Here is a 117905-nt window from a genome sequence, read left to right as displayed (position 1 = left end):
CATTACTTCCGTTAGAAATGTATCATCAGCTAGCCACTCATTAACCTACACATTTCTCCGACTTTAAAATCTTACTCTGTGATAGACTGTCTTTCTTAAGAATATTTCTAGGATACATATTAATCTGCAATCGCTTGAGACATAATTATAATGTAAGGAAAACTACTTCGCCACTGCCATAAAATAACGATTAAGTACGTTGACTTCACGAGTTGATAACCAACCATGTGTCTTAGAGAACCCCACTATAACTGACGCTGAATCATGGGATCGTTCAAATCTATAATCGGAATATTAAGGGGTAGGCATCTTGCACCTTTACCATCCGGATTTAAACACTCCACAATCTTCGTCGACGACGCGAAGCACTCACACCACTCTAGCAGGTCATTCCACTGGCTCAGCAACAGCGACAACACCCTATTAACCCTGTTCGTCTTACCATACCAATGATGACCCTTTTCAGTTATTGGATGTCTCTTGAAAAGCTCTCCTCCCGGATGCCCCACTCTCCAGAAATGCGTCACATTGATATAGATTTCCACAACTTCAGCAGGGCGGTGAATTTATACCACGTCACAAACAACGCCAAATACGCCTCCTGGTCACGCCGGGTATCGCTAATGCGTTTTGGATCATGGTTCAGGTCTGTATGATCCTGCACCAGTTTTCTCACCGCACTGGCCAAATCATCGAGTGCTTTACGGACATACAAGATATCGGGATCGAGTTTGGGATCCCAGACAGTGCTGCTGCCGTGGAGCCAATCCCAGGGCACAACAATGTCACCGCCGGGGACGTGGGGGTGGGCTTGGTAATGCGGAAAGGGCGGTAATGGTGGGATAGAGGGGCGTCACTGTTAACCGGGATGGGGTTGTTCGAGTAGTAAGAGCGGACGGTGGTGCAGTCGCCGGAGGGGGTTCTGGGGTCGTGGGTGCGTGGCATCGTCTGGTGGTAAAACTGGATGGGGTATGTAGTTTGAGTGAGGTTTTGAGAAGTAGATGTGGTACTTTAGTAGGCGGTGACGTGGGGAGTTAAATAAACCCATGGAAAGTCGTTTTACCATCGATTCAGTTGTCTTTTTCTCATAGAATGCCCATATATCCTCTTAACCTTTATTTCTATGGAGCGATAAATGTGTCAAAAGTAATTTTACCACCGGTGGTGAAAATAATACAAACTTTTCTGATAAAAGCACAGACCTTTTGGCCAAAATGGGCCATAGAATGCCAATATATGGCCAGAAGGGACCATATAATGCCACTATATATGAACATTGTCCACCGGTGGGGAATTCCACCACCAGTGGGAAATTTTCATAAGATTTTTGAACATTTACTTATGTAGTATAGCGCAGTATAAAGACTGAAATTCAGTGTTGATACTGGCACAAGGGCTGAAATTCAATGCTTATACCACCGGTGGTAAAATTACTTTTGACACATTTACCGTCCCATATATTTCAATGTATTTGTCTATGTATGGACATGTTTGAGTTGCTAATTTCTGAATCTACATAGTAACGATCTCTATGAAATAGAAAGCCATCCTATTTATGATCTTCAAAGGTGACGTTCATGTTATACAACGCGTGTTGACAAAATCTCACAAAAATCCACCTCCCCTAAGAACGGCGACTAGACACTGATTTGAGAAATAGGGTTGTTACGACAGATGTCTTATATAAGGGACTGACTCTAGGCGCTGTAGCATGTTGAGGAACGGAGAATGTCTGCTTCATGGGGGAATTGGGCCAGATTACAGCGGGGCTACATCCCCCGAAGCCAGTTTTGGTGGGATATCCACCGTAAGTCAACTTAGATGGTGCCTGTCACATTATTATAGGTAGATATCGAGGTAATGGCTTACTAGAACAGAGATTGTTGATTAGATTATCTATGACTGAATCTAAGACCCTGCTCAATTGCTGAATTGCACCTCCGGCTGGAGTCTCCCTGATACTGGTTTGGGAGTATGGAGCGACGAAGAGGCTCATTCTATGGATATATCGGTACGCGGTATTGCGATGCTGCTCGCTTTGGGTCATCGTAAATTATCAGCTCGTGACTCATCTTCCCTCTTGTTCAATTGACTTAAGCGGTTCCTGGATCTATGTGTTTGGTCGCAGAATTTTATTACACCAGCGATGCCTTAATGCAATGCAGCCAGTGAAACAACAACTATAGACAGCTGCGAGATACGTGTAGATATATCGAGTCAAGATGGGGGATAAGGGCTCTTATTAACATCGTCTACCATGTCTAGCGTTCGCCACTCTCTCAAGAGAATTAATACTGTCTCTGGATATATCCATGTAATCCACCAGGATATCGCATAATTTCAAAGACTTAGATCACGGATACAGAAATAAGAGCTTGTGCGATACGGAGTGTACGGGTGTCTGCAGAGCCGTTGGGACGTGTTAGATGTGCGGTCTCGTGTGTAGAAACCTGCGCCGGGTGTGCATTGCAATATAAATCTAGTCAGCGGGTATTTGCTATGCATGGTGCCAATGCTGTCGCTGCGCTGAAAAGTAGACCTATAACTATCGGCAACCAGCACATTCTATGATATATCCTATGATCTGGTTTGTTTAGCGATGCGACAAATCAATTTATTTGATGCTCAGACATCCATCTTAACTTGTTCCTGGCCGTAGATACACACGGTCAGTAGGTTCAATAGTGTACATACAAGCAACCCTTCGTTCAAACCTAGTATAGATACCCCGGGAAAGGTCTAGTTTCTTCATGCGGTAATGAACGGAGGTTTTGCAGTCATGAATGTTGGACATACATGAGGATGAGTATGGTCTTTCTTCAGCCTGTATTTTTTAGGATGCATGGTGTACGTCGAAACCAATAAAGTATGCGGTGTGGAGGAGTGATGACTGAAACAAAGTTGTTTTGGAGAGGATACCTTGTTCTCTGGTGTCACTGAGCGACGATCGATGGTTACCGGGGAGCGAGAGCGATACAACCCCACTCAAGCCGGTAGCATTTCTTGGCCATGCATATATGGCCGCACATCAGCGGGCAGGACGTCTCTGGACTTCACTTCGAACTTTTCTCTACCCAAGGTATTTCCATATGCGAGCAGTTAGCAAAGCTTATGACAAGACAGGACAATACCGAGAACCGTATTTCCCTGCCGCGACTGGTAATAAACTTGTAGGATCTTCTTACCCCGCTAGCGCTATAGCACTACCTATTCGGCTCTCATCAATACCTTTCTTCTTGAGAATCGCTCCTTCAATCAAATTGCCTGCTTCGTGTCAGGGTTATCTGGATAGTTTGCGGGGTGAGCTTTAATAACTACTCACAGTGTGGTTCGACACGAGGGGAAGCTAGCGCTTCGTGCCTCCCCTCGAAGCAAATACCTCGATGCGCCTCATTTTCCTGGCCAGCTTGATGGGTTTCCTGGGCTGTACTGGACGGCTCAGAAAGCCATAGTAGTCCAGAGTGCACAAACCAGCAAAGCAAATCCCGAAAACTGTGCACGGAGTAATCCTTGGCTATCAATAGGGGTGAGTCATCCGTCTCACTAAGTATCATTGGGGTCACGGGTAATCACTCGAATCACAAATAATCACTCAAGCCGGTATAATAGTGCCAGGAGCGTACTATTTTTTGGTGGCAATTTCGAGTTGCCTGCATGTTCGAGATCTAGGAAATGGTGAGATCTCGAGAATGGATTCTTGAGAATTATTTTTTGGAGGCCCCACTCTTAGTAGTTCAGACTCGCCTTCAGAGAACTACGTTTGCTGCGTTCCTCCGATCCTGAACCTGCAGGCAATCCGAATCCGCCACCAAAAATAGTACTTGCCGATTTTTTTCTTGTATCACGTACTCGAGTCACAACAGGAGATTTCCGGGCAAACCCCGAAACCAACACAGGCTTTATACCAATACACAGCCAAAAAGAGGAGAATAGGCAATTACGCAAGTCTCCGGGTATAATAGAAAGAATTGATAGGTTGGCTCGTAGTTATAAGAAAGGGTGTATATAAGGTAAGCTAAATAACGAGAAAATATTGCTTTGAATTCGAGCGTTAGGGTATTAGGGAGCGCGCAAGAGCATTCAAAAGATACACGTCAAGTACTTCGGAACACTAATTAGAATCACCGAAGCTTCAGGTATCTCTAGGCTAAGTTGTACCTATCCCTCTACCCGCCACTACACTTAAACCTCTAGAATCTATATCATCCAGTAGATCATAGGATATCACTCGGATCACGAGTGAGATACTATGACTAGCAGGCGAAAGCCTGACTGTTGAATTATAATGCAGGGTATCCTACCATTACAGAGAAAGAATACGACATGGAAGATCTCAGTCTATAATATTATAGTCAAAAAAATTTAGGTAAGATACCACCCCACTTCCTTTAGTGAAACACATGGTAGCAAAGAATTCAAGCAGTTCATTTTCTAATACGGCTCGCCATATTACCATCCTATATAGTTTTTATAAGGACGATCAGAGGTTAAGCTCTGAGACGTATGAATGCCTAAAGTAAAATTGTCCCCGGGAAGCAAAGTTACATATAAGTATGTAAATCTTGGAAATTTCACCTTCAGGCTAAAATACATATAGGTGATCTGGAAAAACCTAGATAGCCGTTAGCGAGTGGCTATCTAGAGGGATCTACCGCGATTCTCACCTATACAATGTGTGATATGTGCTTAAGACATGGCCGACTATATATGCAAATGAACATATGGTCTCATTCAAATCACTCCGGGCACACCGAGATTACCACTTGGAGTACATCTAGTTTCCAAGCTTCATTTCACTTATGGTCTATAATCACCGCCATCCCAAGTCCACCAGCTTCCTGAGATTCTTTTCAAATTCTCAGTGTCATCATTCCCCTTCGGCGGCTATATAACCCCATAGCACGGTGAGCGCACAGGCTTCAGGGTTAGGGTTTCTGAACCGTTTTCCCGGATTTTATGTAGCCGCCCGATTTTACCATTGTAGACAGATCATCAGCAGTTTATAATTTTTGAGAATCTCCACTGCTGGCTCGAGCACGTGCGTGGGCTTGATCCCTAGGCGGATAGTCGGATGCAAAGCTGAAGCACGCAAAGGGCAAAATCGCATTCATTATTCTCTGTTTGTCTATGCATAGGTCCCGCAGCCTGTAGGCGCGCCTCGTTTGGTCGGAGAGCGCAAAATTAAAACATATCTTGTAGTTAGTTATAGGTGGCTATAATTAACCGCGCTGAATGTCTAGCTAGGCAATGGGTCCACTTCTTTTGTCTGCATGAAAATGTGGGTTTTCTACTCTACCCTGGACGAGTAAAGCACACCTACTCATGCGCGGGGGCGAATGCGGGTGCTTTCCAATGTCTGTCAAAAGTTTAAGGCCAATACTGCATGTGTAGTAAATATGCATAGAGTAGCTGTAGTGCTACATAGAGTTAACATTGGAATGCCAAGGCCGGCTTACCCCAGACACAGCCCTTAGACCACACCCCAGGTGAGCATGAGGGAGTGTAATCTACAGTAGAGTTATCACAGAGTTCGTCCTATAGTGAGCTATAGAGAGCACCTACTCAAGTGACATGCGCATGCGGACCTGTGTCACATCACCATACCCAGCGACACGGTTAGTTCCGTTGGCCCTCAAGCTTGGTGCTGCGGCGCTCTCAAAGTGGTGACTGCAGGCATAGGGCAACCGTAGAGAAGCGGATCGGAGTACATTAGAATATATACCCACATCTCTGGTAAGGTGCGCGCAGGGAAGAGAAAGTGATGCAAATTACCCAATTAGTATAGCAAAAGTAGTGAGTAGCGCTTGAGCAAGCTGGGCCTCTACTCCATGTAATTTGGAGATTAGATTCGTCGTGGGACGAGAGACCTCGAAGGTTACATGTGTCCTCGTGATGGATAAATTAATCTATGAAGATTTCTCTTTTACGACGTTGAGTTCTGCTCTATTGCTCACGTCCAACGAACCAGGGTGTGTACCATGTACCATGCATAGATATGTAGGTGCGATGTAAATTCTTATAGTGTCACACAGCAGGAGATGCTATAATGCATGATGTTAACGCTTCAAAATTGGGAAAGTCGGTCAAGACAGTCAGCCCTATAGCCTACCGGGCTGAGACATATGCACGGTTACTTCCGTGACTGTGGGTACACAATCCAGGTCTGAACATATTCGCCTGTACTCTACCCGTCGTACTGCGCGCATGTCTGATGTTACGCACATACATCTATGTTTGGAACCCAAGTTAACCCCGCATGTACGTAGAATGTATCCTACAATACTTTCCCTCTAGAACCAGTGCACCGCGGGCAGGGAAAAGATGAAAATATAGCGAACTGTACTTATATGTATCCTTATTGATTCTACATGTTTGTAAATCTATTTAATTCAATTTATACTATGTAGGTACGTACATGTATGTAACATGTAGCTCGACGTACCAGCTTGGCCAGGCTACATGCATACATGTATTCTAGCTAGTAGAAACGACCCCCCCCCCCCCACCTTTTCCCAATCTCCCGTTCTCCTCTGCCTACACAAACTACATATATGGATTCTTAACATTTACCTACTACCGTATCATGCGCCTCATTCTTGCTGAGTAAACTGAAGCTCCGCCGCTGCTGGAATCTGCTGCCCAGCACCACCCAAACACCATGCCGTCGCTCCCTTCTCGTAGATCTCCCCCCTTATACCGTTCCCGTCAGACCGGCTATCCTCTTTCCTCATTCATGGGCCAGGGACCTACCTCCACTGTCCACCACACTTCTGGGTGCTGTCGCCAGGGCAGGGCATACTGCACTCACTCGTCTGAATAACTGTTCCATTGTTGATGATATTTCCGCACCAGCACTATCTGCATTCATGATGTAGCCATTATCGGGGGCGCAACCGGCCACCACAAGTCACCGTGAGGAGGATAGAGGGTGGGGGCTATATATAATATATACCTAGCGTTCTCCACCATCCCGTATTTGTAGCCTCGGCATCTGACCAGGCAATCTCCCACATTATTGTTGTTGTCGTTAACCCAAACTGGGCCTAGGAGACGATTTCCAGAGTCAACGTAGCAGCCAATCGAGGTCCAGCCATAGGTGCCGGCGCTGCGGGTGGTAGCTAGCGCGGTGATGGAGAGGAGGAACAGAATGGAAGCGTGCATGTTGGAATGGCGGGCAAGTGGATTTTGGGGCTAATATGAGAAGAAAGCAGAGTTTGTGATTATGTGGGGAGGTATGAAGGGGCTTCGGCTCCTTTTATAATGTTGCTGGAGCGCCCGGAAGTGATGTATATACACATGGAGGAGGTATGTACATGAGACGCCGGAGTCAATGGTACGTATAGTGGATTCGATGTTGATGTAAGAAGTACATTCTGACCGCTTGAATGATTCGACTACGGATGGAAGGCAGGCACCGTAGTTGGTGCTTTGATTCTACCAGGGCAACACATCAACAAAATCACCTGACCCCATACCGTTTCGCCCTCCATGATTCGATTCATCACACGCCAATCATACGTGTTTCTATGTGTGCATAATTTGCCATGTAGGTGCCGGTATGCGTAGCTGCGCAGATCTATGGTCAGCTTTATTGTAGATAATAATTCTATACTCGGAGTAGAGACGTGGATGATCAATTATTTACTTGTTCCTGAAGACACTAATACCAATAATCTGTGCCCGTGATCGATGATTCGATGATGAAGGCCTATCAAATGGTGATAAAAGTGCCCCACACCGAATAATAAGGCTCAGTGTGATTTTGAGTTATGTACATCCGACGGCTGAGGATTTTCTGCATTTCATGATCAGGCCTGATATTACATGTCTGTTATTCCACGCCCCTGTGATGATCAATATGCGTGATCGAACCGATAACCGGCCATTTTGTGTTTTGTTGCCCTAGGCTACGCCTGGGCAAACAGGAAATGACGTAAATCCATGTCAGGCATGTGTCTCGCAATGGTATTATTTGGGCCTTTATAATTCCAACCACATATTTGCGCAGTAAACGGTTTAATATAGTTTTCAGTGAGATATTCGAGGGTATGTTCGGTAAGTTTGATTAGACAAGTTCTTTTATAGTACTAATGGACGAGCTACGGAAAATACCACCCTAAAAACAAAGCCTTCTCTATTGCTAATTAGGTGGTGTGAGGAGCTGGATCATGGTAAGAGAAGGAAACCATGAACCATCACCGGTAGCTGTTGCTATTCATGTCGACTGCGTAATGTTGTTTTCTCTTTTGTTACTGTTAACTCCTCTATCGATTTGACTGCGTAATGTGCGTGATTTGAAAGTGTCTGTGAGCATCATAGTGGGTGAATTAGACTATCTCCATCCGTTAACTCACCATGCCGGTGAAGCCTCAGCTAATATAATAAAGCTTACTAGGTTAAAAAGTTCCCTAATCAGTGTCCGAGCTTAATTGAGATTAGCTGCCCTCGCTCTGGTGGGCATCTCTGGGGCCTAGAGACAAGCAGAATCTTTCCTATGTACAGGGTAAATGAGCACTCGTGAGTGGATACAGCCAGACGATAGATATTAATTGATACTCATACGAGTGAGCGGATATGACGCGGGACCGAGTGACTAAGTATGATGCGATAGCGAGTGATTGGGGATGATCCCAGGGGACCATGTGACATTAACTGATTGATTGATGTGGTAGGGCTTAGGGTGCGCACGAACACTAAGGGTTCGAACTGTTAGTACTAAAGGTTCCTACCTAGCGGGTGCGGCCACAAACCGTCACCCGCACGTACCCACAAAGTCCTACCTTTGATCGCCCTTGGCCGCCTGCCTACTAGTATAAAAGGATCTATTTTTGTATGTAGTAATAAATCAAGCAAGTTGTACGCGAAGTTTACAATTGATAAGGAGTTCATTAACTGTATAAGAGTAAAATAATTAATTAATTAATAATTAATTCTATGTAGCCCTAAGGGTATGCTTGGTGCAGGGGCTTGGCATTGATGTCAGCAACTGTCTGTCTGTCTAATGTCTGCTGTGACCTAATGTCTCACATAGTTACATATTATGTACGAGCCTGGCCGGCCCCCATGCTTGAGTGAGTACCGTGAGTACCCTGCCAGTTTCCCTCATTACATTGCCTTCTGACGTTCTGAAGATCCCACCGCAAGGTTCAGCTCAATCCTGACCTCGGCCACGCAGCCAAATCTTTTTTTCTCTCTTCCTTCTTGCCCGAGCTAAATCCCGCCCTTGATACCCCGTCCTTTAGTCACCCATTTCCATATGTCTAGATCTGGGCTCGATGGACATATATCGGGCCTCAACATCTTCGGGGAGGTCCCTTCATCTCTAATCACTAAGATTCAAGATCTAAACATTATTCTGTTCAGGCAATTTCTCCCTAGTAGACCTAACCCAGCTCTCACTAGCTAGCTAGCACCCACCCCCCCCCCCCCCCCCCGGGGCGCCGAACCGAATCTCTTCTACTTATATATCAATAGATCTTCCCTTTACGAAGTTGATCTAAACTCAATTAGCTTTTACCTATCAACCGAGTGAAAACTGATCACAAACGAAGGAATGGAGGTGGCTGCACCGATTGTTGGTCTTCTCTTGGCGGGCGCTACAGTGTTTGAAACGTTAGAGAAGTTTATCTCTAGATACACGGGTGCTCCAGCGCTCGCGCAAGAGGTATATGTAGAAGTTCGTGACTTCCGGTACGCACTGCGGAGGTTGTGTTCCTACGTGGAGGGCTCAGCGGATTACCCCGCTCGGAGCGGCCTCCACCGATGTTGGTCACTTATCTCTCACACTAGGATCTTGCATGGCTACGTTCTCACAGCTGGGGCGAACTGTTGATCGTCTGATACCACCGACTAGTGAACTGGGCATTAAGGCGAAAATCCGGTGGGCGAGGGCTAAAGCAGACCTCTCTGAGCTTGTACGGCGCAACTAGCAACACAAGATCACATTGAGCTTGCTTCTTACGATATGGAGAAGGTAATTTCCACCAGAGGAGGGAGAGACAGGAAGAATGCGGATGAGATATTGTATCATCGCGTTGAGCTCAGGTCACCCTAACACTACTCACAGTGAATCCTCCGCAGAAACAGAATCCCTAGTTGATTCCTTGAATGGCATACTGAGACATCTAACATCACTCACCCAAACATCTACCCCGTCGTCGCCGGGCCGCTTATCCCTAGCTTCTGCGTCAAGGCGGTCCATCCCGAACAGCGATACAGCTTCAATAGCTACCAAGGTGTCACATGTATCCTTCAGGTCAGTCCTGCGCAAGACAAGGCCATACCGCAATAGCGGAGTGTTAAATGCCTCCGGGGCATCCACTCGTTCCAGCGGATCGAGTGCCTCGGTATTCTCATTACCCTACACCGAGCTTGGGGTCTCTCATGAACCGCTTTCAGAACAGCAATCTATGGCACTGATTAAGCTTCCAGTCGAGAAGAGATCGCTATATAACCATAGACGGTACGGCCACTACTACCCATGGGCAGGGGGTATGAACACTCAGAGTAACATGCGTGTACTGCCACAAATAATGGATACCCTAGAATATTTCCAAAGCATTAAAGTATGTTCTACACCGCCCGCGCCCCTCTTCCCCCAGCCTACAAGAAGTTGCCTAACACCCCACTTTACAAACAGGTCGTCTCTAGTCATGAAGCCACCGACATCCCTAGTAACCGTATCCGTGAAATAAACGGCCAGACCGAAGACATAAACCACGGCTTCGGCGGGAAGTAAGTCCTCCTCCTCTGCCCTAGATCCTCCAACGTACGCTTACCTACAGAGATACGTCTGGCTCGTGCCCGTGTACGGCACCACCGCCACCACCGCCGCAACCGACTTCGAGATCGTGGTTCAAAATACCCCCAACAAGGGCAAAGACAATCTTGCTGAAGGTGACGGAGGAAAAGCCCGCTACCTGATTGTAGGGAAAGATCCGTTGGCACCCGAGAGGGTGACTCATGTGGCGTTTCCGAAGACTATTGAGAGTGTGAAGGGTGTCCCGGTTGGTTATAGTGGTATGACGATCGATATTCATAATGGCAGGGGTGGCGACTTTTTGTATCTGTGTTGGAAGTCGGAGGGATTTTGACAACGGGTGGAAAGCGGTCTTGACGTTCGAGATAGGAGGGAGATCAAGATTGAAGGGGGCCAGTGGAAATAGGGTTTAATGTACATGTGGGTTGAGTGGTGGGTGCGAAGCTACCGCTTTGGGATTCGCCCAATAGCGAGTATAACGCTCCGCCAGGCCAATGTTTATATTGACCAAAAGAAGCGATATGAAGATGCACGGACTGCCTATAAGGTGGAATGGTTTTTTGTTTTGTTTAATTCATTAATTGCATGCAAAGGTGGAGTGGTTCAGGGGGCTCAGGTACGCTCTATCGTCACTGTCACTCTAAGATGTGTGCTCTTTATTTGTGTAGCGCAGCTAATGGTCGGGTATCTAATACTTATAGAATGAGCATAGTATTATTAGAGCCGTCGTCAATTAAAGTTAATATATTTAATGAAACAAAGCAACCAGTAAAACAATAACCGTAACGAAGCCGGATCATAGTATATCACTCGGTCATTGTGTCCGATCGACTGGGATGTCTTTTTTTTTTTTTTTTTTTTCTTTCTAATTCATTAATTGAATGTCGACAGACATTTCGATTACAAAGGAAGGAACAAGTTTTGGAGACTGTTAATTTGTGATAGAGACACTAATATTACGCTACCAATCACATTGCATACCCCGTACTGTCTGAGCACATCAGGATCAGAATTCCGAAACCGCGGGCTACTTTAATCCAGATTTGACATCTAAGGCTACCTATCTATTTCCTACCTCGCTGCCACATCCAAGCAGCTTCGGTGTATATACGCTACCTATTTCGTTGCTGCCTGTGCGGTAATCGAGGGATACATGCAGTATGTTGGAAATTCAATTAATTTGTTGGCCTCTTGTTCGCTGCTCAATGCCAGATTTGAGCACAATGAGACGTCAACCCGGTGACAGGTTTGAGGGTACATAGGTGTATATCAGGCGGGAAGTTTCGTGAAGGTGATACTACAGATAAGATATCTGCTATCAATTGGCTGTAATAAACCCTGATGTAATGGCTTTTAGTTTCCCAGCACTCGACACACTGGCCCGCTTAGACGGAGTGAAACTCCCATCGGGCTCCTCCGCATCCCCGTTCATGAGCCACGAGGTACTCTGCGCAGCGTGAGACCTTCCTTGCCCATTCTGTTGGCCATTTCAGATTCAACTTTCACAAAAGAATCCTCGTCTAGAGGGACCGAACCCGGCAGCGACCCGATATCTTGCAAGTACGTACTAAGTCGTGAAACGTAGGTTTTCAACTCTGGTTTTTCAAACGGTGGTTTGCAAAATTAAAAGGCATTATAAGGATTTTTCGTCAGGTAGTAAACTGGGATGAGACCGAACATCTCAGTTTCCATTATCCCCTGGGTTACACTCGAATATGACTAAACGCTTATTCCTGTTCTATAGGATTTATTATCGGCGCTTTTGTTATGATTATATACATGTATATTTACCAGACTATCTTGTGGCTGCCTTATACTCTACAGCGGTAGGTAATAAGTCATCGGACGTCCTAGCCACAATTTTGCCTGCAAACACGGATTTTGGTGGCGTTCCGTCTGATGACTTATTACCCATCGCTGTACATACAGTACGATGCCAGTCGTGAGCGTCAGGCGCGGCGTCGCAACGCCCCCCGAATCATCACGGGTACCAGCACAGCAACCACAATTGATCCTTTTATCTTGTGTACCAACCCGCCGTGAAAAGGTTGTGGAAATCTGGTTGCGCGCCTGACGCTCACGACTGGCATCGTACTGTACATATGTGGCTTGGGTATGAGATGTGACACAATTGTGGTGTGGCGTCCAATTCAGGCATCCCATACGAAAAGAACCAGTTGCTCAGGGCAAGGATTATTTGTATGGAGTGGCGGTGATCTCTCATACAAACTATCCCTGTTTCCGTCACTTGCATTTTCTGGTTCTTTTCGTGGTAAACGAGTACATGCACTTATAACTACATAAGGAGCACGCACACATTGCCGGAGATTTATTGTGATCTCCTTCATATATGGCCTCTGATATCAGCCTATTTCACACAATCTATAAGGTTTGGTGTTTATAGTTTTTCACCCTCTCCATGTTTGTTTACAATCTACGCCTTTACCTAACCCGCTCTCATATGCAGACCTCCTACAAAGCTCCTGTTCCCCTTACAGTTGATAGCGTTCGGCCATAATGGACGCCTCACAGGTTCCGTCAAAGCCATGTAGCATCTGCAACGAGCCGACATCACTAAAGTGCAAATCCTGCAGCAGCAGTGCCTACTGTTCCCCCAAATGCCAGAAAGAAGACTGGTCCCTCCACAAGCTCCTCTGCAGCCGGCTCGCTGCCTTCTCCACTCCACCTGGCACCAATTTCCGGCGCGCCATCTACCTCCCAATCCACGAGAAAGCGCCCAAATTCGTCTGGGTACCTGTCGAGAAGAGCAGACTCTGGGATGGTGAAATACAAGATGATGACGATGCGGATTTTACCGAGTGGCTAGGAGAGAGGAGGTTCGGCTTTAGAATGATGAAGAGGAATCAAGTGCGCAATAGAGAGCTAGAAAATGAGATACAGTTGACGTTTAAGGTGACAGCTTACGGAAGTTTGGGGATTCCGCCGCTGGAGGTTAATGAGTGCACGGGGCATGTTGCGAAGGGGAAGAACATTTCGCTGTGGCGGGGACCGATACTGGCCATGAAGATGGTTGGAAAGGATTCTGAGCTGTACGGGCACATTGATATGGAGGATTTGAGAGATCTTGCGGATTTCTTTACGGTGACAAATGCCGTTATGGAGATGTGATCCGCACGATAGGACATTGAAAACCTGGGATTGAGTGGGATGCGTAAAGTCTGATCGATGCAAATATAGGGCATTAGTTACTTTTTATTCTTCACCAAATCTATTCGAGTATACCTACTCCTAATTATTGCTACATGGATCTTTTCTTTTACGCCCTTAATTTGAAATATCTCAATTATGGTGTATATTGAAAGGGAGTTGCCAAGATTTGGAACCTGCGCACTTTTAGGCTTAGAATAGATGGCACGATTTTTGTCTGATTTTAATTCTGGTTGACATATGCGCACCACTCACATCTTATCACTCGGTTCATACCGGCAACCACTCCTGGTGTAAATCACCTGTAACCCCAGCCAGGTTGGGTTGGTCCTTTTATGTTTGTATACACGTAGAGTACATGTATCTACTGCATGAATTTTAGCCCACACCTAGACACTCGAATAGGTGGTTGGCTATAGGAGTAGCTCTGCCGTGCACGTCAATGACGGAATTGAATCTTTCTGTACTGGGAACGAGTTAGGAGCCCCAATTGGGGGCTGCTAGGTTAACGTTGTACCTGGTAGTAACGTGACCTCCAAGCGTGTAACTGGGCAGAGTATCTATATGTTCGTCTCTGCCAATCGGAATCTTTATCTCTACGGTGTGACCGTAAGAAATGCTTCGTGCTGGAACATATCCAACATGCGGTACATAGTCTGCTGTTCGTTTATCCCGACCCCGCTGTCCGCTGTTTGGTGATATATGCTTGCTCTCTCACATCTCTGGCGGTGCTGGTTGGGCAGTGTGAGGTAAGAGGACACCTGGATTGGACAGACATAGGTAGGACTCGAAATTACGTAGGCCACCTTATAGTCACTTTTACGATGTTAAGCCAGACAGCCAACAAGCCAATACACGATTAGAATTAGATATGGGTACAGGTTTCTCGCAGTCTTTTGGCAAAGTATTAGACAGAACCTCCTTCTCTACAGATAACTTTGAGAATGATATTCACGACGCCTGGGTGAAAATTGCCTATTGCCGTCGCTTCTACAGTAACATCTCCAGTGATGGTACGGTCCACATTAATTCAGCGGGGTTTATTATATGCATAGACATGAGGTAGATGTTTCATTGCCTTGTTAAACATATATATTGTGTAACAAAAAGAAAAGAAAAACACGCTCCAATACCAAATCCCAGACCAATGTCCCAAACAACTCTTCGCACCTCCACAACCCGTCCCTGGCCAAACACGAGGACCCAACAATGCCATCCGTACTGGTACGATTCTCAAGACTGTATCACCAATCAGCATGAACCTCACCATAAGATAAATAGAATAACTCACCTCCAATAAACTGATCCGAAAAAAATGTAACCGCTATCGAGCGTGGAAAACGACCGCTACCGAGCGCGGAAAACGAACGCGTATCGCCGTGGAATTACCTACACATGTCAGTAACACGCACACCCTGACCAGGTTGGCAAGCTGCCTTAAGCCTCCACGCGCAGCCCAGGGCAAGCTGCCCAGCTTTACGCGGAGGCCACTGGTCGGGGTGGCAGACCGACAGCACAAGTCCACACCATTACACACCCAATCCCCCAGTGACCGGGTTGGCCAGCTGCCTTAAGCCTCCACGCGCAGCCCAGGGCAAGCTGCCCAGCGTTACGCGGAGGCCACCGGTCGGGGGAGAGGGGAGCGATGAGGGTGAAGACGAGATATATACATACCTGGTACTACCCAAGCCCGCACCCTTACACACCCAATCCCCCAGTGACCGGGTTGGCCAGCAGCCTTAAGCCTCCACGGGCAGCCAGGGCAATCTGCCCAGCTTTACGCGGAGGCCACCGGTCGGGGGAGAGGGGAGCGATGAGGGTGAGGACGAGATGTATGCATTCGTGGTGCTGATGTTCTGGGGGGAGTGTTGAACATGTTTGGTGGTGATGGTGATGTTTGGTGGTGATGGTAATGGTGGTGGTGGTGAGGTTGGTGTGTAGTGGCGATGGTTGAGTTCAGGGATAGCCTTGGCAAGCGGGGGGTGTGGCGAGTGGATGAGTAAGCAGCACTAGTGTCTTGGCTACTGCCTTAAGCGAGGATGGCTTCATTTGAGCCACACACTACATGTATTTATTCTCTTTGAGCCGCATTTTCCTTGGCGCTCTGCTCTTTCAAAACATCGCTTTCTCGCACACCTTTGGGACTTGGGGTGGACTTTGCCGTCATGGCCTGTCACTCGGACAAAGCCGCGTGAAGCTGTGGTGGTGGGAAGGATTGTTCCTGGATGACAGGTACCTACAATGACTATGAGCAGGAGTGCGTAGACTTCCGGGTACGGTCGAAATCAATTGATGATAAATAAATTGCTAATGTGATCAGCTATCTGAGTACATATCTTTTTTGGTAACGGCCGTCCATGTATGTATTTACATGTACATCCAGTATATATAGCCTAGATAAATTAAAGGATACATACTTTCAAGTGAGATGGGAAAGTTTTCAAGATTCTGTGTGTTTTGCTGGTTACGCAGATACATAACTTGAAATGCGAGTAGTACATGTATGTAGCTTGTGGAAAGGGTCGACCAGGCTACATACCAGGATCTAACCACCACCGTATATAATTGTATGTACCTCCCCTCAATCCCCTCTCGCTCTGTCCATTAGCTACATACTACACCCGCAATGCCGTCCTGCTTCATCCCCACAACCTACTTCAACTCGGACCCCGACACCTGGTCCCTAAGGGGCTTCTTCGCCGCATCAACCTCGTCTCCCATAGAAGGTCTCGAGCTCCAGCACGTGGTCAACGTCTACGTCCGTACGCTCTCTGAAATTGCCGGTGGTAGCCTCGATAGCCAAACTAGTGGTGGTCCCAATGTCCAGGGGGACAGTGGAGTCACGGAGGCTGCCAGTAGGAAGAGGGAGTGTGCTTCTCTCCTGCTCACGGCTTATAAACAGGTGTGTTTCGGAGCAGCACCCACCTCGGCCTGGCCTCTATATACTGATTGTGGACGGCTGGTATGGTGTCTAGGGGACCGACCATGCTCTTGCGCGAGCTCTATGGCTAGACTACATGGCCACCACCGGTGGAGCCGCAAGCGAGGCAGCGGCGGGGAAGCAGAAGAAGAAGCCGAAAAAGATAGCCAAAAAGCGTCCTGCGCGCGACCTACCAGAATCACCCCCGCCGCTACTGCCCTCATACGCAGAAGCCGCCGAGTCCTCCGACAATAATCTCGAGATACTGCCTGAGGTCCCCTCGAAGCGGCGGAGGGTGGCCTCCAAGTCATAGTAGGCACCGCGATCCCGGCCTCCAGCTGTGCGTTACTAATGTTTTTTTGTGATTTTAGTCTGGCTGAGTTCGAGTCTTTTTATGCAGCCATGGATCCATTGCAGAAATGGACATTGACAACCGGCAAGGTGGTCGAAGACGCCATATACGATGCCATTACTACCACCGCGGTGGAGAGTGAGCGGCTAAAGATGTGGGTCATCGATGCCTCAGACCCGGCGATGTCTGTAGTATTCTCGAAAGAGGAGATTGCTGAGCTACTGGAAGGGCGGACAGACAGCGTGAACGGCGTAGAAGACGTGTGGGATCGCTATAGCGCCGTATGTTACCTTTTATTTCCCCCAGATGGCCAGACTACGCGTATGCTGACACTGGGTGACTAGATCACCACAACAAAGGGATTACGGAGTACTCTATTCGGTGAGATCCCAAGGCAGGGCATAAAAGAGGAGTGGATTTACGGCGTGATGCGGCAGCTGTATGTATCTCTCTCGCGGGTAGGGGGCCGCTATTGACAGCGGCGGTGTTCTCGGGTCCAGGCTAGCGCTCTACGAAAACACATCCGCGCCGCTTAAGAGCGCACAGCTCGAGAGCTGGTACGAAATAAATCTTTGGGGGCCGCTGATCGACGCTCTGCTACTGCGGACAGTGCCAGACGTTGTCGTTCTGCGGAAAGAGTCGACCTCCCACGCAGCAACAGTGTCTCTGAACGTGGCGCGCACCACTACCGGTCCGGGGAGTTACGTCAGGACGGGGGCCCGCAGCGATTTGGTGATCCGTGGGGTAGGTGTGGATTGGCCGCTGGAGTATGGTGCGGGCGAGACAGGAGGGAGATTTGCGGGCATTAGAGCGACCAAGTATATCGTCGATGGGATGAAGCTGAGGGGCACCATGAGAGGCATGTTGAGCAGGTTGGTGGACGAGGGGAAGGCGGGGAAGGACGTGGCGGTGGTGGGTGTCCTGTGTTCAGGTAAGTGAATAGAGGCGGTATCTGAGGTTGGGGCTAATGAGGGGGGCGATAGGACTGCGGCTCACGCTGCTGGAGATGTGGGCGCCTGAGGGGAGGTATATGGGGGTAGTGAGGACGGTGGGGCCAGTGGGGGTGCCGGATGATGTGAGGAAGTTACCGAGACTTGGAGCGCTGCTGGCGGCGCTATGGGTTATGAAGGTGAGTTTTCCCTCTGTGGAGGATGGGGAAAAAGACAAGGTACTAATGAGTGTTGTTCTGAGAAGGAAACTGTTGAGGGATGTGTTAAAATCATGCACAAGTGTTAATTGGAACTTGGGGGAGGGTGGTGGTTAGTTGCGATTATGTCCTTGGTTTTTGCGAAATCTGATTAATAGGTTACAAAGGATTATGCGTTATGACTGTGTCGGATCTTGTATATCATGTTGGTGAATATATCAGGTATGCTGCGGACATGCACAGGTGATATAAACATAATCTGCTCCAGGCTGGACGGAATGTCAACGAAGCAGACATAATAGCAAAGAAACCAAGTATTTGATGACGATTCATCAGATGTATTTATGCTTGCCCATAGGAGCATGTATCGTGCTGGCACATAGCTCAATTGCAACAACCCCTCCGCATCAAGATGCTAGGGTGTAGACGTACCCGAGAATGTCCGCCAATGTCACTAATTGGTCAATTTTTCGTGCTCCTCCATCGAGTGTCCGCCCATCCATAATGCGAATAGAAGTCTGTTGGAAGATATTGGTGGGCGAGACCGGTGAGGGAAACGAGTGATGGGGGGGTGATTGCACCGGGAGTGGGAAACCGGCAGTCGCACATAAATACTCTACAACCTCAAGGGCGTACTCTTCTGTCTGTCGACATCTTATTGGCTGCTGTAGGTAATATCGTTTGCGCAAATTCAGTCGGTTGTGGTTACTTTGAGGCGGGCGCGGTACATTGAATATCGAATCCACAGGTTTCTGGATATCACTAACTCCTGTAGTACTAGTACTGTCTTATAACAGTGGTACCATGCTTCTAGTAGTATATAGACATCTCTGTAGACAGTACAGTAGGAGGGACACTAGTTTTCCGTCGTTGTAGTTATCGGCCCGAGTGAGCTAGAGTATTGGGCCTGCAGGGATTGAGAGATAGACGGAATTCTCGGTATGCAGGCCGGTATGTATTCAAAGTTGAGGAAACTGAAAGTGAAGATCCTGTATATATCTCTTGTAGGTATGTAATATTCCGAGTGGGTCCCGCGGTTTGAGCGAGTGCAACAACAACGCAACTTTATACGGCTGATGATATTGTTTGCGCATACCTGTACTTTGTATTCCAACTTGATTTATGTAACATACAGTACTTGATCTATCAACATTCGAGTTCTCACTACTTGTACCGCTGCGCATCCGAGACCGGCTGCGCATTTCGTGATGCATGAAGTGTTACAGTCCGGCACTCAATTAATCCAATGGCGTTGCAGCATCACATTTTCTACAAAATCCATTCCCTCTCGGCAAACACGATGCAAACCACCGAGGTGTTATTCTGGCAACATCCGAAGCTGCCGTTATTCCCGCCCAGCTACTTATTTAATTATACTCCTGGACATCATCGTGTTGCCTTCCTGTCAAAGAATACATACGAAGAGACATGTCGACGTCAAAGATCTTTCGCATCTCGGGACTCCCTCTTGAAATCGATATCGACACATTACGGGAAGCTCTTCGGCTAAAGCAGGAGGGCATTGATATAAAGGCAACCATCTCTCCATGTTGTTCTGATCCTGGTACAAAAGTCGCAATTGTGGAATTCAAACCATGCGCTCCATCTTATTTGAAGGATGTGATTTCCGGTGCGAGACCCGATCACCAGATAGAGATGAATGATGACCACGACGACTTGAATATCGACATGGACTTTTATGGGCTTACCCAACTATACGCCACTCCGCACAAAGCAGACATTACTGCAGAGTAGGATACTACTGAGCTATCTGGCTTGATTCACTCGGATAAGATGGCGCAACAACTAACATTATGTGATGTAGTATTGTCGCAGTGACAGGCATTGCCGGCCATGCGTTCGGGTCGTGGCGAGGGAAGGGCAACTTGCGAAGGATGTGGCTGCAAGACTTCCTCAAAAAGGACTTGCCGAGATGTCGAACCATGATTTTTGGCTACGATTCAAGGCTGGATAGCCCTGGTGCTCATGAGATGCAGGATTACAGGGACAATCTTCTGACGGAGCTAAAGAAGGCTAGGACATCAGACCAAGTAAGTATCCAGAGTTTCTCATTGGCTTAGGTGCAGCGGGGAAAGAGAAGGATCATGTTGGTAGTTGGTACATGCGGATACATGTCTTTTTACAGTACGAGAATTTTGCTACGGGGTTTAAGTCGGGCCAATTGAGCGGTTTTAACTTCTGAAGTGAAGATTTCCGGAGGTTTACTTCGTGGTCCAAGCGCTTCATGGGCGAAACCTCATCCCCTTTCAGACTTCTCGATCGGATACTACAGTTTATAGAACCTACAGCCATTCTTTTTTCTCAGTTTTATCTCGCTGTACCATTTTCAAGAAGAGGCCGCTAACTCCTGATAACCTATAGGAGCAGAATAGACCCATCATTTTCATTGGTCATAGTTTCGGGGGAATCGTAATTACGCAGGTAAGTATATATGTCCATTTGCCGAAGTAAAGATATGTGAGGGATCACCCGAGGACCGAACATACATTCTGACGGATAATCAATATTCCAAGGCTCTTGTAAAAAGCCGAGACTCTAACCCGGCCTCCGACCCCGATACCTATGCAATATACAGGGCAACTTACGCTACTCTCTTCTTTGGCACCCCCCATCGTGGTTTTAACGTGAAGAGTCTCACCAAAATGGTTGATAGAAGAAAATCGGAAGAAAGACTTAGCCTCTTGAACTCGATTGGAACCGACTCACCACTATTGGAAGAAGGTTTAAAGAGGTTTCTTACTTTTGCGCATCAGCTGAAAGTAGTGAGCTTTTATGAAATGTTAAAATCAAAAACACCGGAGCAGGTATTATTTCGGTGTGGACTCATGGTAGATTCCGGACGAAGGTTTACCAATTTTTAGGTTACTACAGGATTCGAAAGAATAGGTCCGTATGAACTTTCAGTTCCCAAAGAATCCGCTTTACTTGGGCTCGACCCCGAGATCGAAAAAACGGTGGGTGTGAATAAAGATCACACACAACTGGTCAAGTTTGATACCAAGCAATGTTCGGCTTACAGCGACACCATTGCCCATCTAAAGGTGTACCAAAAGAATTTATCTCTCCCAGACACCGGTAATCAGTACACCTCGTACGACTTTTCACCCCAAACTAACATTTAGTTATAAAGGTTTTCTCTCGCGTAGTTCAACCAATACAAACTCGCATTACTCTCAAGACACTACTGGGAACTTCATCGCCGCCTATGAGGCCATCGAAAGGAGCGATGTTGATCAACTTGTCATTTTATGTGACTCGAATAAAATTAATAGTGAAAACGTAAACTTGAGGCATGACGATGGTTCGACATTACTCCATATCGCTATGTCCACGAGGGATACGAGTAAGCGCCTCAAGATGATTCAATCTCTACTCGAGAAAGGAGCGGATTTGATGGCCAGGAATGAAAACAGAGTGACACCATTGGTACAGGCAGCGATGAGTGAGCAGAAAAAGGGGGTACTGAAGCTATTACCTCCTTGGTTACCAGTAAAGGATCTCGGGAGAGATCGTAGGGGATGGTCCCAACTACATGTTGCAGCCGCTTACGGCAATGCAAATGCAGTCAAAATCTTGGTTCAGCTGGGGTGGATATTGAAGCAAGGAATAATGACCTGTCTACCCCACTCCACGAAGCCATACGGGCCGGAAACAAACCCACGACAACAGTGCTTATATCTCTTGGGGCAAACATCCAGGCAAAGGATCGGAACGGCACGACAGCGCTGGATTTAGCGGCGCTTGAGGGAAAGGTCGAGCTAGTGGAGGTGCTGCTCGTTAATAAGGCGGATGTGACAGTAACAGACATCGAGAAGTGGACGCCACTTCACTCAGCTGCTTCTCGAGGTCACGAGCCTATAGTGACAGTACTGCTAAGCCACAAGGCATCGATCGATGCAAGAGACTCTCAAGGCCAGACGCCTATCTACCAGACGATAAAAAATGGGCACCGAGATTTGAGTAGTCACCTATTGCTCAAGGGCGCTAACTGGTCAGTCTCCGATAGCCATGGACGGACGGTGTTGCATTACGCAGCAATGGCAGGAGATGGTCATGTGGCCAAGATGTTGCTAGAAAAGGGCGTGGATGTTATGGCAGCAGATGAGACTGGCAAGACAGCCTTGCATTGTGCAGTCAAGAGTGGGCACAGTGGTGTGGGTAGAGTTCTCCTGGATCTTGGAAAGGCGGATGTTACTTCAGTCGACAACAAGAAGCGAACACCTCTACATCACGCCGCAGGGAATGGACACTCTGACTCGGTCGAGATGCTTCTGCGCCATAATGCACCCATGGAAGCAAGGGATATCCACGGATCAACACCACTTTTATATGCTGCCAACTCTGGCCACGAATCTACAGTGACGATTCTCGTAAATGAGAGTGCGGACATCAATGCCATAGATGACCAAGGGTGCAGCGCGCTACATTTAGCGGCAAAGCAGGGACATCTGCAAGTGTTGATACAGTTGGTTCACGAAGGTGTAAACGTGGATGCGACAAACGTCAAGGGTAAGACAGCACTGCAACTTGCGTCTGACGAGGACAACGATAATATAGTAAGTGAGTTGAAAAAGGAGGGGGGGTCTCGAAAGAACGTGAAACACAATGTGGAGGAGGAAGAAGTGAAAGTAGAAAAGGTGGAGAGAAATCGAATTCTTGAACACAGCCATTCGGGGAAGGCATCAGCCGACGGTGCAGGAAAGAAAGCAGAGGGCGTCCCCAGTTCGGTCTTTTACTTGTTGATACCGGTTCTTATGGCAGTAACGTTCTTCACGGTGCGATGATGTAGGAGACACGGCATGGTAGTTTATAGTAATTGCATGAGTTTATCATTTAAATACTGTCATACCGGGAGAAAAGAAATTGCGAGCTTTATCTCATCGCAGCGTATATCTGGCAGCGGAATTATGAGATGGGACCGGTTTCGCTAGGGATATGGTGATGATTGCTTTGCGGGGTGCGTTTCTGCCATTAAACTCGAGGAGGAACTGGGAACTTGAAATGATAGAGTGAAACCCTGTGTATTTGTCCGAGAAGATTATTACAAATGGCGAATCGAAAATATGAGGGTCTCTTTGATCTCTTTGATCTACGATACTGGCTACCGCGCTCTTTGTCGAACAAGGAGCTCAACCCCAATTCGACATATACTTTTCACGGGCCTTCTTTGGAGTTGGCTGTAATTTACTACAGGTCTAAGTCAACTAGATTATTTATGAGGTTCTTAGAAAGATTCGTATGAGACAAGATCTTGCAATCAATTAGCCCCGTCCTTGTCAAATATGCCCAGTTTGAACTGCGAATATACTTTTATTTATATATTCTTCACGCGTTGAGGAAAAATCGAAACAAGGCCCAAATCTGTGCGATCTTTATCGGGCGGGGTCATAGAATATCACTCGAACAGCTATTTTTGCATAGTGTTGGAAATATTATGATGCGAGCCAAGGAGAAAAGTCCTAATATTCATATGAGTTTCAGTATATATGTCAATATGTACAAGTAGTCATATATAGACTATTCTAAGCACAATATCTTTGTATAAATAAGGGCTTGATATGCCCCCTGTATTATAGTCAAAGTCTTCCGTATTTATTATTATTTATTATTATTTATTACTATTTATTTCCAACACATAGATACCCGCGGTATGAACTCAACGTTATTGCCTGACCTGTACAGCCATCGGGAAGTGGAATGAATATACATACCTAGATTAGATCCACTCAGGGTAGCTTATTGCTAAGCTCTGTACCACTAATCCTCATGACGGATATAACCTACACTGAGCGCATCCGCTGAAGGGTTCTTGACCCGTTCCCAGGTAGACTCTACATCTACATATCATTGATCGAGTCATATTGATATAAATGTCTTGGCGTCCAAAAGCATGCCATCAAGACTCGGGATATTTGGGACCAACAAACTAGGAAACCACAAGTACGTAACAAAGATACCAAAAATACTTATGAGTCCGTTCGGTTGCCACGGATTATTGAATAAACCAGCCAAGTGACGAAAATCTGTAGTTCCATTCTGGTGCGAACTGTTTGGCAACCAAAGTAGTAGAAGTCTCAATAATCCATAGATTTGGGAAAACTTGGCGAGTTGTAGAATCACCTCGAGAGGTAATTTTTGTTCGTAGATCATCAATGCCAACCACAGCCAATGATGGAAAGAACACTTTTGAGCCCCCAGAATTTACTTTTGATCGCATCCGCAATTGGTACATATGAACGTCTTCATATCGAAAAGAGCCCTCAAAATGTATCCAAGCTTTCCAGTGCAGATTACATCAGCGAAATTCTGCAGTCCGGTAACCCACATACCATAAAGAACACGTTGCGCATGCCTATCTGTACGTTTCGGAGGCTATGCGAGTGGGCAATTACATGAGATCTGCTGCATCCTACAAGGAGTATCTCAGTAGAAGAGCAGATAGCAATCTTCATGAAAATTGTAGGCGAAAATGCTTCAAATCGCGCTGTTCAAGATAGATTTCAGCACAGCGGAGACACTATTCACCGCCATTTCTACAGTGTTTTAAACGCATTCCTTCAACTCTATAAGGAATATGTCACGCTTCCATCTTCCACTACACCGCCACAAATCCGTCATAATCCAAAGCTATTTCCCTACTTTAAAGACTGTATCGGAGCAGCAGACGGTACCCATATTCCAGCATGAGTACCGAGTAACGACGCAGTCAAATTCCGGAATCGGAAAGGTGATATTTCACAGAACGTCCTGGCAATTTGCAAATTTAACTTGCAATTCTCATATGTTTTACCGGGTTGGGAAGGTTCAGCACATGATGCTCGGGTTTTACAGCATGCATTATCATCGGATCTTGTTGTACCAGATGGTAAATATTATCTAGTAGATGCAGGATATGCTCTAAAGAAAGGATTTCTGGCACCGTATCGCGGAGTAAGATATCATTTACGGGAGACATTAATGTCAAAGCACAAGTGAGAAATCATGCTACTTGTTTTCTCATTCAATGTTATGTACTAATTCTTTGTAGGCCAGAAACGAAAGAGGAATTATTCAATCTCCGTCACTCACAGTTGAGAAATGCAATCGAGCGTATCTTTGGTGTCCTGAAGCGCCGTTTCAGAATTTTATCAAATAATAATGAATACCCATTTCCTTGTCAAATACACCTTGTACTCGCCCTTACAGCTCTCCAAAACTTTATTCGAGCGCATAATCCTGAAGAGGAACTGCGGGAGTGGGAGTCAGCGGATGTCGAAATACGGAGAGAACAGGATGAAAGGGAATGTACAGTGTCAAATGTGACAGGGCAGGATGATAGGGAAATGTCAAAGTACCGTGATAGTATTGCAGAGGAAATGTGGGAGGACTATCAACACTTACTTGCTTCACGTCAAAGAGAGACTCAGAAATAGTATAAAGTTTTCAATATATAACTATTTCTTCAATTCCTTCTCGAGCCAAGCATCTCTCAACTTTCCCGGGTTCATTGTAATAAAAATTTCCGCTTTCCGGATATTCTCAAACAAGTTGATAGCTTGAATCAAGTCATCCATTTCCATCGTATCTTCATATTCTTTTTGAAGAATTGCAACAGCGTGTTCTGTTTTAGACGTACCTAGGACCTGTGCAGTGTCTTTAATCTCTAATAATGCCTGAGCTATAGCCTTTCCACTGGATATCCGTTCCCTCTTTACTCTTTTCAAACTGGGCTCCTCTTTAATTCTCTGGCTCATTGGAACTGGTTCCGCTGCCAGTGGTGTCTCTCCATCGGAACCTGGCTGTGAATGAGGCTCAGAATTTGAGGGTTGTACGGAGCTAGCGGCGATAGGTTTCAAATCGAAGATCGTACTCGGCGTTATTGCATATTCACCAGTTGCGCGAACGCCGAGAAAGAGTTCCTCTAGTTCCCGATAGTGCTTGAGAGTTTTTTTCCGGAACTCTCTTGCCTTAGGATTTGCCTAGTTGCCTATTATTAGAGCAGTCATAAGTAATCCTGAATGGGTAGACATACACTGAGGTAGCGTTCCCAGACATCAATTGGAGCGGTTGGAAGTTGATTTTCCGCATCCCAACCAAAGCCAGAATTGCTTTTCAATGCAGTAAAAACATCATATTTCTTCTTCAACTGTATCTCAATTAGTAAAGGCTGCTATATCCTAAGTTGCTTCTTACCGAACTGTATTTGTTTTTGACTTGCTGCACATCTAGTGTAGTGCCATGACCTTCATTGATGAAGTGGGCAACACGGCTATAGGATTCCTTCTTGAAACCATTCTCTGCCCGCTTGCCATTTCTCACTTCAACTAGAAAAGCATCAACTAGATCCTTTTCCATCTGCTCATCCCAAAAGGCCCTTTCTGCATCATCGCCGAGAGATTTCCGCTTGGTCATGGTTGCGCTGTTGTAGAACTATCAGCTGTCGAGAAGGTTGTGGGAAAGAAGTCACTGGCACGCTAACAACCTTTTTTACACTACCCGAACAGTCCCAAACTACTAGTACAACTTGAACTAGCAGCTGTTGACACCTCGAGGGTACCAGAAAACCCAACCCGCAAACCATAGCTGTTGCGCCCGAACGGACTCTATATATAAATCGCGATGCCAAAATATCAATCTTCCACCATTTTGATCACAACAACTGGGCAATCACACTATGCCCATTCACACTTGCCGCACGCTGGGCAATTCGTTCTCCATATTCTGTGTCCGCATTGTACTTGAGCAAGAGTTTTACCACCTCAATGTGGCCCGATTCTGCCGCTCCACGCAACGCCGTTTTACCACCCTTGGGACTGGGCTCAGCGTTGGGATCTGCATCTTGGTCCAGCAAGAACTGCACAACCTCAATATGCCCGTTCTCTGACGCTGCCTGAAGAGCTGTTCGACCACCGATACCGAGGTCCTTCGAATCAACCTCTGCTTCTAACGACCATAGGTATTCCACAACATCAAGTCTGCCGTGTTCAGCAGCTGCTTGGAGAGCTGTTCGTCCTGAAATCTTAGCTGGCTCGGCCTCAATATCCGCTCCGGCGCTAACGAGATCTGCGACAACTTGCATAAAACCTCCCGCCGCGGCCGCTTGTAGAGCGGTTCGCCCATATCGCTTTGCCGGATCGGCGTTGATATCGGCACCGCCATCCATGAGGAACATGACCAACTCGCGGTATCCGAGCTCCGCAGCTACTTGAAGCGCGGTTTTTCCACCAATGTCACAGGGGTCACCGTTGATATCCGCGCCATGTAAGAGTAGAAGTTCAACTATTTTGTGGCTGCCACTAGCGGCGGCAGCTTGTAGGGCCGTCTGGCCATAACATGGCGCTGGCGCTGCATTGACATCCGCCCCATGACTTAAAAGAAATTCGACAATATCTCTGTGTGCACTTCCAGCCGCAGCCTGCAGCGTAGTTCTACCCTCCTTTTCTGAGCATGCTGCGTTTACATCTGCTCCCTTTCTTAGAAGGTATGAAACAATTTCGATATTGGCAGATGCGGCAGCTCCTTGGAGTGCCGTTCGTCCTTGTACAGCACAGGCCGGGGCGTTGATCGAAGCGCCGTGGGCAAAAAGCTCTTCGAGAATGTCGATATGACCAGCCTCAGCTGCGGCCTGCAAAGCCGTTCGCCCTTGTTCTGCTGACGGCTACGCGTTGCAGTCCGCGCCCCTTTCAAGGAGTACCCTTACAATGTCGATGTCGCCAGCACCTGCGGCAGCCTGGAGCGCTGTGCGGCCACCAGTCTCACTCGGGACGGAATTGATATCGGCTCCATTATCGAGAAGAGTCGTGATCATATTAGCGCGTCTCAGAGATGCCGCCAGTTGCAAGGCCGTCCTGCCGATTCCTGGCAAGAATTTGTTGGTATCGATCCCCATGCCGATTAAGAACTGAACAATTTCGACATGTCCAGAAGCAACTGCAGCGTGGAGAAACGATAGGAATTGGCTCTCTTGGGTTGAGGAACTGGTATCATTTGTGGTAAAATTCCGATCGAAAGCCCAAGTTCCCGGCGCCGAGTGACTTCCTTTTGGTTTAGCCCGGATGCACAATAGGACTCTCAGCAACAACGTATATCCGGCCTCACATGCTCTAAGGCGTAAGGTATCTAGGTCTCCCAGAGTATGAGGAGGGAGGTAGTATTGAACATCTATGACGCGTTCTTCCCCCAAGAGCATGGCCAAATTCTCTGCAGTGCGATCACTAAGACTTACCCCTAGAGATATAAACTGACTTCTGATCACTTGAGCTTCCGAGGCTGGGGTGCAAAGCACTGGTAATGAGTGATCCATAAGCCATCGATGCCTGAGAGCGTCGGCCGCGCTGGGCCTGCTGTTCGGATCAGGAACAAGTAGTTGTTGGATGAATTCAATGCAATTGTATTCGATAGAAGCCTCCTCAAGGGGAAGGACCGGAAAGTCAACTCTATTATAGCAGAAGTCCTCGAAGAGTCGGTAGTTAGGAAAGCGTGATTGGAGTGGTTGATCGAGGCCAGTGATGTCGGATAGCTCATCTTTTTCAAGGAATGGTATCTCAAGGGTCATTAGTTGGTGGACTAGGCACCCAAGCGACCACATATCTATTGCATGGGTATACTCTGCTGGATTGCGAGGTCGAAATCTTGGAGGAAGAAGCCCAAGAAGTTCTGGTGCTTTAAAACCTTTAGTTCCGACCTTTGTTTGGAAAGCGGTACCTCGATTTGACTTGGACACTCCAAAATCCGCAAGCTTTACTCGTATCGGGGAATCGCAAGCGACAAGAACATTCTGTGAATTATTAGTTCTCGGTTTCAGAAGATGAAAAAAGAATATAAAGAATAAAGTGGTAGCTACCTGTGGCTTAAGGTCACGGTGACATATCCCTTTATCGTGTAGGAATGAGAGAGCCTCCAATATTTGACGTGTGATCTCGCTCGCCTTTATCCGCATACCGTGACCTATATCCTTCAGGTGTGTCCCCAGGTCTCCTTGCTCCAGATACTCCATGGTGAGATATATGGAACGCCTGTCCTCGTACCACCCTAGGAACTAAACGAATAAATCGACGTTCTACGAAAAGATTAGTTCTGTGTTGAATAGATAATATAGGAAGTTAATTGAGCACTCACACCCTTGACTTCTATCAATGTGAGGAGCTCTCTCATATAGTTCACTTTATTCTTGATGTAAATACTTTTCGCTATCTCTTTCACCGCAATCTTTGTATCCGGCATGAATCTTCCATCTGCCCACTCTTCTTTCACTGAGACGATGCCCATATTTCCAGATCCCAAAGTCTTTCTTTGTTTTAAAACAGCATTCCTACCGCAGCTCATTTGGAAAGAGTCGGGAACATCGATTCTCTGTCTCCATCGGTGAGGGTATGTTGCCCGAACTAGTTTCATAACCTCGGAGCCCAAAGCTTTCTTTGGACCGTCGCGCAATCTCGGGTGGGGGTGCAAGTGCGATTTCAGAAACGATGTCCAGGCTTCATTAATGGGGGATTCCTCCAAAGGTGATAATGGGAGGGTGATAACACCAATGCAATAATCCGTCAGTTTGGATCGATCGAGTTTGATGGGGTGCAGGGTATCTCCCGCCTCGCGTGCCCCAAATAAATCTTCTGAGGTCAACATTTTATGTGTCAGGCACGCCAAAGACCACATGTTCGCAGCTATACTTGGGGCAGTGGTGGCCGGTACGTCTCCTCCTGCTCCTCCTGCTCCTCCTCCGGGCCCTTCTGGTGGCTCGACTCCGATGCTGCGCATGAGATCCTCTGCCAGGCGCTGCACGACTTCAAGGGGAAGATTGTGTGTGCGCACGATTATGGCTGGGAGGTCTGAAGAGTAAACCCCCCTGAGATGACGCTGTCTACTAGCTCTGGGGCCATGTAAGGGTGTAAAAGCGACTCCCCTGACCCAAACTCACCTAGGAGAAGCTTGACCCGCATAGGGAACACAGAATATACAAGTATATTCTGTAATACGTGGTGCTTTAGTAATGTTGATACAACTTGTATTATCCTGAGGGAATGGGGTGGGGGTTGAGGGGTAGCGCTGGTACCTTAGGCGTCAGGTCAAGATATGATATTTCGTTGTCCTCTAGATATGATAGAGCAAGGAGAACCTGGTTCGTAATCTCACCGACTTCTTCCATTATATCTCTTCTCCTGGCGAGTTGTCCTTCAATAGCTTCGTCGGAGCCCATAATACCTTCCAGGGTCCCATATTTTGTATAGTCTGTTACAAAATAGATGGATTTTTCATCTTTGTACCATCCAACAAACTCGGCGAAGCTAAGCGGATTCTATATTGAGACGCTCATCAGAACTCAGTATCTGTAGAAAGGATTATCTATCTACCTTTGATAATATATTCAGCATCTCGACCTCGCAATCATATGCAAGTTGCCTGGCACGCTGTACTTCATGGTTCACTCGCTTCACCAACATGACATGTTCAGATTCCTCCGCCTTGAAAAACGATACCTCTCTAAAATGGCCGCACTTTGTCTCCGGCACCTCTGGCACCTCTGTCCACCGTTTGCCTATGTATCCAACACTGCCAACTCCTAAAATCTCCATGTCCAGTTGGTACTGAAAATGGTCACGATTTGTAATCCAACTGTGACTCAAAGCATCTTTAATAGAAATTCTACTTCCGATATCAAGCGATGTGAGTCCAAGGATCAGGTTTATCGCACCCTTACTTGCACCAAGCTCTCCAAGTGTTTTCGAAAACGCAGCTGGTCCATCCTTCCGGAGATCAAAGCTCAAGCTTTGGCTCAGGATAGAGCCAAACCCGGCTGGGGAGGCGAAAATCCAGTATAGTATACTACCAATAGACCTCATACTACTACTAATCGGTAGATGTACCAGGGCGCCGTTCTATGACAATTAGTTTTGATATAATCGGTTGTACGCAATTAATGGTGTATATCCTGGAGCGTACCGAATCTAAACATATGGAGTCGATATTGCCTAACTTGATCTTGACGGGTGATAAGGAAGATAAGAATATATCCTACCGACCGCGATAGATTATAAGTAAGAGTCTCTTATCGGGGCATTTTAGCGGTACCTTTGGATTTAATGGGCCAGTTGATAGTCCAATCTGATAAATAGCCTCAATGGCTTGAAGAAGTTGCCTTGAAATCTCTCGGACGTTTGATTTGGCGTCTAGGGTGGAGCCAGTAACGTATTCGACAAGATTTCCCTCAGCGAGAAATTCTGTTAGAAGACATATATGGGATCCATCCCAATACCAGCTATCGAACTTTATGAAATATGCATTAGATATCTGCAGATGTCAGAAACGTTTGTCGAGGGGCTAGTTATAGGTCCGATCCTCACTCACCTCTCGTAGTTTAATAAGTGCCTTCACTTGAGTTATGTACTTTGGAATGGTGTCAGTCATGTGGATCTTTCTAACAACTCTCAACTGAGGTAGAGAGGCTCTGCTCTCTTCAATATATCCAATTCCGTCCAAATAATTCTCGTAAACCTTAGTAATCTTCCACCTTTCGAATACAACCCGTCCGTCCCTGCTTCTACGCTGCGATATACCGTCTTTAAGGAATTCCGTTTGAATGCGAGAGGAGTCTATTTCCTTCAACCTCGAGTCATCTGGAGGTGGGGCCGGGGAAAAGGAAGAAATATGTAGAGCCTCTAACACACGGCGAAGGTTTCCATCTGTCACGGAATTGAGAGAATTGCTCTGTCAGAAACTTCATATAGTTTTATTGGGTAGAAGAGATCACAAGAAGCGCACTTGGCTGATAGAAAACCGAGCGACCCGCGGCAGACGCTTCGCTATATAGGACGCCGTCACTTGAAAGAGAGTCCTCAATGGATTCCGCTAATACACAGAACCTCTCCTAGTGAGATATAGAAACGTGGAGTGGGAAGAAACTCGAAGAGAAAACATACACAGGAGGATGAATTTCAACTTTAGCCTTTCGAATCTGTTCGAAAGACGTTCGCATGGGTCAGAGAGACTTTCATCTGACTCTAGAAAGTCAACAATCACTCTCTCCTGAAAAACGGTTGAGAGTTAGCTTGATACCCATGCCTGACCGTAACTAGATAGGTTTATGATCCAAAGTGGAGGCGAGAGACCATACTAGGGGTAAATGTTTTGACCGTTAGGTTTTCTGCCCGTGCATCGAGGTAGAGATCCAACTGTTCAGGCAATACTCGGAATAACGCTTCTGAGATCAGTCAGACCACCACATCTCTTAAAAGATTTAGAAGATTAATCTTAGTACCGAACATGTACAAGTCATCTAGGTTACCCTTAACTGCTTAACTGGTTCTTTGATGTCTAGCCTCGCCAAGAGCCGATAAATCCGATTCGTTGCTTTGGTAGTTGCTGTGGCAGACCTGGAGGTTAGTTATCGAACTTACATGTACGTAATGTATACATATATGTAGTTGTAATGAGCAGGTGGGAGAACGCACAAGAAGCACTATCTCGAGCTAAATCAGGAAAATAGGAAAAACCATAGGAATTTTTGGGACGCGGCGCTGAAAACCTCGATCGCGACGGCGCTGGGTCACGGTAACGTCGCATTTGAAGATGTAGATTCACCGGGGCTTGTGTCTTAGCTTAATGTTACGATTTGACCTCGGGATTATGTATTTATGCTGAAATATTTTGACGGAGAGCACTAGGAGTAATCGAGAAACCTTAAACTGACGGATACTTGACAACGATATTCTGTGATGTCTATCTACCGAGGATATTCTGTGATGTCTACCTACCGAGGAGAGGAGGGAACTGTCCTGGTATTTATAACTTGGAAACTGGGGGTGAACATGTAGTAAATTTGGGGGGGGGAAATATTACCTGTAGTTTAGAACTGGAGTGCCAACATATCCTGCACCTACGATAACGGGAGATCGCAAAGAGAAATCAGGTACATACAGTCCAGGATATAAAACCAAACAACATTCTCTATGAGAAAAAAGAGATGGTCACCAAGCACTGCCGAGCTCACCCCGGCACCACGAACTCTATGCGGCGTGCGGCAAGAATTTACCACTGTCGCGTGTTGTGAGCGTTTGGCGACCTGTTGAGCCACGTAATTCGGTTCAAGTTTCAGGTGACGATTTGCTGCATTGCAATGTGTTTGCATAGAGACTTTTAGCCAGCACCTTGGAGCAACGATCAAAATATTGTTTATTTTAAAGGATACAACTATGTAGCCTAATGCTCAAGATTTCCCTCTCAGAGTAATTGTGAGGCCATGCGGGCCAAGGAGCTAACGCATGTAGAGTGGACATTATGAATTGTTTGTTCTGATCGAATGAAAAGCGGGATATAGCTAGTCGGAAATACGGATAGCTCAGCAGCGTGATTTAAATAAAAATAGGCGGTAAGAAAGACTCAAAGTACTAATCCTCAAAAATATTGGATATTTTTCACTGGAACCACGAGAGAGCCCAGCTAACTGGCAAGCTAATGTATACTTATCTATCTGGGCTGAGCCTGAGCTTTTCAAAGATGCTTTGGGGTGCGCATGCCGTCAAAAGGTTAACTACAATACAGCTGAGACCAGGATGATAGAGTGTTTTAGATGTTACACCGACAGGTTGAGAAACAGGGGTCTAAAAACAGGGTTTATATGGCTGGGCAAGCCAATAGGACTGCTCCCATACTTCTACTCGTTTACCACGAAAAGAGCCAGGGGATATATACAAATGGTGGAGACAAGGTTAATTTGCATGAAAGATCACCGCCACTCCGTGCAATTGTAATCAGATTCAAACTTTTTTATTTCAAAGCCGGCTTCTGCTCTGGATAAGCTTCAGTTTTGATATAATATCTTCTGCTGCCAGTATTTTACGCCCCGTTTCCGAGCATTCAAGCTATAAACGTCCGAGTTCAAAAATAACTACACCCCTCAAGTCTCTGTATTGTTGCACGCCACTGTCAAGCCCTGTCAATTTGCGTTGAGCAGCTAAACATGTGATAATAGTACTTAACTTCAGACAGACAGTCAGAACACACTAGAGCAATTGGTGGTTGTTTCGGGAATGAGCATCAGACTAGGCAAAGGCATACACCGCCCAACACATATCCTACTGGCCAGTATAACCTTAAAGTGAGAGTTGTCCTCCCTTGGTCGGTCATCAAATCTAATGTATATATAATTGCTTGAACGCGTCACTGTTGAACAAAATCCTTGTGATGGGACACTTGGTGTAGGTATAAAGGAACTAGAACCCAAAATTGCCGAATCTGATTGAGGTTCACCGTTCTGGTGGAAATAATGTATTTTCACTAAATGATTTATTGCATTTTTGGTTGTTGTATCCGAATAGTGTTCTGCTGTTTCAGGATTCGGACCTAATACATGATTTTGTTTAGCAACTTCATTTGCTGATCTTGGTTGAGTGGGGTCTGTATGCGAGTCATACATAACTTGCATCGCCACTGGTCTCTAAGAATTCTGTTCTTATCAGGTCCCTGAAATAGTAAACCATGTTTCCAAACCCAGCTAGTTCGTTGTTTGACTTTGGGTAGAAAAACTGCTGGGATTTGTCCCACGTTAGAGACGCGTCCCTCATTGGGATGGACAAATTCACCCAGGCGGATTGTGCTGTATCAGCTATAGATTGTTCGTAGACTGAACTAGCCCCCGTTTGCGAGTTGTTTTCTATCAAAGACATTTTGGTACTAAAAAAATAAACCTGTACGATTGATATTTTCAAGTTTAAAGTGATTGTTGTTAAAACTCGTCGGAGTCTATAATTCTACATCTCTTATACTGATAATCATATTTTAGGCTAAACCTCTTTTGGCTGTTATGCAGTCCATGCAGTCCATGCAGTCCGTCGCAACAGTGGACTGTCCGAGGTAATAGCACCGCGTTAACTGAGTTACAGCCTTTAATAACCAATAGACCGTGGCCGGATCAGCATTAGTACGAGAACTGCACAGGCCTGCGAATAACTTAGCTTGAGACTTTGTGGTTGTTTATTGATCACCCCCGTTCGAGAATAACGAAAGACTATCCCTAACAACCATGACCTACTCACCGCCAGCTAATGCTATATTCCTTATACTAGGTGTCTCTATCCTCTCGTACATCTTGACTAGGCGTGCTCGGCTTCAACAGAAGGTACAGAGAAGCTTCGAGGCCCCCGAAGCCCCGCCAAACACCAGCTCTGAACTGAGTACTGCGCTTGAGCAGAGCTTGGTGCTTGTTCCAGCTGTGCAATCCACATCAACACAAGGAGATCAACATTCACCATCCCATTCTACTATCCATCGACCGCTTAATGGCCCTATGTGCTTTCGCATATCTGGTATTCCTTTGGGGTGGAGTAGTGAAAATGTCAAGCAGGCGTTGAGAGATATCGACCCCATTGTCGAAACGGAGAACGCCGAACTGTCCGGACCTTTTCCAGACTGTTCTGACTCTTCACAATGTGCATTACTAAACTTAGATTTCTGTACTGATTACTTGACGTTCTCCGGGCCAAATGATGTGAAGCACATAAGTATTACAGAAGATGGAAAAAGATCTCAGCTTACTATCGACAAACACTTTTACGATTTGACGCCAATGAACAAGCCCGAAAAGCCAATTGTCGCAGAGTGGGTAAACCCATTCTACCTGTATCGATTGTATTCATACGTAAAGACGTTTCAAGTGCTGACATTGGTTCGGCGGTTAGTATAATTGCTATTACAGGCCTCGGAGGCCATGCTTTTGAATCTTGGAGAAGTCGAGCCTCCACCGATCGTCCCATCCACCGCCCAATGTGGATACGCGACTTTCTACCAGAGAAATTCCCAAATGCCCGAATAATGACATATGGATATGACAGCTGTCTACTCAATCCGAACAGGGCAAGAATGACAGATTACAGGCGTAACTTTACGCAATCTCTCCGTAATTCTAGACGCGATTGCTCAGTATGACCTATGCCCCTTCCATTGCCCCCATTAAACCTCAAATACTGCCCTCTATCCAATACCTATGCCCGTCGAATTTACAGGATCGACCAATTATATTTATCGGACATAGCATGGGGGGACTTTTAGTAATTCAGGTCGGAGTTCCTTCTTATTTCAATAAGTCAATGTCTAATTTGTTAATCATCAGATACTGGTGGAATGGAGTCGAAATTCACGGCAACATTCGCTTCGCGACTGTATTCGTGCTATCTTCCTGTTTGGCACACCTCACCAAGGACTTCTGACATTGGAGCTTAGCAAGATAGTGGATGACGAGTTAGATAACACCAAAGTCCGGGACTTGCTTGCCTAGTTAAAAGAGGGATCGGAATTTCTGGAGAATCAAAAAGAGTCTCTGACTGGGGTCTGGAACGCATTCAAAGGGAAAATTATCAGTTTCTATGAAACCGAACCGACAAATTCAGTCAAAAGGGTAGGAGTACTCACTGATTTAAACCTTATTTTGGGGACCATCAAATTCTGATATTAGCAGTTGGAAACCGGGCGATTTGATAGAATTGGGGGCCCTGTACAAGTGGTGAAACCATTCTCAGCACAGCTCTATCTCCCGGGAGAAGACTGCTTTCCCATCATATCCACTCATACAGACATGGTAAAATTTGCTACAGCGCAAGATAAATCGTTTCAGACTGTTGTTACGGGGGTGAAGGCTTGCCTTGGTGTGTAATTTCAAAAGAATACATATGCCATCGTTGAACCTCATGCATGAAGTGACTGATTTTCCAATAGCAAAATCAGATACGGATATCATCATCAGTCTCCTCGGGAAGTTAGCGAGTGTAGATGTCGACGAAGACTTTTAGATCAATCCCAACACGTGTCTGAGCCCAAAGAGCCCCGCCTAATGAATAATGATCCGGAGACATCTAAAGATGGTTTTTGGTTCTTCAATCATCTTGACTAAATAAGATGATCTAGGTAGGGGGGGGGGGGGTTACCGGCTTCTAATTGCCAATGGGCATTCTCGATTAAGTTACATTGCATCTCATTATGCACGGATTCATATGAAGAATTGGACAGGGATTGACTTGCTGCTATGCTTCTTCTACCGAACCCTTTCGTGTTTACCCTCGACAGATGCTGGTGGTAACAATGCCCGTGTTTTATGGACATTATTTAGACAGATCGTCAGCGGTTCTTCGAAGGAGCACCAACAGTCTCTCTTTGAGCTGTTCGAACAATTATATCCTACATGGACACAACCTCCTGGTCTCGAGTGAGATCAGATGGCAATCTAACCCTTCGAAGAATCTTGCGCATTTCTTCTCTTTCGGCCCCATGGGAAGCAATGGGAGTAGTCCTTCGAAAGCTGCCGGGCACCTCTCAGAATAGTGACCTTTATCAAGAGACTTCAAAAAGTGAAAAGTGCAACCTGACGCTGGTTCTTGATTTCGACAAACAACCTCGAACCGAGTGTCTTGAAATTATAACCAGTATACGTCGGTTGGGGGAGTTCCTGCAAGGAGATTACTTGACGGTCAAGGTACTCCTTACAAATCTACCGGCCATTTATGATCTTGAGATAAGCCGTCCATGGGAGGAGTATATTCACTATGATAAAGAAAGACAAGGTTTACAGAAAAGCTTATTCTAGGTGCATTCACATCAGCTAATGCGAAGCAGATTGTCTAAAAATGCTCCATGTACCAACCTCGCGGTATGAGACTATTTCCGCCCACCACGAGAGAATATTCCCCTGGTTGTGGGAGAATGAGGATTATCTTTCATGGACCTCTCTTGGGCCTAAGGATCCAGGCTTACTACTCATAGAAGGTAAGCCAGGCAGCGGAAAAAGCACATAACTTCGGTATTTAAAGGACAATCTCAATCCGTCCTGTGAACGCGATCATCAGTTCTTTCTTCTATAACGCCCGCGAAAATCCAGGGCGAACCCATGAAAACATGCTTCGAAGTTTGTTGTACCAAGTTCTGAAGCAGGATGAAACATTTTTCGTTCATTTCCAACGAAGGTATCGCGAGTCTAACACGGGGGCCGCTTGGTCTTTGGAGAATCTTAAGGCGATACTGAGGGCATGTAAAAAGCACCCTCTCCAACGGACGCTCTACTTTATTGTGGACGCTATCGACGAGTCCCATTTTGACCAACGTCACGAAATCGTTAAATTCCTACTCGACATATCGGGCGTGTTAGAAAATGATGCAGGCTGTGTGATCAAGTTGATCATCAGCAGTCGGCCAATTAATGAATTCCAAGATCAACACTACACTGGAAGGCGTATAGTCCTTCAGAATTACACCGAGGGCGATATCTCAAAATACATGCACTTTTGCCTCGAGCAACCAGAATTTGCAAACTAGAAGACCATTAAGGCAAAGATAGAGGACCACATCTTGAATCATTCACATGGAGTATTTTTGTGGGTACATTTGATCATGAAAGAACTGGAAAAATATGCTAGAATCGTCTCAACACCGAGGGAATTACTGATGTTCCTGAAAAGCCTTCCTAAAAGTCTCGAAGATTTCTATGAGCTCATACTGAAAGGATTGGAAGATGACAATCACAGTATGAGAGATAGGAGAGATGGAAAGCGAATTCTACAATTTTGTTTACTTTCTCACCGTGGTCATGTGGAGCTTAATGAGTTACATAACGCACTTGCGATACCTGGTCTGGGACAGGACCCCGAGCCCGACTTCCGCAACTGGCAAGAATTAGATCAATCGCCTGACATTTTAAAAAGGGTAACCCATTGTGCTGGAGGATTTATCGACATCATATAGTGTAAGTGTTAACACCCCGAATAATCCTTTGCTGCTAGTTCGTTCTCTCATTCATCGCGTTTTGCAGTAAACAATACGATTACCATCGCATAGATTATGCACCAAACAGTACGGGAGTTCTTTGAAAAGCCAGCTGAGTGTGTGATGAACTCGTCCTTTTATACCGCTAGCTCTCAAGATGCTTCGGCGATGATTATATTAACATGCATTCGCTTTATTGAAGTTCTTCATGAAGAAATAACCAAGGGTATGTCTTTTACTGAGGACATGCTGTGGGTCTCGGCGCATGGCGGAGATTTCCTCAAGTACCTAAACGAAAGAGCTTTCTTAAGGTTTTCGCTGGGGTACTTAGCCCATAACCAAGGATCCATCCCTCGTGAAAGTTTGAATAGATGGGAAGATTTTCTCGCCGCTCTTCGGAATAATCCGCTTTCAATCACAAATATGTTTTTTGTACGATTTACCGGCCTTGCGGCTACCCCTAAACACTTAAGGGACCTCAACGATTTGCTGCTACTTGGTGCAGAGATTGGATATGCTACAGCCGTTGGAATTTTGATTAGTGTCCCGGCGGAAATTGAGTGCAGGAACCTCAAAGATCAGACTCCCTTGCACCTGGCCGCTCGAGAGGGTCACTGCTCAGTCGTGAACGTATTACTGGATGGTGGCGCGTCCTTGCACACTAAGGATAGGTCGGGAATGACGGCCCTACACCTCGCAGCTACGAAAGGACAAGGTAATGCTATAAAATTATTAGTACACCGCGGCGCATCAGTCAATGCCGAAACCTGGTTGTGTACAACTGCACTACACGTGGCAGCTCAGGCTGGTCATGAAAGCATCGTTGAATTTCTGCTTCAGCATGGTGCGGACATCGAAGGCGCCGATGCCTGCGGATTGAGACCATTACATTTGGCCGCGATCGGTGGAAACAGTGTGGTAGTTCAGCATCTTATAAGGCAAGGGGCATCTATCAAATCACACAATCGTTATGGATACAGCGCTATTCATGTCGCACTCTTGTACGGACAGGTGGCAGCTTATAATTATCTCGTTGATGTCGGGTTTAGCAACCAAGAACCCGAAGGAAAAGAGGATTTGAGCTCGCTATTTTCGGCTGTTGGTGATTTTCGCACAGAGACCTTTCAATCTGGCCTCAATGCTCTACATGTTGCAGCCCTCTATGGACACGACACCGTCGTAGAATATTTGGTAGCGCACGGAGTCGAGGTTGATGTTCGCAGTCAATACGAATATTGTGCCCTCCATCATGCCGCTCAAAATGAGCATGAAGCTGTCTGTCAGGCGCTCTTAAGGCTTGGAGCGAGCGTTGGAGTTCTTGATCCAACTGGGAAAACTGCACTTCATTTAGCGGCTCAAAATGGCCAGGAGCGGCTCTGTGTAATATTTCTTCGTCTTAATGGGGTCAATATTGAAGCTTTTGACAACGTAGGAACCAATGCACTGCACTCGGCGGCCCAAAATGGACATGATAATGTTTGCCGCCTGATTTTGGATCATGGTGCCAACGTCAACATTGTTGATCGAACTGGAAAGGATGCACTTCAATGGGCGGCTCATAATGGCCATATAGATGTCTGCCGTGCGCTCCTAGACCGAGGGGCCTCTATCGAATCGCACGACCATACCGGGAAGGGTGCCCTTCACCATGCCACTCAGAATGGCCATGATGACATTTGTCGCTTACTCGTGGACCGGGGAGCATGTATACACCATCAGGGCGAGGAGGACTCCGCTCTGGCTCAATTAGCCACTCGGAATGGCAATGGACACATGATAGATGACTACAATCTTCCTTTCGTAGGCGATCGATCGATTCCCTTAATTTTGGATGAGGTTCAGTGGGTACCGGCTACGCGTAACCTGACTGGCATAGAGTATTATATGAACCTTCACCAGGAAATCATTACTCAATCATATGGGGAGGAGAGTGAAAGGATTTCGTCCCACGACGTTCGAGAGGATCAGTCTGTCGATGATTTATGGTGGGAGGTAACAGATCAATCAGAAAGCACGGAGGTTGGAGATGATCCTTTGCATGGCAATTTGGCGTTTGGGGGTGGTGGGCGCGTAACGGTTCAAGAAAACCAAGATGAACCTGACGGCGTCAGTCAGATCCACCCCGTAGCAGAAGACTACATGGAGTGGGATGGATATAATACAGGTGTACCCCGCTTGGAGCCGCTGGCCGACCCGCGACATATTCCTGATTCCGTGGTTATGGTTACAGGAGTGCACGCAGACCGGATCTACCAAGATAAGTCCGGAATATGTGCGCAGCTACACCGGGCAGCTCGCCTTGGGGATTCAGGTCGTTGCTTAAACCTTTTAAACCAGGGAGCCTATGTGGGGTACCAAGATAGCGATGGACTCACCGCACTTCACTATGCCGCACAAGATGGTAACTTGGAAATATGTCGAACTCTCTTGATCGCCGGGGCGGACTTAAACACGCAGGATTGTAAGGGATTCATCGCTCTTCATTACGCAGCCCAAAATGGGCATGTGGATACCTGTGATCTTCTGGCCTCGGGGGTGGGCAATATAAATGTAGGTGTTCTTCACCTTGCAGCCCGGAATGGCCACGCGGAAATATGTGCCACCCTACTGGCCGCGGGAGCGGATGTAAACGCAAAGACTCCTACTCACGGACTCACCGCTCTTCATTATGCAGCGCAAAACAGCCATGAGGAAATATGTGGTACTCTCATTGGCGCAGGGGCGGATGTCAATAGAGGGACCGATGATCGACACATCCCTCTTCACTATGCAGCGTATAATGGCTCTGCAGATATATGTGCCAGGCTACTGGTCGCAGGGTCGGACGTCAACGCGAACGCTGATGGGGAAATCACCGCTCTTCATTATGCAGCGCAAAATGGCCATGTGAACATATGTGTTACTCTCATGGGCGCAGGGGGGGTGTGAATAGAGAGACCTATGACCGACTCACCCCTCTTCATTATGCAGCCTACAATGGTCGTGTAGGTATATGTCGCCAGCTACTGGACATGGCAGCGGATGACAGTGCAGGAGATCCGAGGGGACTCACCCCCCTTCACTGTGCAGCCTTAAGCGGGTATATGCCTATCTGCAGCACGCTCCTAGATAGGGGGGTGAATATGTATCCAAGTGCTGGGTCCGGCACTAGCGCGCTTCACTGTGCAGTACACAATGGCTCTGAAGTGCTGTGTCGTTATCTTGTAGACCACGGGGCTGAAGTCAGATGGCGTGACCAGACAGGATCCACTCCCCTTCACATAGCAGCTAGGCATGGCTTTGTGAATATTTGCAAATATCTTCTAGATACCGGAGCCAATGCTCGCGATAACGAAAGTTTAGGATTCACTGCGCTTCACTGTGCAGCTCAAAATGGCAGTGCGGATATATGCCTGATGATCCTGCATGCGGGAGTGGATGTAAATACTCAGGCGCAAAATGGTCTTACTCCTCTTCACTGTGCGGCGGGAAATGGTCATGCCAACCTTTGCAACGTGCTTCTGGAATATGGTGCGAATCCCAATAGCAATGCTTACAACGGATCTACCCCCCACCACCACGCAGCCCAAAAGGGCCAGTTCAATGTTACCACCACTCTCTTAAATGCTAGAGCCGATATTAATCATGTTGATCAATATCGGGTTACAATTCTCCATCACGCCGCAGATCATGGCACTTTGAATATTTGTAAAGGGTTCCTGATGTTAGGCGCAGATCTCGAGGCACAAGATATTAATGAACTCACCGCCCTCAGTTATGCAGTACGCAAAGGTCATACTGCTGTTGTGCAATACCTGTTAAGTGCCGGAGCAGATTTTCGTGCAACTGACAACCTGGGATACACTGTATTTCACCAGGCAGCAATGAACGGTTCTTGGGATATCTGCAGGAATCTCTTGTATGTCGGGGCTGATTTCAACAGTCAGGCAAACGACGGAACGACTGTGCCAGGCTGCGCAGCACAAATGCGTTATGACGAGCTCTATGAATTCTTGGCTACCGCCGATACATCTGCAACGAAAGATATATTATCCGCCTCACTTCAAGAGGCCGCCGAGAAGGGCTATTTGCGTTATTGCTATTACCTTCTTGAAGCAGGTGCGGATGTTCACAGACGTGACGAACGGAAATACACCGCACTCCATAAGGCAGCCGCTGAGGGACATAATGTCATTGTTCAGTGTCTCCTAGATGCTGGTGCCGATGCTGATTCGGTAGACGCTGAGGGAAAATCACCTGTTGATCTAGCGTCGGAGCGTCGTTTTAATTCAACAGCACGCATTCTCAGTTATCATAGGAATTCGGTTCGTAAGGATGGTGGGAGGTTGAAACATGAGGCAAAGGTGAAATATCCAAGACAATTCGCTACGACGAGGGATGTAATGGAGGGAAGGAGTAGTATAGGAGAGGGGAGTACAGCTCAGGCTAGAAGAGAGGGTTTCGTAGATCTGCAGGAGATGATTGTAATAAATGAAACGGATGGAAGGGATCCGGAACGGTTACAAGGCAGGTTTAGTAGCAACCAGGCGGGAGATGAGATTATAAAGGATTGGTTGAAACGTTGGTACATGAAGCAAAAATTCCGTATGTCGAAAAAAGGGAAGGAAGTGGACAGATAGTTTGGTTCTTGAGTCACAGTATATAGTAGTTCTAAAACCTGTCGTACTATACATACATGTATATATTATGAGTTATAGAATGTTAGCTAAAACACACTGTTGTATGGCTAATTTTGTATCTTGCTTGTGTAAAAATGTGTGTTTGGAATTGACTGCAATCTGATTCAGTTGGTTACTTCTTAGGGCCTGAGTAGTAGCTAGGTGTTTAGAAACAACCTTCTTGCCAAATCTGTCGTGCTATCCTTGACCTCGCGCGAATACTAGCTGTAACGGTTAGCTAGGTAAGGGGTAGATACTATATAGCCCAAACCGCATAGTTCGATATATTGCAAGCTGGGCCGCGGTGGGCGGCGGCGGTGGCGGCGGTAGCACGTATTGGCTAGGCGTGGGGTCGGTGGTGGGGATGAGGGCTGGACCCTGGGGGGGGGGGCAGTGGAGACGTGGTGGTGTGTTTGCATGAGAGATACTCCGATATCTTCGAATTCCTTACATGGAACGCCTGAAGGGTTTATTCGTTTTTTCCCGCCCCCAGATACATGTAGCCAAGAGGGATATCTTCTGCTTGATTGTATATACAATACTGATACCCGATGTTTGACCAGCAGCACTGCGGACGCGGGGTGCGTCATCGACCATCACTCGTAATGTCAAGCATCGTGTGGGAAATCATAGGCCATCACTCGGAAGCCAAGGCTTGGCATTTGTTGGAATTATGTTGCGAGCCTAGGAGCAATGTCCTAATCATATGAGCGTCACCATATATGTCAATATGCAGTCATATATAGACTGTTCTAGGCACAATATTCTTGTATAAATAAGGGCTTTATATGCCCAAGGTATTATCCCTTCGTCTCTTAAAGCTGCTACATTATTATAGAGGGATTAAACTTGTATGGGAGATCTGTTATTTGATAAGGGAAGATAACAAGATTGTTAGGAAAGCCACACAGATTTGCTTTTTCTTGTGGTGGCAGCAATTAACTGACAGACGAAGGGATGGTCACATAAGCAAATCAAGCAAGAAAGCCAAGTTCTTCCGGATTATTTATTATTTATTATTCCGTATTACCATTTATTTCCAACACCATTACAAGGGGTATTTGGATCGTGCAATTTGTGTAGTGAAATCTTGGAGTATGCTGTGTGGCTTCAAATATCTCTGGTACAAAGTTTGGAATTGCTTTTCGTTAAACCTACCGCATTCTCATAACCACTGGGGTAGTTATAACTGTAACTCAAAACTCACGGTCGGCTAATTATCCCCGAAATACTTTCACCTGTCTCATCAACTCACTTCAGCAAAGCTCTAAGAATAAGTACAAAAAGCAAGCCCGCGGAAGACTCACCCTACTATATATGACACTCCGACATAATGGGCATTTCACTAAACTGTTTCCGAATATGGCGCTCTCGCGAATCCCTAGGGTATCGCAACAGCTCTACTCACTTCAATGAGTAATAGGATCGCGCTTTGGAAGAATATAAGGCCATACTTCGCATAGAATCAGATGTCCACAAGGCAAGAGCACTATATTTACAATCTCACTATAACAGATTAGACACTCCGCATTTACAGTCAACCCAGTCAGACCCTCAGGCCAGGGCCAAGCGCCTTCCTCTCGGCCGGCCACAGCGTCCCTAAGTCGTAAATCTCGCTGGATTTCTAGTATGACGGTCAGTGCGTTGCCGACCAGCTCCTGATGTTCTCTCCCGAATCTTTCATTGTCGCCAAGCCTCGTTCTGCTGAATATAGTAAGGAAAGCTGACGCATCCTCCGCTGCCTGACTGAGGTCATGTGTGGCAGCTGATTGGGGGTGCCTATGAGCTATCCCCTGTACCCACGTGCCGCATAGCGTGAGGGACAGGTATAGCACTGCGCGGTGAAGAAACAGCACTCCAGTCCAAAGCATCTGGCACAAAGAATAAAACATCAGCGTTATACAAGGGACGGCCCTTGTATAAAGGTGATATACCTTTGATTTACAGCGAATGAACCCTGGAAGAAGGTGGTCCTGGAAATATCCATAGCTCAACCGAAGAAAGGTGTAGTCAAACTTCAGGTACGAATTCTCTTTCACAAACCACGAAATCCATGCTGTGGCCAAAAAGAGGAACAACAAACGGTCGAACATTGTGTCTACTGTGTCTGGTGTCAAGTCTGCATAGGTGGAGGATTGCATTCGAAAAGCAAACTGCGGCGGTGATGCCCGTAGAATGCGCGCGATATCGAGCCATGGTAAGTCCATCATATTTTCCTTCTGACAAGCAGCATCATGCATTAGCAGAAGGGGCACCGCTGTCTCTTCGTATAATTCTTGTAGCTCTTGAAGGCGCTTTCGGTGGTAGCCATCGCCTATGTGGTCAGCTTATCTTAGAGAACTAACCTACATAGGAGCTTGTGAGGGGCAGGCTAGGGGCATTTGTAACACTGTAATAAGTTCGGGATGAGTTACTTAAATGGTATCCAAAGCAGAAGGCGCTGAGTCCCAAGATAAACTTGAATTAATACTCAATCCCCTCGACGATTCCCAAAACAGAAACCCACCTCGTCAGTCCTGCAATGCTCACGAAGGCAATGCTAATTGTTTTGCTATGGCCCTGCACATAAAGCCACAACGTGGCTCCAAATATTCTGGGCAGTGGAGAGGCTTTCTGCGGCATGATTTTGCTGGCGGCGTGGGTTGGGGAGTTGGAGTGCTTTCCTAGCTGGGAGGGGGTTTTTTGCAGGGGATTTCCCGTTCTTAAGCGGCGTAAATATTCGGAGAAATTCATAGAAGGTAGCGGTTCATTGCTTCCAGCTTTGAATAGTTGTGGTGTGCTATGGTGTAGGTAACTGCGGGGAGGACACCTCCATTGATTCACAGACACAAGGTGTCGAGTTCTGCGGAGACGCTGAAATATCTTGGACATTCGATTATTTCAGTATCTCAGTATAACTACTCTAGGTAGAGACCGATGGTTAAAGGGTAACGGTAAACTGATGGGTTAAGGCGGGGTTAAGGCTGCTAAGTAACCGCCTGAGTCACGTGACATTCTAATTTAAGCACCACTGCGAAACCCTAACCCAAACCATCGGAGAGACACACGGTTAGTGCGAATTGGTATAATAAAACTACTTGTAACCGTATGGTAGCTGTGATCTTTTGAACACGGTTGATGTTCATTCTCCCATTGGGCTGATACACCTATATCTACCCAAAGGTCAAGGGTCCTTTTTTGATAGTAGACCTCATGTTTCCGACACCGACTCTACCTTCTCTTACATGGTCTTCAGGTATACACTACGCCTCTTTCGGACACTTTGACATTTCTCCAGGAGGGCTTAAGGTACACTAGACCCTTTACAGACCTACCATAGCCTCCATTCACCTTTTGAGGGCTGGTTGACGTCATGTTCCGATTTATGACTATCTACCCCGCACCCACCAAGCTCGCTACTCTGTTGCCAGTACTTTGGCAAACTCAAGCGTCGACATCCTACCTCTTAGTGGACTCGTATTACATTCTCAAATCACTGACTTTACCACAAATTCTGGCGCTTGTTCTGACGCCTCCTGGGACGCTGTAGTACTGGTTTACTCAGGAAGTCGGTTCACTCAGGAATTTCATGAGTGAGCCGTTTACTCAGGAAGTACAATATATACCGCAACGTCACCAGTCTCTTCAGGAAGCACTTAGCTCACTCATGAAGTGCTCGTAACCAAGACCGCCTTAAGTCAATTTCCATCAACTTGTATCAATCCCCACATCTCGGGCTTCCTGGTTAGTAAAACGGCAAAAATGGAGGGTACTACAAGTCAACTAGCAACTGGTTAATACAGAGAGTATAGGGGCAGTGCAATTATCTTCCTCCAGGGCATTTTAGGCTTTAAGACTTTAAATACCTCAGAAGAACCTCTCTCCTGGACGTGGCGGCCCACCATTGATACCACCTGGAGGAGTTATGTTCCGTAATAGCCAAGAAATCCTGGATAAATCAGCCACTCATGGGACTTCCTGAGTGAACCGACTTCCTGGATAAACTAGAACCAGACTAGGACGAGAATAAACGAGGACGACGTACCTTTAGGGTGATTTGAAACCTCGCCTGGAGCGCCCTCATGGACCACACTGGATGTGAAATATGTCCCGGCACACGTATAAATAGCAGTAGTCACCGATGGTCAAAACAATATCCTCCTTTGATTCGTTTCACCACGTACAGACGAGTCGTAATACGGTCAGCCTACAAACGCCTTCCAGGACGTCGCCTTACATACTATTGGTAGATTTGCTGCCTACTAGGATGCCTCCTCCGACCTCGATTTACTGCCTATTTGAAGAATTTCCTGTCAACTTCAGGTGCCCGTGACGCCTGACACCGCTTTAGAATAACCCCAGGACAGTACGATATCCCAGGGAGCACATCAGGGGTTTGGCGCTAGGAAATGTTTGTCACTAGGTACAACTACGTACCTCAACTACGCGCAATGAAGTCATCCCCGAAATCTCATAATAGTGAATCACTCACCAGAAGAGGTTTGATGGATGCAAACCATTAGGGCGACTTCAGTGGTGCGCTCTTTTGTCCAGAGAGTATGTGGAATCGTGACTTTAATCAGTTACACGCTTACCATTAGCGAAATTATGTTTCTCAGACTACTCTTTAATTTCCTGATTCTTCACATTTCATCTTTAAATTTTCAACCTTTAGCAGGTTAGTCCTTATAGGCCTCCGCACCTTGTGAACTGATTGGCGGTTTCTAGGACATGGGTTAAACCTATTTTCGGGTGTCACTTGGCGCAGAGCGCCAAGAATTCTCGACATGCTTCGAAGCTCCGAGAGGAAACATTGGTTGATTGATTGATTGTTGATTACTCATTTCCGGATTTTGCTTCTGTATAGAAGTAACCAAGAGAGAAATCCATTATTCCGAGATTTAATTACTACACGCATCTCGATCATTGGCCCGAGTGATCCCTGGTGATCTACGCTTCCGAGCACCCTTCCAGTCACAGGATGCTGAACTATTTTCAATATAGGCCATCCCTCAAAGAAACTTCGACCAAGCTTGTAATATCGGAGAATTAGTTTTGGTTGTGCACCTAATCCGAGTATCAAGTTGATTACACTACATGCCAAATATGTACACCAATAGGACCAACAAAGGAAAGGGAATGTGCCTTCAACGACAACGGACGTTGTGAAAGCAGCGCCTGAAGTTGGTACATCGCAGACCAAAAGGCTAAAGAAAGTAAATGGAACACATATCGTAAGACCACGAATGGAAATTGTATAAGTCACTTAACCCTCCTATATAAACAACAGGTTATTGCCAGAGGTATCTTTCCGATCTCGATCCCGCAACCCCTATAATCCACATATTACTCCCCCTAGGTCTCTTTCCCAGCCGGCGGCCCGGGATATGGCATGATAGGCAGAGCTATTGACTTTTCCTTCGCCATGCACTGTGTCGTGTTAGCCAAGGATATACTAGAAAGCTTGCCAGTGTTGACAATTTGTCAACGCTCGGAAACTGTCAGTCTGCAACATACCTCTTTGGTCTCACTTTCCTCGTGCTCAAAATCTTCTGCAGATAAAGATCTCCCGTTCAATATGTTCCCCATGTGTGTTGTAGTATAGCTCTGCCCTTTGCGACGCATCCCTACTAATGTCCGCAGAAACGGCACAGGACTTTTGGTGAAGGTTGAATCTTTCATCTGGAGTGGTTTACGACTTGACTCATCGACAAAGCCATCACTAGCTATTTCCACGTTCTTTCCCGGGGGCCGTGCCTTCAAATACAGTCCCAAGAACCCACATATTCTTTCGTATGTCTCATAGTTTGAAAAGTACAACTGGCCAGCAAAGATGTTGACCGAGTCCATTAATTCACGGTTTAGTTGCCATGACTTAGGTGGTCGGGGGATTGTGCAAAGGTCTAGAGTTTCGTATGACGGGCTAGCCTTCGCGGTTCGTGGAGAATACATGTGTAGGACGACCGACCGCGACTGACGTATGCGAGGTAATAAGTCATTGACCTCGTAGGGACTTAGGATAATCAAGGTCGAAGGATCATGATTCATGGATAAAATCCAGTTGACAGGTCGAATATAATCGTCCGACCTACTGTCACGCTTTCCCGCGATCACAGTAGCAAAATCGATTGTTGCAAGAATTTTCTCGGGCCACGATGCCAGTTCAATATGCTGATTGGCCGAAGTTTCGCGGAGAATTTCGAAGGCGGGAATAAAGGTGCCCCGTCGGCGGGCCTGTGGTGGCAGGGACCCATCCTCTACCAAGCCTTTGAGATCTTCCGTGACCTGGTGTTTCTGAGGGTCGGCCTTCGGGGGGCGCTGTTCTTCTCGTTCACACTCAATCTCATGTGACAGCTCCCGCTCTTGCTCTTCAAGCATCGAAGCTCCACCGAACGATTTCACGCCGAACTCCTTGCACTTTTGCTGAATTGCAGTTAACTCACTGCCGTCTGCTCTTTGTGTTGAATTCCATGATGGTAGGATATCACCCCTAGCCCGCTTAAACCCGTAATGTTCCTCCAGCGATTTTGATTCTTGCTCAAGTAAGATCTGTGGAAATGACAGTCTAAGCTCATTGCATGCCTTATACCGGTTGGTATGACTGATGCCTTGCTTTGCCCATATAGGCAATAGTTTGCGGGCATTATTACAAGTTTGCGTCATACACCAGTGCAAAACGTCCCGGACCTCAATCGACTGACGGCCCGCCTGGTTAGCCACTACAAGGATTTTTCGATCGACTTCCGGAGGCCCGCAAAATAAGACTGAATGGCCGTTTCCTAGTTTTCGCATTCTCATACATGCTGAAAAAAGTTAGATTAGCAGTCCAGAGATCTTCATGAGGGTAATAACCTTGTACAAGCCTATCCTTTGTCAAATTGGGCCCGAGGGTTACTGCCGCTCTGCTGTTACTCGGGAGCTTGAGGTCTGTACCCCGGGTATGCGCTTCATCAAGATACACAAGGCATCCATCCAGTCGTTCGGCGAAAGCAGAAATCAGGAGTGGCTCCGTGGTTCCATCACGAGTTACTACGGTCAGCTCGTCACTGTCGTTGAAATATACTGCAGCCTTGGCGTCGTTCTCCGGTACCATTCCCAGCCATGCTTTCGCAACGTCGTTGTTGCGCAACTCCAATACCTGAGCTCCAACATCCAGTAATACTTTAACCCTCGGATCTCTCTTGTTCTGCGACTCCAGTGCTTGAGCTCCGGCGCCCGGTAATTCTTTGACGTTCGGATCTCTCTCGGAATCTGTTAAGATCTCTAGTAACTGTTTGACATTGAGCCGTTCACCGCTAGTTCCTGCGGTCCGCATATAATTATTCTCAGGCTGCAATAGATAGCTAAGGACTTTGGCGTTGGTGTTGAGCTGCTCTTCCGTGTCGTTTTGGGTAATTGATAGGGGAAGGAGGTATTGATTATCGTTGGTGCCGCTAAAACCAGTCGTTGGGTGAAGCTCCTTCTTCTCAGCTATGTCCCAACCCGACGTCGAAAGCTTCTCCGAGAATTCCTTAGCTTCCATAGGAAAGACCACCCCGGAAAGATAAAAGTCAATGACTGCTTTGTTATATTTAAAGGTAGGAAAAATCTCCTTCTTCCATTGGTTCCTATCCTCCAGGTTGATGGCGTTCAAGTATCTCAACTTGAAGCTATGGTTAGTTACAGAAACTCCTTTCAACCAACGCTCATACTCCATTGTTGGATTATCGGACTTATAGACATCACGAAAGCAAATCTCCAGCTGACTTTCGCTCAATCCGCCATAGTAGTAGCTGAGACAGGTCAGGGTTATTGCAACATCCGGATGACTGAACTCCGACTGCCCAGAAGGTGAATCCTTTGCCCTATAAGGGACCGCAAGCTTCGTGGGGCGCTTTGGATCGAGGCCATAATCGACCTTCCATCTCTTATCATGTAACACATACAACAATATTTTGTGAGCAATGAGGCCTCTTAACAAATAGAGAATACCGGTCGAGACAATATTATCTTGATATTGTAAACGTAGAAACACGCACTCTTCCTCCCGTAACGTTGGATCTGTAATAAACCTTTCTGCCATTTTTCGTAAATGCTCGTGCAGGAACCGGAAAGAAAGTGCGGGGAGATAATCTGTACAGTATCATAGAGCATTGGTCAGCCACCACCTTCTGCGTACTGTGTATCCTCGTTGCAAGGGGATGGGGGTAGGGGGTTTAGGGGAATACCTGCGACGATCTTGGAGGCAATCTTTTTCAATAACCTTTGCCCCGCAAAAATGCTAAGGATACGTATTGAGTCAAAACCACCCTCATGTGAAGAAGGTACTACCTCAAATTCTCGGGGGTCGAATTTTGCCTCGCGGAGATGCTGTCTAATAAGACCCAAGACCTGTTGGATAACAATCCAGCGATCAGGATAGCCTTCGATAGGTCTTGAATTCCCAATGGTGTATATTAGTTCATGCCGGATGCTTAGAATCTCGTCACTTTCGTCCAGGATATCTCTTGATTTTTTCCTTAGCCACCGCTGGGTTTCAAGTAGCTGTTGAGCAACTATGCGCAGTTCTCTTGTGGCCCCGGCGTCGGCTTTGGGCGCTTGTTCAGCGTTATACAACCTCTCCAGCCCAAGAAGCTTGAAAGACAATATGTGCTCCGGCTGGGCCAGCAAAATGCCCCCGTTCTCCATACACTCCTCAAGAAGAGCATGAACTGTCCTCGCCTCATTTACTCCTATCTTAACCCCGCGGGAGAACGGCAGAAAATAAACGCGGCGGTTAACCAAGCCCCCCAGCCTTTGGACCAGTGTTTGAAACATTTGCCCTATCAGTGGCTTCAGCACGACGACTCGGACCAATTTCTCACCGTCGGCAAGGGAGGCGGCAGCAATTGGGACAATGATCGAAGTCTTGCCTTCCCCCATACAAAGTTGCATGATTGTATTGCGACCTTCGTCTGGTGAGATCATCTTGGACGCTATGTCTACCTGAACCGGTCGCACAAGTAGGTTATTCTCAATTTCCATTAATAACCAGTCCGTTTTCTCCATTTGATTCCAGTGCTCATGCCCACAGTTTTCCAGTTCCTTTAACAGGTCCGAGGAGGCCCCTATTCGAGCATGATTGAGGAGGCGCTGTGTTCGTTGTAGCATAGAGATTGCTTTACCGTAATTGACGAGCACCGTTCTCCACTCATCATTTAATTGGACTCCTCTATTCGTTGCTAATTGTTGGAGCAACAACATCGGTGAGATCCGTGGCCATAGGCCGGCTCTGTATAGCATCCAACCTTTGTCGTTTCGTTTTGGAAGAAGTCTTTCTCGAATAGCATCAAACAACTCCGTTAAATACTTCTTACACTTGGCTTTGGAAGATTCTAAGATGTTTGCCGGTGGTAGCGCTCTGCCACTTTCCGCAGAAACAGGTAAATCTTTCAGAGCCTTCAAGCTCTGCTGTAAACCCTTAACATATACCTCCCAGAAGCCTCCCCGACTCTTTGACTCAAAATCTCGTAGAAGTGATTCGAGACCACCATCTACAGGGGTTGCTTTTGGCGAGTGCTTAGGGGAGGCAGAGTCTCGTCCAACTGTAGGAGGAGGAGGCACGAGTAGATCTGGGGGGTGTACGCGGAGTAGGTTCTCGAACGGAACGGCGCTGTTTACAGATGAGGTTGACTCTCTGCATGGGTCAAAGTTATAAGCCTGAAAGTTTCTTTTACCCTCTGTATTCACATTGTCCAGCATAGCTTGAACCCTGAGCACATGGCGTTGGAGGCCCGAGTTCCTATACCAGTCTCTGAAGCGCATCTTGACCTTTGCCATAGCCACCGGGACATCCAATAGCGGGAATTCTCGTGCTGGTTTCCTTGGGACCTCGCAACGCCATTGAGAGACCATTGCATCGACAAAGGAGTCCAATTGTTCCTCCAGGTTACTGCGATAAGTCTGGTGTCGCCGAATACAAAGTTCAATTTCGCTCTCATCAACATTGGGCTGCAGGTCTGCCTCGTCGCTGTCTCCAAATCTCGTGGCACATCCCTCGAGCGCGTCACGCAAAGTTTGGGCATCGGGCTCGAATCCTTGTTCAAAGTCGTAGGATGGAAAGTCAGGCAGTCCCAGCGATCTAAAGCATTCCACCGTAGCAAACGCCAGTAAGCTCTCGATCAAGTCCATCTTCGTCTTTCCTGAATATGCAATTGTACTGAGCAGGAATAACAATCTGTAAGTATCACGTTCCTTGGTGCTCATGGTGAGAGACTGGTACAGCTCAAACCAAACCTCCGCGAGATCTTGGTCCAACCATTGCTGATCATAAACAAACTCAATCGTTTCGCTCCTAAGCTCTCCCCACCTTTCAAATACACCCATCAAGTTGGAGCAGACGTTCAGTCTCGATGGCCAGCGCTCCACCAAGGCAGAGATGTAACAAACATGCGCTTCATCCAGTGACGTCTTCTGCGGCACATCGCGCGCCTCGTAAACAACATCCTTCCTCTCTGCCCCATTGGAGCCGCCAAATTCATATGTACGGAAACCCGCGTTACGGTGAGCAGCCCTCTTCAAGAGCCTTGGCTCGCGGGATTGCGTGTTGAGCGTTGGGGCACTCGATCCAGACCCATCACCGCCTCCTTCCACGAATATCTGAAAGCGACTCGCATGAGCTAGAACATCCCTCACAATGCTGGAGAACTCCTCATGCTGTGCGATCGGGGACAAGCAGCTCCACGTTACTTTCTGCATAGTCTTCATATGCTTCGGGTAATAAACACGGACGGGGGTCAGGGACTCAATGAGCCCAAATAGCTCCGCCTCTACCCCCCAATCTCCAGCTTTTGGAATGACCAGGTTGCTGCAGCCCGAAGTAGATAGAGAGCCTCCTCGGTCCCCGTCCGACCGGTTAGATTATCAGGCAGGCACGATGCCGTCACCGCGTGAAGGTATATTTTGTAAAGGTGACTGGCCAAGCTGCCGTTCCCTACCAGCCGACCGAGAATGGGGTCAATGGTGTAGATGTGATATTTTACCCTGTCTTCGTCGACGTCTCTAGTATCGATCTCAACCCTCACATGGTGATTCTCATACGGCTCGAACTTCACCTTGCCGTATGGGATCAACACGCTCCGTATGGACCCCTGACGCACAACAAGCCGGTTCCCTAGCCCTGTCAGGGTTCCAATATTCGGGTCACTATCAATGAACATGCCCGGAAACTGTCGACACTCCAACTGTTGGTCCCCGTTGATAAAAAAATCCAGTTTGAGCCGAGGCAGATGCGCTGATACCACTCCACCTTTCCAGCGTACATCGATATAGCTTTGGTATTCCAGCGGACTAAGCATCGAGTTGATTGCCGCTGTTGTCGCACTTCGGACATCAATCAATCGTTGATCTGCCCCAAGGTGGAGCTCACTCGGAGCAAAACCGTTCGTATCGGAGATGTACCGACTGTGTTCTGGAACCCATGGTTTCTTTTGGTCCCGCAATTCGATCCTATTTGTTGAGAGATCCAGCCAGTGCAAATGGTTCGCAATAATGTGATCTGGGAAGTCACCATGCAGCTTAGCACGGGGGATAAGCTGGTGCACCACTGAGTCCGTTTCCCTCCGAGTCCGAATGATAAGCTCTTTTCCCTGCATTGCGAACCCCACCTGTACCGAGCTTGTTGGAGAAGTGTCATAAAGATTACTTTCATCTATTGCTTGATTTGTCTGAAATACCATTCCATCCATATTCGCCCGATATACATCAAGAACTTTCTGGAAAGCAATCCTTATCAGTTTTCAACCAGATAACAATTCTTGGGTCCAGCACTCACCTCGCCGAATAACTCTACATAGGTTGGGTGAGAAACATACTCCAGCGGCAGCCTACCAAGCGGTAATCCATCGACAAGTAGTTGACCCGTAAGTAGATTGTAATGCACCATCTGAGAGCGGTCTCCAGCGACACCAGCCGTGGAAACCACCATCCATCTGGCGTTAGGCTCTGCTAAGCTCTTCCATGGGGACCCAGGTCTGTATGCACTCCATACGCAAGTAAGATCTAAGCCGATTTGATCCATGAGAATCAGAGAGCGAACGTGTTTTTCGATTGCATGGGACAGCCTTCTGTCTCGATCGAGTAGAATACGTACTGGAGGAGCCAAGGTATCGTTGATGGCCGGGACATTATCGTGGATAATTGTGGCGCATTCAACGAGAATAGCAATGTCCTCCCGGGAATAGAGTAAATCGTGGAGATGTTCCTGCTCAACGTGATAGGTTTCTCGGCAGACTGCCGCCACCTGCACAATGCGAAGTTGAAGTTCTCTCATCTCCTGGGGTTTACAGTGCCGCAGCTTGGTAGATAGTTCTCGTGTCCACCCCGAGCACACCCTACGCGCGTCACGCAAGAACCTCGCAGTACCCGCTATGATGGATACATGCCTGGCAAACGAGAGGAGTTGAGTCGCCAACATGATCAGGGTCTGCGCTGCGACGACTTCTTGCCAATTTGACTCTATAATTGCGAGGAAATTAACCAACTCGGAAAGAAGGCTTCGCCCAAACTCTTCATCCTTGAGGACTATATGAGATTCTCTCAGCGCCTTTGAAGATTCCGGAGGTCCCCGGGGCCCTGCTTGCCAAGCACACTGTGAAAACAACATATTGACGGCGTCGCTACTGAATGTGAGGGTGCGGCTTCTGAGCTCTCTCAACATATTTAGCCATTGAAGCCGGTGACCTGACCGCACAAGTCCAAATGCAATGTATTCGTGAAGCTGAATATCTGCTGGGCAGTCCGACTGCCTGGATATAACTGCGTTTGGCGTGTGGGTAGTTAACCTAACAGTGTACTGCAATTTCTGGTAAGGGCCATCAGGGAGTTTGAATGTACAGGACCTCCGAATACTATACCCACCGATAGCTTGGTGGGTCCATTTTTTCCCCTCCCCGTCATAGAGTCCATAGCGCAACCCATTATTCACACAGACTGATGCCATCGTCGTGGGAAGCTTCGCAAAGCGGTAGTGAGATTTGAGAAATGATTTAGTGAACGACGACCACTGAAGTTTCTGGGGCCTAGATCGTTGAATGACCTTCCTGTACTGCTGTAAGCCGGGATAGGTGTCAAGGGTCTCGAGAGGATTCTGAATCTCATCCGGGAGGAGATTGGATGGTGTGCACACTTCAGTCAGAACTTTGTATGTCGTGTCCCTCCATATCGAAAATCCTAATGGACATCGGAGCTCGAACACTACCGCCTTCCGCAGCAGCTCCTCTTCGGGAAGAGGCATCTCAAATATCTCTATCTTCATCTTCTCTGCAGTGGTAATAAAGAGACATCTCTGGCATCTCCGGTGATGTTGCGTCCATCCCTCCTCCCAATGGGTAAAATACTCACAAGCCAACCTATCGGCTGCTTCGAGCAGGGCTTTGTACTCCATCTCCTTCACGTAAAGCTGGTCCTCCTTTCTGGTTATTTCGTTGTCCGCATCATCCAGTATCTGACGCCGAAGGCGCTGGTGGTCCTCTGAGGTATCAAAGTACCGCACCGCAAATGATCTCTCGGTCACGATATTTGAATATATAGAATCAGTGGGTTTTTGAAGTGTCTCGATGTTGCGAGCTCTTATGTACTCCTCGATGGTACGCAGGCGGATTCTTTGCTGAGCCTGAGGGAGCAGAAGCGGGGTCAGGAAGTCTTCCCCGAACCCAGGATAGTAATAGCGTAGCAGCGGGTGAAGTTTCAAAGCAATCTTATCGAGCGCGATCCAGAGCTCCATCATTGTCAATATGAATACCGAGCTCCTTTCTGGGTTGACTAGGGTCGACAGCTTTGCAGCTGAGATGTAATCCTCTATTCGCTCTCCAATCTCCTCGCAGGCTTTGCTGTAGTCCAAAGTCAAAGTGACCCACGTGTCCAGGTTATTCTTCACCCAAATCTCAAAGTCTGCCAATATAATTTCCTTGTCTGGGTTTCCCTTGAGGACACCAAGTGGCGGCAAAGTGCCTGAGGTTGTATTGATCCGTTTGGATTCATTTGGCGTAAAACAGTTGATCTTCTGTTTTGTAACCCCCAGACTCCTGGCTACTCTCAAGTATTCTTTGGTGTTGTTCATCGAAAGTCGCACATCCTTCTCGGGAGAGAGGGACTTTGGATTCCATCTGAATGGACTGGAGTAATATCCCTGTGCTTGGGTCCATCTTTTGTCTAGGGTATCGTGCGCCCGATCGCCCACCCTGCGTGCCTCCACCATAGCAAATTCAGGTAAACCTCCATTGCGCATTTTATGGACTCGACGGCTTAGCTTCGCGTTCATGACAAACAAGACATCGCTGGGAAAACCATGCATAGATAACGCCAAATCCAACAGCCTGGCCATGAGGAACACCATGAACGCTTTATACTCCTTATGTCCCTCACCAGGCACCCTCAGCGTAGTCTGCAACGCAACCCTCACGACAAGCCACAGTGGTGACCGCCGCCACGGAAACCGCGCATTGTCCCAGAGTACATCGTCGGCGATACGTTTCTCGATGCGCTGGACGTTGGCCGGGCTTCCAATCCCACGAAGGATGCCCGTAAGCATCTCGGTGATGAATTTCGGACTCTGCGTTTCCCTGTCCTCCAAGACCACAGATCCCGCTTTGGCGCCCTTGTGTGCTGCTTGATCCAGGACCTGCCGATTCATCTTCTCTAGAAACATGGAGAGTTCCTTGAGGAAGGCGGCGTTCTTGACTTTCTCTAAACTGACCGCAATCGCGGGGCCAGGGTATGAGCAACGGAGCTTCCCTACGGTTCCTACCACAATCCCCGTGAGTGGGGATGCTTCGAAGGATTCAAACACCATTGTATTCTCTAATTGACGTAGGATGAGGCCGGCGTTTTGGGCGCCAATATGGAGTGCCAAGACGTCTGTTTCCAACAAATTAACACACGCACGCTCTGGTACAGAGAGGGGACCATATCTACCTCCGCATCCCATATACTTCACTGCCTTTCTGAAAGCCTTTGCGTCAAGGGAGTTGTGTTACAGGAACTACGGAACACTGTTCTAGAGGCTTAGGACAATGAGGGATACGAGTGACGGGCTGTGATGCGAGGACGGTCGGGTAACGAAAGGACAAGCATAGAAAGGTATCGGGTAGTGTGGGAGCACGCGATGTTACCACACTAGTGTTATACTATTATGACGGCACGTTTACTATTGGGTGTCTCACCCGGAATAGAATAGGAAGCGGGGCTTACGGCTGTAGGCTGTTCTACTTAGGGAAGTAGGTCTAGGATAATAGTATGGTACAACCCGATGACTGGCAATTGCAAGGTTCATGGTTACGTGTCGGAATTAGAATGGAGGACGGGACTATGCGGGGGCGCTTTTCTATCTGGGTTATCTTCGGGAGCGTTATCTTATTCTATTATCGTTGTATCAGTTAGTATTAGAAAGCGGGCCTTGGCATAGGTTCCAACATGTATAAATAGGGCTTGATTCTGCGAAGACTTGAGGGTATCATCAACCATCAAAGTCAAGGGAATCCGGTTTACAATATCATCAGTTTAAACGCTACAGAATTATCGCTTAGCACTGGCCATTTCCCCAAACAAGTTGTTATTCTCGAGCTGACAAAGGTTCGTGAGCATCTTGACGGCTGACATCCACTGCTCATCCATGTCGTAACCCCTTCTCTCGTGATAGGATTTGGCGATGTCCCGCACAACTTTCAATAGCACAGAATTGCCCTCTCCGACGTCGGTCTCGGCTCTCTGTGGGAGCTGTGGTGGGAGAAAAACATGGTTGATGATGAAGGACAGGGAGTCCAGGTCGATATCTAACGGTATTTTGCACTTGTTAGAAATCGCAGTAACCCAGACGCGTCAAAAAGGGACCGAGGGGAGGGATAAATCTGTAGACCTCTGAACTGTGCCATTTCCGGAGAACGACACGACAGCGAATAGATGAAAGAAATTTTATTTAGAAATAGATAGATCGAAGTAGCTTGGTGACTAGGTGTAATACTTCGAAGAATAAAGGTATAGAATATAGATATGTAGTGTACTGCTCTGAGGATTATAATTACTGAAGGAATAGTGTAATGATATATCATTACCAGTACAGGGCGTTTAGCCCGCCAAGGACTTCAGGCACCCCATGATTGAGGCTCCTGCGGTACGGGCCGATAGGCAGCATCTAGGTATAGTTCTCGTTCAAAAATCATGGGACAACGCAACCGCGAGTTGCTACGGGGGCTTGTCCCAGGATTCTTGACATGGAGTTATACATACAGGGATCAATGCTACCCCTCATCTTCAACCTATTGCGAGGGAGGTTCAAGAGGCCATGTTTCGCGCGCGTATAGTGCGCGACTTTTTGGAGGTGCAAGCATCACCATAACAGGAAAGACTATCCTGCGGCAGAGTAATAGTAATTTTTTAGGCGCGTATTGCCTCTCGTCAGGTTATGGGCGGTGAAACACAAATTGATTTAATTGGATCGTAAGCATAAAACCTTTATCGATAATTGACCTATAATACCGGAGAATCCCGGGAATAACGAAACCAACTGGATTGGAAAGGTGCACTCGTCAAGACACTACGCGCTCTGGGCCGATTCAATTGAGGCTCTATGCTATTAATGGTTGAATGAGCACAATCAAGCACTCATGGCGCACCAACCCCAATCAAGTTTGTCGTATTATTCGATTCCACTCCTTGGCATGTTGCAGTGCATGGTGTTATTATGCACGTCAGCGGTCCCCTTCCCTTAATTATCCTATAAGAGCTAGCGTGTAGACGCCTTCAGTCGGGGGCGAAGGAGTTATAGATTGACCTGTTGAAGTGGAATACCTATGGTGCCGGTCTCGATAAACAGACAATCCGCGCCAATGTCCCAGACGAAGAAACAATTTATTAGGTGGATATAATCTCGTTTCAGAGGCAACTAAATTTATTTTAGTAGAATATCAGGTTCCAGGCGGGTGAATTGTCAAGAACCCTTGTTTTTGGCAGGCGACAATAGATATTCAGACCCTAGTTTGTAATCCTATATAGTCCTTCAGAAAAGAAAAAAGAGAAAACTGGAAAATAGAAGTTGTAACACTGGTGATTGCCTACAGATTCTATTTCTTAGAATTTCGACTTTCTTATTTCTGGAGGGCGAGATAGATTTGGTGCGGGGAGTTTCTGCATGCCAGATGTTATCCTGGGCCCCCTTCCCAACAGCAACCAACGTCGCTTATTGGAAGGTAGGTATTCTATAACCTTAAACCGTCAGGCCGAATTGAAATCACCAGAACATGAACCCAATACGGAAACGTGATAAAGGGTTTGAGTGCCTGACGGTTTAGGGATAGATTACTATCTGAAGACGTTACAGCCAAAACGACACCAGCCAAGCCATGGAAACTTTAAGGTCTTTCTACGACGAGGCGAGCAGCAGGTGGGTATGGGGGAGGTAGAGGGAGGGTGGCGAAATTCCTCCATGATATACCGCCCTCGCCTCCATGTCAAACTGTGGTGGGACTTGTCTGTACTAGCACGTAAGCGATTTAGTCCATTGTCATTTCTAATTGTTGAACTGGGTCGGTTGCTAACAGAGGATTGTTGTTTAATTGAGCTAGTGTTGCCATGGACCAAGACCATTGTACCATCGACATGGTCAAACGCGGAATTGCGTTGCCAGGCTCTTTATATTATGAGATATGTGGGAGGCCAGGTATGTCTTCCCACTATCAGTAGCCAGCTGTCTTGGGTGCCTACCACCAAGATGGGGAGGCTATGTCACTTGCTGACGTATGAAGCTTCGTACAAATCTCTCTCACTCCTATCTTGTTACGAGGCAACGTCGAATATTGATGCGCTTAGAAAATCGCCAGAAGTTGCAAGGCCTCTATTGATAGGTATAGGTCAAAGACCTGGTTTGAGGATTTCCTAGCGCCTCCGAGACTATGGACCTCGCTCCATAGGCCATTCCCCTTATATTATTTTAGTAGTCTTGCAATACTGGGGGGGGGGGGGCGAGGGGTGGGATGGTAATATGGATAGAACATACTAATTATCGAGCAAGATTTCTGGTCTTTTTTAATGCCTGCGATGTCTGTAAGGGTAGTGTATAGCAGCAGCCAGAGTACGCAGGCAGAATTAAAGGATGCGTAAGAAAGAGCAGAGTATATATGGGGCCAAGTCATATTGGATGAGTAAGGACAAGTGTTAGTCTCGCACTAGGCCAATTAACATGCTGTATCTCCAAGCGAGGATAAAGAGGAAGAAGGCTCTGCATTCCCCCCTCGTTAAAATCATTATCAATAGAAGTATATATCATGTGCGGGGGTACTTTAATGTCGCTGAGATAGAAAGGGAAGTGACATTGTGCTTTTTGAGAAATTTCCAGAACCCTCTTGAGCTCCGGGCGCAAACCCTCCAAGCAAACCTCCACCTCCCCGCCACCCACACATTCCCTCCAACGTATCCCGGCCTCCACCATCCTGCCCCCACAGACACGCCCACCACTACCTAAGTACATGTACTCCTCCACACCGATGCCGCCCCAGACTCGCGGAAGTGAGGTGCGTCTTTGTGTATCACTCGATGCACCTCCACCTCCCGACTCCGCCCCTTTTTTTTTCTCAATTCCCCGAATACACACCCACCTCCACCACCACCGCCTCTACCTCACGGTCGCACTACCTCCGCACCTCTCCACATATGCACGCCTCCACGTCGCCACAACCACCTCTCCCACCTCCACCTCGCCCCCGTCGGGTACACCGTCCACAAACGGCTAGGTACCGCTGAGCCACCCATCACCTCGCCCACCTCGCTCACTACATCTACATGTCCACCATGTCCACCTCACCCACCCCCCCACCCACATTACTAGCCACACCTACCTCGCACATCCCCGATTACTGTCTAACAACTCCATCTCGCTCACCTCGTTCACCCCCCGCATTACTAGCCACATCTACAATGTTCGCCCCACCCCGCTCACCTCACCTCGCCCACCTCTACCCACTTTCCACCTCACCCACTTTCCACCTCCACCACATAAAAGACTCATTTCCCCCCCCCCCCCCCCCCGCGGCCACCTCACCTACACCAAACGCCCTCCCCCTCGATCTCACCTTCCACCTCTGCCACCACAGTCGCACGCAAGGTGAGCGAGTGCGTCATGGTGTATCACTCGGTGCGCCTCACCTCGGGCCATGCCCACCTCTTTTTTTTTTTTTTTTGTTTAATTCATTAATTGCATGCTATGCCCCACCTCAATGTTACCCCACCCCCTCGAAACGTTCCTCTCCACCACCTGCTTGATGCCACACCCCCACATCCACCTCAACTCCTCCACACGTCCGCGCCCCCATGCCTCCGCCTTTACCTTCACCTCCACCTCCACGCCTCGCTATCTCCATGCCTCTAAAGAAAGCCCTCCCTCCTATAATATCTCTCTAACTCCATCCCCACCAACCCCCTCATACGAAAACTCGCCTCCGATGCTCACCTTACCTACCTTACCCACCTCCACTTCACGCTTCCACCTTTTCTACCTCCCTAGTTCGACTCTCCTACCTCAACACCACCCAGAGCATTACAAGTAAACCTTTGTGAGCGCGTCATGGTATATGATTCGGTAAGCACTTAAGCAGCTCGCCACTACCTTCACCACCCCACCTTATTGCCAAACCCCTGTCTCCTATCTCGCCCATGCCCCCTCCATACATCCCCTCCTATATGCCTCCAGATACTCCACCGTGAGCCCCACCCCCCCCCCCTACCAGCTATGTATGTAAATGAATCAATTGATTCATTTCCCCCTAAAGCGAGTTGAGTAAACGAATCAATTGATTCACTTCCCGGAGAGGATTGTGGAAATACTCGCCAACAACCGCTGGCCCGATGGTGATTCCGATTTCCTTATCAAGACTCACGTTGGCGAGAAGAGTATTTCCCTGGTGACCGATTGCCAGTTTCGATACAGCCGACTTAATGAGCAAATCTATCGAGAGCTAGGTATTACCAACAAATAGAGATCCATAGTAATGCAGTCATAGGTCATCACTCGTTGATCAAGTTGGCCACCACCGTCCCTCGAACCGAGACACCCGGTTGTGTGAGACAATGCGGCTAGAATCTCTCTTAATCACTTAATATAGATATGGCTCTGGCTATATTTGAGCCTGGGATCGTTCCTAATATGACCCAAACTTCCAATTATCACCATATATTTATTGATTGCATCATAGAACCGCACTCGGTCATGGAGTATCACTCGATCGCCACGTTTCAAAAAAAAAATACATTGCTATCCCGTTTTAGCTGTCGTGCATGTGATAGTTTCAGAATGATATGGCATGTTTCAAAAAAGCGCAAGCATATCTGCGCTATCATATATCTTGCTCGTATTAACCTTACCACCTAAAACACTACAGGAGTGCATCTTTTGCTGCTTTTGTAATCATTGGATTAGGATGATTAAAATTCATAATTTGTGAGTATCTATGAAAGGACATGCATCTTACGACCGAATACTCAAGGAATCAAACCCGTCTTTCCGTTAGATTCTTCAAGAGTCAATCATGAATTTTTGTTTCGTGATGGGCACGAGACGAGACGAGACAAGATTAAGCCAGGTCTCGTCTCGTCCCGCGGAGGTCCTGGTCTCGTCTCGTCTTGCACTTTTAGTAGACAAAGTTCAAGAAGAGACGAGACTTGACAGGGTCTCGTCTCGTCTCGTGGAGGTCACGGTATCGTCTCGTCTTGCTTAGTCTCGAGACAAAGTCCCGAGACGTCTCGTCTGGTGCCCATTACTAATTTCGTTCCGCTAGCTTTTCCAGGCTACACCTTTCTATATAGCCTCATGACGGGGATTCTCAATACACGTCTCCGCACATAATGTATAAAATGTACTCTATAGTGCTTTGGTGTACTTACACGTAGATACTTACACACCGGTCCTCTTTGTTTGTGTAAACATGGTCTATTTGTACAAATGTGTGTTACCTACTTAACATTGAAGATATGTAGTTTAAACTATCCTTTGGTGTAAAATATCCACATTGGGTACGGTTCGTGTAGCCATAGTGACATCAGGATTTAAGTCGGCCCCAATCTATACTTTGTATCAACCTTTCTTCCTAGCATATACTTATACCCGTGGCAGCTATTCGTTGAGCAAAGATGTGTCTAGATATATCGGCATCTAGGTGCATCATATTATGTACCGATTGGAGGAGGTTAAGGAGACTACCGGCAGTGTGGGGCTTACATTAGAACTACAGGGAGAATCAAGCCTAATATAGTTCGGCATCGAGATTCGGTTTCCTGGGGCTTAGAGCCCTGCCTTCTATAGCAAGAAGAAGACTAATATATATCTTAAGGACACGATTCAGTAAAAGCTACAGATCAATTCACGTTCCCCCATAGCCAAAATGGTTTTCACGAATGAACAAGCTCTCCTCAGCCCTCTCAGTCTCCGCTGGGCCGTAACCTGCCAGCTGTAGATAATTCCTACCTTTATTAATTGGATAAGCGATGATGAGCTAGGTTTATATATCCAACTTCCTGGAAACGTCCCCTGCAGCTGAAACCGGGTTTCACCCACCACCTGTGACAATACAAGCGATTACTTGATGGGTGTGTTATCGAATGGTGGATACGTGTTGAATATCAGCTTTTGTCTACACTATCTCTATAGATAGAGGGGTCTTTCATCTTCGAATTTCATTGATTAATGGGATGTTACTCCCTACCCACCTACATGCAAAAATAATAATCGTAATGGTCGCGGTGGTGGGTTCCCATCTTACAAAAGAAAAGCCGATATCAAAAACACGCCCATAACCCAACCCAGAAACAAAAACCCGCACCAAAGCAACACCCACCACGTTAGCTATTTTATCACCCCTCCTCCCGCCGCCCAAAAGCGTCAGATCGAACTTAAAGCGCCAGACCCTCCACCAGGCCCCTAAAATGACTCAACGCAACCACGTTCCCCCTCGCGGGGTTCGTCCACTTGACATTGAACAGGGCCTCCTTACCCCCCGTGCGCTCCTTGTACGTAAATACGAACCGCCCGTCCTCCCAGCAGCTGATCTGGTTATTGTCTGACCGTGCACGCGCAGGCGGTACTGCGTCATGGTGAAGGAAGTGTCGGCAGTTGAGCGGGAGGTGTTGGTCATCCCCGCGTTGCTGATATTCGAGATTAAGATAAACTGTGTTCGTAATGTGTATATTATATATATCTATGTCATATCCACTTCCACTCCCCCAAGGAGGGAGAGGAAGGAGAACATTTGGGGGCGGGGGGGAAGTGAGAAAGAGAGAAAACATAAACTTACAGGGTGATCTTCTCATCCTGAGGTACAACATGGCGCATTTCCCCACCCTCAAGGACCGGCTTCACCACCGACCCCGAATCACTCACCGTCCAGGCAGCTCCCTGCAGGCCCTTCGAGAGCGACGTCTCCACCTTCCTCGAATCCCCCGGCCACTCGAGCTCCCCATGGAACGCCGTTGGCATTGTTACAAGCCCCCGGATTTCCACTCCAACCTCCCCAGTGGCGCCGGCACAGTTCATCTCTATATGCACGGCATCGAACGGCAGCATCGGCCCCTTAATCAACCTGGTGACCACGGCCCCGTCCTCCAGCACCGTGACCGCCCCCTCCTCATACTGAAACATTATTCTATGCCACACGCCGTCCGCCCTGATGGCCGAGTTGGCCACGCTGCGGAAGCCCAGGCGATCAACGTACGTCGTCCAGGTCGGGGCGGTGCCCGTGTAGCGCAGCAGTAGGGAGGTTCCGTCTAGGAGTCCCGAGGGCGTGTGCAGCTTTGCCTCGGTCGTGCTCGCGAACCGCGCCTACCGGAGGTCGTAGACGACCGTGTAGCCCGGAGTAGTGACGACGGACGGGATGCGGCAGGTGGCTGTGGACCACTGGTTGGCTGCGCGCTGGGCGGTGGTCTTTGTGAATGTGAGGAGCCGCTGGTCATCACTGATTCGTGCTTGCAGTCCAGCCTGGTTGACTATGTCCCATGCCCGAGAGGCGGGTGCGCGGCTGGACGGCGGTAGGTAGTGCGTGAGTGTGTTGGAGGCGTCGCTGAAGTAGACCGTCCAGGGGAGATGTCATTATTGGGCGGTGGGATAGTGACCCCGCCGTACTTGACGCCGAGTGTGATGGCCCCCGTATTTTTGTGGAGAAGGTCAGTCATGATATATCACTCGGAAAGCAGGTGTCAATGATTATAACCCCCGGTATGAAAGGAACAAATGATATAATGGGGAGCGAGAAAGAAGGAAAATCGAACTGACCTGCAATTACGGGAATGATCTTTACGATAATTTTCCTGTCCCCAGCAACCGCAGCGTCGATCTTGTACTCGAAACACGGCTCAAGCCCTTTTGGCGTCTCAGGGTCTGTCTTCACTGCTTGGACTAGCAGCTTGTCGGGCTTGAGTTTGAATTGGGATGATGTTGGAATGGCTACGGTGAAGGTGCCTCCTCCTACTACACCTCCAGCAGCCCCAGTGCCAATGTAGATAGGGAGACCCTCCACCTTGAATTTCTCCGGCGGGGGCAGCTGCTCCTGCTCCACGACGACAACTGGGAAGAGTGGCAGCTCTGGTTGTGGTGCCATTCCGAAGATGAACAGTTTTCCTGTGTATTCCCCCACTGACACACAAATACAGTCGTTAGATTACGAGGGAAAAAAACGATAAAGAAAGCCACATGCAGACTCACATACCTGGAACAGTCTTTGGAACAGTGAAAGTCCCACTCCGCAAGCCCGCTGTATCCTCCGCCTTTACGGCCACATCCAAGACTATCGTTATTACGGTCTTGCCGCTTGCGACGGTCATGGGAGCCAATTCCGCTTTATACTCCTTCCCGTCCTTTACCAGGCCCTGAATTAGCACCGCCGCCGGCTTGTCAATTTCGGCCTTTGTCTCCTGAATCATTCCTACTGCCGTAACCGTAGCTCCCGGAGGCTTGAACAGCGGCGAAACTATACCCTCCACTGTCACTTCCAGTGCGGTCTCATCGCCTCCGCTCTCCAAGGGTTGGTAGTACTCGATCGCATATGTCCCGTCGCCCCTGTCCGTAACACGCACCACTGGCCCGCAACTCTTACTCACCGGACGTACCATGTTCTCGCCGGTGGATAAACGGTGGCCCTCGCCATCGATGGCAGTGAGGAGCACGGTGGACAACTGACCGGGCTTGTGGGATTCTGGGGTCAGGATGCAGCGCGTGGGGTCGATGAGGGATGCTGCGGGGACGGTGGCGACTAGGAAGGGGCTACCGGGGACGTGCTGACTGTTTTGGAGGACGCCAATAACGATATCGGTGGCGGGGCGGGGGTAGAGCACGGAGAGGAGGTTATCTGTGGTCACCGTGATCTGCGGGCTCCTCCCCACACTGTTCTGTGGGAGTAAGACCTCAAAGGCGGCGCTGGCACAATATGGCTTATGACGTGGAAATAGCTATCCTGCTTTGTAGTTCCTGCTGAACAGGATCCGAACCCTCCGATCAGCGGGGTGAGATTTTGAGTACTAGTGTAATCCGATAAAACAGGGACCTGCTGGATAGTGTGTCCGATTCATACTTCGTGGTGGATAGGACGCTCTTACGGCTCCGTCAGAACATGCTGCAGGGGGAGCGCAGGTGTTGAGAGAGCTGCTGGACCCTATGGTACAACCTTTTAGGTGTGTAGCGGTAAATCATCCGTGCGGGGATGAAAATCGACCTCTTCTTTGAAAGTGTGTTTGATCATCCCACTATGCCGATATATGTTGGAGTCATCACCTAGGAAATATGATTAGCTCAGGAAGGTAATGATTTATTTATTGTGATTTTGGAGCTGTCCGAAAAGGGATAGAACAAGCGAGGATAGCAAAAATAAGCTAGCTACCTGCTATAGTAGATGATCATCTCCTGTGGGAGGTAACTAGCTGACTTTGCCAGATCAAGAAATGTGAAAGGAATAAAGAAACTGAGAATATAATTGGTAAGATTCCGAGTAACCAGTCAAGATGATTGAGGTTCGAATCCCTGGCACTTGATCTTTTGAATAATTGTCCTAACATCTTATCATACTCAGGGATTGCAATGGGCCATGTGTTATGACGGGCAGCCCCGGCTTATTTTCGGCAGGCCAGGCCAGGCCACTCTTTCTGCATGGTGGGCCAGGCCAAGCGATGACATGATTTTAACCCAGGTCAAGGGTTTTAGCCTGAGCTAATACAGTTCTCAGAAATATAGGGAAATGACGCATGCGCAGGGGCTGGAAAGTCAGAAGGAGTCCGTGATCTACAATCGTTAAGGACAGTTTGTAATATAATTCACCGGGAATAAGATTCCCAGGCATCAATGAAGAGACGAGCACCAGTTCTGACTGACGAACTCCTTGTCATATCTCTACCCGGGCCTACATGATGGCCCAAGCCATGACCGGGCTATTTTGTCTAGGCTGGGCCTCAAACTCACCACCAGGGGCCAGGACAGGTACAAGAGCGGGTCGATTTGATGATGCCAGAGACGCATACCAGAGCTGGAAACCTCCGGCGAATTCGGCATTGCTATGTGAAAAAAGTGTCGGATTTGTTCAAACTTGGTCTGGGATATATAGCTGGTAAGGTGGTGTGAAGGCTAGAGCACACTATGGCGCTAATAGTCATCAATAAAGGGCATTTTGCATATCCCCATAAAAATTAGAACTGCAAACCAGGCCGTAAAATCAGACACGCCAATAGGACTCCAGTGCCATTAAGAAGCACTGCTATCGCTTTCTGACATTCTCTTTTGTGCATACAGATTGGTATTGGTAGCTATCAGCTCAAATAGGGGGTCATTCATGAACAATTTGAACACATGAATGAGTTCAATTGGCTCCAAAATAGCTAGGAAAACCGGCAATTTGCTCGACTCTGCATCCAGAGTGCTCCCGTGTACTAGGGGTATAAAGTAGGGAACAGCAGGAAGCTGGTTATGGGGTTGAAGTTCTTTAGAAATGTACTTATTCGAGGGTTTGGTAGAAGTCTCGGCGGCAGAGTGAGATTTCATGATCCCGCTTTTTTTTCCCCTTCAGAATGGCAGAAGGCCCAGAAGAGGCGGCGGAGGTCTCCTCTCGTTCTTTTAGATAGGATCTACTGGGTTTTCTGGGGCGCAGCTCCCTCTCATTCATGGTGGGAAAACAGAAGGTGGTACTGGTTGATTTTTATGTGATTTTGAGAGGTATTGCCTGCTGGGTTCTTATACCCAAAAACTAGCTATAAATAATATTCCTCTTACCGGATGGATCTTCTATATATGACCTACCAATTAGGTCATTAATGAGGTTGGGGGGGGGGGGGGGGTAGAGAAGGTTGATAAATAATGACAGCCCAGCGGAAATTCCCCCCAAAATCGGGTGCGGTAGCGTCCCCAAATCGCCGAGTTACGGACCATGGGGTGCGGGTTGGGTGCGAAAGCTGGGCCACATTAGTTTGATTCATAGATCTTCCTATAGATTGTAATTGCTAGTGTGGAGACGCTATGATTGTTAAAGACGGGTTACAGGTGGTGGCCTCACAAAACAATGTTCGCGGAGTCAAGGATAGCGTTACTGCACTCAGGGTCATATCTAGGCCGCAGAACCCATTTGAAGACAGGACAATTGATATGTATATATATATATATAGATCGCCGCTTGGACATACATGAGTAGGTTTTTTTTTTTTTTTTTGGTTTAATTCATTAATTGCATGCAAGTACGTGACTAGGCTTAAACTAAACAAAATACTACTCTTCGGCGGGCGGATAGGACATCTCATTCTCAGTATCACAAGAGGGAGGAATAATGGGACATGAGGTCGATAAGCTGGGAAAACTCGGGGGGCTCGGGGGTGACAGCAAGTCCGAAAGCTTGGGTCCCAGCCCATATTTCGCGACCGAGACCTTGCACTTCCGGGCAATCATCTAAGTGTGCAATGATTAGGCATTGAAAACGAAAGCGGGAGAACGGATGGGGTGCTACCTTCATACGCCATACAGCCTCCGCGGCTCCATAGTGGTTGGCACACGCAACAGCTGGCCACGACTAAGGATACATACATGGCCTTTCGCATAGGTCATTCGAAGTACCTGGCAATGCGATCCTGCATTATACCTGTCAGGGAGACTCATAAAGGAAATGGATCCATTACCTGCGCTGACGAGACCCGCCATATGCATCTCTCTCAAAATCACCCCATCCTGTTTGACGTGACCCTGTAAACGGTACAGCATTCCATGAAGTGATTTGGCCGCCTTCTTAGTGTCACAGAGCCATTTATTGCTCGTCCCGCCCTCAAAAGTTTTTGAAGTTTCCATGGCGGGGTACTCAAGCTGCCCGTTGTTGTCCTCAGCTAGTCCATCAAAACGTGCACCAAGTCTTTTGCGTCTTGTGGTGGTCACCCGGTCACGGTTCCTTCTTGCGGTGCTCTCGATACTCGTCGTCTCACCGCTACACCGCTGTTAGATCATGATAGTACAGGGAGGTAAGATGGTAAATATTGCCGGCGAAGCGTGATGCCGCTAAGAGTTTGGAGACAACGGTCTACGATGACGGACCATATATTGATCGTGCACAACTGCTCGTTATGATCTTTGAGGAGTATTTGATCGGGATCTTCGTATAGAGGTAGCCTGGGGGTCTTGGTAAGCCATTGTACGCATAAAGTCGGTCGGGTCGGCGAAATTGGTTCCATTGCAGCTCGGAACGGGGAAACAGAAGCAAAAAAAGACGACAAAATCGCAGGCCTTAACCCTACCCGGCTGGATGTACCATGATTGATTTAGAATTTCTCATTTGTCGTTGACACACCAAAGATCCGAAAATGATTTCAGAATTGCCCAGTACTTACAGCATTCGAAAGCATAGACCAGTCAAATCCAGGTCATAGTGCTCCGCTCGATTATATTGTTCATTTTCCTTTAAGAAGGAAGTACTACGCAAAATCTTGCGGACCTGAGCGGGAGATTCGGCCTGATCAAAATCAATATACAAACACAAGGGTGCTAGATCAAGAGGACAAAAACATACATCCCAAAACCGTTCCATCGAGGTCACAAGTTTCTCATCAATATCCGGCCAGGGGGGCACCTACGCCAGTATTTCCGGCCAGCCATCCGGGTCAAAGAGCTTTCGACAGATGGATCAAGAATATCAATTACAAAGGACCGTGCTAGGCCCGGAGCATTCCGGAGTACATCTTCCACATATGCGCCACTAGGCAGTTTCCACATGGAATCGGCGGTCATCGGGCGATATGTATTATTATTATCCATCGATTCCTGCCTGATCACCGCCTTCCTTCTTCCTCTTCTTCTCTTCCTTTCTTCCTCCTTCTCCCTCCTCGTTCCCCTCCTTCTCAAAACGCGTCTGCTGATACGTTAACAAAGGATAGATAGGGTTGGGTCTGACCTTCCTCACCTGCTGCTTCTTGCTTGCCGCCACTGTTGGCGCAAGAACCCCGATAGCATTAACTGATTCCCCGAGCATATCACCGTTGATGGCCACACTTGTCGAATGGTTTGGCGGGCCTGTAGCCAGCGCCTAGCGAGCTCTGTATCGGGTCCCTATACACATTGTTTCACAGAGATAAGCGCAGATTCGCTAACCGTACCGCGTACCGAAGGATATGCAGCGCACGGTGGGAAACCAGCGCCGCGTGGGCAAGCAGCCAGAAACAGCCGGACCATGCGCCCGCGCTGGTATCAAGCTCGATGCAATAAACCCTTTGGCCGGTCGGTAGAATAACCAAGCAGGTCATGTACCGAAACAACCAAACAAGCGCCGAGTGGGCAAGTAGCCGTAGACACAACCGGACCAAGTAGGGGGGTGTGCTCCAACGCTGGTCTCTAGCTAGATGCCACGAACTTCTGCCAAACCAAAGCAGTTGCGGCGATCCAGCAGGGCGGGCGTTCGCATCTTGAGGTAAGGGAGGAGAGCATCTCACAAAGTCTGCTTTCCTGCCGTTGGGAGAAGGGACACCCACACTTTCAATGAGAGAAAGCCGAGGGGAGGTGGGACTGTACACCGTACGGTACCCGTCCATGCATGAGGGATGCTACATGGTCCCTAACACTCTTGGGGAGGTTCTCGACATCGACTAGACTATTCAACGACTTGATGTAAGAGTCGATGGCCTTCTGATAAGCGTTGACGTCGACCAGTCCCGGGGGCGCAGGCGGCGTTGAGGAATTTGACGATATCGACATCTTCCACTCGCTCGTCATGGTGAGCTGGCTGGCACCGAGGGTGGCGTATGATTGCAAGGGGGTGGCTTGTGGCTGATGAGTCAGCTGTGTGGCTTCCCTCGGCTAAGTTCCTAGACGCGGGGGTTTGCGTCTACGAGACTTGGCGAGTGTTGGTGAGATAGCTGGGCTGAGCTAGTGTGGCCAGCAGGACCCCCAGCATATACGGTTTTTCTTTTAGTAGTGGTGATCAGTTTATAATGGTATTGTATTCAACGCCATTACTGGTTCGATATAGAGTAAAGTAATAGTCAACTACCGAACGAGAGTGACTGGCATCGGGTATGTCCCAGTAGGTTCAACTGAGAAAAATCCCCCCGGCCCCTCCACATTAAATTTATATGCACTGAGATAGATGATAGCAGACTGAATCCAATCAACACAAATTAAGATAAGGAAAAAGAGAGTCGTAGTTCATACAAGGCGCCGCAATTCCCCCCCCCCCCCACAAATAATACATACGTACCTAAATAAATATATCCACATATTCCTCACTGCCTCGCGTCATATGTAGCGATGCGAGAGGATACTACTGGAGGATTTCAGCGTCTGGGGCGTTCCCATTAGAACGATGAGCCACATGACCGACATTATTTTCGGTATCGCTAGCATCATTACCTTGCTTGGCCGTCGGAATGATTAAACGATGATTGCCACTAGTTTCATCACGAAGAACTTGCACACCGCATTCAAATCTCTCCTCCTGTCCTTTCATGAGCTGTCGATACGATAGTCTTCCCATCTCAGTAGCAGTGCTCTCTCCTAGCAAGAGATACTCGGGGAGAGACGACCAAGTTACTTCCGCGCTGCTACCCCTGCACAGCTGCCATATTGAGCCACAGCAAGCAACAGCCACGAACATGGTAACTACGGTCATGGCTAGTATTATCGTCGGGCTAACTGAGTATCCGTAAAGGCGGTGGTAGACAGAAACTGGCGAATACACAAGATTCTTATAGTTCTGGATTGATTGAATAAGTACGTCCGACTTCGGTGACGTCGGTAGAAACGCATACTGACTCTGAGATTTGCTGTTTAATAATGACAACAGGGTGACCCAAGGTCCGCCAACTGTTACCTCAACCGTTGAAGCATCGATTATGTGTGTCAACGTTTCCAAGTGGTTTTCCGAAAGCTGACGGTTCAATATGTCCAGCTTGGTCTTATCCGTAAAGGAGTGGTCCAGAGGTCTCCATATAGTATCCCCCATTTGATTATTAGAGTTTACCACCTTTTTCGCCCATGCTAGTAGTGAGGGATTCATTGTTTCTCCACGTTTAGAACGTTCTTTACTTAGAAAGGCCGTCGTGTTTCCACCGCCAGGGTAGACATTGAAACCTCCTACGTGCTCATAGTCTAGCCAGCCTTCTTGAAATAGGAATGTTGCAGGTGGGTGTGGAGTCCTTGTCTTCGCATCATAGGAGATTTCCTTGTGATACTCTGCTCCGAAGACCTCATACAGCCGACCGGAAAGGGTTGCCGTTGCCGACGTGAGCGCCGCCGTGTTAGCGCAGACGATCAAGTCCTCTTCGAATTCGAACACAAATTGTATTGAGTCGGTAAAAAGATTGTTGGATTGTAGACGGTGACCTTCGGTGATATAAAATCTGGGAAAAAGGAAATAATCATCCACGCTACCGCCTATCGTCCGCAGCGTAGCATTTCGATGGTCCACAAGTAGCAGAAGATCCCGACTTCTAAGGACTTCTTTGCTTGTTGTATTATTCGGGGCGACAGGTTGAAAGCACCACTCAGTGGAATTGCTGGCGGGTGCTATTATCTTAGATGAGTCTGCGCATGATAACCTACGTTCGCGTCGACAAACGGTTGTTGATCTCACGGCCCTCATTGTGGTTTTGAACAATGTCGGCGTCGGGTTATTCGCAGCAGTGGGCTTATAGGTGAGATTTGCTTGGCCCCCGTATTCAACATCATCCCACATTAGGGTTGTAAAGTTCGTTCCTCCGATCCATTTTTCATCGATGTTCAAGAAACGAGGCCTGAGCAATGTGCTGCTATTCACAGTCACTGGATGCATCAAAATGTCGAATTTATGAGTTTCAGTTGATTCTCTCTGGATATAGGCATTACTTGCACCCAATATCTTCTCTGGCATTGGCCAATAGTTCCCAGTGTAGTTCCACCACATCCCGCCGGCGGACATATTGTCTTGTACTTTTTTCATGTCGGAGTCAAGCGGGTTAAGGAAGATGTAAGGATAACCCGGGGAGCGTTTTGATAGTAATGCTGAGCCCGAACTTATGTTCCACTGTTGCAAGATTTCATTGGGCTTCAAGTCCTTTTCGAAAAACCAGTGCCGAGCCGGAATCAGAAGTACGGCGCTCGAAGGGCCCACTGATAAGCAAAGTAGACCTGCAAGAAGAAGAAATGCCGATATCGTTAATACACCTAACCTCCTACCCCTCCCTTTGGGGTCTCCTCCACTCGATCTCCCAAAATAACCTAACCCAAACTTCAAAGCGGACATGTAACCTCTGGAAACTAGCACGGTCGGGGAAGCAGTCACTTGTTCCGCCCCGACAAGAGCAAGAATCGTGCCTTTCTTGCTGATCAGTGCGCTCTGGACTAATTGGCGAGCCAAATTGGCGAGGCAGAGCACCATGGTGATCTCGAGGGCCTTCGACACGTATTGAAGTATGTTGAGTACGGCCTCTGTGTCGGCCCTTGACCGACCAAGCTCTGGGCCGACAACCTTCTCATGGAGATTCAGGTAAAGAAGGATTACTGCCGGTGGGACCGAGATAATAGTCCAAGCATGTGATATAATATTGTAGAAAAATGTTTTGAGGCTCGGAGGACTTGGTTGTGGCTCCTCCGGTGGTGAGTTAGGGCTCTTTTGGGGGATAGGGCCCGGAGAGGGCGTAGAGGTGGCTGTGCTTTCCATGGGTGCAAACTATGGTCTATATGAAGAGCGTTAGTTCAATAGCCATAGAGCATGAGCTTAATATGTAATCCTCACGTTTACGTCCACTTCGGATTGGAGCGCCCGGGTCTGAAAAGACTGGGGGGGGGGGGAGAATAGGAGTATTGCAGTTCCTTGGGAGATATCTGATAAAAGGTGATGTTTGCAGTAACAGTGGAAAAGAGATTGCTGAGTATAGATATCGATGAGTGGAGAGAGGGAATTCATGAAGATATAGAGCAGGGGGTTATTCCCAGCGTGTCATAGTCGTGTGCGCAGTATCTTCTCCTTACTCTAGGCTATTGGTCCTTTCTCGTGATGCGCAAGACATAACGAGACGGCACTTGCCCGTGTCTCCTTTTACTTTAAAAAGACAGCCCCCGGTCTAAATGTCTCGAAATCAAAGCTGAGCTTTGTCAAAGCTTCGAGACTTTGTGGGGGAATCGCATCCTTAATGTTTTTCTCCAGAACCGTAGGTAAAAGGGCTTCAGTATTATTGATCTCAACCTTCACACGCTGCTGGAGATACATGTAGGAAATCAAATAAAGTCAAGACCTTTTGTCTCCTCTTGTCTTACCGTAACCCAGGCTTCGGCTTGTCTTCCGACAGGCCTGGAGACTACTGTCGTTCACGGGGTATTGACGGGCACTGGGTGTTGACGAACAAACCAAAAAAGAGACAGCCAAGCCAAGTTTTGCCTGCAATCCGTCAACACCCAGTGTCCGCCAATACCCCGTGAACGACAGTAGTCTCGTGATAAGCTGGCCCGCGCCAAGCTCTTTCATTATAGCATCAACCGAAAAAAAACTAAAATAAACTATATCACTACATAAGGGCCGTCTACGCGCTAGGATGTTTATAACACTAACCAAGCCTGGTCTTAGTCCAGATACAATGGCACCTATGACATCAAAATTATAGTAGAGTATATCAGGTTCAAGGGCTGTGTGCCAACTCGCTGTGGCTTTACTGGTTACCTTTGTTTTGTGAGGAGGGTGCTCTCCGTCAGAATTATTTCATTTGCTAACCCTTTACTCCCCCTCTAAGTCCCCAGTTACAAAGTCAAGCAGATTAAGATCCCAACAAATCCCTTATGCTAGGCAAAACTTCTTCACTATCAAAGCTTGAAAATAATTCACTTCCACTGCACACGCTGTTGATAATTGTTGATATCCATACTTAATTAATCCAATGGCGAACAGACATGGATAGGATGATCGCAGTTTGGGTGTAAAGATAGGCGCCAAACTCCTGAAGAATAGGAGTATTTTTACATGGTAGTTTCCGTGAATTGTAGATATTTGTACTTCTTGTTTACTTATATAAATAAGAATGTACCGTATGATATTTCTTCAATCTTAGGTGGCCAATCAGATGTGTAAATAGAGGAAGGCAATGAATGATCCAAAGCCAAATCCGTCACTGCGACAGCTGGACTCGTTTCCAAATAAGATCAGGAGGGCCTGGCACCCATGGGCAGTGGGTGCTCCCACGTGTCGAACAACTATGTTTTGATTTTTCTCCGCCGAGATCTACAGACCGGGGAGTATTGGCCTAGGTAGACTGGCGCTCCGTTTCCACCTGAACGGAGCATGACTACGCTTAAAATGTAGGTACTTGCGTCTGGGAAAAAGAACCAGAAAATGCAAGTGACGAATACAGCGATTATTTGTATGTAGTGGCGCCATACAAAACAACCTTGCCCTAATAATTCGCATGTTTTTGGTTCTATATGCCAGACACGAGTACTCACGTCGGAGATTGTAACCCATCTAGGAAGCTTACTTTCTACCAATTTAGTTGGGTGGGCTGTGCTGTTGGCTTTCAATACGAGTCTCAAAGCTTCCAACCTGCTCTGACCAATTGCAAACCCAAACCATAAGCCCTGGGGCGTGGGCCTCTAGCTATGTAGGCCACGTAGCGACAGAATTTAAGCTTAAATCTACAAGTCTTAGCGTGGAGTGCCCCTGCTGCATCGAACCTAATTTTTCCTCGCTTAAGGGATAGGTGAGGGGTATGACCCACCGATCCTACCGATCTTCAGATGCCCGATTTCACAATGCCGATCTATTCAGGGGCTGCCCAAGAGACTCATGGATAAACCAATTTAGGGCCCGTTCGGACAACCTTAGATTATTTCTTCGGATTATTGGACAGACTGGATTATCAGGTAGCGGAAAAGATAATCATAATACTCATAATAAGTGGATAATCTACATGTCCGGATAACGTTAGCTCTCAGGATATCTGTGTTGTGTGGGAATAATTACCTCCGAAGGTGATTGTTTTCTTGGCGGGTTGTGGGGATAATCAGGAGTTCCGAATATTGGATTATTCAATTGCACGAACAGCATAGATTATTGGGTTGTCCGAACGGGCCCTTAGTTAATCACTGATCATCACATGGGTTTATAATTTAGTTATTGGGATCTCTGCGCGGCGGCGGCGGCGGCGGGCTGGCAAATGGCTGAGGTATATACAGGGAAGCACGAAGCGGTACCCGTAAATTCATGACGTTTCCGAACACGACTGCTATTGCATACCATACAAAAAAGCGCCAAACCCATCCCTTCGCACGCCACGCAATATTGGCCGTGCCCGGAAACGCTATGAGATTACGAGTAGGTAGAGTACATATCGCATTATATGAGTGGGTAGGTGTCGGGGGATGGTTCACATTCGCTTTTCTTGTAGGTACTCTAGGCTATCGTCATGTACTGTAATTCACTGAGTATTGACGGACACTGGACCGTGTTGACTTTTTAACCAATAAGAAGGAATAAACTGGGCTTGGCTGTTTCTCATTGGTGTGATCTGTCAACACCCAGTATCCATTATCACCCCGTGAACGATAGTACATAATTAAACATTGAATACCCTACAATCAAGTAGGTATGTAGCTACCTAAGCCCTGGAGAAGTGTTTTATCGGGAAGACCGCAGGAGATGTCAGACCTACGTTGACCCGGATAAAGTGTAACTAAGAATTCCTACCAGAAACCCAGCTGTCACCGCTTTGCTGGCAAGAAACCTCAAGGCAGCTTGTAATGTTTCTCATCAACAGTATGCGGGGAGTATGTACTTAGACGGATCTCTGAGTGAAGCCATCCTCGCCGCCCACAAGTCTCATTCCTTGAAGGGCTGAGCAACTTGAAGAAGCAATAAAATTTAGACAAGCTCCGTTCCCTTGTCCGCAAGTGGCAAACTTTCAGATTCTGAGTCTCAACCGAAGGGGGGAGGGGTCTATACACATTTCTAAACGCTACAAATCTGGAAAGGAGTAGAGTAATTGGTTGTATTGCTGGTGACAAAAGTTCCCAAATCGGCCAGCTCTCAAAGTCAGCTCTAGAAATTTATAATCAGGGGGTAAGTTCTATCTGCCTTCAGCATTCTAGTTATGTAAATTTTTTGTTTTCTATCTCTCGTGGTGATGCAGTGGTACTTGCTCAATAGTGCATCCCATAGAAAATTTGGTTGCAACCCAAAACTACGAGAACTTGTCACCCAGAAACATGAACAGCCACGGGAAGGCGTTCTTATCTAGTCCGAAAATCTGGCTTCTAAAACTGTACTCTATAGATGGATCTTTTTTATGCTTTGGTAAAGTAACCCGGCTTTCGTAGGTAGATGAGAGATCACATTACAAGCACACCAAGCCCTATTTATATCCCGACAGTTTCGGGGCCGAGATTGAATTGAACACAATGTTATCAATCCTTGCTGATAATATTGTCAACGGGGCCTGCAAAAACAGAAGAACGCCAAATCTATCTCTTCACCACAAATCGGTGATGTTTGAATTCAACAAGCTTACTTCTGTAGAGAATCAATGTCAGGAGAATCAAATTACGGTGTGTACATTAAATTAGGTTGTGTTGCTGGGGACAAAGGATTCGGGAACAATGTTTGTTACCCATCTATTTTCACCATCCCGGTTAGCCTCCCTGGAACAACAGTTAAATCCATACACCATCTTGTCGTCCAAGGCCTTCTCCCTACAATCCTATGGGGATCGGAGGCATGGTGGACAGGAGCAAACCACGCTCTCAGATCGCTACACCCACTCTACAACGAAGCAGCCAGGGTTATAACTGGCCTGCCCCGTTGGACAAAAACCGAGAAGCTACTAAAAGAGGCAGCACTCCCTCCAATGGAACACCTCCTCACCCATAAAACACGAAAATACGGTACACGGATTCTTTGCTATCCGGCGGACCATCCCCTCAACGAAGAACTCATCCAACTCCTCCCCAGCAAAACCAAGAACACCAAAGTCACAGGACTCCACCGAGTCGCAACACTCATGCTTCCCTTCCAAGAACCAGGAAACCGCAGAGAAAGATGGATATAAAACGACCTCATCACCAAACGCATGCTGGAGGAATGGAACACCACACCGAGCACCAACTATTACGAACCAGGAACCCTCAAAATCAACCCCAAACGAGCAAAACTCCCAGTCTCCAAAGCGAAACTGATACACCGCATACGGTGTCAGGTCACCAGACTGGACAGACATGCAGTATATACAGACCCCGAGCCATGCCAGTGCGGCTCAGAACAATCCTCCAACCACACCATAATGGAATGCCCCCGATGGACACAGATCCGAAGGCCACTGATGGATAACATCCCAGGACCACCCACCTGGGAAAACTGGCTCTTTACGAACCTCAATGTAGACCTCATATTACAATTCGCAGCTAAAACAAACCTACTTGACTGGTACGAGATGGACGAGGAGGACCCGGAGGACTAAGGCGTTTCTTCTTTTTTCTGTACTCGTTTTTCCGTATCTCCTTGCTTGATTTCTCTTTCTTCGTTTTTCTTTTCTTTTCCTTTCCTTTCCTTTGTTTTGTTTGTCGGCGGAGCTCGATGGCGTGCGATAAGTCTTGTACTTCGAAGCAACATAAATTATCTATCTATCTATCTATCCTGTACCTACCCTCGCAACACCAAAACTTTCGATCAAATAACTTTTGGCCTGCACTCCCGATAAAAACTTTTACACGAACACGATCCTGTATGTCAATAGACCACGTAATCTATTGGTATCTTATCACACATCTGTTCGTACGCGAAGTTATTCATGCTCTGGTTCCTGAGTTGTGAACTCTCTACCCCTCAACGCTCGCTTAAGTCTCGCGACCACAGCGAAAATAACAACAACAAACCTGGCCTCACCAAACCCACCCAACCCCCCAAACACCGCGGACAGGAAGAGAACTCTTTCAGAAGTCTTTCCCAACCCAACTCGATCCGGAACATCAGCGATGTCCCAGCAAGCCTCCCTGAGCTCTTGGTTCGCAGGAGCCCCCCCACCAGGAACTCCAGCCCCCCACGCTTCCCTGACACTCAATCCACCCAACAAACACAATCCACCACGATCGAACAAACCCAACTCAGCGGCGAACCTTTTTCTATCTTCGCTGAACACACCCAATACAATGAACCCTACGCACCAAAATACGACTATATCCATACTAGCATCGTCCTCCAAGAAACCCATACCAGGATGAACCTTAATTACATCTCATGGGTAATCAGAAATGCCCTTACCGTGGCACTTGAACCCCTCAACCAGACAACCGAACAAACCAATAAGAATTTGAAAGCCACCATTGAAGTCCTATCCGTCCAAAACGAATCCCTCAGGCACACCGTCGACACCCTGGCCAAACAAATGTTCGAAATGACAAAAAATCAAGACAGAACATCTGAAAAACTCCACCGCCTACAACAACAACTCACCCATCTCTCCAGGCCCAGTGACAAAGTAGTCAACGAAGGAAAAACTGCTGCTATCGCCGCCGTCACTGCCTCCACCATCGCCCCTACCACCGCACCCGACAATAAACTGAAACATGGCCAACAAGCAAAAGGAAAAGGCAAAGAGGCACCAACCCCACCAGCACCAAAATCTTATTCATCCTGCTGCAGCAGGAAACGCCAACCCTGAATACACCATGGTCACGAACAAGAGGAAACCCAAACCCAAAGCGGATCCCCTATTCAAACCAGAAATCACCAAAATCAACAGAGAGATCGTCATCGAAACAAACAAGGAATCAGCGGTCACCCCCTCCGATATCAGGACAAGAATCAACTCTAAAATCGAAAACCCGGACTGCCAGCTCATCGCTGCCAGGAAGACCTCAAAAAACAACATCGGACTGGAAACCAAATTCGTCATACCCGCCTCGAAATTCTTCGAATATAAACAAGAAATCGAAGCAGCCCTGAAAGAACTCAAGGTCCCCTTTGTTGACATCAGGGTCAACTCCAAATGATCTAAATTCATCATACATGGAATCCCCACAACAATCGGAGACGGTTATGAAGCAGGACAGGTCATGGCCTCAGAAGTTAGAAGCAACCATGGAACCACATTCGAAATGGCACAAATCCCCAGATGGCTTAGCAGACCCGAGGCCAGAGTAGGGAAAACACACTCGTCAATGATCATCGCACTCTCAGGACAATACACAAAGGACAACCTCGGACTAAGATACCTCACATTATTCGACCGACAATGCAAAATTGACAACTACCTCCCAGCTAGCCCAGAAACCCAATGCTCCAAATGCTTGGAATATGGCCACCTACATGAAAGATGCTCCCACCAAACTGGGAGATACGGACACTGTGCAGAAGACCACCAAACAAAGGAACACCTATGCTCTGAATGCTCAGGAGGCACCAGATGCATCCATATACCCATCCGATGCTACCATTGCAAGGCCCCCCATAAAGCAACAGACGCCAAATGCCCAGAACGTACCAAAGTCCGCATCACAAACAAACTTGGACCAGACACAAACCCGAGCCCACTACCAATACCCATTGTCATCCCGGCCCAGGACCCCCCACAAGAAGATGCAGCCATGGATAACACCCAATGCGCTACATCAAAAGGACCACGGCTATCGCACAGCAACTGAACTGCGCGAAAAATGAGCTTACAACAAAGTCAGTAGTGGAGGAAGAAGAACAGGACCACAACATACTCTTTCTTTTGTTACAAGAACCATGGAATAATAAAGACGGCCATCCACCGGAGTCTCTCCTCTTCTATCTATTTACAGCCAGCAACAAGGGCACCAAAGCCGCCACATATATCAGAAAGCACGCCAACCTAAAACTAAAACACCACTACACCGACAACAACTTCATCCTTTCCATCACGGTGGAAATACAAAACCAAAAAACACAAATCCTCAACATATATTCACCAGGGCGAAGTGGACCCTTCGCAGAAATCTCCCGACAAATAAATACCATCCAAGACTGCCTTGTCATGGGAGACTTCAACAGCCACCACCAACTCTGGTATGGACATAGGTCCCATGACTACACCAACACGATCAGAGCAGATAAATCCGGATCCAGGAAGCTAAAAAGATGGATCGATCGACAAAAGTTATCCCTACTGAACCAACCAGGCGAATTCACACACTTCCCCAGGAATAATAACAGACCAACCATAATCGACCTGACATTAGTCAAAGGACCAGTCCTTAACTACGATGTCCGCTGGAACATCGACCGCCACGGGGCAGGTTCTGACCATGGAAAAACCATAATACAATTATGAATAGAAAAACACCCCCACATACCTAAAAGACTATGGCACCAAACAAACTGGGAAAAACTGGAAAAGAACATCTCAGGCCTCTACTTCCCCCCTGAAGCGTGGGAATGCCAGCACCATACAAAGCAATCGGTCGACTTCATACTTGAACACATAGACAAACTAATAGAGGAAGTCACCCCATGGAGCCAAGGACACATTAAATCCAAAAAATGGTGGACCCTGGAGCTAAAAAAGCTCAAAACAACCCTCAATACATTGGAAAGGAAAGCCAGAAACACCCAAAAGGACGAGGATAGAGAAGCGTTCAGGAAAATAAGCAGAAAATGGACCTCATCGATCCGCAAAGCCAAAGCAAAACAAAGGGAGAAAGAACTCACGGAGGCCAAAGGAAGTGCCATCTGGAGACTAGTCAACATGGGGAAAAGAAGGGACACTACAATCCCAACTATACAAGGTGAAGAAACGTTTGCGGGGAAGTGTCAAGCTCTTAGAGCCCAACTCTTCCCCACAAATTGGACGTCCCCCAACAACCCCCCACTCCAAATCAGACTCCCCTCTTTTGACCTTAGTGACACCTTCCAGGAAGTAACGCCAGACGAAATCACATCTGCCATCAAATCATGCCCAACACACTCAGCCACTGGCCCTGACAACATCCCATACCCATTCATACAGGCGACAATAAAAGCAAACACCCAGTTCTTCCAAGACATGTTCTCAGCCATGCTCCGCCATGGAGTCCAACCAGATCGATGGAAAGTGGCGAAATGTGTACCAATCCCAAAACTAGGAAAACCCGACTATTCATCGGCCAAAGCCTACCGACCAATCTCCCTCTTGCAATGCTTCAGCAAAGTATTGGAAAAAATAGTGGCAACAAGACTATGCACAGCCGGATCCATCCTGGAGACACTTACCAAAGACTAATTTGGAGGCAGACCAAGAATCTCAGCGATCGATGCCCTACTCCGCACCCTCACACCCATCCAACAAAACCTCCTAATCAAACGAACCACAGGATTCACCCCAGACAGACCAGCCCTCCTCACAAATGACATACAAGGAGCCTTCAACTGTGTCGACCACCTCCTACTTGCAGAAATCATGACCCAACAAAAATTCCCAACTTACCTAACCAACTGGTGTAAGGAATTCAACACCAACCGGACACTCCAATTCCAGTTCAATCACGAACTAGAAACCCCACAGCCATACAACTCAGGACTACCCCAAGGATCTCCCCTATCCCCAGTCCTATTCATGATATACGCAGGAGTCATAACAGACCCCAGCAACTCTAACAAAGAACTCAACACCACCTAAATCGACGACGACGCACTCGTCCAGATTGCAAAAACGCCCCTCTTCGCCACCAAAAGGCTAAACGAAAGAATCGCCGAAAGGGTGAAAAAAGCAACACCCCTCAACATCAGATATGAACCACAAAAGTCCGACCTTATCTTCTTCAAACCTACAACATCGAACACCCCCACACCAAGACACCCAGTCACAATCGCAAATGAGGAAATCTACCCCAAAGACAGACTCAAATACGTCGGAATTTGGCTAGACTCAAACCTCTCCTTCCGACCACACATAGAAGAAACCATCGCCAAAGGCCTCCGTGTACTAGGGCAAATTAGAAACATAGCATACCTTCCCGGAGCAACAGTAAAATCCACACACCATCTGGTTGTCCAAGGTCTTCTCCACACAATCCTATGGGGATCGGAAGCATGGTGGACAGGAGCAGACCACGCTCTCAGATCACTTTCCCCACTCTACAACGAAGCAGCCAGGGTTATAACTGGCCTGCCCCGTTGGATAAAAACTGAGAAGCTACTAAAAGAGTCAGCACTCCCCCCACTGGAACACCTCCTCACCCACAAAACACGAAAATCTGGTACACGGCTCCTTTGCTATCCGGCCGACCACCCCCTTAACGAAGAACTCATCCAACTCCTTCCCACTAAAACAAAAAACAGCAAAGGCACGGGACTCCACCGAGTCGCAACACTCATGCTTCCCTTCCAGGAACCAGAAAACCGTAGAGAACGGTGGATACAAAATGATCTCATCACCAAACGCATGCTGGAACAATGGAACTCCACCCCGATCACCAACTACCATGAACCCGGAACCCTCAAAATCAACCCGAAACGAGCAAAACTCCCAATCTCCAAAGCAAAACTGATACACCGCATACGATGTCAGGTCAACAGGCTAGATAGACACGCAGTATATACAGACCCTGAGCCCTGCCAGTCCGGTTCAGAACAATCCTCTAAACATACGATAACCGAATGCCCCCGATGGACACAAATCCGAAGACCACTGATGGATAACATCCGAGGACCACCCAACTGGGAAAACTGGCTCTTTACGAACCTCAACGTAAACCTCATACTACAATTTGCAGCCAAAACAAACCTACTTGACTGGTACGAGATGGACGAGGAGGACCCGGAGTATTAACTCGGCTTTTCTACTTTTCTCGTTTCCTTTCATACCCGACCTTTGCATTTTTGTTCGTTTTCTTTTTTCGTCTTTGTTGTTTGTTGTTCTTCCTTTTCCTTTGTCTCTTTTTGGCGGAGCTCGTTGGCGTGCGATAAGTCTTGTACTTCGAAGCAATATAAATTATCTATCTATCTATCTTGTATCTACTCTACGAATACTAAGTTTGTTTCACGTCTCGCCATAGGGTTCAACTGGTTTGTCACACCAGGTAGAGCCGCCCCATAGTCCATAGTCTTGAATACCTACTGCTACGTCTTCGCCTCGGTTGTATTCCTTGGCACTATAGTCCCTACGCCCATAGACTCCCGTTATAATTATGGTGTTAACTCATTCTGTCTGGTAATCAGTTTGTGGGTGGAAGGCGCTGCTGAATCGAGGTTTAATGTTCAATTGGTTACATAAGGCTTTCCAGAACTACGATGTGAAGGTGGTGCCCCTGTCAGATAATATTTCCTTGGTGAGGCCGTGTGATTTCCAAACGTGTTGTAGGAACAGGCGGGCCAGTTCCACAACGTCAGCCATATCCCTGGTAGGGATATAGTGGGCCATCTTGGTTAACCTGTCGACGATCACAAGGATTGCGTTGGATCCCTTGTACTCTGGGAGGCCAGTGAAATGGTCCATTGATAGGAAGGACCAAGGATTTGCACGTGGAGTGAGGGGTTTGAGCAAATCATAAGGTACCTGTTGGACAGGTTTGATCCGGGCACAGGTATCGCAGTGGTCTACATAGCGGGCGACCTATTTTCGCATCTTGGGCTAGTAGTAGATGCTGAATAGGAGTTCTAGAGTGCGGCCGCTTCCGGGGTGTCCCGCAGAAGGGGCGTCATGGTTGGTTCGAAGGAACTCCAGCTTGATAGCGGCTTCATCGGGAATGTAGAGTAGCTCTGGATTGTATAGTAGTCAGTCCTTGATTGAGGCTTCACCTATGGGTAGGAAACGCGGGTGCTTTTTCTTGGTGACAACGTCTTTTATCAATTGTTTGGACAGGGGGTCTTTGACTTGCGCTGTACGTAGTAAATCGTGATGGTCCAGGATACAGCGGCAGTCTTGGGGACTTGTACTGCAGTTGCAAGAAGAATGTTCTTCGCTTTGAGTAAAACCTTGTGCTGTTGTGCCTGTCTTTCATCCCCCTCTTTAGGGATATTTTCAGATCGACCTGTGAGGGCATCAGGTTTTCCGTTCTTCGCACCTCGGTGTTAAGTGACCACACAGTTGAAAGAGTACAGTGTAAGAGCTCAGAGAGATTGGCAACGATTGGGGAGCTTCATGGACATGAGTACTCCAGGTTCTTATAGTCGCAGTAGACCAATATTTCCTCGTTGCTGGATTCCAGGTTTTTTTTGCCATTGTTCGAAAGCACTGACAATAGCAGGTAGTTTTTTGTCATAGATTTCGTAGGTGCATTTAGCGGGCATCATCTTAAGTGAGTGGAAGGCCATCAGCTGTAGGATCCCTTGGTCACACTTCTGGGATAGTATTCCAGCTGCAATGAAGTCGGAGGCATCGGTTTCCAGGGTTCAGGCTTGCTCGGGGTCAAAGCGTCTCAGTATTGGAGTGGTGATGATGGCTTTTTTCAAGGCGTTGAAAATACTATCGGCGGCTGGGATCCAGTTGAACTTGGTGTCTTTTTTTCGCAGCATTGTCATTGGAGCAACCACTTTTGAGTAATTCTTGATGAACCGCCGGTAGAAGTTGGCAAATCCCAAAAAGACCTGGATGTCGTTGAACGAGGTGGATGTTTGCCATTCCAATATAGCCTTAATCTTGTCCTTGTTCATCGTAACTCCATTCCCCCTAGATGATATATCCCAAGTATTCTGTACTAATGATATGGAATTCAGCTGCATATAGTTTGTCTAAAATGCTACTGAAATGTCGCGAGTGTTCTTCTTCAGAGTCGGAGTAGATGAGGAGGTCATCGAGATATACCGTGCAGAAGTTGTCGAGGTGGGTTCGTATGGTATCGTTCATGAAAGTCTTGAAGGTGGCGGGTACGTTGGTGAGACCAAAAGATATAACCAGATATTTGAACAGCCCATATAGTGTACAGAAAGCTGTCTTCCACTCCTCTTCTTCCTTAATCCTTATCTGTTTGTATCCATTGTGCAGGTCCAGCTTGGTGTAGATCTTGGCGTCCTTAAGTCAATCCGGAGTGTCGTTAATCAACGGCAGGGTGTATCAGTTCTTGACAGTGATGGCATTGAGGGCACGATAGTCTATGCATAGTCGTAGAGAGCTGTCCTTCTTTTTAATAAACAAGACTGGTACACTTGCAGAAGATGGGGAAGAACGTATATATCCTCGGATTAGTTGGTCATCGCGATATTCCCAGAGGGTTTTTAGCTCCGCAGCTGACATGCCATAGAGGGGACCGAAAGATGGTTATTCGCCATCTAGCAGCGGGATCCCATTGTTGATATACCGGTGGATTCGGAGTTCTTGAGCCGTCAATTCCTCGAAAAGGTCAAGATAGTAGTGGTAAGTAGTGGGGACCAATTCTTCGGCGTTGATGGGGTATGGCTTGCTGATACTGGCAGGGCAAACGCACAGGAGGAGGAGTTGGTTCTCATTCTGTCGTAACTCCCTATGGGAATGGGCAGCTGAGATGTTGATGGTGCAGCGGGGAGCTGTAGGCCTTGGAGGTATTGGAGGGGACTCATACTCTTGGCCTCTCGTGGAGGAATTGATGATGGCGGCGAAGGAGGAGGTGGTGCAGGGTGTTCGAGTGCTGACGGTGAAGTGCAGTCATAGGGGATTGCGGCAGAGGTGGTAAGTGGGGGTATTATGAGAGTGGAAGCCCATAAGGCAGCGGTATGCTGTCTGCATCGGTCGGCATTGAAGTTGATAGACTGGTGGGCGAATTTGATTTGAGTGGCATGGTGTTGAAGCGAAAAGAGGCTGAGTACCACCTTGGCATCACCTAGTTGAGTGCCAAAGAGGGAGATTCCTTCCACATGGATGCACACTTCGAGACTGAGCTTGCATAAGTGTGTGATACATCCGGAAGCGATGGGTCAGCCATCGATTACTTGCAAGTACCTGGGAGTGGGGAGACTTTCCATAACATAGCCCCGTGAGTTTGCAAATGAGGTGTTAATGAATCCATAACCTATAGCTCCTGTATCCATCAGCGCGCGAAGCTAGTCCTAACTCTGAGATAGTTGTATTAATATCTCGAATAGTTCACAATCGCCGGTGTTATGGAGTTGACTGATCTTGAGTTTGGTGTCTACTTGGTGGAATAGCAGTAGGCATATGGGGGTGTAAGGGCCAGGGTAGTTGTAGACGTGGGCTGTGCCATGGTGGTTGGTGATGAATACTGAGAGTACGGGGGACCTCAGTCGGTTTGGAGTGTTAAGAACCTTGCCCGGCAATGGAAAAGGCCCTAGACCAATGAGGTAGGCTCAGCATTGCACAGGACCCAGTGCCAAGAAACACCAACTGGGATCATTCCCCATGAGTTGTGCAAGGGGTATTGACTGACAGAGAAGGTGGCCGAATAGGTGGCAGATATGGCGGGTCGGCGGTGGCTGTAGCGGGTGATCAGCGAGGGGTTCGCTCATAGGCTGTGTGCAGAGTCTACCTAGGAAGTAGGCCATGATCTAGGATAGGAGAAGGAGCACGGCATAGGTGGCTGTCCTCCTGTACTCTGAGGTGTAGGTGGATGAAAGTGTGGTGTTGGCGGCATCTACGAGGAGGGAGAGTATCGATGGTCACGTAAGCGAGGTGGGTCGGTGGATGTGAGTCGACCATAAACGACGTAACATAGTGTAAGGAACCATGGGCGGGGCATAGCGGTGGGGTCAAAGGATATCTGGAAGATTTGCACTAAAAGGATAGCAATAGTGTACAGGAGAGTATTAGGAGTGGCTCGTATGAGGGCGAGGAGAGCAGGGTAGATCGCAGAAGTATTCATGACTGGAGGCAGGGGGACAAAGGTCGTAAGGGCAATGAGAGAAACAGCGAGAGTAACAGTTACTCATAAAACAGCGATGATGACGGCAATGGACATATTGGATCAGCAGACATCACATGGCTTTAGATAAAGTGTATATTGAAACAAAGTAAATTCCCCAAGTGATAACCCAAAGTAGAATTGAAGATTTTGCGTAGAGAAGAAAGAGAAGGGAGACAAGAAGGGGTAAAGGACCCTTATGTAACAACGAAATAACAACTAATGACTAATAATATGGAACCCGCCGGAAACTTCCCGATGTTTCGCTCTTTCTCGCATAACGGTGGGGTTCGTAACAGGTTCGTAACAGACATGATTCACTTGCAGGTACACGGAACCTGCTCCCTATTCTCCGAAGAGTCAGCCCATCACTGGGTTGATCCGATTGCTTTGTGAGTATATTCCTAGTTGTGGTCTACTTGATTGGCAGGCCGGTCCACAGAAGAATGAGGTGCAAAAGCGAAAGGGGTGTGTTAAAATATGGTAGCCCGGGAGTCTGGTTGGCAGGCAGCAGGCTGTTGAGGATGTTAAATGAGAACCGCAACCTGTTGGTGGTCTTTACAATTGTGACTTTCGAACTTAATTTCCGTGATTTGATGTGGTAGAACCGGTTGTAGTACCTGGCCGAGTTGGGTGGGGTAAGCGGTGAAGCCGACTCAGTTAAAGGGGTCACCTGACTCTGGCTGTAAAGCGGGGTAAGGCCCAATGAAGTGAACTTGCTTAGTGAGGGAAACGAATGTTTCGCGACCGTAAGGTCGCTAACATCATGGGTTATCGTAGGCTTTGGCAATGGGTCTGCACTAACTTCTAGACTATTGACAGAGTGCCGATAGGATGTAGAGAGGTGTAATTTTGAAGGGCCGGTTGGGTTTGGTGTCGCGTTCGGGGGCGCCGATGGGTTTGATGAAGGGTGAGAAGAAGAATGCAACCTCGTAAGAGGTTTCAACTGGGTGGATAGTGGGACATTTCTCTCAGATCATGAAGCAATTCGAGAATCAAGATGTTGAAATGGGAGGAGCCAGGCGGCCCTAAGCGGTCAGGCGAGGGACAGGAAACCTTGCGTACTAAAGGAAAGCAGCGAAAGAGAACAGTTGCGAACGTGAAGCCTCCCTTAATATCGCCAAGGAAATCTGGGTGATGACAAATCAATAGTGACTCATACCCTTACGACCAATGGAACCGAAGAGAACCTAATATAACCTTTCTGACTAATCTAGCTCTGCGTAATCCAGCATGCTAACCAAGCGATCTATGAAAAGCAATTCAACATACTCAGGTTTTTGCATACTGAGTACGACGATAGGACAATTGGCACACTTCGTACAACCGGCACATTGGGTTATAGATGGGGGGATGCACGGAACGATTGAGTCTGGTTTCGTCCAAAACCGGCTGACCTATCGGCTTCATAGAACCTATGAATAGCAAGGCTGCTTGCGGTCTTTAAGTACAGGGATATGAGGCGGATGGTGCACAGACTTTTGACTGCGATAGAATCATTGAAGCTGGACTTCAATGGAAACCACAAAGTCGAACAAGGGCTGTTAAGGTTGTCGCGTTGCTCTAACAACCCTGACGATATATGGGTAGTAAATATAAAGAGCATTTTGGGCATCTTTCATTTGGTGCCCGAGATGACGTCAGCTACAAATGACAGGTGGTTTATCAATAGTACTATCGATCTATTGACATATAATTTAATATGCTGAAATACGGCTGGGCTCTTCACTGGAGCCAGTCACGTTTAGATTTTATACAGGTAGTAGGCAAGTGACAATTGATATTCAATTTAGAAAATAAGGTATTACGACAAAATCGGCGAGGCACTGGGGTCTTTAGTGATCGCAAGCAATGGAGATTTCAGACGGGGGTAGTTAGTAGCAGTGTTTATTGAAAAATGTGTACTCAGACTTAGATTTCTGATGGGGTTCACGGTCGTTAGCAGTGTGTGTATTTAGAGAGAATGATTGTTAGACTAAGATTTCTGATGGGCTCGTTAGTGGCAGTATGTATTTAGACAGAATGGACTTAGATTTCTGACAAAGATTGAATTTTGAAAAGTTGTGAAGACAAGGACATTTGGCAATAAGATGAGCGTAGGATGGTGTAGTTGAGGGACAACCTGTCTGCGTCGATCGATGTGTTTCTTAATTGTAGCTGTTAAACGGGCATATTTTATAGTCAAAGGATGAGGAGCAAAAATAGGTGTGGCATAAGATGGGATCGTTTGATCTAAAGACGAGGTTCTGTGGGCAAAAGACGAATTTGGACATCTGGGCAGCCGAATTCATCTTGAGAAAACCTGTTTTTTGCTGATGTAGACATATGAGTAATAGAATGACTAATAGGAAATTGGGTCATGGTGTTACGGGAACTACGGAGCACTGTTCTAAGAGGCTTAGGACAATGAGGAATACGAGTGACGGGTTGTGATGCAAGGACGGTCGGGTAACGAAAGGACAAGCATAGAAAGGTATCGGGTAGTGTGGGAGCACGCGGTGTTACCACACTAGTGTTATACTATTATGACGGCACGCTTACTATTGGGTGCCTCACCCGGAATAGAATAGGAAGCGGGGCTTACGGCTGTAGGCTGTTCTACTTAGGGAAGTAGGTCTAGGATAATAGTATGGTACAGCCCGATGACTGGCAATTGCAAGGTTCATGGTTACGTGTCGGAATTAGAATGGAGGACGGAACTATGCGGGGGCGCTTTTCTATCTGGGTTATCCTCGGGAGCATTATCTTATTCTATTATCGTTGTGTCAGTTAGTATTAGAAAGCGGGCCTTGGCATAGGTTCCAACATGTATAAATAGGGCTTGATTCTCCGAAGACTTGAGGGTATCATCAACCATCAAGTCAGGAATCCGAAAGGAATAGGGGACTACAGAACAGCGACTCGCTAAGACCTGTAGAGACCGCCGATTTCTGAGTAACATCCGTTTGATGAGTTGCAAGTTGGACCTGGCGGGTTTCTTAGCGAGGTATTTACTACCTACTCTACGCTATTGGAAACACTAGAGATCCTTGAAATACTTGAAGAGCAAAGCCAGATTTTATTTCTTAAGTACGCTTTACATAGTTACTGTTGTAATCGGCGGTAATTTTTTCAAATGTATGGCTTATAGGAATTTAACACTATATTGTACCTTATCCCTAACTTTTACTCTTTACCTATCGCATACACTACCAAAGTCTTGATAAGACAACTACTCGCTTAAACCAATACTCTGAGTATTTTGCTTAGTGGCGGATAGTCACCGTGCTCTCAGTAGAAGAATAAGCGCTTAGTCTATTAGAAAAGACCAAGGTACTATATGCACCCCGAGTGGCAACAGCAGCCATCGATAACTACCTTTGCGCTACATCCTTCATCGTTCGAAGAGGAAGCGCCGAACATCTATACTGCGGATACCTCCACTACACAGGTTTCTTCGCAGAAGCAGGAACTACCGCTACTTTCGAGGAACACGACCCCGAAATCCTCAACTACCCAGAACTCTTCCCGATCAAGATCACTCTCTCCCAACGATCTTTCGGACTTGCTCATCCAGCCCCCTGGTTCATTGCCCAACCCTGGTGCAGAAGGCATCCACAGCTCAAACTCGAGCAACTTAGCAATGTCAAGGGCTCATCAGCAACGGTCGGAGGAAGACTACAACATGGAGAGTTCGATCGCCTTGAGAGATCGAGGTATATTAGAAACTCAGGCGAAGAGGCGCCACAGGAAAGAGAGAGATGTGCCGATAGGCTCCCTCTTCGCATCGACGAGGCAGGAAGAATCCTATGGGCAGGCGAGGAGGCGGCAGGTAGACCACCGGGAGTTCTCCCCATACGTCACCCCAATCAGAGAGAGATCCTCTACTCAGAGGCCCTCGGTACCTCGGGTAATGGACGACGACGAGGATACCAACATGGACGTAGAGGAACGGCGGGTGGAGAACCCTTTTGGCGATCTCATCGGGCAAGAAGTCCAGCGACAAGGGGCTCCCGTGGTCCAGCAGCTCAGCCGCGGGATCGAGGAACTCAGCATGCACGTGCGGGATATCCCCATACTCAGGGAACTCACCCGGCAGCAGCAGGAGTATACCAACAAGATCGTCGAGGACCTCCACGCCAAGTTCGCTGGGGACAGAGCCGAGCGCGACAATCAGCTCAACCAGGTCATGGCTCAATTACGGGCGGAATCCACCGCCGCTACCAGCAACCTCGGCCAAGTCCTTGGGCAGATCGTGGAAGCTACTAGGGCGCATCAGGAAAGGCAGGAGCGACAGGATCAGCACATAAATGCGCTGACCAATTTCGTCCAGCAACTCCCGAAAGATGGCCCTGTGCAGATACCCGCGGAGGTTATGGCTGCCCTCGAGAGGATGGAACGGGACAGACAAGCTGCGATGGAAGACCAGTTCGCAGGTACGAAGAAGAACCTGGAGGAGATCATTGAGCAGATGCGGGTAGCAGCCAACAGAACAGCAGCAGCCCCCGAAGGCTCAGGAGGCGGAGGCGTAGTACCCCCCGTACCCCCTCAGAACCCCCCTAGCAATTCCGGAGAGAGGCCGGAAGGATCAGGGAGCCAACCCCCCGTACCCCCTCGCTCCGAGGCAAGAAGCCAGCAAAGTGAACAAGGAGGCAGGGGAGGCAATGGCAATAACGGCAACGGCGGAACCCGCGCAAGACCACGAGACCCATCCCCCTCAGACTCATCCAGCTCCTCCGATTCAGAGGACGATCGTCGCGCACGCGAACGAAGGCAGAGAAGACGGGAGGAGCGGAGGCGCCGTAATAGGCAGCAAGAGGTAGAACTCATGCACCCCCCTCGCGCCACCCTGGGTGATACGCCAAAACAGGCAAAGATCCCCTTCTCCGGGAAAGCCGACGAAGACGTACGACACTGGATCGACCAAATGGAAGTCTTAATTGAACTTCAGAGGAAGGTCAGGTGGGACGACCAAACTAAGATTCTGTGGGCATCCCTGGAACTTACCGGAAGCGCGGCAAAATTCTGGCGAAACTTCGTGGAGCGACTATCGGTTGACCCCAGCATCGGGACATGGGAGAATTTCAAAAACGAATTACGGATTCAATATGGCAATCGGACAAGTCAAGAACAAGCCAAGCAGAAGATGGATAAACTCCGTCAAACTGGCATGATCGATGACTACATCAATGAGATGCAGAATCTGGAATGGGACGCGAAGGTCGGACCCATCGTAATGAAATCCATGATCCTAACAGGAATAAACTCCTCGCTGGAACAACGCCTCTCGAATGCGATCGAGGAACCAGAAGATTTCGCGGAATGGCTAGCCTGGGTTAGGAAGGTCGGACGTAAGGATCACGAGGTGAAGGCCCGGAAAGAAATCTTACGTGGCAAGGATGTCGTGAAACCTCGTGAGGAAAAGTCGGAACGGCGAAAATCGCGCAACCCCGCACCTCGGAAAACTTTCTCTGCGCCCGCACACAACTCCAAGGCCTCGGATGACTTAGGTGTCACCAAGGACGAGAAGGAGAAGTGGCAAAAGGAAGGAAAGTGTTTCCGTTGTGGTAGAGATAACCACTTCGCGAAAGATTGCGTGGCGACGAGTAAGGTCAGGTTAACCGACCTGAAGAGGAAACGGTATCCTTCCGGAGGAAAGGACCACGGAAGGGAGGGTGAAAAGAAGCGGAAATTGGGGCCCCAGAATGAGGCTTTTAGGGCAAGGATTACAACTTTGGAGGATCAAAATTGATTGGGTATTTCTATTTTTCGGTGTTTTATACTGCGTTACGGTTTCTTTCTTTTGGTTATTTGGAACAAGGTTTTTATGTATTACGGTTATTCTTATCGGTTGGCTACGGGATTTTTCTATATTTGTTTTGCTACACGCACGGAAATTCAATTCTCTTTACACACACTCTGAGGATGGGGTTACCCCCCGAAACGCCTGGTGCGTAAGTGTCGTACCATGATCTTCATCAAACACTCGAACTCTCTATATAAACCCCCTCACCCCGCGCTCAACGAAGAAAAAACCATCAAAAAACCCACACCTAGAACCAATACAAACCCTTTATCAGACCAACATACAAACATGTCTTCCAACACACAAGAAACTCGTCTCGAGATCGAAATTTCTTGGGACCACCCCGCAACTAGCACCAAACATGTCGCAACAGTCAACGCACTCTTAGACAGTGGTACAGAGGGCTGGATAATGTCCTGGGACTGCATCCACCGTGCAAAAATACCCACTCAACCTCGACCAAAGCCTCTCATCATCAGACAGGCCGACGGTACCCCTATGCCCAATTCCGGCACCCACATTACTCAACCTCTTACCCTCCGCATCGGTAACCATCTAGACAGGGCTATCACCTGTGAGGTTGGCTCGTTTGCAGGAGAGGACCTCGTCATACCACATCGATGGCTCAAAGAGCATCAACCAACCATCCATTGGGGACGCAACAGTGTCAGCTTCCATAGCAACAACTGTATAGTCAATGGATGCTTCGTATCAGTCGAAGACATATACGATCAAGACCCAGAAGAGCTGGTCATCAGGCTGTTGAGGGCGTCACCCAAGAAGCAGACGACGATCGAGCAACACCCCTTTTGGGCAAGAGCATCGGTAAACGAGGCTCTCGTTAGTGCTATACCGGTGGAGTTTCAGGAATACGCCGATGTGTTCTCCAAGGAAGGAGCCGCTCGACTACCTGACCACTCTGAATGGGATCATACCATTCCTCTTATGGAAGGAAAGCAGCCGCCGTGGGGACCGATCTATTCGCTCTCTCCACCTGAAGATAAGGCACTCCGGGAGTATTTGGACGAGAACTTGCCCTCCGGCAAAGTCGTCCCCTCCACTAGCCCAGCAGCGGCACCCGTCCTGTTCGTTCCGAAAGCTAATGGTAAGCTTCGGTTATGTGTCGACTTTCGTGGTTTGAATGGAATCACAATTAAGAACCGTTATCCACTGCCGCTCATGAACGAGCTGGCCGACGCAACGAAAGGAGCACTCTACTTCACGAAGATAGACCTGAAAAATGGCTATAATCTGATTAGGATTGCTAAGGGCGAAGAATGGAAAACCGCTTTCCGAACGAAATACGGCCTTTTCGAATATAGGGTAATGCCTTTCGGCTTGACCAATGCTCCTGCGTCGTTTCAGGTCATGGTCAATACCATATTCAAGGATCTTCTAGATCAAGGCGTAGTAGTCTACCTGGATGACATCTTAATGTATTCAAAGACTAGAGAAGAGCATACGACTCTTGTACGAGAAGTTTTGGAGCGACTGCGACGACACCACCTATACGGAAACCTCGAGAAAACGGAATGGTATCAACAGGAGGTAGAATTCCTGGGATTCATACTATCAGGAAAAGGGAACCGAGTATCACCAAAGAAAGTCCAGGCGATCGAAGGCTGGTTAGCCCCAACCAAGGTCAAGGAACTCCAATGCTTCCTCGGGTTCGCCAATTTCCTAAGACGGTTCATCCACCGATACTCTGAGGTTTGCAGACCCATGACCGATCTCCTGAAGAAAGGTTCCGTATGGAAATGAGGCAGGGAACAGCTGGACGCGTTCGACGAGCTCAAGAGGAGATTTACGTCTGCTCCAATACTCCGACACTATGACGAACACCGCGAGGCAATCGTGGAGACTGATGCGAGTGACTGGGCCGAGGCCGCAGTACTCTCCCAGGTGTTCGAGGACGGTATCCTACATCCGGTAGCTTACCACTCTCGCAAGTTCAACGAGGCAGAGGTCAACTATGAGATCTACGACAAGGAGATGCTCGCAATAGTTTCTGCCCTCTTAACTTGGAGACATTGGCTGGAAGGGACGGACATCCCTATCCAGATACATTCGGATCACCAAAACCTGCAGTATTTCACAACGACCAAGAAGTTGTCGAGAAGACAAGCCAGATGGGCCGAGAAGATAGCACCTTTTCGCTTCAAGATCCATTACCGACCAGGCGAAAAGAACGGCAAGCCAGATGCACTCACAAGGCGTCCGGAGTTCGCAATGGAAGGGGGAGTAATTCGTGAGCAGCCCGTAAAACAGCTACTCAGCGCAGAACAATTTGTCAGAAAATCACGGACCAGCATAGAAACTGGGTCTGAGGTGATTGGCAACCCCGAAGAGGAATGGAATCAGTTGGATCAGTGGTACGACATACCAAGCGTAGGGCTGCCTCAGCCACTACAGGGTTGGTATGAACAGGAAAGACGATGGGTTCGGAGGATGGTTCCGGATGAACACCTCCCTGACTCAAACCTTGAGATCTTCGGACCACCGGAGGCTGCTATCGTAAAGGTAGAGCCTGCCGCTGAATGGAGTCCCGATTCGAATGACCCCACCCACGATGGTCGGTGGGTAGTATCGGGCTACGCGGTCAAGCAGGTCATCGAGGAACATCATGATCGACCCGTAGCGGGGCATCTAGGAAGGGATAAAACCCTTGAGTTGATCGATAGGAACTACTGGTGGCCAGGAATGTCCACGGATGTAGCCAACTTCGTCAAGACTTGCGATGTATGCCAGAGAGCCAAGCAATGTCGGAGACACTTGTCACTCCCTCAACCCCTAGAGTTAGCCACCACACCTTGGACTGATATCTCGATGGATTTCGTAGTAGAAATGCCTAAGGAGAAATCAGGATTCCGCAACGTATTGGTAGTCGTGGACCGTTTTACGAAGATGGCTCACTTCATTCCAATGACGGGAATCAACGCGGAACAAACCGCCAACGCATTCGTCAAAGACATCTGGCATTTCCACGGACTTCCTAGGAGCATCGTCTCAGACAGAGGAACGCAGTTCGTGTCAGCCTTCTGGGCGGCAATTACGGACAGACTGGGGATTCGTAGAAGACTCTCCACCTCATTCCACCCCCAAACCGACGGCCAAACAGAGCGGACCAACCAACACATGGAAGGTTATATTCGGGCATATACGGCAGGAACAGGCAAGAAATGGAAGGACCTGTTACCTATCTGTGAATACGCCTACAACAATGCGAAGCATACGTCGACGGGCCAATCGCCGTTCTACTGCAATTATGGCTTCCACCCTCGAACGGATTGGCCTACGGATGCAGAGATCGAACGATTAGACGCCAACGGGAACAACTACTTGGATGAGATCATCACGGCTCATGAGTTAGCGAGAGACACGCTACAGAAGACCTTCGACAGGATGGCGTCAAAGCCAGGACCGGCAGTACAGCGGTTCACTATCGATCAGAAAGTCTTGCTGGACACTCGGAACCTAGGAGGATACTCCAAGTGGTCGGACAAGTTCACAGGGCCATTTACAGTTTCAGCAGTGGTAGGCAATCGGGCTTACCGTCTCGAACTTCCGGTAGAATGGAAGGTTCACGACGTCTTTCACGAGATGCTGCTGCGACCCTATCGTGAGGACCCGGATCCCACCAGAAAACAAAATACACGAAAGCGACTGGCAACACCCGAGCCACAGGAGGCATTGGCAGATGAGAATTTCCAGCCAACCTCGAACATACGACCCCATACGCGAAGTCGAGGCCCAGCGATCGATAATGACCGGGCCCATAAACGACAACGGAACAGGCGAGACTAAGCTCGATACCTTTCCCTACTCTATGACTTTTCCCACAGGGTTTTTATCATAGAAGGGTTTTAACGGTCGAGGGCGACGTCTAGGAAGGGGGAGTAGTGTTACGGGAACTACGGAGCACTGTTCTAAGAGGCTTAGGACAATGAGGAATACGAGTGACGGGTTGTGATGCAAGGACGGTCGGGTAACGAAAGGACAAGCATAGAAAGGTATCGGGTAGTGTGGGAGCACGCGGTGTTACCACACTAGTGTTATACTATTATGACGGCACGCTTACTATTGGGTGCCTCACCCGGAATAGAATAGGAAGCGGGGCTTACGGCTGTAGGCTGTTCTACTTAGGGAAGTAGGTCTAGGATAATAGTATGGTACAGCCCGATGACTGGCAATTGCAAGGTTCATGGTTACGTGTCGGAATTAGAATGGAGGACGGAACTATGCGGGGGCGCTTTTCTATCTGGGTTATCCTCGGGAGCATTATCTTATTCTATTATCGTTGTGTCAGTTAGTATTAGAAAGCGGGCCTTGGCATAGGTTCCAACATGTATAAATAGGGCTTGATTCTCCGAAGACTTGAGGGTATCATCAACCATCAAGTCAAGGGAATCCGGTTTACAATATCATCAGTTTAAACGCTACAGAATTATCGCTTAGCACTGGCTATTTCCCCAAACACATGGGTGAGTCATACGCCGATGACAACTACAATAATGAAATGATGAGAATCCTCCAATACTATGAAATGTGCCGAGCGCCCTATTTCAAGAATTCGTTCCATGCATTTTCCATATTTCTCTTCCAGCGGTCTCTTGCCATGGATGGTTGCCGGTGACCTGTTTGAGCCTACGGACTAAACCTGGCGACACATCAAATTTATATCTTGGCCTATGTTTACCTCTACTTTGTTCTGTTTACCTCTCGGTATTTTTTCTTCATCCCTGACTGCTGAACTTGGGTAGTAGGGGTTTATCGCATCCCTACACTTTGATCATTCACTTTACGACTTTCCCATTTTCATCCATATTACTGTGGTAATGGTATTTTTTCTGGGCGTGCCAGAACCGTTTACTACAGACTTTATTGCAAAACCTCTTTAATGCAGACTTAATTCTGCATCGAATTTGTTAGTTCTCTCAAAGAAGTTTGGAGGAATATGTATGAACAGGGGTTGTGAACGGGCGCCCCAGTTGTTACTGTGGAAATGACCCACTTAGATAATGCAGAATTTCTTGCAAACCCCCCTATTCATAAAGGTTGAGGTGCGATCGTAATGGAGATATTGAAACTCTCTCTAACTATGATCTGGAATATAGGAGAAGTGGAAAGCAGAACATACTCCCTCGTGGTTTGGCTCGGGGGTGCCAAGACTTTTCGAATGCGGCGTGGTTGAACAACTGCTAGCTAGTGTTAATGCGATATCATATTATGTTCATACCGCCCCGCCTCAGCCCCTCTACAATACGCTACGTGGCCAACCCACCCACTCCGTTGGGCAGGGACTTTTTGACGCCTTGCGGATGCGTGGGTGAGGTTCCATGAACCATTCCGTCCACATTTGTCTGGACCCCGCCTATACTACTCCGCTTGCTCTGAACATCTTGTAAATCTCAGCCTACTACTTCAAGTAATCCGCCTACCTCGATCTTCAATACTCTCCCAGCATCGCAAACTACCAACTGGTGCCTACACGAAGACCCCATACATCGAAATACTTGAAGATGCGCTCATATCGCATATCCAATATACCAAAGCAGTTGGAAGAAGACGATCTCAAAGGTCTTCTTGGTGAATCCGCATCCATCGATGTATTTGCGCCCGCCGCCAACACAACTGATTCGGAAACGAAAAAGGTGGCATTGATCAGCTTCGAGCAGGAACCTGACCCCCTTTCGAAGAAAACCTCCGTGCGGCTTCCAAAGGCGCTCTTGGACAAGGCTGGACTAAAAAGGTGTGACCTTGTGATTGATACCGACTTCTTAGGGCTTACCCCACTCAACGCACTCGACGAAACCGTATTAATAGAGTATGTCCCCCTAGGCATGATTAGGTAGCGCTTTGGATGAATCATGTCTAATCTAATTCAACTCTTGCAGTGTCATCGCGGTTACCGGGCTCGGGGGACACGCCTTTGGGTCGTGGAAGGCAAAGAATGGAGATTTCATGTGGCTGCGCGATGCCCTACCAACGGACATTAGTGGTCTTAGAATTCTAACATACGGATATGAATCTAGTCTGATTGGAAGCACATCTTTTGCTAGCATACCAACCTACGCAACGGAACTTCTTCACAGCTTAATGGGTGCTCGGTGCCATGATGATGTGTGTATAGCAACACTCCCACCCCCGTAAGTGAGGGGCACAGTATCGATTCTGATCTTAGATATTGTTATAGGCAAGGCAGCGCCCTCTGGTATTTATATGCCACAGTCTGGGTGGTCTTGTTGTCAAAGAGGTAGTCATTCCTCCCTGAATTCAGCCTTTGAGAATACCTATGCCGCTTCACCCGAACCCTGCAGAGTTATAACACATACTGATTGTCTCCAGAGTCTTGTAGCTGCAGCTACGGCACACACATCTGCGACAGACCAGATGCTCAAATCGACTGCCGGCTTGCTCTTATATGGAGTCCCAAATCGGGGGCTTTCAATCTAGAGCCTACGGCCTATGGTTCATGGCCAGCCCAATCACGCGCTAGTTGATGATCTGAGGCCAGAGTCCACCTTTCTGGACACACTACATCGTAACTTTTGCAACCATTTCACGTTTGCGGATTCCGAGATAATTTCATTTTGGGAAACAAAGCAGTCACAGACTGCTCGGGTGGGTGGTCCTAGGTGTCTGAGCCAGGAGTATCTTTACCGTTGTTAACGTGCCTTTGTAGGAGCAAGGAGATGGAACGTGGAAAATGAACGGCCCGATGGAGGTTTTAGTCTCCAAGTCATCAGCAACGGGTAGCAGGCCAAATGAGCCATTGTTCAACGATTATCCTATCAATGCCACACATTCAGAAATTGTGAAGTTTAAAACACCGATGGACGGTAATTACACTCTTGTACGAGACAAGGTTAAACAGTTTCGTGACGAGGCACCCTCAAAGGTTATGAAACGGTTCTGCTCGAGCGATTCGGTTAGCGACACTGATAGTTCACTCCGCCTGATGAACGGCTGGAGCCACCTACATCTTGCAAGCCACAAGGGCGACATTGAAAAGGTGAAGCAGCTCCTGAAGGAAGGCGCGGCAATCGCAGGAACTGCCAACAACGGGGCGACGGCCCTTCACCTGGCATCAATTGCGGGGCACGAGTCCGTCGTATGGCTGTTACTGGACAAAAAGGCGAGTACCGAAGCAGTTGACTGCTTCGGATCGACTGCTTTATTCAGCGCTTGTGAAGGTGGAAATGAGAATGTCGTGAAGCTGCTGCTTGAGAAAGGAGCATATATCACAACACGAAACAACAAGGCTCTGACGCCTTTGCATTGTGCCGCGATGAATGGGAAAGAGCTTGCGGCAAGAGCATTGTTGGATCACAAACCGGATATCATCGAGGAACAAAGCTCCGAATTTCTCACACCTCTACATTCCGCTGCAATAGCTGGTTATTGTCCTATGGTAAACCTTTTGTTCAACCGTAAAACAACTAAGGAGGCAGTCGATACGAACAAAGCCACACCATTGCACCACGCATGTTTGCACGGAGCTGAGGAGGTTGTCAAGGAGCTGTTACTTGCAGGAGTCAACATTGAAGCTAAAACCACCATAGGATGGACACCTCTCTATACTGCTGCTAGTAAAGGGCACAGAGGCATTGTTGAGCTCTTGCTAAGTAGAAAAGCAAATATAGAGGCAAAGACTAACGAGGGCTGGACAGCATTACACGCCGCCTCTAACCTTGGTCATGGGTCAACAGTAAAGTTATTGTTGGAGAAATTCGCCATTGTCGAACCGATTTCTGTGACCGGCGGGACACCATTACATGCAGCATCGGTCACTGGACGAGATAGCATAGTGAGCTTGCTATTGGATTTTGGAGCCCGCATAGAGACAAAGACCACACCAGGGTGGACAGCGTTGTATATTGCCGCGTATGAGGGTCAAGAAGGGGTGGTACGCGTGTTGCTGGATCGGGGAGCAGATATTGATGCAAGAATGCTAGACAATAAGAGGCCTCTGCATTGTGCAGTCCTGAGCGGACGCGATCTTATGGCAGCTTTCCTTCTTGCTCGAGGGGCCGACATCGAAGCGAAAGGTTACTGTGACGCATTACTCCCCCAGATGTTTCCTGAACAGGATCGACGTAAGACAGTCCGCATCACTGAAACACCGCTGCAACTGGCTTCAGTGATGGGATATACCTCACTTTGCAAGCTTTTTATAGACCGTGGAGCAGATTTGGAAGCAGGAAGTATGGGGTACACAGGCTTACATGGAGCATGTCTGCAAGGCTCTGTTGATGTCCTTAGCACCTTGCTGGATCCAGGCGCAAATATTGAGGTTCGAGGCCTAGACGGCGTCACCCCTTTACATATGGCATCGGCCAAGGGTTATGCCGAGTGCGTTCGTATTCTACTCGATCGGAGGGCGCAGGTTGAGGCCAAAACAAAGTCTACTTGGACCGCACTGCATTTTGCATCAAGTAATGGTCATGGGCGGGTTGTACGAACACTGCTCATTCGGCAGGCAAATATCGGGGCAACAGACTGGTTATGGCGAACGCCATTAAGTCTTGCAAAGAATGGCAGGCACTCGGACGTTGTTGAACTGCTCACTGAGCGCGGTGCGAGAGAAAGCTCTTGGTGGAGACGCTCTCCAGGTTCGTAATCAGAATCGCCGCTCTATTTATATATGTACTGAATAGTAGTGATCAAGGTCCTCCTGTCTCGAGCAAATCTGACACTAGACTCAAACCTAAAGACATACCTTCTGAGGCGGAGGAGAAACCAGTCCCTGGGGACCTACATGTCGATGCCAGAGTGAATATCCACGCACCAGCTAAATCAGGACGCGTTGATGGTAGTCACATATCTTACGCCGGGTCGAATGTAGGAAGCACCACAACAAATCAGCATCTTGCACTTCCAAAGCCTTCGATTGTCACCACTACGCCTCCCATGTCACATTCACACAATGAGGCAGGGTCGTCTAAAAGAAAGAGGGATCCGTTTGAAGAGGATGACGATTCAAACCAAATTAAGAAAAGAAAAGATGATGGCACAGAGACGCAGGAGAAGGGAGAGGAAGAAGAGGTAGATTCCCAAAGTGCAGATGACTGGCCTATTACCAAGAGCATTGTCTCCCTGCTTACAGGGTGGTGAGAGATCAATAGAATATCTTGTACTCTTTCAATTACATTTGATTATAGCCTTGGGTACGAAAGTTGTTATTAAAATATTTACTACTATGATTTGGTTGTCAACTATCTCAAATAAACCATCATCATCATGATAATTGGCATTATGGGCTATTTGAGGTCCAGGGCCACTCAACAAGGATATTCCTTGGCTCAGTCTGGCTGCCTGAGGGTATAGTGGTATCGTTGAAGAAGCTCCATGGTGTTCGTAAACTCAAGTGGGAACCGGTGAGCACGTCGCAGGGGGGATCCTGTCTATGAAAAGGCTCTCCATGATCTTGAAGATCTATTGTCCGCCCAATATAACTGCTAGATTTACAATGGATCACTTCGATACTAGTAGGTATTTATAGACGCAGCGTGACTGAGCGCTTATGCCTCCAACATATGGAAGTCGGGAATCTGCAGTCGAAGCCACTAACGTATTTGACTGGGAAGCCCACCGTGACCGGGTAATCGACCGCGTTCGTTTTATTACGCGCGCTCGATCATTGCCACGAGCGACCACGAGTGCCCACGATTGCCCATGAATGCCCACGATTGAGGCCCAAATTGGCTCTAAATTGGCTCTAAATAAATACAGTTTATTCTTTGTTAATTCTAGTCCTTATAAAGAGGTATAAAATTTAATCCTGAACCCTTTTTGAAGGTACCCTCTTCCTACATGATCTTCTACTGCTAGTATCCTCAACTATCACCTTTGACCACTCTGAATCTTCCACCTCCTCAACATCTAGACTAGTATCTATAGAATGTACAGAAATATTTTCACTTATAGTAACTCTTTTGCCCAATGACCTCTTTTTGACTTCCCTAGCCAAAGCCTGTGCTGCTTTTTTACTGTCTGCAGCATCTCTAGCCTTTTTAAGCCTCTCCACATCCTCAGTAGTAATTACTCTTGCTTTACTGAATTGTTTTCTGTCTTTAGTAGAGGCTTGGCTCGCTTTTTTGGCTACTGATTTTCTGAACTGAGCATGTACATGATCACCTATTTCCTTCTCTGTTAAAGATATTTGCAGGCCTTTGTCCAGTTGCTTTACTAGAGTGCGCAATTTCTCGGCGCTTTTTGAGCCTCCTCTTATCAGTGCTAATGCTTGACTTGCAGTTGACCTCGCCATTCTGGTATTTTTGGGTGTGGTGGGTCCTGAGACTACTAGTATGGATGCACTAAGCGGGGTTGGCTGCAAAGCCCGGCGGGGATTATACGGCATTATTCCTGTTTTGGCCCATGCTGCCAGGATATTATGAGAGGTATAGGTTCTCCTTCTAGCTTCAAATAGATAGCTAAAACATGTTAGCCAATTCTCGGCGATGCGGAGCGGGCTCGGTGTGGTTCAGAAAGGGCTCAGCGTAGGGGCCATAACCTACTTTAAAAAGGTTCCTTTATTGATGCCGGTATCACCCCCAGACTGTTCCATAGCCTCATCTAAAACATTAGAATAATGTTTTTATAATGGTACAAACAATCCCACATCAAGTGGCTGTAACAAGTGGGTGAAATGTGGGGGTAGACAGAAAGGAATGATTTTATTGTTGAGACAATAATCAAAGAACTCCCAAGTGGTATGTGATGAATGTCCATCTAGTATTAGGAGGCGCCATCTATCCTGTGCCCTATAATTCAATTAGTAATACCCAACTAATAATACTTTTATAAGTTTGGCGCTCTCAGCATGCGGCGTTCGCTATCGCTCGGCGTGCGGCGTTCCTTATCACCCAACATTAATAGGTAGGACTTACACTTCAGATGTGTATTTATCAAAATTCTCAACCAACCAATCCATCCCTAGCTTTGAATCCGTCCACCCCTTTGGGGAATAGGTAAATGTCACGATATCTCGATGCTCTACCCCTGTATACCAGCCCTTATAATGAGCCGTACCTTGGTTGATAATCATAGGCGGTAATGCTACCCCCGTTCCAGAAACTGCTTCAATGACTGTCACCCATGTAGGATTGCTGGAATGTGTGAGTTAAGGATTTTTCCGTCCTACTCTGCAAATGACTTTCACTTTTGCACACATGCCCATCATAAAACCCTTTTCGTACATATTATATGTATCCTTCGGTAGGATGTCGTATTTGGCCGTCACCTCCTTCAACTATAAGCAGTTAGCAAAATTCGAAATTGAACTAATGCGGGGTGCAGATCGTCCGCCTCGGCGATGGCGGCTTGCATATGCCTAACACCTTTTTGTAAAAGTCACTTAATAATTCTTGGTTATTTGTTACCGCCCTCTGGCTGTCTAGACGTCCACTAAACCTGGAGCTAAACTCTGGGTTCCGGTCCAAAAATCTGCCCAACCAATGTTGTCCTAGCTTGTGCCCTGGGCCCTTCCGTTTAGAGAACAAATATGCGGCTAACTCCTTCACAAGAGATAGTCTCAAAGGAAAACCACAATCGTAGATGCGTTGACACCATCTCACTATGCATCCTTCTTCATCCTCATTTAGCAATTGTTGTGACCTGTGTGGCTCTCGCCTATTTTGTGCTCCATTTAGCCTATCTCGAAAGGTACTCCAAGAGATACCAAAAGCCTCGGCGGAAATCCGGAGACTTGCAGAGTTACATGATTCCCTGTAGTGGGTCATTGCCTTCTCAATTAATTTTTCACGCTCCTCCCATTTTTTACCCTTAAGTCTCGGCATTTTGAACTCTGAATGATGGTGAGAACTTGAATGCTAGCGCTATTCACGCTATTCACAACACTACCCGAAGATTTTTTTTACTGGGGCAAACTCGGATAGTGTTGGACGGTTACCCGGTCACGGTCGGGTGCGTGGTCAAATACGTTACATGCTATGCTGCGCTGGCTGTGGCTGAGGAGGATCAACACGTCAAGCGACTTCCGCGTTTCCACAACGGCGTTACAGTACACTGACGCCGTTTCGGTACATCGTTTCTATACTCGGGATCTCGCCACCATCAGCAAAGAGCTTTCAACCTCCTTACAATCTTCATCCTTTTGACACAACCTCCTTTCTACTGTTGGAGCGTGTTCCACTGCTCAGTTCCATAGGCGGAAAAGAATCAAGAAAAGGGAATTTCGGCCTTGGAAACGAATCAAATGATTCGTTTTCATGGCTGGTAGAGAACCACATTCAGAATATTCTCTTAATAAACCCAGAACACAACCAACGCTAAAGTAAGGAAACAGACATATCCGGCTCTACTCGAGCATCAAGCTATGAAATGGAATGCCCTTTGAGGTACTGATATCAACCCAACACTAGTCCATGGTTACAAAGTAAACATTCATTATAGTTATTTCCCTCATCATTGCTCTTTGCAATTATGTATGTATCTAGTATCTATAATGTGCCTGTCCCATAGACATACTTTGCTATTGACCCGAATTGCCCTCCCGTACGACATTTGGTGAATCTTGGACATTCAGTGTGTGAGTGGTAGAGTCCGGATCCACGGCCTGGAGGATCCGCTTGCTGTTTGTAAAACCCTTTATCGAGTGTATGCCCATTACAGCAATTTGGGTAAGAAATATCCATCACTTTTAACGATGATGAATTTCCGGTCTCTAGCTCTAATGGATACCCGCAAAATTACCGCGTAAGCCACGTGACTTCAGTTGGACACTATGGCTCGAGAAGCTATGATGGGTAGGTGTGTAAACTTCGGCGTTTGCAGGCAATCAATCTATAGGAATTGGGAGACCTACGCCCATAATGGTACTAGCGCCTAGCCTGACGGTGGAATTTTCTCTAATTTCCATACAAAAAAAGTTCCTTTGAAGTTGACGCCCGCACCCCCTATGCCTTCTCGCGCCATCGTTCCTGCACTTTTTTTATCTCGTTTTTACTTGCTCGGCTAACTTTTTTTTTTTTTGAGGTATAAACCTAAATCTCCAGATGCTCTCTTCGACCTGCTCCACCATTTATTGCAGCAGTTGAAAAATCCTCCTCATCATATGTCAGTAGTATCGCCATCTAAACCATTTTTGTCCGCAGTGCACTTCGTGGTATGCCACCGTGGAGATAGTCTTCTCTCTTCTTGTGGGCATCAGTATTCCCGGACCACATTCTCTGACGAGCGTCACTAGAATAATGATCTAAGAGAAAGACCTCCGGGGAGCTATTCCCTGATCATCGTCCGCGCCTCCGCCGTTTCTCCCGGGACGGGATCGGAATTGTCTGTTGGATGAGGACTGGTTGTTACGGTCATCGAAAGAGGGTTAGGGTGCTCCGGCATCTCACAAAGCCCGCAAACCTCAAGCTCCCACCTCTTTGCCAAGCCCATACGCTTTTTCTCCCTGGGAATGTATACATTGACGCCATCTAGGTGTATTCGCTCATGTAGCTCATGAAGTCCATACTTCTTTACATGCGTTCTTCACCAGTATTGGTACCGAAAACTCGGTTTCGGCGGATCGCAGAAGATGGACGAAGGCTATTTCTTCGCCCGTCACATCAAAAACGGAGACATATTAGGACATTCGTACCCAGCCCTCCTCCCGGAGGGGCTGGAGCTATAACGTTCCCACTATTGATGGGGTCTTTTTGCGGAGGTATTGGGAGCTCTCCGGCGTCGGAGAGGCTGCTGGCGGAGGTCGGGGGCTGTCTGGGCTCGGTTCACATACAAAAAATAAGTTTTTTTTAGCCCCTGACATGAATATTAATACCAAGGTACATTTTTTGTTAGCATGTCGTGTAACTTAAGCAGAACGGTTGCTTAAATGAGTTATGAATTGTTTAAGTTACACACCATTGTGTAAGTTAAACATTGCGGATATGTACCGATTTTCAGGTACACAATCCTACTGTGTTCAAAAAAAAAGCAGTACACATTTAACCTGTGTTGAAAAAAAAAAATTAAACATTCTTTTTGCGCCTAAACCGACACACATACCGTATGTGTCTCGATCACTATTTGTCGAATAATGAAGTATATCGACGCACCACATACCCCCTCTTGCCTTCCTTTAGTAGCCCAATCAATTCGTCAATATCACTAGCAAATATCACTTTTAGAACTCCCGTCCTGGCACGATATAATAATCTCCTATCTTTGGCCACTGGAGAGTGTTGAATATATGCCAATAAAAATTCTCTATTAGCGTTGATCTTTCTAGCAGGCTGTGCATCTCTTGGCTTGTCCCTCACGGCATGCGTTATTAGTAAATTAGTGTTCTGTGGCACAAGCAATCGACCTGATACGCCCTCGAGCTCAGCTTCTACCAATTCGATAGAAAAAATGATAAAACCTCTCCAAAATGACTCTCTGTAGTATTTTTGGCTAAATTTGAACCCTCGAACTGCACAAATTAGGTAGAGTGGGTCTGATTCCTTCGCCTCGACGTTGACGAGTCACAGAGAATAACTATGAATTTCCTCAATTAGCTGTATTGTAAATGACTGACCTGAACACCCGGCAATGAGTTGGTACATCGTAGCTATCCGCCTCTGCGTCCAAATCCATCTCATCCATATCATTCCTGTGAGGTCTGACTTGTTCATGACTTAAAATAAATTCTTGGAGGCAGGTCCGCTCGTAAGGCGACAAAGGTTTGGTTCTCGAGGGGCCGCATAGTGTTAAAGTATCCCTCTGCGCTACCCAAACGCCGTTTGGTGCCCTTGGTTTCTTTAGTTGTTTGCTTAAAACCCTCGAAATCTTAATACCCCCATTAGAATCCTCATCACCAGACCCTGTCATTCCAATTGAGCTGTTGTCGATCACATAAATAAGTCAGTTCTTTTGCTCCACAATGCAGAGTGTAATCGCCATATTACGGTTTGTGGATGCTTTTGATTTCGCCATCTATGCTATTGTACCACACAGACGCTCGATACTCCACTGTGAATAAACATGCATTAGCCCAGCTCAGCGCAAGGCTTGTAGCTCATGGATGATTTAGTGTAATACAGGTAGGCAAACCTGTGTCGAACTTTACATTAGTAAATTAAAGATCTCTATTTTATAAGGTGCTCATTAGTTATATACCTTCAGCCACCCCCATTTGCGCTTATAGTATCTTTCCTGGGAATATTAATGAAAGTCCGCCACCTTCTTTTCCATCTCCTCGAAGTCCTCCTCCCAAATTTTGTAATAACAGCTGAGTTGTATCGCCTCCACTAGCCCGATAAATTTTCGTAATTCTCTTCAGACAGTACATCTTTCATATAAACCGGAACCAATATAGCGAGAATAGCTACCATTCTGCCGATGTCAACATGTTGATATATTCAATGAAGTTTCGCAGCCTTGGTACAAACAACAAGAGGATAGTATTGTCGCTGGCTGCTATTATACTCATTTCTGATGGGGTGAATTTAGGGTTAAAGTTAGCCCCCCATCCCCAAAAACAGTGAGACCCCTATAGTATGCAGTTCTACGTGCCGTACAGTCCCCTTCACCCACTTCTCCTTTGATATATAGGGGACGTACGGTTGACTTGCTTTTGCCTCCTAGAACAAGCGTCGTGAGGCGTTTGTTTCACCTGTATGGATGCATTGCATCCTGACCGAAAGAAAGTTTGGGTTCTAGTAGGAGAATGTCGGACAGGATTTTGAGGTTGCCCGGGAACCGTCGCCCCACAATTCCCGATTCCGTGCCTACGGATTAAATAGGCCGCCCCGAGTCCACCCCCATCGTCAGGTATGTGGGTACAGGGGGTCGTGGTCGTGATGGCAGGGGCGTAGGTGTTGGTTGGGGGCTGTTGGGTAGGGTAACTCCCTGTGAGTCTTGGCGGCCTGTCCTGGAGCACTTCCGGCGCCGTCACTCACCGGTCGGGTACCACGATCGATGCCTGCATGGTACCGATTGCACCGCCCCAAGCCCACGATCATGACGGAGCTCGAAATTTAACGATGCCGAGTTTCCCCATTCTCCGCTTCGATGGAATACATGAATTTCGGATTCCGACCTCTGGGTTACCGCATCGGACGAATCCCACTCCTCGACTCCGGTGTGTTTTATTGCACCCACTCGGATTCCGGTCTTCAGCTTACCGCCCGGGTGTGTTTTCTAACAGTAATTCGGATTTCAATCTCGGACCATGATATTCGCAATACTTGAAACCCAATATGTGAGTGACGATCCATGACTGACATTCCATATTGTGTATTGTTGCAGTCTGGTTTTATATATCTCCTTGTTAGGGTTGCTCAAAATTTTAAGGCAATGGATTACTTCTGGTAACTTACTGGATTATTTTTTCCGACCCACACACCGAATTCTTTTGAAACATCTTAGTTTTGTCTGAGAGCCGCTAACCCCGAAACCTAAAGAAAATTTTCAAATATACTCATAAACTAAATTCTTATATATAATATTAACAACTTACAATCCTAACAACACCGATAAAATTTTTTGGAACACGATCCTGTGTGTCAGTAGACCGCAGAATATACTAAAATCTTATCGTATATCTATTTGTACGGCAAGTTATTGACACTCTGGTACCTGAATTGTGAACTCTTATCCCTCCCAAACCACTTGTTTAACAAATGGAAACAATCTTCGTAACCGGAGTAAAACACTCATAACCTGGCATACACAACCCCCTTACGCCCCTCTACCCCACCGAGCACTGCAGGCAGGAAAAGAAGACTTTGACAAGTCTCTCCTACCCCCAACCGATCCGGGATATCCGTCATCTCCCAACAAGGCGTACTGAACCTCTGCTTCGTGAGAATCCTAACAACAGGAATTCTTGCCCCCCCACATTTCGCCGAAACCCAACAAGCTCAATCAACTCAATCTACTATCATCGAACAAATCTAACTGAACAATGAACCATTCTTCATCTTCGCAGAACACACCCCATACAATGAACAATACACACCCCGATATTACTACATCTACTTAAGGGTTGTCCTCCAGGAATCAAACGCCAGAATAGAGCTGAACTATATGTTGTGGTTAGATTAGTGCAGGTAGTCACTGCATTACTATTATTTCAAAGTGGAATCAAACTCCTAGATTGTTCTAAGAGTACCCGGTACCTCTTCAGAAAGTGCAGTAAAACGAGTGATGATAAATGATTCGGTTGAGTTCGGAAATAATGGTAACACCGGATGATCCCTGTCATATGAATACAGCGGCGCAAATCTTCTCGCCAATAATTGATTTCTAATTGAAGATATCGCGAGTGCTTGTAGAGTACAGCGGATATTCCTACCAGTCATCAAAATGGCTTCCTCCAAGCACTCCTCCAGTACAGCACCTCCTGTACCAAAGCGCCTATTACTCCTAACACGACTTGAAGAAGATGAAGAGATTGATGAGTGTGAGATATCTTACTGACTATTAACCCCACTGCCAGCCCCGCACTCGCACTAGTCAATTGACAACTGTTACCCAAATAACATGAAAAGGTTTTCTCGGTTCTTCCGAAATCTCCACTGGGAGGAGCAGTCCTTGGAGGGTAGAATTTCATTTCCCCGAGGATCATACTGACAAGTTTGAAACACAAAAGGAGCCTGAGGCAATTTAGTTACCTGAGGTGGAACAAATAATTGATACTAGCGACACAGACTATTATGAGACTCCGATAAACGGCCATGAGAGCTCTTAGGAGGATGAGGATGAACAGTAGGATGAACCTCATGCCCTCCCCTTAATCTTCCATCCAGAGGTCTCTGACTGTCAGAAAGAGACCTCATACAGTTCAATCAATCAATGCCAGAGCACTGGGCAATGCTCAAAGGAAACCAACTGCCGTGGTAGCGGAGGTATTTGCTTTTTCTGACGTATCGGTGGACGTGGTACAGGTTCGACTCTATCTCGCCCCTCGATGCTCTTCAACATGTTAGTATTAGTGGTTAACGGTTTAGAGAGGAACTCGTCGGGGCGCTAAAGTAATACGTAAACAAAGGAGAGTAGCACCCACTCTAGCACCCAGTCAGAATGCATGCTACGGAGCACTCCCGACATCCCAAAGAGCACTGCCGGCACCCCAGAGAGCACCCCCAACACCCTGACAGTCTAGGCGCTCTGCACTTATTTATCTATATGAGTATACCTCTTCTATGCGCTATATCAATTGTTCCTTCATGCACTCTCGAAACGGAAGGTCGTCTCCCACTTACCGGACATATCGTTCTTTACCGAGTAGCGAGGGAATTGGCAAGCACTCTGTGAGCAGCCGTTACGGGAATTATCGATATATTGTATTTTAAATACTTTGATGGGGTAAGAATGCTAGGAGTTAGGGATCCCGAATTCCTAGAGCGCATAACCCCTACCCTTATTTGCCTGATATCGACAGCGATCTAGCACGGCAACCGGGCCTAGTCCACAAGGAGCTACTTGAAGTCTGATAATTTTCAGTCAAAGAATGAGAGTCTTGTGAGTAAGTATGGCCCGATGCACTCATTGATATGGCGAGTGGCTTGGGAGTAATGCGGGAAGCTATTAGGGCTATACGGGATTGCCCAACTGATATCCAAACTCGAGTAGAAACGTTCAACAGTATGAGCAACAGTTATAAAAGGGGAAATAACAGAACCAGGAGGCCACCTTGAAGGTATTCAAAGATAACTATCGAGAAAAGGTATGATACTTCTAGATGCCGGTAATGCGAGTGATATTCAAAATGATGACCCCAATAGATACGAGATAAAAAGGGGCTAACTATTGAGGTTATACCGCAGGAGGGTCTTAGCGAAGACGATGAAGCGCTAGCTGCCGGTCTTGCCGCATTCCGAGATGCTCAAAGTACACCCATGAGTGCTTCAGGAGGTCGGGTTGGTTCCGACAGTACCCAATACAAAGTGATTAATACCCGACATGGCGGCATTGGCACCGAAGAGGAGGGTGAGGAGGAAGAAGAGGAGCCGGGATTACCTGTAGGAGGGGTTAGGAAAGGGGAGAGAGCTGGATATATAGAACAATCACGAGTTCTAAGGAAGATAGTGGGCGATATGATTTTTTCCGTATGCTGTATTAGGGTTAGTTTGGCTGTTTAAATAGCATGTTATTTGAGTATTAGGTGGAGGATCACGGGGTTGAATAGACCAATGCTAAAAGTTCAGTCGCGAGTGCTATGGAGGCAGTAGAGATCGTCGTCTGAGTGATGTTTTGATAATCTCATTGGGGAGTTGTGAATACTAGAGGCTGGTACCATGGAGAGATGTATGCCAGGAGAGAATGGGGCACCGACATATAGAAAATGGTAAATCGGGCGTGAGCCAGGTTTCAAAGGACTTGATCTGGCAAAGTCAGGAGGCGTCAGGGCAATTAATCTATCCCAGGGCCCGCCGGAGCAGTCCGGGGTAATACAGGAGTAGTCAGGATAAACAAGCGAGCAACTGGTGTACCCTTTGGATAGTAGTTTAAAGGGCGCAAATCAATCCAAATATATAAGTATGATTACAACTGAAACTATAAATCATCAACAAGAACCGAAAATTTTAGTTTATCAGCGAATCAGATTATATCAGCAACCTACCGTGTATCTCCGGAGACTTTGACTAGTCTCCGGAGCCTTCGACTAGTCTCCGGAAACCGCTGCTAAGGCGCATTGCTTCCTCAAATCTCCCCTGGATCCTCATATCTTGCTTACTCTCTTGAACCTTTGAGCTGCCTAGTTCTCTCTTGATGCTCTCCAGGGACATCACCCAGGGCCCCACCGAATACCGAACATCTGAACCGGACTCAGTTGGCTGGTCAGATAGCAAGTTGCCAGAATAGAAACTAATGATTAAATACACTAGAGAGCTTTTTGAGCATTATATACTGCTTGTGGAGCCTTTGCCACAACCTGACTCACCTGTGGTTAATATTCGAAGATTTTGCGTAGAAGCAAACAATCATTTTAATACAACTTTAAATCTGACTAAAAGTGTTAGAACAGACGTGAGTAGGTTTAAAGCCTTCAACATGGCTCAGGGAGCCCTTGCTTATGCAATTAGGCTCAAATCGTATTTTCAGGAGTGAGATCACACTTTATTTGTGCCATCAAAGTCTATATGGCGAAGTGTATCCTGTAATGGATGAATGAGCTTCTTACAGTTGATAAATGAGCCACCAAAGTCAATTATCTACTCGAAAAAGACCATTTCATTAGTGACCCTGACAACTATTTGGTAAACATTTCTTGTCTTCGGTTAGCATTTTAGAAGGCTCTAACTGACTTCAGACAGTCCGTCGGCACTTGTGGGCTCCAGAAGTCCTGGACGTGATATTTCTGAAGTATTACAAAGACGACAAGATGCGTGGTGCAAAGGATCATGATTTCGTCGATGGTATTTCTCACGAATTCATATGCCTGGTCAGTACCGAGATCTGGTTTATCCTCCGATGTTGGACAACTGGAGATTACGTAGAAGGTGTGCACTTCAACCCGACCCAGAATATAGATATCATGTGTAAGGCGTCTCCAGCCCTGTGAAAGGCTCCTGCTGACTTGTGAATGTTAAGCAATGTATTCTAGGGTTAGTTAGGGTTAGGGTTAGTTAGGGGTTAGTTAGGGTTAAGTTAGGGTTAGTTAGGGTTAGTTAGGGTTAGTTAGGGTTAGTTAGGGTTAGTTAGGGTTAGTTAGGGGTTAGTTAGGGTTAGTTAGGGTTAGTTAGGGTTAGTTAGTTAGGGTTAGTTAGGGTTAGTTAGGGTTAGTTAGGGGTTAGTTAGGGTTAGTTAGGGTTAGTTAGTTAGGGTTAGTTAGGGTTAGTTTGGGTTAGTCAACCACCATGGGGACCAATATATGCTTTATCCCAAACGGAGTTGAAGGCACTTTGGGACTATCTTCAAGAGAACCTACCTAAGGGGATTATCCGTCATAGTGAATCACCAGCGGGGGCACCTATCCTATTCGTCAAGAAAGCCGATGGAACTCTTCGTTTATTTGTTGACTATCGGGGCCTCAATGCAATTACGATTAAAAATCGTTATCCATTACCGTTATTGAAGGAAACTTTGGCCAAATTGTCAAGAGCGAAATACTACACCAAGTTAGATTTACGTTGGGGGTACAATCAAATCAGGATAGCGCAGGGGGACGAATGGAAAACGGCATTCCGAACTCGATATGGAAACTTTGAATATACGGTAATGCCTTTTGGATTAGCGAATGCTCCTGCTACGTTCCAACATTGGATTAATGATATCCTACGTCCCTATTTGGATCAATTCGTGACAGCTTATTTGGATGATATCCTTATCTATTCCGAGTCCCTTATAGAACATAAGGATCATATTCGAAAAGTTCTAAAAGTACTTGATGAAAATCATGTTCATCTCAAACCCGAAAAATGCGAATTCATGGTTCAAGAAACAAAATACCTGGGCCTAATCCTCACTCCGAATGGCAATCGAATGGATCCGAAAGAAAGTTATTGATGTTTTAGAATAGTCCACACCGATGAATCTCCATGATGTGCAAGTATTTTTGGGATTTGCAAACTTTTTATCGACGGTTCATCTTAGGAATATTCAAAGATTGTCGCCCCACTTACGGCCCTAACAAAGAAAAATGTTAAATTCGAATGGACGGGTGAAAGGGAGGAAGCATTTCAAACCTTGAAAAAAGATGTTCACAACAGCGCCTATACTAGTTCATTTTCGACCCGGATCGAAAAGATTGTGGTGGAAACCGATGCATCTGATTATGTTTCAGCAGGAATTCTTTCACAACGCGATGATGAAGGAGTTTTACATCCAGTCGCTTTCTTTTCCAAGAAACATTCCCCTGCGGAATGTAACTATGAAATTTATGACAAAGAACTTCTAGTGCAATTGTTCGATGCTTTCGAAGAATGGCGACATCATCTAGAAGGAGCACAATTCCCCATTGAAGGTTTTCAGCGATCATCGGAAACCTGGAATATTTCATGACAACAAAATTGTTAAATCGTCGACAAGCTCGTTGGTCTGAATTTTCTTTCACGTTTTTGATTTTCATTATACAATTTCGACCAGGAAAACGAGGAGCAAAACCCGATGCATTAACTAGAAGGTCAGGTGACCTACCTAAAGAGGGGGATGAAAGATTGACGCATCAGAGCCAAGTGGTTCTGAAGCGCGAAAAAATTTGGATACAAAGCTAAGTTTGTTCGCGGGTTCTTTATCAAA

The 117905-nt window shown here is 47.3% G+C and overlaps 21 protein-coding genes across 21 annotated transcripts; 10 read left to right on the top strand and 11 right to left on the bottom strand.

Moving 5' to 3' along the window:
* Positions 1–6590: 6590 nt before the first annotated feature.
* Positions 6591–7161, bottom strand: LAJ45_04132 (uncharacterized protein; the record flags this gene model as incomplete). The annotated part of the gene is made up of 2 exons (XM_046113713.1): positions 6591–6690; positions 6953–7161. 2 exons carry the CDS (start codon positions 7159–7161, stop codon positions 6591–6593), a joined length of 309 nt encoding a protein of 102 aa, XP_045972815.1.
* A 3406-nt stretch (positions 7162–10567) lies between these two features.
* Positions 10568–11093, top strand: LAJ45_04131 (uncharacterized protein; the record flags this gene model as incomplete). Its single annotated transcript, XM_046113712.1, has 2 exons — positions 10568–10679; positions 10759–11093. The coding sequence occupies 2 exons, from the start codon at positions 10568–10570 to the stop codon at positions 11091–11093; spliced, it is 447 nt and encodes a 148-aa protein (XP_045972814.1).
* A 2016-nt stretch (positions 11094–13109) lies between these two features.
* LAJ45_04130 (uncharacterized protein) lies at positions 13110–13888 on the top strand (the record flags this gene model as incomplete). Its single annotated transcript, XM_046113711.1, has 3 exons — positions 13110–13148; positions 13227–13265; positions 13385–13888. The coding sequence occupies 3 exons, from the start codon at positions 13110–13112 to the stop codon at positions 13886–13888; spliced, it is 582 nt and encodes a 193-aa protein (XP_045972813.1).
* A 2665-nt stretch (positions 13889–16553) lies between these two features.
* Positions 16554–18435, top strand: LAJ45_04129 (uncharacterized protein; the record flags this gene model as incomplete). Its single annotated transcript, XM_046113710.1, has 7 exons — positions 16554–16829; positions 16903–17159; positions 17219–17480; positions 17544–17638; positions 17700–18130; positions 18183–18328; positions 18394–18435. The coding sequence occupies 7 exons, from the start codon at positions 16554–16556 to the stop codon at positions 18433–18435; spliced, it is 1509 nt and encodes a 502-aa protein (XP_045972812.1).
* Positions 18436–19774: 1339 nt separating this feature from the next.
* LAJ45_04128 (uncharacterized protein) lies at positions 19775–21513 on the top strand (the record flags this gene model as incomplete). Its single annotated transcript, XM_046113709.1, has 7 exons — positions 19775–20097; positions 20172–20397; positions 20729–20788; positions 20881–21171; positions 21229–21321; positions 21387–21442; positions 21498–21513. 7 exons carry the CDS (start codon positions 19775–19777, stop codon positions 21511–21513), a joined length of 1065 nt encoding a protein of 354 aa, XP_045972811.1.
* Positions 21514–21665: 152 nt separating this feature from the next.
* On the top strand, positions 21666–23151 carry LAJ45_04127 (uncharacterized protein; the record flags this gene model as incomplete). Its single annotated transcript, XM_046113708.1, has 3 exons — positions 21666–21710; positions 21781–21809; positions 21933–23151. The coding sequence occupies 3 exons, from the start codon at positions 21666–21668 to the stop codon at positions 23149–23151; spliced, it is 1293 nt and encodes a 430-aa protein (XP_045972810.1).
* Positions 23152–25523: 2372 nt separating this feature from the next.
* On the bottom strand, positions 25524–26758 carry LAJ45_04126 (uncharacterized protein; the record flags this gene model as incomplete). The annotated part of the gene is made up of 6 exons (XM_046113707.1): positions 25524–25593; positions 25748–25750; positions 25802–25901; positions 25983–26325; positions 26379–26486; positions 26540–26758. The coding sequence occupies 6 exons, from the start codon at positions 26756–26758 to the stop codon at positions 25524–25526; spliced, it is 843 nt and encodes a 280-aa protein (XP_045972809.1).
* Positions 26759–26996: 238 nt separating this feature from the next.
* LAJ45_04125 (uncharacterized protein) lies at positions 26997–29342 on the bottom strand (the record flags this gene model as incomplete). Its single annotated transcript, XM_046113706.1, has 3 exons — positions 26997–27971; positions 28047–29123; positions 29190–29342. The coding sequence occupies 3 exons, from the start codon at positions 29340–29342 to the stop codon at positions 26997–26999; spliced, it is 2205 nt and encodes a 734-aa protein (XP_045972808.1).
* Positions 29343–29384: 42 nt separating this feature from the next.
* Positions 29385–32607, bottom strand: LAJ45_04124 (uncharacterized protein; the record flags this gene model as incomplete). The annotated part of the gene is made up of 11 exons (XM_046113705.1): positions 29385–29405; positions 29465–30202; positions 30399–30641; positions 30697–31221; positions 31286–31357; positions 31415–31633; positions 31691–32025; positions 32105–32191; positions 32263–32368; positions 32452–32543; positions 32601–32607. 11 exons carry the CDS (start codon positions 32605–32607, stop codon positions 29385–29387), a joined length of 2445 nt encoding a protein of 814 aa, XP_045972807.1.
* Positions 32608–35363: 2756 nt separating this feature from the next.
* LAJ45_04123 (uncharacterized protein) lies at positions 35364–37125 on the top strand (the record flags this gene model as incomplete). The annotated part of the gene is made up of 7 exons (XM_046113704.1): positions 35364–35938; positions 36019–36259; positions 36372–36396; positions 36450–36498; positions 36698–36734; positions 36795–36981; positions 37052–37125. 7 exons carry the CDS (start codon positions 35364–35366, stop codon positions 37123–37125), a joined length of 1188 nt encoding a protein of 395 aa, XP_045972806.1.
* A 1099-nt stretch (positions 37126–38224) lies between these two features.
* Positions 38225–38641, top strand: LAJ45_04122 (uncharacterized protein; the record flags this gene model as incomplete). Its single annotated transcript, XM_046113703.1, has 1 exon — positions 38225–38641. The coding sequence occupies one exon, from the start codon at positions 38225–38227 to the stop codon at positions 38639–38641; it is 417 nt and encodes a 138-aa protein (XP_045972805.1).
* Positions 38642–38716: 75 nt separating this feature from the next.
* On the top strand, positions 38717–42016 carry LAJ45_04121 (uncharacterized protein; the record flags this gene model as incomplete). Its single annotated transcript, XM_046113702.1, has 3 exons — positions 38717–39028; positions 39177–39204; positions 39291–42016. The coding sequence occupies 3 exons, from the start codon at positions 38717–38719 to the stop codon at positions 42014–42016; spliced, it is 3066 nt and encodes a 1021-aa protein (XP_045972804.1).
* Positions 42017–42099: 83 nt separating this feature from the next.
* LAJ45_04120 (uncharacterized protein) lies at positions 42100–43707 on the top strand (the record flags this gene model as incomplete). Its single annotated transcript, XM_046113701.1, has 1 exon — positions 42100–43707. The coding sequence occupies one exon, from the start codon at positions 42100–42102 to the stop codon at positions 43705–43707; it is 1608 nt and encodes a 535-aa protein (XP_045972803.1).
* Positions 43708–44963: 1256 nt separating this feature from the next.
* On the bottom strand, positions 44964–46368 carry LAJ45_04119 (uncharacterized protein; the record flags this gene model as incomplete). The annotated part of the gene is made up of 6 exons (XM_046113700.1): positions 44964–44984; positions 45054–45146; positions 45201–45617; positions 45681–46060; positions 46161–46186; positions 46253–46368. 6 exons carry the CDS (start codon positions 46366–46368, stop codon positions 44964–44966), a joined length of 1053 nt encoding a protein of 350 aa, XP_045972802.1.
* A 2712-nt stretch (positions 46369–49080) lies between these two features.
* On the bottom strand, positions 49081–58534 carry LAJ45_04118 (uncharacterized protein; the record flags this gene model as incomplete). The annotated part of the gene is made up of 6 exons (XM_046113699.1): positions 49081–49155; positions 49243–50528; positions 50578–51837; positions 51933–54512; positions 54689–55457; positions 55517–58534. 6 exons carry the CDS (start codon positions 58532–58534, stop codon positions 49081–49083), a joined length of 8988 nt encoding a protein of 2995 aa, XP_045972801.1.
* Positions 58535–59256: 722 nt separating this feature from the next.
* Positions 59257–59612, bottom strand: LAJ45_04117 (uncharacterized protein; the record flags this gene model as incomplete). Its single annotated transcript, XM_046113698.1, has 2 exons — positions 59257–59513; positions 59597–59612. 2 exons carry the CDS (start codon positions 59610–59612, stop codon positions 59257–59259), a joined length of 273 nt encoding a protein of 90 aa, XP_045972800.1.
* A 6401-nt stretch (positions 59613–66013) lies between these two features.
* Positions 66014–68283, bottom strand: LAJ45_04116 (uncharacterized protein; the record flags this gene model as incomplete). The annotated part of the gene is made up of 4 exons (XM_046113697.1): positions 66014–66541; positions 67002–67351; positions 67425–68131; positions 68234–68283. 4 exons carry the CDS (start codon positions 68281–68283, stop codon positions 66014–66016), a joined length of 1635 nt encoding a protein of 544 aa, XP_045972799.1.
* Positions 68284–70459: 2176 nt separating this feature from the next.
* On the bottom strand, positions 70460–71759 carry LAJ45_04115 (uncharacterized protein; the record flags this gene model as incomplete). The annotated part of the gene is made up of 7 exons (XM_046113696.1): positions 70460–70636; positions 70695–70757; positions 70802–70815; positions 70864–71162; positions 71216–71344; positions 71563–71684; positions 71742–71759. 7 exons carry the CDS (start codon positions 71757–71759, stop codon positions 70460–70462), a joined length of 822 nt encoding a protein of 273 aa, XP_045972798.1.
* A 219-nt stretch (positions 71760–71978) lies between these two features.
* Positions 71979–72937, bottom strand: LAJ45_04114 (uncharacterized protein; the record flags this gene model as incomplete). Its single annotated transcript, XM_046113695.1, has 5 exons — positions 71979–72080; positions 72132–72154; positions 72219–72277; positions 72697–72730; positions 72787–72937. The coding sequence occupies 5 exons, from the start codon at positions 72935–72937 to the stop codon at positions 71979–71981; spliced, it is 369 nt and encodes a 122-aa protein (XP_045972797.1).
* A 547-nt stretch (positions 72938–73484) lies between these two features.
* Positions 73485–75860, bottom strand: LAJ45_04113 (uncharacterized protein; the record flags this gene model as incomplete). Its single annotated transcript, XM_046113694.1, has 2 exons — positions 73485–73504; positions 73574–75860. The coding sequence occupies 2 exons, from the start codon at positions 75858–75860 to the stop codon at positions 73485–73487; spliced, it is 2307 nt and encodes a 768-aa protein (XP_045972796.1).
* Positions 75861–101251: 25391 nt separating this feature from the next.
* LAJ45_04112 (uncharacterized protein) lies at positions 101252–104846 on the top strand (the record flags this gene model as incomplete). The annotated part of the gene is made up of 5 exons (XM_046113693.1): positions 101252–101556; positions 101627–101852; positions 102186–102353; positions 102415–104344; positions 104401–104846. The coding sequence occupies 5 exons, from the start codon at positions 101252–101254 to the stop codon at positions 104844–104846; spliced, it is 3075 nt and encodes a 1024-aa protein (XP_045972795.1).
* Positions 104847–117905: the final 13059 nt, after the last annotated feature.

This window comes from Morchella importuna (assembly GCF_003444635.1).
Source record: "Morchella importuna strain M04M26 chromosome Unknown Morimp01GS010, whole genome shotgun sequence".
Lineage (NCBI taxonomy): Eukaryota > Fungi > Ascomycota > Pezizomycetes > Pezizales > Morchellaceae > Morchella > Morchella importuna.
This window is presented reverse-complemented; position numbering and strand designations above follow the sequence as displayed.